Source organism: Equus asinus, chromosome 8 (assembly GCF_041296235.1).
Source record: "Equus asinus isolate D_3611 breed Donkey chromosome 8, EquAss-T2T_v2, whole genome shotgun sequence".
In the NCBI taxonomy this organism is placed as follows: domain Eukaryota; kingdom Metazoa; phylum Chordata; class Mammalia; order Perissodactyla; family Equidae; genus Equus; species Equus asinus.
The window spans coordinates 29,917,679-30,058,769 of record NC_091797.1 but is presented as its reverse complement, the minus strand read 5'-3'; the positions used below and the strand labels follow the sequence as shown (position 1 = coordinate 30,058,769).

At 57.8% G+C, this 141,091-nt stretch overlaps 1 protein-coding gene across 8 annotated transcripts; it reads right to left on the bottom strand.

Moving 5' to 3' along the window:
- Positions 1-20,946: 20,946 nt before the first annotated feature.
- On the bottom strand, positions 20,947-136,014 carry GRM4 (glutamate metabotropic receptor 4). Of its 8 annotated transcripts, none has more exons than XM_070515082.1 (12): positions 135,314-136,012; positions 123,686-124,583; positions 83,191-83,407; positions 56,599-56,734; positions 53,584-53,738; positions 51,332-51,472; positions 37,570-37,770; positions 37,189-37,325; positions 33,178-34,113; positions 26,478-26,510; positions 26,264-26,399; positions 20,947-21,955 (listed from the first exon to the last, which is right to left on the bottom strand). In XM_070515082.1, the coding sequence occupies exons 2-12, from the start codon at positions 124,202-124,204 to the stop codon at positions 21,906-21,908; spliced, it is 2,661 nt and encodes an 886-aa protein (XP_070371183.1). In that variant the 5' UTR covers positions 124,205-124,583; positions 135,314-136,012; the 3' UTR covers positions 20,947-21,905. The 8 variants fall into 8 exon arrangements, with proteins under 8 accessions (XP_070371183.1, XP_070371181.1, XP_070371185.1 ...); XM_070515081.1 differs by lacking the exon at positions 20,947-21,955 and adding an exon at positions 22,181-24,155 and having other exon boundaries at positions 135,314-136,014; XM_070515080.1 differs by having other exon boundaries at positions 26,264-26,510.
- Between the last annotated feature and the right edge of the window lie 5,077 nt (positions 136,015-141,091).

Below are 141,091 nucleotides of genomic sequence, written 5' to 3'. Positions count from 1 at the left end.
AGGGAATGAAAAGTTCAGTGACAACAGGAGGAGAAAAAAGTCAGCAAGGTCCTCGGGCCAGGCCTCAATTGTCTGTTCAAACTGTCCCGACAGATGTCATCTTTCTTTTTCCATCTCTTTGATTCCTAAGGCACATTTTCAGTTTGCTCTGAAAAGGACAAAAAGCATGACTGGTGGGAGGCGGGCAGGAGGCTGGTCCTTTTGGGTTGTGTCCCCATTGGCGGCATCCATCTTCCCTTGAGGGCAAAGACAAACACCACTATCATTTATGGAGCACCCCATAAGGGCCCTGCAATGGACGTTCTTCCCTCAGTCTCAACTGCGGTTCCACACTGAGACCCATTTCACAGATGGGACAACGGAGGTTAAAGGACCCCTCTACGAGATCACCGGTCTCGGAGATCCCCCACGGAACAGGTTTTCCTCAAGAGGGGTGTTCGGTGGTCAGGACTGTGGCTGGGGTCCTGGCTGCCCCGTCCCTCCCTAGATCTCTCCACCTGCCCCTCTCCCTCTCTCGGGGCCTCGTCCCTGGGTGTCCCCCTGAAGGGCTGCAGCCAGACAGCCAACTCCCACCCAGGGCCAGAGCACAGGGGGGTTCAACAGAGAAGCAGGATGCTGGGAGAAATTCAGGGAGACATTCGTGAGAGGAGAGAGATGCGGTGTTCCCAGACCGGAAGAGTCAACATGGCAGAGAGTGAGTCCTCCCTGGAATGATCTGTCGATGCAGCGCGATTCCAATCAACGTCCCAGCAGGTTTTTGTGGAAATTGACAAGCCTGTTCTAAAATGAATAGGAAAATGCAAAAGATCTAAAATAGCCAAGACAATCAGGAAGAAGAACAAAGATGAATGACTTAAACGACCTGATTTTAAAACTTTCTATAAAGCTATAGCAATTAAGACACTGTGATACTGGTTTAAGAGTACACAAAAAGCCCAATATAAGAGGACAGAGAGAATCCCAAAATAGACCCACACAGATATGATTTATGACAAAGACACCATCGCAATTCAGTGCAGAAAGGAATCTCTTTTCCATGCGTGCTGCTGGACCAGTTGGATTAATTGGGTCATATAGAACAAAATGAAGCTTGACTCCTACCTCATCCTATAAACAAAAATTAATTCGAAATGGATCATCGATCTAAATGTGAACAGCAAAACAATCAAGCTTCTAGACAAAAACGTGAGAATATTTTCATGACCTTGGGATAGGCAAAGATCTCTTAAACGTAGCACAAAAAACACCAACTATAAAGGAAACAATGGATTTCGCTGAAATTTAAAACATCCGTTCATCAAAAGGCAACCATTAGGAGAAGGGAAAAGGTGAGCCACAGAGTGGAAGAAGCTATCTACGCATACGTACATGGGACAAAGAACTCGTATCCAGAATATAAGAGTTCCTACAAATCAAAAAGAAAAAGACAAGCAACCCAATTAAAAACGGCCAAAAGACTTTACTAGGTACGACACAAAGAAGATATCCAAATATTCAATAAGCTATGAGAAAGTGCTTTGACATCATTAATCACCAGGAAAATGCAAATTAAAATCAAATGAGATACCACCACATACCCACTAGAATGGCTAAAATGAAAAAAGAAAACTGACAACGCCAAGCATTGGTGACGGTGTGGAGTGACCGGAGCTCTTGCACGCGGCTGGGAGGAACGTAAATCAGTACAACCACTTTGAAAAACTATTTGGCTCCATCTCCTGAACTTAAGCATATGTCAAACTTAAGAGCCAGCGATTCCACTCCTAGGCCTTTACTCAAGAAAAATCAAAATGTATGTTTACAAGAAGACATATGACAGAATGTTCATAGCAGCTTTATTTAGAACAGCCCCAAAGTGGAAAGAATTTGAAGGTGCATCAAAAGAAGAAAGAATAAACAAGTTGTGGGATAATCATTTGGTGGAATACTACTCAGCAATGAAAAGGGCCAAACTACTGCTGCATACAACAACATGGACGAGACTCACACATGTTTACTGGGTGAAATAATCCAGACATGGAAGAGGACATAGTGTATGATTCCATTTATCTGAAGTTCAAAGACGCAAAACTAATCTATGGTGACAGAACAGTGGAGTTTAGTTATTGACTAGAAGAGGGAATGAGGGAACCCTGAAGTTCTGGAAATGGTCTACACTGCGATTTGAATGATGGTTACATGGGTGTGTACATGTGTAAAAATGCATCAGGCTGTACACATATCTGTGCAATTTACAGTGTACAATTTATGTGTTTGTTTTATTGTGATTTTAAAAATAATAATTAAAAAGAAAGAGAAGTAATGGATGCTAAGGCTACCAGGGGCTCAGACTCTCTCCCCACAAGGGCCCCAAAGCCCAGGGAGGCTATAAAGCCCCGGAAACCTGAAAGGGAGTGAGCGTGTGCCTCTGACCAGTCCTTAGCCCTGCCCGGGGGCCCTCCTCAGTCCATCTCCCATTCCCCGCCCATAAAAAACGGTGAAAAGTCTTTGAACTGCGAGAAGACAGCTAAATGTCCTGCCTACTGCCAGCCCGGGTGACCTGATTCTATGGGGCCTCTGCCTTTCATTGCCTGAGCTGTTTCTACAACTCTGGAAGCCGTACAAAACGGATGGCGCAGCAAACGATTCTTTTCCACAGAAATGCAAATGAATGTTGTCTGGTAGAGGTGCGAAGGATTATTGACCTGTGGATGCTGACCAGTTTCGCATCTATTTGTAAATTCATTTCCTGGCGGCCTGTATATGGATCTCCTCTCTGGACTCTCCTCTGAACCGGCTGTAACATCCTCCTGGTTCCCACTTCAAATAATAAACTCAAGTCTATGACATGTATTTATTTTATTTTTATATGAAATGACTTGTTAACATCCTCTTGCCCCAGTTCCCTCTCTCCTACCCTCTCCTCTTCGGCTTCTCTCCATCTCCCTCTTAAGTTCAGGCCTGGGCTCCCTGGAGCCGCTGGTTTTTCAAATCCACCCACATTTATTGAGCACCTGGTGTTTGCCGGGCTCTGTAGACACACAAGGGGTGGAAGACCCCACCAGTTTACAAGAGTTGTCAGGACTCCTTTGATCCCAGCAATGACCTTCAAGGCAGCAAGCATTTCTATTAATGTTGCTGTTCACATCTCCACTTTACTCATAGGAAAACCGTGGCTCAGAGCAGGGAACTGGCCCAAGAGTGGACCCAGGACTCAAAGCCAGGCTCCAAATCCGTTAGAACCACTGGGTGCTTAAATGTCCATTTCACACAGGTCAGCAACTCCCCAGCCCCCCACTGGGGACCTTCACTCGGGACCACTGAGAGCCTGAGGCCCCTCTGCCTATCTCAACACCTTTGTCTCTCCAAACAGCCTGGTCCCATGCTGGGCACCAGACGGAAGGAGGGGGATGAGAGAGGAGGGATGACGGAAGGTGACTCACCCAGCTTTTGGTGAAATGGGTCTCGGGGTGTGTGTGTGTGTGTGTGTGTGTGTGTGTGTGTGTGTGTGTGTGTGTGTAAGGGGCTGACCTTCCTGCTGAGAGAGGGCCTGGAGAGCCAACCCGCTGAGTTGAGAGCCTGGGGGAGCTCTGGCCAGCCTGGGGAGACCCTGAGACCTGAACACTTTCCTAAGCCTCACAGACAGTTTTTTCCAGGAGGGATGCTGGGCCAGTTGCCGTGCCAGGCTGAGCCACACAAAATCCATGGTGCTCGCTAACGAGGAGTGGCTGCTGCCAGGGGTGCTGACCTGGGCTCTCCAGGTCCCTCCGGCTCCAGGACCTGCTTCTTCCAAAACCCAGGCCAGGCCCATCACCCACCTCCCAGCCTCACCTGTCCACCAACGGGCTCTCTGGAGATCAGAGCAGAGGCAAGAGGCTTCGGAGGCAGCAAGAGAGCTTGAGGGCAGAACTGAGGGAGCACAGGGGCTGAGAGCATGCTGGTCAGGGAGGCCAGAGAGTGGCCATGGACTGGTAACAGGAGGTGTCCGCCCTCTCACACAGGTGTCCCATTCCCCAAAGACCAGAACACAGATGGAAGCCACTGGAGACTTCTTCCTGCCTTGAGCTTCTGCCAAGGAGATCTGGAGAGAGAAGCCACGGGATGCCAGGGGCTCCTGGGCTGGGGCTGCCCTTAGAGGGCCGAGGGAAAAGAGAGACCAGGCTGGGGGCAGGGCCTCGCCTCCTCACGTAAAAACTGTGCGCCACCCCTGTTCTAACACTTTAAATACTTCAATCATTTAACCCCTCAACAGCTCTATAAGGTCAGCACAATTATCTCTCTTTTACAGATGAGATAACGGAGGCACAGAGAGGTTAACTGACATGCCCAAGGCCACACTGGTAAGCCTTGGAGACAGGATTCAGACGCAAGTAGCCAAGCTGTCCTCTTCTCCAATTTCCACCACCCTAGGGCCCCCTTTCTACAGAAATGAGCAACTTGCAGCCCCAGACGGAAGCCAGCGCCCATGAAGGGCGCGATCCCGGAAGGCTTCCTGGATGAAGCAGGATTCTAGGAGGCCTTGGAAGACGCACACTCAGCAAATCGCAGGCTCAGGTAACAAATAATGCCCAGCAAATTGTCCCGTTCGCTCTTAGTTTAGTCCTCTTAAGGACTACAGAGACCAAGTGTGTGAGTCCATTTTAAGGAAATCGAGGCTGGGGAGGCGCCTTGCCAAGATCACTCAAGCAGGGCCAGGCTAGAGAATTCCCAGTGCCTGTTTTGTGAGACCCACCTCTTTGGGAGGGAAATGGGCTGCTGGAGCCCGCCTGGGCCAGAGGGCTTGGGGAGCACGGATTGGAGTGGCGTGGCTGCAGTTGGGGAGCAGGGCTGGCCGCGGGGTCCGCTTTCTAGAGAGGCTGAGGAGGGGGCTGGAAGAGGCGGGAAGTGGAAGGGAGGGATGGAGGGGTGCGGGTCAGACACACAATCACTTCTCTCCATTGTCATTCGCTGTTGGCGGAGTCTTTGCATATGTAAGTGAGTTCATCGTCTGGCAATTACACAGTAATCAGGAGCAAATTACCTTCTTGCTGTTTACTTTCAGCATCCTTAATTAATCCAGTTATTAAACGATTAATGAAGCTTGTTTGGTGAGAAATTCTCGGCAAGAACTGAGAAGGGGATGTGTATGCATGGGGGGGGGGGGGAGGTGGGGAGGGATGCTGCCCTTATCCAGAAATAGAGGCAGTCCCTGGGTTTCCCTGCAGCCTTCTCAGCCTCTCTCCTGCCCTCCGTAGTTGCCGACACACACCCAGACCCACCTCTCCTTCCTCTCACCCACCACTCCCAGCTTCCTCTCCAGCCCATCACCTCCACAAAGCCTTTGTGGATTGGGAAGTGACCCCTTGTATCCTCTAGAGTCCCTTTGAGGGCAGTCGTCCCAAACAGGACTGGAGGTCAGGGAGTCTGTTCCCAGCCTTCTCTCTGGGCCCCAGGGCCCATTCCAGGTGCCCCAGCTCTCGCACTGCCTGGTGATCACTGCCCTCCCCAGACTTGTCCAGGCCTCTGCGCAGAGGTTACTGAATGTGCCCACACACACTGGCCCAGTTTAAGGGAACACTAAGAACGTATTTCTTTCCATATTTTAACAGTAACAGTGTGAGGCCCCACCTGCTCATGCTGGTGGTAGTTCAGCCTTTCTCCTTAGGTCCTTTTCCCTAGCTAATTTCTGGGCATCCCGAGGACAAGGGTTCATATCCCACAGTTTCATCCTGGGGTCATTTGTATTCTTTTTTCTCCAGCTGCTTTTAAGATCTTCTCTTTGGATTTCTGGAGTTTCACCACGATGTTTCTAGGACTCGGTTTCTCCTTATTTACTCTGCTTGAATTTGTCATGCTTCCTTCCCAGGATTTGTCTTTTCTATTATTTCTGGAAAATTCCTGATCAACATATTGTTAAATATTGCCTCCCCAGTTCTCTCAGTTATCTCCTCTGGAATTCATAGATGACATTTGTTAAATTCCTCATTCTGTATCTCATGTCTTTTTTTCCTCTTGTTCATATTTTTCTCTGTGTGCTACATTATAGCTTATGATTTCTTCAAATCTATTTTCCAGTTCACTAACTATCTCTTCGACTGTATCTAATCTGCAGTTTAACCCATCCACTGGGTTTTATATTTCAACGTTATCGTTTTCATTTCTGAGTCTATTTGTTCATTTTCATATTTGCCTAGTTTTCCTGGTAGCATCTTTATTTCTTTAAACAAGCGATTTTTTTCCTTAATATTCTGGATCTGATCATTCCAACATCTTAAGTCTTGAAGGTCTAATCCTGCCATTTGTTGTTTTTACTGACTCACTCATGATCAATTGTTTCCTCAAGTGCTCTGTAATTTTGTGCTGTAAATTCAAGCTTAGCTGGGCTCCATCCATGGGAATCCTGAGCCGGGTTTTGAGGGTGTGTCCCTCCCAAGAGAATTTGCTTTTGCCTCTGCCAGATGCCCAGGTGCTACCAACACGCTGGAGTTAATTTCACTACTTGGAGTTTCCTAGAACACAGGTAATGCAAATGTTTACCCTAATCCTCTGTGTGGGCAGGTCTATGGTTACAAATTTAAAGTCTTTTCTTTCTACCTAGAACACAGGCTGAAATAGACAAATATTCTTACGGTTTCTCTTTGCCACTGGATGGATTTTTTTCTCTATCCTTTCACTAAAAGTGTAGCCTTTGAGAGCCCTGGTTTTTTGTGGAGTCTCAGTTACAGCTCCTCACCACAGTGCCCACAGCCTGCCTCCTTCTTCCCTGGGGGGCCTTTAACACCCAGGCGTCCTGGCCTGTTTCTGGACCTGGACAACTCTGTCCCCCAGGAGACATTTCTGGTTGTCACAGTGGGAGGAGGGAGTTGCTATTGGCATCTAGTGGGTAGAGACCAAAGTTGCTACAGTGCACAGGACAGCCCCCTCAACGGAGTATATCCCAGCCCAAAATGTCAACAGTGCTGCTACTGAAACACCTTAATCTAGGTCATGGAGCCGTATTTGCAAATGACCTGAGGTTTCCCCACAACTTGAGAGCTCCCTAACACTCAAGCTTCCAGCGCCCTCTTTATGTTTGACATCCTGAAGGTTTTCCTTGTGTTCATTTATTCATTCATTCATTCTACAAACACAGCCATGCATTTCAAAGCATAGTCATCTGTTTTATGGAGCACGTCTGGGTGCTCTGTGTGGGAGATTCTCAGGATGTCCACTGTCACTCCTGCCTGTGTCCACCTCTCTGACACTCGATCCTGCGGCTCACCTCTCACGTCTGGTAACCGCCTTCTCCGTTTCACATCCTCTCCTGCACAGTGTCTACCTGGAAGCCCCTAGAGTGTTACCCAAGGTTTGGGAGACAACTGAAAGAGTCTTGAGAGGGTATGGCGTGTCCCCCAGCAGCAGTGACTCTTGGGGCTCACAAACCCCAAAATCTCACTTTTATAGCCCCTGCCTGGTTCCATGAGGCGAAGGCCTGATGCCACACCCTCCCTCCTCCTCAGGTCTCCAGGTCTCCTCACCTCCCTGACCCACAGCCTCAGGGACAATGTCCTTTCTTCCCCTCAGTCCAAGGCCCTAGCATGCCTGCAGCAGGAACACCATCCCGCTCCTTGGAGCCTCTGTCAGTCTTGTCCACTCTGGGGTCCAGCGGCCAGTCCGCAGGACGTGCTCGCTACTGACTTGTTGAATGAATGAGGCCTGGCTTCTAGCAATCATGATAACTGAGCATACATTTCCCGGAGTCTGGGACACCCTGTTGGGACACCCACAGTTTAGGGAAATTGTGTCTCTAATGTTTCAAGGGCACACAGAGAAGCCCCCAATTTACATGACTAAACAGCGCACTTAACCGCGCAGACCACAGCATCTGCTCTCCGGTTTGCTTTGCGATGACTGCTTTGCGCTGACTTTACAGTTTCCTTCGAGAACAAACAGGGGCCGCCTCCCGCTTGTGTGTGACTACAACCCGGGACCAGGAAACAGCAAAGGGGCGCTGTTCCAAAGCCACTAGTTCTCCCCCTCCAGAAACCCAGACCACCTGCAACCCCCAACCGGCCTCCCCAAACAAGGTCTCTGTCGTCCTGGCAGCCCCGTGTATCCCAAGTTCAGTCACTCATTCACTCCACTCATTCATTCATTCATTCCTTCATTTAATAACTATGGATAGAACATCTTCCATGTGCTGGGCACTGTTTCATGCTTTAGAAGTTTAGTGGAAAACAGAGTAAAATTCCTGCCCACCCAGCAATTTTGTTCTCCTGGGGGAGAGACACACATCAGCGTGTCACGTGATGCCAGCGAGTGATGGGAAAATGAAGTGGGTCAGGGGCTGGAGTGGTGGGGGTGCTGTTTGGGGGGCGGGCAAGAAACGCCCCCCCCCCCAAACAACTTAGTTCAGAGACGGCCTCCAGAAGTCGGGGCAAGAAGGATCCACGGGGGAAGAAGAGCAACCGACGTGTTCGGGAGGAGTGGAGAGGCCCAGGCGGCTGTGGAGAGAATTGGGAAGACAGGAAGGACGGGAGGCTGGAGAAACGCCTGGGGCCGCCCCAGGCCGAGTGCCTTGCCAGAGGTCAGGGGGTTATTTTAAGTGTGGGGGGAGGGTTTTAAGCAGGAGTGTGAAAGACTCTGATTTGCATCCTCCCAAGATCCCGCATGGGGCTGCTGCATGGGGACTGAGTGAGGGAGCAAGAGCCGAAGCAGGACACTTAGAAGGGTGTCTGAATCCCCCAGGCTGAGGAGGATGGGGGTCTGCACTGGGTGGGAAGCAGTTGGATTTGGAGATATCGCAAAGGCAAGCCAACAGGATTGCCGACACATTGGATGAGGGGTGGGGTGAGGGGTGAAGGTTGATCCCAGCCGCTCTGACCATGAGGACGGCGAGGCCTTTTAGTAAGAGGGGAGGGCGGGGAGCAGGTTGAGCTGGATCTGCACACGCGCAGGTGGAGGTGCCTGGAGCTGGGGTTCAGACATGCTACCTTCAAATATGGCAGCTTGGCTTATTGAACATTTTAAGCTGAATGTGTTTGCAAAGATGGCAGAAGCAAGGTGGTCCCCTGACCTTCCTCCCACCCTCTCCCCTGAAACAGATTATAAACCCTGCGTGAGAGGTGCCCGGAGGAAGGGAGCATCCTCATCTCCAAAGACAAAGCGAGGACAGAAGAACCCTAACAAACAGGCCTTGCTGAGTTCCCGCAGTTTGCTGTGCTCCCCTCATCCTTTAACCGCGGGTTTCTACGCGCCTGCCTCATCTTCGTCAGACCTGGCAGAGAAATACTCAGGTCTAACTGTTTCTTCGGCTCTCTGTTTCCTTATGAGGGCTCCCTTGTCACATAAAACTTATATAGATACATTTGTATGTTTTTCTTCTGTTAATCTGTCTTTGGCAGTTTAACGTCCTGACCCAGCCAGGGACCCTGAGAATGTCAAGGAGGACTTTGCCCTCCCCGACACCGGCAGAGCTGGGGGCTAGGCAGGGCCCGCACAAGCCGAGTTCCGGTGCAGGAATAGGGCTGGAGAGGCACATTTGGGAGGCAAAGCCCCAGGACCTGAGGAGCGCCCTAGGGAGCGAGCACAGTTGGAGAGGCAAAGGAGTCGTGGCCTGAGCCCTGGAGACACAAAATTGCAGAGCTCATTAAAGGTGCATGTCATGCCCTACCCGGCTTAAAGCTTTCCAGTGGCCCTCCGGCTGCATGCTACCAGGTCCTGGGGATCTCCACTTTGGGCCTCTCCACACCCACCTCCTCCTACTACCCCTCAATCACTCTGCACCAGACTCAGCCTCCTTCACTTTCTTAAACTTGCCAGATGCCTAACCACCTCAGTGCCTTTGCACATGCTGTTCCCTTTGCCTAAAAAGCTCTTCCCCCGACTTCTTCCTTTTTCTTTAGGTCTCATCTCAAAGGCAGCCTCCTCAGAGAGGCCTTCTCTGACTCTCCATTCTAATATAGACAAACACACACATACACACACCATTATCCTCTTTCATGGGACCCTGTTCTTTTCTTTCAGGGCCCTTATTCCAAACTGTAATTATTTATCTGTGAGTGTGTTGATTTGAGAAACGTCTGTCCCTCTTCCCCGACTTGACCATAAGTTCCGTGAGACAAGAAGCATTACCTGTCTTTTACCCCTGTATACAGTGAGATACATGTTGAATGATGAGTGACTGGGGAACAGAAACAAACAGCGGTTGATCCTGTACTGCATTCTCAGTCTTGTACCAGACCTTGTACACACCCGACTGTGGCAGACATCGTCACTGCTAACCAGTGTTTCCAGTTCTCTCCTCCTTCTAGGCAAATAGGATTATGTGTCCTCATCCCCTGGGAGTTGGATGGGGTTACAGAACTGGCTTTGGCCGATGCAACATGATCAGAAAGGATATGGGTCACTTTCGGATGGAAGCATCTAAGGGCTGGCACGCAATCCTCCACATTCCCTTCCTCTGCCCAGAAAGCCTTGTGTGGAGGAGATGACATCATAAGATGGAGGCGCCTCCCTCATCTGTGGTCCCTGAGGAACTATGATGAGCAGAGCCCTCTCCTCCTGACCTGCAAGGATAGGAAGCCTGAGCAAGGAACAAAATCTTTGTGGTTTTAAGCCACTGCGAATTTGTGGTTGTTTGTTACGCAGCATGACCCAGCCCACCTGATAATGCAGTGAGCTCGCTGAAGTCTCCCAACAGCCCCATGACACGCTCTCCACACCCACTTTTCAGATTCATTCGACCATCAGATATTGATCAAGTCCCCAGGAGAAGGAGGCACTGGCCACACAGAGAGGAATAAGATGTGGCCAGCCCCTGAGAAGCTTGTGGTCTTGGATGCAGAAGTGCCAAGTAAATACAAGGAAGTATAGTGTAGTGGAGGCACAGTGGAAGGACACCAAGGTAGACTCTTGACCTGTTGGTGCTCATTGACCAAGCAGGTGCAGGTGGAGGTGCCAGAGGGATGGCCTCCCTGGCACAGGGACCACTGTAGGCAACAGTCAAGATGGAAGTAGAAAGCTCGAAACAGACTGGTGGAGAATCAGTGGAATATAGGTGCATTAGTTCAAGTATATGCTAAGCTGCTGTTACAGGGACTGCAAAATATAATGGCTTGAACAAGGGAGAAGTTGAGTTCTCCCACACCTAACAGTCCCGAGCTGGGTGCTCCCAGGCTGTAATGTGGTTCTGCCATCCCTTAAACTTGGCTTCAATCTCTGAGTTCAAGGTGGCTGCTCCAGCTCCTGCCATCACATCAGCATCCCAGCCAGAGGGAAGGGGAAAGTATTAAATGGAGTGCATTCCCAATCCTTTTAAAGATAGAACCGAGATGCACAAATTTTCACTCTCCCCTTCCAGCAGCTCCACCATCCAGTCATCCAAGCCAGCCTCATCCCCAACTCTTTCCCCTGAGTTACCCTCTACACCAACCAGTCTCTCCTCTCCGGGTCCTCACCTCTCGCCAGGCCTGTGGCAATCGCCTCCTATCAGGTCTCCCAGCCTCCAGGCAGGCCCTTCCAATCCATCATCCACAGAGTGACCGTCCCAATTTGCAGCTCTGACCAGGTCACTCCCTCTTTAGAAGGTGCAGGCCACTGGGCAGAGCCCACAAGGCCCTGCTCCCCTCACCCCTGCCGCCTCTCCAGATTCATCTCTCAGCCCTGCTCATCTCATCTTTGCAATGTCCCTACTGGGCTCCTCCTCCCAAATATCACACTGTTTGTCACCTCTGTCCCGTCACTCATCCCGGAAATAGCTGTCCTGTCTCCATCTTCCAGGGATCAGCTCAGGTGTCACTCCTTCAGGAAATGGACACACAGAGGCCCTGCTCTGAGCCCCAGGTACGTGGACCCACTCTGCACTTCTCCATTATTTCATAATTATGTCTTCAGGCCAGTTGCTGCACGTCTCCAGTAACTAGCAGTGGGCCCGGGCACAAAGTAGTGCCTGAAAAGCTATTAAACGGAGAAATGAGTGGTGGGAGCAGAAGCCAACTGGCGTGTCTTAGAGAAGCAGTGTGGGCTGGAGCCAGAATGCCTGGGTTCAAATCCCAGCTCCACCACCTCCTGGCTGTGTGCACCTGAGCAAGCCGTTTAACCTCTCTGAGCCTCAGTGTCTCCATCTGTGAAATGAGAACAAAGACAGTACCTCCCTCGTACAGGTGTTGTAAAGATGAAACGATTCGGTGCATGTTGAACTTAGAACAATGCCTGGCACTGAGTTAGCCCGTCTCCTTGTTAGGCCCAGGTCACTGAGGAACCTCTGAGGGAATGAGCAGGGAATGGCCTGAGCAGACTTGCATCTTAGGAAGGCAGGAGGACGCTTCCACTTCCGATGACAATGAAGTGGCAGGGACCAGATTTACCTTCCTGTCTGAAACAACAACAACAAAATGGATAAATACCTGAAACCATGGTTCTCTAACATTGGACGTTAAGCAACGACTGACAGTGATCCTGAGACGTGGGAACAAATGAGGTGAGCCCTGCAGTTGTCGCACGAGGTGTCCAGAGAGAGCTTCTCCGCTCTGGCACAGGGAGAGGGGACCCAGGCAGAGCCCGGGGTCTCCTGTAGTTGAAGAGACAGAGCTGGAGTCCAGGGAGGTCAGGGCGGGTAGAGTTCACAGGTCAGAGGCCAGAGAGGAGAGAGCTACGCAGAGGGAAGCCCGGACAGGCCCCCCTTCAAGTGCTCAGCTGAATGCTGATCAGGTCCCAGTAGGAAGCGAGCTGGGCTGGTTAGAGGACACAGTTGCTGGGGCACACGTGATCCACCAGCCAGGGCAGGAAACCCCATAGTTCACAGGGCACAGGCTAGAGGACTCATAAAGGTTTTGCCTCACGATTGGGGCAAAGTGAGCCCTGACTAGATGCTGCTCTGGTCCCATCTAACAAGCCTTGAAAGCAAGACTGGAAGGATCGAACCCTCTCCAAGTAACTTAACCACATTCCGGACAAAGTCCAAGAAGATTTACCTGTATACAAAAATAACCAGCACCTATGAAGTAAAATTCACAGTATCTGGCATCCGATAAGAAATTACCAGGTGTACAAAGAAGGAGGAAAATGCGGCCCATAAGAAGAAGAAAAATCAATCAATTGAAACCAACCCAGAAATGACATGGATGATGGAATCAGTAGACAAAGCTATTCAAGTAGTTATTATAACTATATTCCACATGTTCAAGAAGCTAGAGGAAAAATTGAACATTTAACTAGAGACGTGGAAGATATCAAAAAGACCCAGTCAAGCTTGTAGAGGTGAGAGCTACAGGGCTGAGATTAAAAACGTGCAGGATACAATTAATAGCAGACTGGATGTTGCAGGAGAAAAGGTTCGTGAACTCGAAGACATAGCAATAGAAACTATACAAAATGGAACACAAAGAGAAAAAAGGCCCAGAATAAAAGAATAGAGCCTCACTGAGTTATTGGACAACTTCGAGGCCTAATATGTGTGTACAGAAGTCCCTGAAGGAGAGAAGATAGAGGGGAGGATAGAAACAGTTTTGAAGAAATAATGGCCAAAATTTTTCCCAATATAATAAAAACTGTAAACCCACAGCTCCAAGAAGCTCCATAAAATCCAGGTACAAGAAACACGAAGAAAACCACACCAAGGCCTATCAGAATCAAATTGCTTAAAACAGTGATAAAGAGAAAACTTTAAAAGCAGCCAGAGGAAAGAGATGTTATATACAAAGGGACAAAGATAAGGATGATGGAGATTTCTCCTCGGAAATAACACAAGCCAGAGACAGAGCAGCATGTTTAAAGAACTGAGATAAAGGCTAGTAGCTGGAGAGGAGCTGGGAGACTGTGTCTGCCGTCCAGGGATCAGAGGAGGCAAGGGCACGAAGTCCAGAGACGGCAGAGGGCATGGAGGAGAGGGGGAGACAGGGGTGGGGAGAGGCGAGCAGGTGGGTCTAGGGGAAAGCGTGGGTTTCTGGCTCGGTGGCTGCTGATCACCAAAATGGGGACCACAGAGAAGAAGCGAATTTAGTGGAAGACTTTAGGTCCTGGGCGATTCTGAGCAGCCAGTGGGGAGCACAGAATGAGGTTTGAGGGGTGGGAGAGATACAGATTTGGCACTTTGATGATGATGTATTAGTCAGGTTAGGAAAAGCTACAGCTTAGAGACCAACAAATCCTGAACTCTCAGCATCTTAGCATGGGAGAAGTTTATTTCTTGTTCATACAAAGTTCATCATGGGTTGACAGAGGTTCTCCTCCAGCCAGTGGCTCAGAGACCCAGATGCCCTCTTATGTGCCACCGTCTCAACACGTGACTTCCAAGCTTGCCCCAGCAAGAGAAGAGAGGCCCGGAGGAGGTACACCCATGCCTCCATCCAGAAGTGATGGGCACTGTCACGCCCCACAGCTCATTGGCAGAACTGGTCACATGGCTTCAACCTGACTGCAAGGGAGGCCGGGGCATGGAGAGGGAGAGTGTGGAGTATTGGGAAAGCCACAAGTTTAGATGAGAGATGCCATGGCACTTTTGAGATGGAAGAAGAAAAGAGCAAATGGACAGAGGTCTGGAGCCCCAGAGGGAGCCTTAGCACTTGAGGAGTGGGGGGAAGGAAAGAAGCCCGAAACCACAGAGGAGGGTGAGTCGGGGTGTGGGAGGAGGAGAGGAGAGCATAGTGTCCTGGAGGGTAGGGTGGACTCCAGGCAGGCTCCTGTCCACTCCTGACCTCCTGTGTTCCTGTGATGATCTTGTTGTCTTGAAATCATCTTCAGCAGATATTGTCTCTGTTTCACAGATGCAGAAACCGAAGTTCAGGGAGCTGAGTGACTCCAGTGCCCAAGTCACAGAGACCAAAGCCAGGGTTCTAACCCCACAGCCCTCAGTCGTCCTCTCTGTGTTTGCCCTCCCCCACCCCCACCTCTGCCCATCAGGTTCGGGCACAGCTCTCCACCTGCGTGGGTTGACTGGATGACCAGGTGGGTCCCTCCCTCCAAGCTTGGCCCCCTGCTGCCCCCAGAGCTCAGAAGGGATAGTGTTACTGGGGCCCCGTGAAAACCACACTCCCCTAACTTTCTAGGTTGATCAGGATGGTGATGGGAAGGGTCCTTCTGGGGCCTCTCAAGTCTTGTCAAGCCTCTTGACTCTCTGGGCCTCAGTTTCTTCCTCTGCTACTGTGTGTGGGGTGGGGATGGGGGGTGGGGTTGGCCATGGATCCAGCTTAGACATCCAGTGCTATGCTTTCTTCACTGACAAGGCCATCTGCCACATTGTGGCGGTATGCAGGGCTGGCAGGCCCACCCTGGACTGGTCCCCTGCTCCCCAACAACCCCCTCCCCCCATTTCTCCATCCTCTTCCACTGCCCCACAATGTTAACAAGCCTCTTGCTCCCATCACAGCCAGCCAGCCAGCCAGAGCTGAGGAAACCTAAGGAAGGGCCTGATTTCCATACTCAAGTCCCTCCCTCCCCAGCCCTTAGTGTGTGCACAGTTGCCATAGCAACGGGCCCCAAAAGACTTCTTTGCACTGGCCTCCCCTTCTGTACTGCTGGCTGCTTACCCAGGCTCTGAGGGCTCAGAGCTCAATCCCTCATTTTATGGATGAAGAAACTGAGGCCGAGAGGGAAAGCCACTTGCCCAAGGGCACACAGCGAGTTATTGGCAGTGGTTTAGGTCTCCTGCTTCCAGCTCCAGGCGCCAGTCATCCTGGGGGGGAGGAGGGGGTCAGTTCCCTCCCCAGTGACCAGCGTGCTGCATCCTTGCTCTCCTCAGGCCTCTAGGGAAGGCCTTGGGAAGCCCCAGGGAAGCGGTGACCCACTGGACTCGGGGCAGGCTCAGAGACAGAACTGAGCACTGGGGGCGGCGCGGACACAGCTAAATAGGGCCCTCTACATCTCCAGCCCAGCCCCCTCCCCCCAGTTCATTCATTCAGCACACAATTATTATATGCCTGCTGTGTGCCAGGTACTGTTCTAAGCCCGGGGATTCAGCTGTGATCAAACAGACAAAAATCCGTGCCCTGGTGGGGCTGACGTTCTAGAGGGAGGATGAAGATAATGAACAAGCCAGCATGTGCGTACTCTGATGTCTGGGCTGAGCGGTGTTCAGAAAGTGGTGGAGGGGCTGCTTGCTACTGGAGTTAAGGTAATCCGGAAGGTCTTTCAAAATCAGATCTTTCAAACTTACCTGCCCCCCGTCCACACCTTCAGGGCCACTGGTACCTGACTCCAGCACGGCTGCCAGCCGATTGAGGGGTTCTGGGAGAACATGCCCTGAAGGCTGAGGCAGTTGGGAAGATGTTCTGGGGCACTGGGCTCCCTGAAACAGCCCTGCCTCTTCCCAGAATGACCTGCAGGCTCGGAGAGTCTGATTTCAGATGCCCCAGGAAAGAGGGCCCGCCACTACTCGCCAACACTAAAAGAATGACTGAAATGCAGCTCCTGGTGCATAAAGACAGCCCTTCACCCCATAGTTAGAAAGAACCTCAAGTCACAAGTGCCCCTGAGAGCAGCCCTCAGGTGCCAAGCTCTGGGAGCAGACACCTTCTTGGGAGGGGAGTTTTATTTAACTATTTATTATGGAAATTTTCAAACATAGGTAACAGGAGAACAGTATCGAGAACTCCCAGGTGCTGTGTGCAGCTCAAAACCATCAACTGGTGGCTACTCTGGTTTCAGCTACCCCGGCTTCCTGCCTACTGCAACAGTCTGAAGCAAACTGGGGCTGGTTTTATAAGGAAAGGGGGAAAAACAGGAAGGCCTCCTAACCAGACCGGAGAAGGACTCCAAAGTATAGACAAGGGAAGCCAACAAGGAGGGGTCTGGGGCAGGGAGTATCTAGGCAGGCCTGAGGTTAGGGGAAGCTGCACCCAGAATGGGGCCTCCTGGTTCCGCTGCTGGAGGAGAGGAGCCGGGCTAAGGGAGCCAAGCCCCATTTCCTGCCCCAACTCCACCTCTCTTTGTTTTCTTTCCCTCCTCTTTTCCTCCCTCACTTGCAATAAAAACATAATTACAGGCTTTATAAAAAAAAAAAAAATGGCAAATTATGGTGACATGCTTTAATTATCTGCCGAGCAATGGCAGGCTGAATTACACAGGCAGGGCCTTGAGGTTACCTAAAAATAAAGCAAGAAGCCTCATTAGATGCTAATTGCTGCTTTTGCCAACTGAAGCAAGATTTTGGCGCTGAGTGCCATTCGGTGCCAGGGTATCTGTGGGGAGGTCCAAGCCCTGGGAAGCTGAGAGCCAGGGCCAAGCCCTGCGGGACAGCCGGGGCGGTGCAGGGCAGGCAGGAGGGCAGAGAGGAGCTCCAGGTGCCAGGGAGAGCACCTCAGTCTCCTCCCGATGTTCCGTGGGCAGATGGAAACCCCAGGCCGGGAGGAGGGAGCAGCAGGCCCCAGTGAAACCATCAAAAAGAAAGGGTCCATGGCCTGTCCTCTGGCTGGAGAGGGGCCACACAGCCTCTGGATGCTCAGCACCTCCTGGGGGCTTCCAGGGACCCCTCGGTGGGCCTGGAGGCAGAGGTGGAGCGGGGCACCGGGCATGGTGTAACAGGCCCCCTTCGCCTCTGTTCTAAGACCTGAGAAGGCAGGATGGGAGGAACAGACTGTGGATGCTGGAACTCACACCAGCTCATAGGAGCCGGAAGGGGCCCGGGCTTGTATACGGCTTCTGAAGCTGTGTCCTCAGGGTCCCAGGGGTTCCACAAAAGTTTTCTGTGTGCCCAGCCGACCCAGTGGCTCAGTGGGCTCCTGCCCAGGGCTGGTAGCAGCCCCGTCTTGGCTTTGAGCCCCAAAAAGCTCTTGAGTGGGCACTGTTCCCTCTTGGCTGCAGAAACCCCAAGGTCTGGTACCACACCTGTCTCATCCGCCGCGGCATCCCTGCGGCCCGGCCTGTAGCAGGTACTTAACACCTGTTGAACACATGAGTACAGAAGGGAATCTGACGAGGAGGGGGCAATCTCTGTAGTTTTTCTGGGACTTCCCTGGTTTTAGCACTGAAATTCCAGCATCCCAGAAACTCTGCCCCCAGGTGGGTCCTGGTAGCCGGAGGCCTGAACTCCACCCTCCCCTAACCCCCCCCAAACACTTGTCAGTCACACACCTTAGCTTTTCAACAGTTTTAGGTGTGGTTCTCAAACCTGGCTTTGTATCCAGGGACCTGGAAGGCCTGTAAGACGGACAGCGGACAGCGGGACCTCACCCCCAGAGCTTCAGTTCAGCAGGCCTGGGGTGGAGCCCATAATTTGCTTTTCTAACAGTTTCCAGGGATGCTGATGCTGATTTAAAGAAAGGATTCTGCCGCTGGAATGGTTTGAAAGCCACTGATCCACCTGGCCCCCTGGGCTGCACAGTGCGTCCCTTGGGGACCTTGTAAAATGTCTTGCGCCTGGCCCCATTCACAGGCTTAAGATCCATCCTTCTGGGGAGGGGCCCAGAGTATGTACGGTCCAAAGCTTCAGGAAGGGTTAGAATCCCTACTAGCCCAGTCCTCTCATGCCACCCTTGAGGAGGGCACAGCCTGGGAACCGCCACTGGTAGCACCTCTGGGCCCTGGGAGGCTGAGCCCCAAAGGAGGGGCGAGCACAGAGCCTGTGGAGACCCCATCACCCCTCCTGCAAAGCAAAGGTCTCTGAGAGCTGCCAGCTCTCCATCCAGCAAGCCAGGGACACTGCAATGCCCCCTATCTTACTGAAATACACAATTCTGAAGACACTGAGCATTGGTCCACCTGTCCTGGGTGTCCCACATGAGCCCCGGGAATTAATAATATGGGATGGAGAGCAAAGGTGAGCAGCCACCTGGCCCAGGAAGGGCCCACAGCTCTTCCCCACTGCACACATCAGAGCAGGTGCTGCCCAGGCCCACGTGTGGGATCCCACCCTGGCTTCACTGGCTTGTGCCTTCTGGATGATAGGTGATGTCCACCCTCCCACACCACTGCAGCAGGCCTGACCTCCAAAAGTCCTGCTGGCGAATGGTCTCCCTCTCTACCTCAGGCCCGTGGAGCCCACACACCTCTCCTCTGTTCCCCAAACTCAGCTGCTTGAATTCCGACCCCGCTCAAGGCTTCCCCACTTAACCCACTCCATTCCCATAATTACCTTTCCTTGGGACCATCAGCATTTCTAGGCTGTTTGGCTCCTTGAGGGCTGTGTCTTCCCCATCACACTAGAAGCTCCCTGAGGGCAAGGCTGTGTGACAGTCCCTGAAGGTGGGGCTATGTCCCCTCCATCTGTCTGGGAGCGCCCCCTCCCACTTGCCCCTTCTCAGAGCCCCAGCAGGCTGGACCAGGACAAGCTTCAGGGATGCCTGATGAGTCCAAGCCCCACCAAGAGGCTCCCTGGCTCTGACCCTCCGTCACCTCTGTCTCCTCCCAGGAGGCCTTGAAGGCTGACATGGCCCCCCTGCCCTCTCCTGAGTGCTGAGGGGAGCAGAAGAGACAGCACCCCCCTGGGAAGGAAGGTGGTTCTCCCCCCTGGAACGTAGTAGGGGGGCTCCACAGATGTGGGGGGCACCTGGGAAAGTCCTGGGTTGAGCATCAAATCCTTGGGTTCCAGGCAGGCCCTCTGTCTAGCCTTGGCCTCAGTATGGCAACTGCCTTGAGATGGAAACAGGTCAGAGAGGGGACAAGGTGCCAGGCTGGGGGCACCATCAGAGGACTGGCCTCACTCCGCCCTGCATCCAACTCCCCCCGGCTCCCCCTCCCCACCCCCCCCCCCCCCCACACACACCGCCCTTGGAGCTTCTGGCAAACACCCTTGGTCTGACAACCTAGTTTTGCCCGATTCGATTCAGCTGGGACACTGGGTACAGTCCATTCTTGGGGCAGGCGGTCTTAGGGATCATCCTGTGAAAGCAAGCGATCGGTGAGACGCCCCCTCCCCCTCCTGCCTGTACACAGATACTTACTGGGCCTAGAGCTGGTGCCCCCGCAGTCTCACGGAGCCCCCAGGGACAAGGGGTTCCTGAGCACAGGTGTGCGTGAGACCTGGCCTCCCCTGAGGAGTGAGATGGGCTCACGGAGGGGGCACGAACGCATGGCACTATTTAATGCCCCAGCTTCACCTCTACACACATACCCACACCCAGGCCCTGCCTGGCTCCCACCTGGGGTCCCTCCAGGCCTTGGCCACCGTGCCCCACACCCCAGTCAGCTGGCCGAGGAGGTGGGAGGGCGTGTGGGCCTGGGGGCGGGGCGAGCCAGGAAGGGGCAGTACAGGCAGCTTGGGCTCCAGCTGCTGCTTGTGGCCTCATTATGTCGCCAGCTCTATAATTTACCCCCGGCAGGGCCCAGCCCCTAAGCTGCTCCCCACTCCCTCTCCCAACCTGCCAAGGAAGCCAGCTGCCGTGCGCACACACACGCACACTCGCCGCCGGCCCGAGACAGGCATCCTCAGACGTGGGTGTGATGTGGACTCACTGCCACTTGGGCCTAAACAGATAGACAGACACTCACACAAGACAAACACGCGTATGGAGGTGCTAGGAGCACACACAGACATGCAGCCAAAACAGACACTTGCACACGCACAGGGCTGCGGGGAGCCACACACGCATCCCTGTGGCGTGCACCTGACCACATGGACACGCGCCACACCGATCTCCAGGACAGACACACATCATCTTAGCACCTGTGGCCTGGAGACGGGACAGGCAGTAGGGGAGGGCTGTGGGTGCTGGGCCAACTTCTCAAGAGGAGAACTTCCTGGCTGGGCAAAGAGAAGGGGCGCAGGTTATGGAGTGGGGTGAGGGGTCCCAGGTGTGAGGGATGTGAGCCAGAGGAGAGACCCGGCTGCAGGGCAGGGCACAGGAACAGAGCACCCCCTTAGGGGACCACCAGGGGCTGACTTCTGGATCCTGCTGCAGTGTCCTGGTCCCTGCCTGCCCAAGGCCTCTCCATGCCCCCGGACAGGAGCCTCCACCCATCCCAAGCCCCACGTCTCCATCACCCAGGTCCTCCTTCCTTCCAGCTCCAGGCCCTCCAGCTGCGGGCCTCGCCTGGGGTCCCACCGCAGGACCCTCAGTGGATGTAGAGCCGGGGTGCAAAACCATGTGTTTATTTTTATTAGAAATGTTCTCGGTATAAAAACAATCATGCGCTACACATTGTCATCAATAACCATCACCAAACACCCAGGCACTGAACTCCGTGTCATTGGCAGGAGGGGCAGGCGGGCAGGACACACGACAGACGGGCGGGGGCAGGCGGGCAGGCGGGCAGGCTGCGGGCCACGGGGACACACACAGAGGCCACCAGGAGGACGCAGCACTTGGCAACACACTTGAGATTTGTTTTTGTTTTGGCATTTTTGTGTTTTGATTTTTTTTTCCTTTTTTCTTTTTTGCGACACGTAAGATTTGATGACTTAGGAAAGGATGGCCAGGAGAGGGAGCAGAGGCTGGACATAAGTGAAGGTGAGGAGGGGGCTGAGGACAGGAAGAAAAATGCACGAGAGGAGAGACTCAGGTGGAGCACAAGAGAAAAATGGGAGAGACCTGGAGACGGAGAGAGGATGAGGCAGAGGAGGCAGGGGCAGAAAGAAGATGATGCAGAAAAGCAGAGGGTGCAGACGCACAGAGACACACAGAGAGAAAAGAAGGTGAGACAAAGAGATAAGAGAAAATAAAGACACGGATGGAGACAGACTAAGAGGTCACCAGTGGGACAGGCAGAGACAGAGGGGGACAGAAAACCAGCACTTGGGCCCTCGAATCCTGAGCCCCAGTGGTTTGGGGCCAGGAGGGGCCATGGTCTAAGAAGCAGGCTCTTGGGATGGCCTGAAGCTGCCCCGCCCCTCGTCTTCCTCCTGTCGCCTGCCCGGCTTGCCCAGGCTGCCCAGCAGTGACCACCGGGGCTCTGCTATCCTCAGCACCAAGCCATGTCCGTGGGCGCCCACGGGCAGGCAGGACGTCAGCTGGGCCCCTGGGAGTGGCCCTGGCCAGACGCACCATCCACAAGAGCCTCGGTTCCTCCTCCTCCTGTTGGCTCCGGCGGCCTAGCTAGATTGCATGGTTGGTGTAGCTGACGTAGGTCTGTTTGGTGGCCAGCACTGGAAGGAAAGAGACCAGGGGTACCCACGTGTCAGGGGCTGGTTTCTTTAAACCCCCCTTCTGTACAGACACTCCCCTGCCTGGAGCATCAAGTCCAGACCCCTGAACTGAGCAGTCCACATCCCCCGAACCATGAGCCGGCCCCACCCGCCCATCCCACTGCTTCCCCCACTGCTCCCTGCAACCCCAGACTCAACCCAGCCTCTCGCACATCCTTCCCGCCTCACACCTTTGCGGGGGCTGGGCTGCTGGCCTGGGGGGCCCTTCCCTCTTCACTTTGTCACTCCAGATACGACCCCTCCTTTGAGCACCCCCTCCCAACCCCAACCGCCTATGAGGGTCTCCCTGGGGGAGTCCCTGCCACCTCCTGACTTCACCACACTTGAGGAGAATCGTTTTTATTTGTGATATAATCATGTAACCTTCACGTATTATCAAAGGGAAGTTTTTCAGAAGTTCAACACATTCTGGAGGAGCACTGTGAAGAGCAGACATGAAACATACTAGCCTGGTAGCCTGGGGGCAGAGACGGGGCAGGGGACAGAGGAAACAAACAGTGGACCCAGAGAGGGGCCTTGCAAGACCAGAAACAACTCTCCCCATGCCCAAGGGAAATGGCAGTGCTCTGGCCCCCGGGGCCCTCTGTGCAGCTATCCTTCCCATTTCTGGGCGTCCCCACATCGCCTCAGCCTGAGCCTCCCTTATCTGCACCCACCTCTCGGGCCCTTCCTCGCCCACCACTGGCTCTGGGGTTGCAGGTCTAGGTGTCTCCCTAGGGGCCCTTCCCCCACCCACAGCTGGGTGACAACGCCAGCCCTCAAGGGCAGCATGTGTGTACCCCGTACCTGAACCCGCCAGGGTTCAGACCTCACAGCAGCCTACTGAGGAGGTCAGCTACGTGTTGCTCCCATTTTAAAAACGAGAGACTGAGGCCAGAGGAGGGAGGAGCCCAGCCAGGTCCTTGGTTTGGTCCTGTCCTGCCAGGGTTCAGGTCTCCCTCCAGGGCCTGGAGGACAGCTCAGTGGAGAATAATCAAGGACAGAATTGCTGCCTGGGGTGGGGGCTGGTCTGCTGGTGCAGAGAGAGGAGGCTAGATGGGAGAAAATCATGGTGCCCTTTGTCATAAAGCTGCCCTGACCCTCCGCCAGGATCCTGTCAGCTCAAGAGAGGAGGTGCATCTGCCAGGCTCACCCGGAGCGCCTGGCCTGGAGAAGAGGGCATGAGGGGAGCAGTGTGGTAGGCTTCATGCTGTCCCCCCCAAGTGCTCTCTCTGTTTCTGCTGGGCTCATGACGGCCAAGTTAAGGACTACATTTCCCAGGTTCCCTTGCAGCTAAGTGTGGCCCTGGGCGACCACATTCCTGCTAATGACATATGAGAGGAAGGGCTGTGTGCAACTTTCATGTCAAAATAGATTGTTTCTCCTGTACTTCCTCTCTTTAGCCTTCCGTGGGCAGAACAGACATGGAGGGCAAGCAGCCTCAGCCGTGAGAACAAGGACAACCCTCTGGGAGCTGATGCAGCAACAAGATGGAAGGAACCCGGGTCCCTGCCTCTGCCCACCCACGTTGCACTATTATATCAGAAAGAAACGTCTGTCTGATTTGAAGCACTCTGTTCTGGGGCCCCTTTGTCACAGCAGTGTAACCGGAAGCCCACTCGTACAGGCAGGATTGCTATGTCCAACTCTCGGGGGCCCACTAAGCATGGGAAGAAGCAAACTTGTTGGGGGTGGGGTGAGCAGAGGGGCACACCGAGGGACCAGTGGGAAGGCAGGAGGGTCAGCATGCAGCTGAGCGAAAGGAAGAACTTTCTCCTGGCCAGAGCTGAGAGTGGAGTGGTGGCCTGACCTGGGAGCTGAGCTCCCCGTCAGCAGAAAGATTCAAGCAGAAGATGAACAATCGCTTGGCTGTGCAACGTCAGTGAAGGCTCAAGTTTTAGGTGCCAATGGGACAGGTGCTAATGGAAGGAAATGCTGCCCACAACTTGCAGGAAGAGAATAAGGACACAGCACAGCACCTTACAGGGTACAAAGAAGTCCCACCTTCATCGCTAAAGTGACCCATGTCCCTCCAGGGTGCTGGCTGACTAAGAGGGAAGGTCAGTTCTGACGGGGCCGCATCCAGGCGGAGGCCTGAGCCAGGCACACTTGGGGCAGGGCTGAGCGACTGGAGGCTGGGCCCCGGGGATGGCAGAAGGTGCTGAAAGGGAGGTGGGAGGTCACACGGATCAGTGCTCTGGAGACAGGAGCCCTAGACTCCCTCTGGGACCTCAGGCAGCTCCCTCCCTGCCCTGCTAGGCCTCAGTTTCTCCATTTATACCACGAGAGGGGTGGCCCTGTTTGCCTAGACTTCTCCTGAGGGGCTCTCCCCACCCCACTCTGTCCCCCACCTTCAGAAAAAGAGCGGCAGCTGGCTCGTGCATCACACGCCTGCAGGCTGGGCTGGGGAGAATCAGGTCCCCAGGGCTCCATTATCTCGGGTGAACTGATAAAATTGAGTTTCCAAACCTGTAAACCCGTCAGCAGGTCTGGCTCAGAGGTGAAGGAAAACCTCAGCCGCAGCAGCAAAATGTCTGCTGACTGCAGGAAAATGGGGACCTGAGGGCGGCTGCGGGGCACCGAGGTGGGCGGGGCGTGAGAGAAAGTGGCGAGGTGGTGAGGGACAGCTGGGGCCCTATGGTCCCTCTGAGACCAGAGCTGCCTCCTCTAGAAAATCCAGTCCACGGGGTTGAAGAACTGGGAAGCGCGTTCAGCCCTCAGCTACAAGCCAGGGGCCCAGAGCCCTTCAGCGGAGCCTCAGCCTCGCCATCTGGAAAATGGGAGCAAGGAGTCTGCCCGGGGCCCCCAGGAGCTAAGTGGGAGGCTTAAGAGGAAGAGTTCTGGTCAGGGGTCAGGAGACTTGGGGTCCAGGCCTGCCCTCACGGTACACGGGAGCTCAGCATCTGCCACATGGTCCTTCCGACAAATCGAACCTGTCAGAGCCTCGATTCCCTCAACTGTAAAATGGGGTGATAATAAGCCCTGGGCTAGCTCTCAGCCGTGGGGTGGGCGGGAATACTCTTCAAACCCTGCAAAATGGTGGGCAAAGGGGGCTGAAATGACTACAGCCATGAGAACAGGATGGGGACAGTGACACTCCAGAGGCATCCTCAGTATGAGCGGAAGGGACAAGCGGGTGTGGGCAGAGGGCCCCAGGCCCATCCTGCTTGTTTTCAGTCTCCACTGCCTCAGATAACAATTCGCCCGGCAGCGGCAGGCACGAGCTGACAACCCCCATTTGTTGGCCCTGTGTCTCTGCGCCCAATCTGTCTGCAGTTGGGTCCCTGAATTATTTATTCTGTTGTTTGTTTAAAGATACGTGGCCCGCCAGTGACAGAGTGAAAAATGTCCCTGCTCCACAGGAGTGATGCCTTCCCACCCCTCCCACTCACGGCCCCTCAATCTGGCTGTCCCCAGAATTAATCAGCTTGCTCTTGCCCGGCACCTCCATAGCCCCTGTTGTCACTGAGCTGAGAGACAGTGGGGGCAAGGGACACTGAGAGGGGCGGGGGGCGTGGGCAGCTCTCATCCTTCCCCTGCAGGAAGCAGGAGGCTGGGAACACTGGGTCTCCCCTCACCACGACTCCACACCCCTCCTTGTCTGGCAGGAGTGTGTTATTGTGGCCTGTCCGCAGGTGACCAGCCTGAGCAGCAGCAACCATGTCAATGAGGTGTCATCAGAGCTCTCTGTGAAGGCCCCGCCCTCTGTGGTCTGTCGCAGCACCATGAGTGTCACCCTTTGGGTTCAGGGACTTTTGACATACCTGCTCCTGCACCAGCACAGTACGGCCTTGAGGGATGGGACACGGTAAGGGTAAGTCTCCAGAAAGTCATGAGCTAGGTCAGGACAACCCCTAGACAACCTTTTCTCCCAGAAGGCACCGGACCAGACGGGGGCGCCAGGGCAGATAAATTCGGGGGTCTCACATCACCGCGCATGACCCAGGTGCCCCCAGGGCCCCACCCTAGGAGACGCAGAGACCCCCGGAAGGGCGTGATGGGACCTGGAGGTTCTCTCCTGGCTACCAGAACCCGAGGTTGGGGGGCAGCAGAGGGGTGCAACCTGGTGCCTTAAGGTTCTCCCGGAGCTGCCTCTGGGCGGGTGGCCACTCACCTGCAGCCTCAGGGTTCTCCCAGTGTCCCCCAGGGCCTGGCTCCGGGGCCGTGCCGGGCCAGAACGTGGGGTAGGGGGCTGGCCTTTTCCGAGAAGGGGCGGGTCCAGAGGGCGGTGGGCGTGGCCAGAGGGAGGGGGCGGGGCCGGGCACTCACCCGGCGCCTCGAGGTTCTCGCAGAGCTCGGACTTGGCCTCGCCGTTGGGCCGGAAGCTGCCCTTCTGCGTGAACTTGTTGGACATGGTGGCCGCGGTGACGACGGCTTTGAGGCTGCGCTTGCGCTTGGGCACGTTCTGCTCCGGGTGGAAGAGGATGATGTAGACCTTGGGCATGTAGAGCATCCCCAGGGACACCGAGGCGCTCAGACTCACCGAGACCGTCAGCGTCGTCGTCTGGATGTACAGCTGGGGGCAGGCCGGGGGCGGGTCAGAGCGCGCTCCGCCCTGGCCTCGGGCCTTGAGCCCCCCTCCGCCGCCCACCCCAGGGACAGACACGGGAGGACAGACCCGGCGCCCTGTGTCCTGCTGGCTTCCGGCAGAAGGGAGTCGTGATGGAGAGCTGGCCTTTAGACCAGAATCCCGGATTCAAATCCTGGCTCCACCACTTCCAGCTGTGTGATCGTGGACAAGTCACGTCCTTGTGCCTCAGTTTCCTCACGTGTAATATGGGCATGATAATTATAGTACTTACCTCATAGGGCTGTTGTGAGGATGAAATGACTTATAAATGGTAAAAGTGTGTAAAACAACGTCTGGCACACGGGAAGCACATAGAAGTGTTTCCCAGTGTTAGATACTAATTGGGGGAGGGCCCTCAGGGGACCCAAGCTGACCCTCAGGAGCAGCCCCCTGCACAGGGCTGGCAGTGAGATGAACACCACCTGTGGCGCCTTGGAGTAACTCACAGTGGTTGTGCCACAGCCCTCCACCAGGCCCCCCACTCAGTGACTGCCCCTCCACGTGCCCCCCTGTGCCGAGCGGGCTGTTGGCACGCGAGCCCCAGCGCCCAATGCGATCCACGGTGGCAGCACAGTCAAAGCTCATTTCACGCTCGCTCGCCAGCACTAACGGTGACAGATGGTTAGCAAAATGAAAGTCCATTAATCTGGGTGTCGGCTAATCCATTCTTCAATAGTAGGGCCTTCCAGGCAGGGCCTGACAATTCCCACTGCCCCTGCATGGGATCCCCTCCTTGCCTCCCTTCCTCCCTTCCCATCCCCCAGGCCTCAGCTGCCCCTCTGGCTGCCCTTGGCTGGGGTGGGACCAGGGGAGACCCAGGCTGTGCCCACCAACCCCGGTCTGGATATGGGGAAATCAGGATGCTCTGCCCCCTAAATCTGCTGTTTCTGGGGCTGGACTCCCTCCCCTGGGGCCTGGCTGATGTGCCATCTCCTCCAGGAAGCTCTCACTGAGCCCCAGCTCTATCCAACCCCCCATGACATCTTCCATTCCTTGCACTCAGCCCTGCATGGGTCTGGACTTGCTTCCTGAGGTCACAGGGTCCCTGGCTTCATCTGGTAGCCCCCCGAGAGGAGGGGCCAGGTTTCTCTATTCTCATATGCTCCCCATCTCCTGCCTCTCTTCACAAATGCCTCAGGACCTGGAGCTGAAGGCCTTCATTCCAACCACCTTTCCCGGGGTTTCCTACCTTTGGAGGAGGGGCCAGAGAAGCTCTAGGGGCCACGAAGAGAGAGGTGTGTGAACCTGGGGAAGTCTTGTCCCCTCTCTGGCCCTCAGTTTTCTCATCAGTGCAATGGGCTGACAGCACCTGCCTCCCCCAAACCTCGAGGCTGCCCAAGCACAGGCCGTGAAGCCACAGGAAACTTGCACAGCACCGTGTGGAAGGAGGCTGGGAGCGTGCAGAGGCTGTTCATCGGCCGCCATTCAGGAAAACATCACAGCCTCGGGGTAGCGAGAGCCTGTTCCCCAGGGAGCACACACCCCTCCAGACACACAGTCATCCCCTGTCCTCACACAACCACACTCTCACCCACAGGCACAGAGCTGCCTCCCAGCATATGGGCCAGGAAGGGTCATGACGAGCCAGCAGGAGGGTGCTGGCCACCCTCCACCCCCTGAGACAGGGCTGGTGACCAGGGGGTAAGGAGGGGAACACAGGCTGCAGAGTGTCACATAAGACCCTTGGAGAACACAGGGGAGCTCTGGGCTAATTAAGAACAGGCTTGCGCAGCTGGCCTTGTGGCCTAGCAGTTAAGTTCAGCACACTTCACGTCAGCGACCTGGCTTCAGTTCCCAGGTGCTGACCTACGGCACTCGTCAGTAGCCATGCTGTGGTGGCAACCCACATACAAAATAGAGGAAGATTGGCAACAGATGGTCGCTCAGGGCCAATCTTCCTCAGCAAAAAAAAAGAACAGATTTATTCCTGGGTTCTCACCTCTGGACTGGGAGTTCCTGGGGACACGGTTGTCTCCCTTAGTAGACTGGGGGTTCCCTGAGGGCAGAGGCTGTCTCTCCTTTTACACTGGGAGTTCTTGGGGATAGGAATTGTGTTTCCAGGTCAGATATCCATCTTAGGCCCTGGCCCCCACCTTGTTGAGGCGGCTGGAGGGGTACAGTTGGGCCCACATGGAGTTGGTGGGACAGGAGTAGAGGCCATCACTCCAAGCAGAGTGAGCCCTGCAGGGGACACAGCTGTGTGTTGGGGGTCAGGGGCCTGGGTTCCAGATTCCACTGGGCCCTGACCCCCTGTGGATGCTGGGCCTCTTCCACTGACACAGGCAGAGCCAGCCTCGTGGGCAGGTACGCTTGGTTTAACATCCTGCTGCCAATGTCTTGAATCCTGAATCGTTTTGAACAAGGGGCCTTCATTTGCATTTTTCAGTGGGCCCTGAAAGCTATGGAGCCTGAGCACAGGAACGAGCACAGTCCTTGGCATTCTGTTCTCGTTTGCTTTTCAGCCTAGCAGCCCTTCTGCAAACAGAATACAAGGAGGGGTATAAGCAGGTCACACCTGGCAAAGCTGCCTGCTGTGTGCTGGGGCTCCTCCCTCCCAGCAGGCACCCTGGGGGCTCCTCTAGCCAGCCCTAGGCTGGGGGTGGCCAGCCCTGTGCAAGCGGAAGTGGGGCTGCACACCCACAGTCCCTCTCTTTGCCCCAGGGTCTGGAGTTCCCACCCCACCACTGTTCTCCAGCATCCCCCCGTGTGAAGATGCACGTTGTCACCAGGAGGTGGTAGCATGCTGATCCTATGAGAGACGTAGTGGTCCCCTAGAACCTCTGCGACCAGCAGGCAGCCCCACAGGGATGGGGCCCAGGCCTGGATGCAGGTCTTGAAGGCAGGCAGAGGGGGAGGCAGCCTTCAGGATGGGACATCACCTCATCTCCCTTCCACCCACATCCCAGCCGGGAGGTGCCAGACCCGCCACCATTCGGGCTCCTCTCCTCTCAGGCCCTTGCTACTCTCCATCCTTTGTGAGGAATCCTGCGTTAGCCTTGTGATTCACTGCTCTCCAGAGCGAAGGAGGTGTCAGGGCTGGTTTGATGGGGGAGGACAGAGGTCACCATGGGCTGGGGCAAAGGGCACAGAAAGGAGCCTCTGGGGAGGTGGGTGATGAGTTTCCTGTTTTTGTGCTAGGCCTGGTGGTGCCAGATGTGAGGGGCCCTGGAGGGGGCACCAAGTAGTTCTGCCTGCTCTGTGCTTCCGCCCAGGCCGAGCCTGGCGGGTACCAAGATCCTCCAAATCTGTATGAACCGGACAAACAAACTTCACCACAACCTGCAAGCCTCTGCAGCCTCGTCCCACCCAAGCCTGGCTGCACAGTAACCTCGCACTCCAGACGGCTCAGGGTGATGCCACAGGGCTGCAGTGGTAAGCCCTGGAACTCCGGGCTGACGCTGGGAATCCATCCACCTGCTCACAGAGTAGCACAGACAGCTTCACTCTGTACCAGCACCTGCACCGGGGGGCACGGCACAGCTGAGCACCTGAAAGTGTGTGTGCACACACGCATGCCCACAAACACACACCTATATACACGTGTATCTCCGCATTCACACCTGAACTCACAGCTACACACTCATACCTGACTCAGACGCACACAGGCTCACACACACACCCCTTCCTCCACCGTGGGACATGCATGTGCATACACATAGATCCATTCACACTCATTTGCACACATACCTGAACACACACATGCACCTGCACACACACATTAGGGCACACACACCTAGCCTGCACACCCATACACACACCAGCAGCCACAGACCCCTTGGCACACACGCCTGCCCACCCCCACTCGATTTTCACACATGCGCACACACCCCACCCATCCACTGCTGAACATGCACAGGAAGGCACACACACACTTCTGGACCCATGTCACAACTCCCCACAACAGCCCTACCCACTCCATTCTCTCACACACACACACACACCCAGCAGCCAGGCCTGCAGCTTCTGATGGAGCATTCTGTAGCTGACATGACACAGCCCAGAGACAGCCCCAGGATTGCCCACGTCTATAAGAAGCCTGATGGTCTGAGCTGGCAGCGACCTCAGAGCTCATCTCCTCCAGCCCCCCTCATTCAGAAGCCCAGAGAGGAGAGGGGCATAACCCATGTCCCACACCATCAGGGGCAGAGCTGGGTCTTATGGCCACATGTTGCTGTGAGGCCAGCCTGCTGTGTGACCCTGGGCAACTCCTTGCCTATCTCTGGGCCTCAGAAGAAATCTCAGAGGCTCCCTTCCATAAACAGTGCTGAGGGGAGCCTCCTAACAAGGGCGAAATCAGAGGCAGGTGGTGTTGCCTGGAGAGATGGGGGAATTGGGGATGCTGGGCCCCGTGCTTGGAGGTGGGAGGGTCTCACACCCTGGGATGGCAGGGACCCAGTGGGGAGCGGTGTGCTGGCAGGCAGCCAGAGGAAATTACGGGAGAGCAGAGCAAGGGGCTCACCCACCACGCTGTTGGCCTCCCAGCTGAATACCTTTACTCCCTGAGGAGGCGTGAGAAGGGGCCTCCTGGTGTTGTTGAGGGTAATTTCTCAAGCTGCCAGCCTCCTGGAGTGTGGGGCGGCCTCCCCTGCTGGCTCCGTGGGCCCCCTGGTGCTGGGGGCATGGGGCCCTCCGCCTGCACTTGCCCTCAGCAGGGGGGGGCCTCCCGCAGGCCTGGTGGGGGCGGGTGCGAGCTGCGCCCTGTGGCTGCTCTGGCTCAGGTGTGCGAGGTGGCCTGCAGCCAGGCCTGATCTCGGACCTCAGGGCACTCACTGTCAGCCCCATGGTCTGCTTCTTGGAATCCCCTGCCCACAGGGACGCCACTGGAGACAGGCCACAGGCCCCTGCACCAGGCCCAAGGAATTCAGAGTGGAGGGTGCAGCTCCTGCCCTTGAGGAGCTGTTGGAGAAAAGGTGGGCACCAGGAAGCCCAGGGCAGGAGAGGTGTCCCAGAGCCACAGGGGGCAGTGTGGGCTGGGGTGGGGGCTCCTGAGTTAGACAGAGCAGGGTCAAGTCCAGCTATGCCACCTACTGGCTGTGTGACCTCAGACAAGTCACTTTACCTCTCTGTGCCTCCATATCCTCATCTGTGAATAGGGATGGTGATATCTACCCTTGCCCACTGCTGTAGGGCCTGCTGGCCATCAGGTCAAGGTCTGGCATGTGACAAGCACCCCATCCCTGGTGGCCTTGCTTTGCAGCCTCACTGAAGCTAAGCATTCCTAGAAGCTCCCCCCTAGGCTCATGGTTTTAAATGCCATTCACAGGCTGATGACTCCCCCAGTAACGCCTCCAGTCCAGCCCTCGCCCCTTAACTCCAGACTCACCGGCTCCCCTACCGTCTTCCCCACCATCTACCATCAGACACTCCTTCTGATCCTCATACCAAAACCACAGAGCCATCCTTCACTGTCCTCTGCGTTTCTCACCCCACATGCAGGCCAACAGAAAGCCGCCAGCCCAGCTCCAGACACAGCCAGGGTCCTCTGCTCACCACCCCTGCTATCAGCAGCCTCCTGCCGGAGTCATCACGGGAACCTCTGCACTGGCCATCCGGCTCCCGGCTCACCCTCCTCGGGGCTCCACCCAGCAGCCACAGGGACCCTTTTAAACCTACGTCTCAAGGCGTCCCTCACTGCTCAGAACCCCGCAGTGGCTCCCTTCTCGCCCACAGTAAAAGCCAACATCCTCCTGACAGCCGCTGGGTCCTACACCATTCACCCTACCACCTTGTCCCCGCCACCCTCCTCCAGACTCCTCAGCTCCAGCCTCCTTACACAGGATTGTGACTGTGATCGTCGCAACCCCCGTAAGGACTTCAGGGGAAGGACTGTGGCCCCAGACCACCAATGAAGAAACTGAGGCCGCCAGCCAGCTGGCTTGCCAAGGATCCCACAATCAGACATGAAGCTCAGACCAGGAGCTGGGGCCCTCGGTCCCTGTAATCTTTCCTGTCTCTGGCCTCTGTCTTCAGTGACTCCTAATCCTTCAAGATAAAACCCCCCAGGCACCCAGGCAGCACTGGGGCTGGGATGTGGGCAGAATCCACTGGGCCATTGGGGTGTGTCCAGACCCTCAGACCACAGGATGGCCTGACAGAACCAGCAGGAGGCGGCTCCTCTGAGCTGAGGAAGGGCCCTCAGCTGACAATGCCTGGTCCCAGGCTCCTGGGCTTCGGGGCGGCTTGGGACCAGGGAGGGAGCAAGTGCCTGATACATCTCCCACCTCATGGAGGTCCTGTGAGGACAGAGAGAGGGGCGGACAGAGGAGGAAGGAGAGAGGAGTGGACAGACGGGAAGATGGGCTAAGTAGGGAGAGAGGCAAGGGAAAGAAGAGTCTAGAAAAGAAGGAAGCATGGAAGAGCGAGCAGCATCCAGGCTGATGGAGAGGAGAAAGGAAGGAGGGAGATGAGACAAACGTCGGGGGAAGGAGAAAAGGGAGAGAAAGCAGGAAAAGAGAAAGGGCGGGAGAGAGCAAACTCAGAACCTGGAGAAAAACTCGAGACAGAGAGAGAAGGCAGAATGAGGCCTGAAAGAAGGCATTTCTGGAGCAGAGTGAGAGGCCCGTCAGCCCCAGGAGGCTGCCCCTGGCCCCCACCCCCAGCCCCCGCCCCTCACCTTGTCTGCCGACTGCGAGGTGCCAAAGAAGATGGGGATGAAGGCGAGCCAGACGATGCACGTGGTGTACATGGTGAAGCCGATGGGCTTGGCCTCGTTGAAGGTCTCGGGCACGCCGCGCGTCTTGATGGCGTACACGGTGCACGTGACCATGAGCAGCATGCTGTAGCCCAGCAGGCAGATGAGCGACAGGTCCGAGATGTCGCACTTGAGCACACCCCTGGCGAAGCGGGGGTCGAGCGTCCGCTGGTCCTGGAAGTCCACCACCGAGTGGGAGGGGTCCACCACAAACCACACACAGATGCCCAGCAGCTGCAGGGAGATGAGGCTGAAGGTGATGGCCAGCTGCGAGGCGGGGCTGATGAAGCGCGGGGCGCTGACCGACCGCTTGCCCTGCTCGAAGATGCGGTAGATGCGGTTGGTCTTGGTGAGCAGCGCCGCGTAGCTGATGCTCATGCCGAGCCCCAGGAAGATCCGGCGCAGAGAGCAGGTGCCCAGGTCAGGCTCGGCGATCATGAGGAAGGTGGTGGCGTAGCACAGGAAGATGCCCGCCAGCAGCACATAGCTCAGCTCGCGGCCCGAGGCCTTGACGATAGGCGTATCGTTGTAGCGCACGAAGGTGACCACCACGAAGAGTGTGGCGGCGATGCCCACCACGGCCAGGAAGAGGGGCAGCACGGCCCAGGGTGAGTCCCACTCCAGTTTAATGATGGGGATGGGCCGGCAGCCCGTGCGGTTCTCTGTGGGCCGCATGTCATAGGGACACGTCTTACAGGTGTAGCGGTCCACCTGGTACTGGTACCCTGTGCAGGGCTCGCAGTGCCAGCAGCAGGGCATGCCCTTTACTGTCTTCTTCCGCTCGCCTGGCTGGCAGGGCAGGCTGCAGATGGAGCGGGGCAGCTGCTGCCCACTCCCTGGCCAGTGCATCCGCTCTATCTGGCAACGACAGCACAGAGGAGCGGGCCTCAGGACATGCCGCCCAGCACCCGGGACCACCCTACCGGCTGGCACCCTGTAGCCCCATGCCTGAATCACCAGTTAGATGGCTAAAATCCAGCTGCCCAGGCCCCACCTGCACCTGCTGAATCCAACAGCTGGATTTAAATAAGTTCCCCCACGTGACTTAGGCATGGCTGACATATGGGGCATCCTGATCAAATCCAAAACTCTCAAGGGTTGTATGGAGAAACTGAGCCCAGAGAGCAGCCGTGACAACCCAGAGTCACACAGCAGAGCAGAGAGAGCTCAGGAGTCTTGACTCCCGCCCTGTAAGGCCTCGCTACTCACAGTGGTCCCCAAACAAGGAGCATCAGCGTCACCCAGGAGCTTGCTGCAAATGCAAAGTTTTGGCCCCACCCCAGACCTATCGTCTCAGAATCTGAGTTTTCACAAGCCCCTCAGGATACTCGTGCGCACACTGGAGCGTGAGATGTGCTGCCCTGTGGCTCAGCCCACGGGGCCTCCTTTCCTCGGGAGTCACGTTCAGCAGAGAGCAACGAACAGAGGTTTCATCAGAGGACACTTCACGTGTGCCCAGGGGTTAGCGTTTCTTTACATCTTGCTCTAAATTAGTGCTGGTCACAGTTACATGTCTCCCAAGACATAACTGCTGTGAGCGAAGGAGCCACAGGAGTGTTGGCATGCCCTGCTGAGCATGTTACAAAATTCTGGAAAGTGAGCGAGAGGCCCAAAAGAGCTCCAGGGGCTATGGAAAGGGAGCCCACTGCACTCGGAGCCACATGCCGGCATCTGCTCTAAATTAAGCGGCTCTCAGGGAGCGTTCACGCTTGGAGCACAGAGGCCTGGCCAGAATGGTTCTGCCTTTGCCCTGGATGCTGACTCCTGGAGAAAGAATGAGCAGGTGGTTCCGGGGCTGAGGGGGGGTTTCAGAGCTGAGGAAAGGGATGGGGGCCCCCATGGTAGGTGGAAGAAAACCTCAAGGAAGAGGCTTGTCCTGGGGCTCTGGGCATGACAGGGTTGTGAGGTCCCCTAGAAGCCAGAGAGCACAGCAGTGACCGGTGCCACCATCCGGCAGGAGCAACGAAGCAGGACAGTCCCTGTGCACCGGAGCTGTGAGACTGCAGGGGGACACAGAGCGATGGTGGGTGTTCTGGAAAACTCTGTGGCTCCAGCAGAAAGAACAGTGAATATGGTCAAATCTTGGGATCACCGTTCTGTTGCTAGCTGGCTGTGTGCCCTTGAGCAAACACCTCGACCTCTCTGAGCCTTTGTTTCCCCACCTGATCCAATGAGAGCGGATATGAAGCCGCTTTGCCCTTTGTTACTTATCGTGGCTTCTGCTAGAAGTCATAATGGAAACGCTGTCTCCCAGGGGCTTTGTGTTTGTCTCCCCGCTGCGTCTGCAGGCCCAGCACAGGGCTGGCCGCAGTGGGGCCTAGTGAATCTCTGTGGAATCTGTGCAAGAAGCGGTGAGGTCGGACAGAGCACCCATCAGGAGAGGCCCCCGCTTCCAGACCCTGGAGGAAGGCAGTGGCGGGCAGGGGGCCACCTTCTCCTCGGCCCCTGAGCCTTGCCTGCTCTGTGGCCCCACTGCGCACCCGAAACCGAGCAGGCAGGAGAAAGTAGGGAAGGAGTGACGGTCGGGGTCCAGTCCCTCCTCACCTCCTCCTGCCCCCACTCCGTGCTGGTGGAGGGCCTGTACTACTGGGGAGGGGCCCTTCAGGGGAGGAGTCCACTGCCACCCCAGCCCTCAAGCCAGGACTTCACTGACCGCATCTGTGGGATGGGGTAAGGACAGGGCCCGCCCTCAGGGCCGTCACTCTCACAGAGAGGTCAGTGCTGAGAACGGCAGCTGCACACACAGGCGCTCAGCGAGGATCACTGCTGCCACGAGTGAACTGAGTCACTGGCCCCCTGCTCCACCCTCCGCACCAGAACGAGGCGTGCTCCATTTGCGGTACTGCCCCACTCTGCCAAGTGCTCCCCTTGCCCTGTTCCGTCTGCCTGTCTCCACTCGGCAACCCGAGGCGCATCCCACAGGAATGGGCTCTGGCCACGCGTGCAGTGCGGCCTTCGGGACATCTCTCAGCCTGGGTCTTCCGAGATGCTTCCTCTGACTTAGAAGATGGTCGGGGCTAAAGGAGATCCTGTGCGGGAAGTGCTTCTAAGAGCTCGAGGGGCTCACTGCCGGGAGAGACGATTACAACCGGGGCGGGGGGACGAGATGCAATTCTCCCAGGATCTGAGACAAGGACAGCCGAGGCCAGACACAGACCTGGGCCTCCGGAGTCTCTCTGGTCCATCCAGATGCCACATTGTGCCCACCCCGAGCACAGCTCACCCCTTCACCTTGCAAGGCAGGGCCCAAGTCCATGGGCATTTCCTCCAGGAATGAACCACAGGTCCTTCCCTCCAAAAACACGGCTCTATTCACAGCTGAGGACACTGAGGGCCAGAGAGAGAAAGCCACCACATCCTGGGACCACCGTGAGCTGGGAAAGTGTGGCTAGGAGGACCCAGGAGAAGTCCCCCGCCATAACATGCAGAAAAATGACAGCCTTCCAGTGTGGTTTGACGCGCTGGGGACTCACTCTCAAACGGCTCCCTACCCACCAGGCGGAACCCACCATTCGACTGTGCCCTTTGCCTCAAAACGTCGTCCTCCTTTGTCCAACTCAGCCCTCCCCTCCTCACCTTACTGCCCACGCCCACCAAGCCTTTGAGCCATTTCTCTGCAGGGTGGGTCCCATCCAGAGGTTTTTGCCCTGCAGGTGGGTAGCAGGCAGGCAGGCCTCAGGCCAAGGGAAAGGCCAGGGGCCAACAGGCAGCAGCAGTCCAGCTGCCCTGCTCTTCCATTGCAGTGGGGAGAGGAGAGAGGGGCCCTCTGAGGGCTGTGGTGGGGCAAGCAAGGAAGCCCCGACTCGGCAGCATCAAACCCGGGGTCAGGGCTGGTCAGCGGCTACCTCCCCTCGGGCACCCTCCCAGGGGCTGGGATGGGGTGAGTGACTCTCCCCACCCTTCCTGGGCCCCGATCTCCTGCCAGGCGCTTACTCTGAGGTGCAGGTGGTCGGTCCAGGAGCCGATGACCTTGTACTCGGCAGAGCCATTGCGCAACTGGTACTGGTAGATGTCGTAGCGCCCGGGTGCATCTCCGTTCTCATTGAAGGTCACGGGGTTCCCTGCGATGCCTGTGGGGCCAGCGGTGTCACACACTCAGTTCCTTTGCTGAGCCTTTACCCAAAGGTGGGGAGGATTATAAGCCCGAGGCAGACATCTCTGGGGAGCCCCCGGCATGGAACACCTTGGGAGGTTTCACCCCTTGGGGACATCTGAAGGGACGCTCCACTCCCACCCCGCAGAGCTCCAGGGCCCCTCCTCTAGCTGCATGGCCCATGACACCGGGATTGGGTGGAGCCCGCACCGTGCCCCCACCTGAGAAGTTGACACTGCGGATGTACTTGAGCAGCTGGGTGCCATCCACGGGGTCCATGCGCGGGCAGAGCCCCACGCGGCCGGGACACAGGTCACGGTGCATGGCGTGCAGCGCATGGCCCATGGCATACACGGCATCGATCACAAACTGCACCTTCCCCTCCTGCTCGTACGCAGAGTCCTGCCCGATGCGCTCGCGGTCTGCCACAGAACACCCAGAGTGGGCACCCGTGAGGCCCACCATCCTCACAGACCGTGTGGTGGGAACCAGAGCAGCCCCCGGGGCCCAGAGAAGTGGCACAGCCCGTCTGTGCCCCTTAGGTCTCCTGGCTCCCAGCCCAGTGCTGCTCCATCACCCAGGGAGATGGTCTTGTGGAGGTGCCTGGGGGACGGTCCCGAAGGTAGGGCAGGGGGTCCACTGCCCTGGTCACTATACCGCTGGTCCCTGTGCCCCTGAGGCCCCAGAACAGCCAGGCCCTGTCAGAAGGCAGTGACGCGGGGCCTCCCTGTGGCTGCGGCGTCTGCCTGTCCACCCAGCCCAGCCTGGCCTGATCATGGAGCAGCTGCCACTCGCCCAGGCTGGGAATCGCCAGACGGGAGCTGTGTGTGTCACTGAGGACCATTGTGCCCCGACAGCTGCTCACCCAGAGGCAGCCACTCCAGCCAGAAGATGCTGCCCCCACCCTGGGGTGCAGGTGGGGAAACTGAGGCCCAAAGAGGGTGAGAGACCAGCCACAGTCCCTCAGGGTTCAGGACCCAGGCCTCCTGATGCCTTCAGTGGCCTCTCAGTCGCCCCAGACACCAGAAGTCACCATCGTCCCCACCTACTCCTCTCCCATGTCACTGACCCCCCCCATTAGCCAGGGTGACTGAGCTTTGCAAAATGGGGAACCCACCTCCACTCACTTCTCACCACAAACTGCAGTAGCTCCCCAGGGCGCGGTGGCCTCGGGGCTCTGGCCTCCCATCCTCACCCCCTGGGTTCCGGGCACACCCAACCCCTCTGCCATGGGGCCTGTGCAAGCCCCTTGGCTGCCTGAGGCCCCCATGGCCCCTCAGTATAAAGGGGATCATGATCCTGCCTCACAGAGGGGCTGTGAGGCTCAAACAAAATGAGGAACAGGAAACACTTGGCACAGACAAGGGGACTAAGCCACATTATTATTGTGCCAAGTGGTCAGAATGGGGGATTTCTGAGGGGGGTGACAGAGGTCCCTGGGCTGGAGCAAGCCAGGAAGGCTTTCTGGAGGAGGAGGAGCTTCCTGGCCTGGGCCCTGGGTGACAGTGATCACGAAGAATAAGGGCTGCTAACTTCTACTGAGTGCCTACTCCGTGCCAGCTGTGGTTCCAAGCTCTTTATATGTTATTAACTCACTGAATTCTCACAACGATGCTCTGAGGTGAGGAATTATCCCCACTATAGAGATGAAGAAACTGAGGCACAGAAAAGCTCACTGGAGTTCCAGGACCATGCAGAAAGGGATCTGAACCCAGGTACTCCGGCTCCAAGCCTGTGCACCACACTACACCAGAGGGATGGGATGAGCCAGAGTGGGGGAGGGGGCAAGAAAGTGGGGAGCGGAGGAGAGGAGGGGACAGGGGCAGGAGGATGGCAAGGGAGAGGATGGGCAGAACCCGGCTTCCCCTCCCGAGGCTGCAGCCCCTGCACACAGCTTGACCTGCAGCCTCCTCCCTCAAGGCCAGGACAAGGAAATTAGCCCTCATAACAACCCCCGCCCCTCACATGGCTCCCTGCCGTGGGCCAGTGCCACAACTTGCAGAGGTCACTCCCCAGTGGACAGCAGGGTGAGTGGCTCACCTGTGCCAGCCCCGGGGCCACAGGCCTGAGCCTCCCATGTCTATTGTGTAGGGTCCAGGCCGAGACCCCAGGGGTCCGCAGCTCACCCCAGGCTCCTGAATGTTTAGCCACTGGATGATCAGTGGGCCCCACCTGCCCAGGGATCCCACAGAGCCGGTGGCACGTCTCATATCCCTGCCTTGGCCACCAAGACTCTGTGACCAAAGTCAGAAGCTGGCTCCAGTTACCTCAACCTCAGGGTCAGAGATCAAAGGTCACCAGTACTCAGCTTGAGCAGTTTGGGAGCAGACGTCCATTTGGCTCTGGTGGCACTGTCGGGTCGAGACAGAGCCCACCACTTCCACGGTGTGGCCTCAGGGCTGGAGGCCGGGTGGGCTTCGAGGCTGCCTCGCTGGCTGTCTCGGCGGTCAGCTAAGGCCCTCTGCCCGCTCTCACCGCACTGGTTTTACAAGAGCTCCACCAACTGCTCTAGCCATGACCTTGGACCTCTCACTTCGTCTCTCCAGCTTCAGCTTCCTCCTCTGCAAAATGAGGACAATGATGGCACTGACCTCACAGGGTCAGGCTAGGGTCCCTGTGAGGATTGACGGGTTCATATTCACAGCAGGTCCTCGAGGCCCGCTGCCGGCCAAGCGCTGCGGAAGTTTGTTAAACACAGAGGGTCCGAAGAGTTGGGGCCCGGTCTGCCTCCGAGCCCCTGGGCCGGCAGAGACTTGCTAACAGGCCCAGGCACAGCATCTCGGGAAGGAACAGAAAAAGCAAATTCTCCTGTTTCGCCAGCCTGCCCTCTTGTCCGAGGCTTCTGATGACAAGGTTCTGAGAACCAGGAGAGAAGCGCAAGGGACAATGCTGTCCCCAAAGGGCAACAGAGATGGCTGGGACAGGGTCGTCTGGAAAGCCCCAGCCCTGGACCCCACCCTGCCTCCCCCAGGCCCTGGTCCTGCCCTCTGCAGCCTGAAGAACCTAAAAGGCCACTCCGCTCCCCTGCAGCGCCCATCACACGGTCGCTTCCTATCAATAAGAGAAGCTGAATTATTAACCAGGACGGAGTGGGAGGCCGCGGCCACGGCAGAGACGAGGCAGCTTCCCCCAAGACCAAGGACACACAGGCCCAAAGAACCCGGCTGTGCCTCCCGACTGAGCCGGCCCTCAGCCTCTCCCCTCCCTACCTCCCCCGGGGTCCCTCCTCAGCGGTGCAGCTGTAGCCTCCGTTCCCAGACCACTCGGTCCAGGACCAAGTGCTCTTACTGGGGTCACAGGACCGCCTGCACCGACGCTGGAGTGCGGATGACCCCACAGGAGAGCCCTCACCAGGGAAGCCTGCCTCTGCCTGGGGAGCAGCCATGGGGAGGGCTCTGGGGTGCCATGGGCTGTCAGCGGCCCTTAAGTGCTGACTCTCCAGAATCTCCACCCCACAGTTGTCACGGTGCCAGCCAGGGACTTCTAGAGACTTCTCAACACACTTTCCTGTCCTTGACTTTTGTCTCAAGTCCAGCCTCAATTGAAAGGAGAAAACAGGTACAGTGAGGTGACCTGCAAAGAACCTTTATTTACAAGGGAGTGCCAGGCCTTGAGTGTGCCTTCTCCACACACACATGTGCACGCGCACACACACCCCTCAAACCTGCAGGGCTTTTCCTCGAGCTCCGAAGGAAGCCACAATGACAGAACCTGAGTGTGCTCACAGTGGGGGGCGGGGGGGACAACAAATAAAGGGTAAACAAGGACAGACACTCTGTCCTGAGTGTCTGAAGCTGTGCCCCTAACCAGTGTGGCTCCCTGCACACGCCCCACTCCTCGGCAGACAACCCCGCAGCGGGGCCTTTGCCTGCCTGGCAGTTTCTCTTCCCTGAGGCTCTGGGCGGTAGGCTGGACTGGCACCCCTCACAGAGGAGGTAATGAGGTTTGCAGGTGGTCAAGTGACGTCCCCAGCATCTCGCGAGCATCCTGGCTCCCATCAGGTGTTCATACACACCTGGGGACTGGCCTGGCTGGGAAGAGGCAGAGCTGGGAGTTGAACCTGGGTCTCTCCAGCTCCAAAAGAGTTTTCACTACCCTGAGCTGTCCCTCCGCTGCTTCTCCCTCCGTCCAGCCCCTGACTTGCCGCCTTCCCTCCTCTCTTTCGCCCAGGCCCTGCCCCTAGCCAGGAGTGAAGGACCCCTGTCTGCGGGGCCAGAGGAGGGAGGTGGCCGTGGACAGAAGGGGGGGTCAGAAAACACCCTCTCGTGGGCTGGTCAGCCCCCCAGGCCCGGGCAGGGGCACCACAGTTCTGGGAGGAAGCAAGACACCCATTTCTGAGAGCTACTGGAAGAGATAAATTCCAGCCACATGGCAGCAATGACAGCAGCAACAGTGTGAAGATGTCCTAATTGTGTCCCGGGGCACAGTGAGCCAGAGAGGCACTTGGCTCTGCCACGGGTGACAGCCATCCGGGAGGGGATTTCCTCCTCAAAACCCCCGCAGCTGTGGTTACTACGGCGACTGCAGCCTTTGTCTGCAGGTTGTAAATTGTAATTGAAATGAGTTTTCAAGGTTGAAATAATCAGAGTTCCTCCTTGTCTCCCTTCCTCACCTCTCCACAACTGGCCCCACCCAGCCAAGATCCTCCTGGTTCTACCTCGCTCATGTGTGTGTACACCCATGCACACACACACTCTCGCTCTCTCTCTCTCTCTCAAGGCGGCCCCCTCACACAAAAGCATCCAAAATCAACCACACACACACTCACATATTTTCACACCTACACACATAGGGAGAAACACACAAAGCTGCATGCATTTAAATGCGTGTCCATTCACCTCTCCATGTTCAAACATATAAACGCACAACGTATACACAGCTACACCAATCAGCATGACACTCACACAAGCACGTGGTCACTTGGATTCACCCACGGTGCGGCTGAGAAGCTGCACAGGCAGGTCCTGACAAGGATTTGCGTGCAAGGCTTTTATTTGGGAGGCGATGCCTGGACGCCCTTGTGGGGCATGGGGAGTGGGATGGGGAAGGGAAGGCAGCAACCCTGGGCGGGGGGGGGCTCCTTTACCCCCTGGGGACCTCCAGCAGACTGTGGAGGGCACACCTCAGGGTCAGCCCGCCTGAGGGGACACATACCCCAGCCCCCGCCAGTCTCAGGCTGAGGGCTGCTCCCAGGGGCGTTAACTCCATTGGCAAAGGCAGGGATGGTGAGTGCTGAGGGGACCCAGGGGCACGGGCACTGTTGGCATCCACAGGTGCAGGGCCGCACGTGTAACCCAGCATAGGTCTATGTGCCTACACACACCCACACGTACCGAAACTTGCATTTACTCACACGCCAGTCCTCCTTCCTTGGGCAAACTTCCAGGAAGCAAGACAAAAGGTCCTAGGGTCCCCCCAGAGAGAGCTGCCTGGTGTGGTGGCCAGAGCAAACACAGCCGGCCCTGACGCCTGGCTCTGCCATGGACCAGCTATACAACTCAGTCAAGTAACTGCGTCTCCTAGCGTCAGTTTCCTCCGGTGTAAATTCAGGAGATCTTACTTACCTTGAGGGGCCACTGGGAGGATTCAAGGAGGCGCAGACATAAAACACGCAGCAGCGAGCCCCGTACGTGGATGCGCTCTATAAGCCTGTTTTCTGCCGCTCCCTGACACTCCTCCACTGGATAACTCCCCACCCCAGGGGCCTCCCTCCGTCCTGTCTGCAGCCTGGCATGCGCTGGCTCCCTCCTCGCCATGAGAGGAGCGCGGAGTACCTACCCCATGGAGACAAGGGCCAGGTCAGCTGGCTGCCCACACACAGATGGGGGGAAAGCCACCACGCTGTGCTCCCCACTCCCCTTCTTCCCTGACTTCACCTGTGGTCAAGTCATTGTCCCCATCACCCCGCTGAGACACAGAGGGCTTTCTGAGGGTCCCAAAATCCTGATGCCGAGGCCAGGCTCCACCACCCCCGGCCCTGCCCGGCCTTCCCAGCAGTCACACGGCAGGCTCTCCCTCGTCTGGAGTCACACTCTTGTTCCTCAGACCCACAGCACTGGCCCCTCCCCTGAAGCATAAACCTCCATCGAGCCACCTGCTTTCCAGTCTGGGGTATCTGCAAACAACTCAGCCTGGCCCCCCTTCCCCAGGTCTGTTCCCCCAAACTCAGCCTCAGCTCTCCGCCAACCCCTGTCCCAGGGAACCCTGAGCCAGCCCAGGTGTCTTGCGGGATTGCTGGTTGGGTAGATGGGGTCACTATTTCAGGACGAGGAAGCCAAGGTGCGAGGGGCTGGGTGGAGGGACCCGCCCGGCGGGGGTGGGCTCCTGACTCCCCCAAGTGTTCTTTTTCCTGCCCCAAGAGCTCCCAGGTGGTACCGCCCAGGGCTCCTCAACCTTGAGCCAGCCACAGGCCACTTTTGAAGGAAATCAATCATGCCAGACCCCCAAGAACGTGACCCCAGGGTGCACATACTGCCACGGGCAGCTGAGGCCTGGCCATGACGGTGACTTCCAATTGCAAATCATCACAGCTGCAGAGCTGTGTCTTTGCATCAGTAAAGACCACTTCTGGCCGGTCACCCAACAGAAAGGCAAAGTTTGAGAATCATCATAGAGCTCCTGGGTCCCTCAGAGTCTGACCTCAAGAATGGGTCCCCCGACACCCACAGACCCCAGTTTGAGAAACGGGACACATGTGTCGGGACCGGATGGGGGCAGCTTGAAACCCCCATTCAGCCTCCTGCGGGTCTGGTGAGTTGTTTGGCATCTCTGAGCTCCCATGCCCTCGTCTGTGAAATGAGGTTGGCACCCTGGACCAGCAGAGACGAGTAATACCCGCGGCAGAGGCCACGCTCAGCACCTGCACAGGCAGCTCCCAGGACGGCTGTTCCCTGTCCCTCGGCCCCGGGAGCCTGCGCTCGGCTCTCCCAGGCGGGGTGGGGCCCGGGGCGGGAAGGGGACACAGCTCTGGGGACCTGAATCACAATCAGCCGTGGACGTGCCCTCTCCCTCGTCCCTTAGCCAAGCTTCCGCTTCCCGCAGCATCTAGTTTTCCCTCTACCTGACCTTTCCCATGAACACAGAAATACACTCTAATTTCTCCCGTTTAAACAAACAAGTGGAGGGTCTTGACCCCACTTCTCCTCCAGCTAGCGTTCCTCTTTCTCTGCGTACAATGAAACTTCTCCAAAGAGTTGTTCCGACTCACTGTCATCAGTTTCTCTCCTGCTCAGCTCCACTCTGGGTTTCACACCCGCCTCTCCAAGGAAACTTCAGTCCTCGTCACACTTGGCCCCTACACAGCATGGGACATTTCGGTCACTCCTCCTCCCCACACTCTCTCCATTCTGGACGCCATGCTCCAGTTCCCCCTGCCTCCCGCTGCCTCCCTGCTGCTGCTTCTCAGCTCCTCCCCGACCCCTGGACATGCAGTGGCCCTGGCTCAGTCCTTGGACCTCTGATTATACTCACCCCCTTGCTGCCCACAGCCCGTCCCATCCGTATGCTGACAACTCCCCAAATTACAAGGCCAGCCGGGCCTCTCCCCTCACTCCAGCTCCCACACCTTATACTTCTGGACCTGCGACAGGCATCTCACCCCCCCCCACACCCTAAACAGAACTCCTGACTTTCCGCCCCAGCCTGACCCTCCCACCCCCACCTCAGGGTGTGGCCAGGAACCCCCGAGTCATCCTTGATTTTCTGTCATCGTTCTCTCACCTCAAATCCTGCAGCAAACTCTGCACCACATGGCAAAACTTATAAAGAATCTGACCCCTTCTTGCCACCTCCACTGCCACCACCCTGCTCCCGGCTCCCATCGCCTCCCACCTAGCCTCCAGCACTCTCCTCCCATCTGGTCTCCCTCTGCCCTCGCCCCCATCTCCTCCAGGCAGCAGCCAGAGCAAGCCTTTAGAACATAAATTAGATCACGTCAGTCATCTTTCAAACTCTGCAATGGCTTTCTCTCATTCTGCAGAAAAGATCAAATCCTTACAAATTGCCTAGGAGGCCCACATGATCTGTGCCACCCCCGCCCCGCCTCTCTGACCTCATCTCCTACCTGTTGCTCTCTCTGCGTCAGCCACAGGGGCCTCCTCACTGCTTCTCAGATCCGCCGGGTATGAGCCTACCTCAGGGCCTTTGCACATGCTGTGCCCTCTGCCTAGCATGCTCTTTCTCAGGTCTCCACATGCCTCTCTCTCTCTCATTGCCTGTAAGTCTCTGCTCAAGCATCACCTTCCCAGCGACAACTTCTGACTTCCCGACTTACAAGTGCAAGCTCCCTAGTTTCCAGCACTCTCAATGTCCCTCCAAGAGGCCTCCCGGATCTGCCCTCTCTGAGGACTACTGGGCCCACACCCTCATACACCACGTGGTCGCAAGGCCAGATTGTCTCCCACCTGCAGGGAAAGCTCCCCGGGGCAGGTCTGTCTCCTTCATAGAGCCCAGCACGGGGCTGGGCACACAGTCAGTCTCTTAGTAAATGCAATTGAACGAGTGAGCGGCAGCACTGAGGGGCAGGCCCAGGACCCCTCTGGCCACCACCAGCTGACGGCTGAGCAAATGCGACCTCCTCTAACAGGCAGCACGGCCTGGCGCACAGTGGGTACTTCCAAACGTTGGTCCTCCTTCCTTCCCCCAGGAAGGGGGCTTCCTCAGGTTCCCGTGGGACTGTGGAGGCGGGAAGATCCGTCAAAGCCAGGCTGGAATAGCCAGGAGGGCCCTAGGGCTAGGGTATCTGCACCGGCCCAAGGGGGGACATCGCTGGAGCCAGATGGCCTGGGTTCAAATCTCAGCTCTGCTACTTATTACTTTGTGACCTTGGGCAAGTCTTTAACCTCTCTGTGCTTCAGTCTCCTCATCTGTAAAATGGCCTGCTATGAAGATTTAAACGCAAAACGCTAGAACAGACGAGTTCTAAATTGACAAGTAGCAAATACTATATAAATATTAGCTGTTACTATTATCGTTGTTGCCGTTGTTGCTCTCAGCAGAGGCTGGGCGATCGGCGTCTTCCCACACGTCCCCAGCCACCACGCAGCCGCCCTCCCTCTCAGAGCTCTCGGCCCCCGGGAGCGGCAGGCAGTAAATTTCTCCTATCTGCTCATAAACCGGGCCTTCCTCTGCTCAGCCATCACCTGGCTGGCAGTGCTGTCAAAAAGACGGATGCTACATCTGCCTTGTTTACGGCTTTAATTCCCACACCCTGCTCTGCAGGCTCCCAGGGAGGGGGCCAGGAGGCGAGGAGGGAGGCGGGAGCTGCCCTCTCTCAGGCCTTGACAGCTGCAGAGACGCCCCGCTCAGTGACCCCTGGATCGCTCAGGTGGGGGGCGAGCCTGGGCCACCCGCACGTGCTTCCTGCAATCCCCTCCATCCCTTCTCCAGGAGGCCGTGAGGGAGGCACTGTGCTGGGGACCCGGCTCCAGGGGGACGGGAGTGGGTGACATGATTCCCCTTTTGCAGATGAGGAAACTGAGGCCTCAAGAGGTGAAGTGACCTGCCCGAGGTCATGCAGCAGCTGGGAAGCGGCAGCACCAGGACTCACACCCAAGTCTGCAGCAGTCTCATAGCTGTATGTCTGAGAAGCGATGGGGGCCCACCGTACCCCCCACCCTTACCACTTGGAGACCCACCAGCCCAATCTCCAACCGCCAGCACCTGCCACTCTTCTGAGACTCTCTCTAGGCACAGAAGCCCTCTTTGCCCAGCCACTTGGCAGGCTGGAGGTGCTGAGGAGTGAATGCCCTGCAGGAGCAGCCACAGTGATCGACGGGTGTTGGTGTATACATACCCCAGCTCCCTCACGCCTCCAGAGGGATGACGGAAAGGTGTGCTCCTCTCTGTCTCCAGAGCCCAAGGGCGAGCAGAGCTCCAGGGAGTCACAGTGGTCACCTGCTTGGTTTCACACCCTTTATGGCTGCCTTCTCTCCCTACCAGGGTTTCCTGGGATCCCTCCCAAATAAAGTACTTGCCCTCAAACTGTCTCAAAGACAGCCTTGAAGGACGGATGGAATCTTCCCGAGGGTAAGGCCCCAGGATGAGCAGGTCCTTTCCACGCTCTCAGAAGGTCACCCGGCCCACCCTTGACCTGGGGTGGAAGGGATGGATTTGGAAAGCAAAGGACCGGCGCACGGAGGAGTGGCAGTTTCTCACTGTGAGACCTTGGGCAGGCGGGGCCTGGCGCTGAAACAGGCAGAGGCCGACCATCAAGTCTGTTGGCATCAAGGGACCAGAGTGGGCCAATCCAAGGCCACCGGTGTTGACGGGGCAGGCACCTGGGAGAGGCGAGTGGGAAGCCAGGCTCTGGGACAGAGTCTGGGAGAATACAGAGCCAGGCAAAGGCAAGAGAAAGGGGGGCCCGAGGCGTGGGAGGGAAGGAGTGGGAGGGGCAGGCGGGGCCCCAGCTCTAGAGCCAGGCTGCCGGGGTGTGAGTCCAGCTCTGCCACATCTCTAGTGCCGTGATGTTCTCCAGTTGCCTCAGTGTCCCCTTCTGTAAAATGGGTGCAGCACCCATGTTCTACCCACCCTTGGGATGGTGACCCCCTCATCCGGGATCCTACAGCTGACAGATGGAATCAGTACCAACACACTTGGACTGATAATTACCTAATTGCCTGTAAATCCCATCTCTCCCACCCCCCTGTATATCGAAGACAACACCATTTTATCAGCATCCAACACAGGCATCATTTTTCAGCCAGCCTCTTCATACACTTTATCTCTGATCCTCACAACAATCCATTGAGAGGGAGGATGTCTTCTCTGTTCTACAGACAAGTTTCTGAGACTCAGAGAGGTTAAATGACTTGTCCAAGGTCACACAGCAGGGAGGAGGCAGAGTCAGACCCAGACCCAGGGGTGAGTCCTTCCCCCATCCCTCCCTCCCAGGTGCCCAGTCCAGAGCCAGCACTCCGTGGGGGTCACCCCAGACCTCCCAGCCTAAGGGACCAGCTCAGCTCAAACCTGGGAAGGACCATGGGGAAGCCAGAGCTGCCTCTCTCTCCTCCAGGGTGGGTCTCAGGTTCCACAGACACTCCCAGCAGCCCCCGCCCTCCCCTCCCCAGGGGTGGGCCTCAGGTCCCACAGACATTCCCAGCAGCCCCCTGCCCTCCCCTCACCCAGAGACAGACGACAGATGGGCTCCCCAGCTCCCCACACTGACTTGGGGCCACTCAAGACTCTTACCAGCCTCTGCTGGGGCTTCAGACACAGCAAGAAGGATCCAGGTTAGCTGCAAGGTGCCGTCCTCCATGCCTCCCCCCCGCACACGCTCCCCACGCTCATGCCAGCTCTGCTCCTCTGCTCACACCCTCCGTCCTTCCTGGGGTGCATGCCGTCCTCCCTCCCATTACCCGCCTCTCCCTCTCAGCCTGTGGTTCCCACACTTTGCTGCACAGTAGGACCACCTGGGGCGCTCTTTAAAATCCTGATGCCCAGGTTGCATCCAGTACCAATTCAATCAGAATGTCTGGGGGTGGGAGTCAGGCATCAGCAGTTTTCAAAGCTCCCCAGGTAATTCAGTGTGAACGAGGCTTGGGAACCACTGCTCCGGCCCAAGGTCCCCAGCTCTAAATACACAAGAGACCACCTAGGGAGCCTTCAAAACATCCAGGGCCCAGGCCCCAGCCCTGAGGGTCTGTTTTGTGGGGGTGGGGGTGGAGCAGCCGCAGGTGATTGTAAGGCACAGCCAGGCTGCAGAGCCACCATCTTATAGTTCACCACGTGCCTCTGTCAATGCTGTCTCACTCGTCCCGAGACCCCTTGGGCTGGCTCACCTGCAAACCCAGGTCTCAGATGAGAGAGCGAAGGCCCAGGGAGGGTGCAGAGCTTGTGTCATGCTCACAGGGAAGCCCTGAGCTCCTCTGAGTCCTGCTCTGATCCCCCTCCTCCACCTGCTCTGACAGTCGGCCCACACTCCGCCCTCGCCCTCAGGGCTGCTCGAGAGGTGGCCCTTGGCCCTGTGCACCCGCCAGGGAGGCCTTTGCAAATCCCCAGCACTGGGAGTCTGGACAGCACCCATGTGCACTGAGCAAGGCCTTCTCCTCTCCCACCCCTCCCAGACCAAGAGGTGATGCCAGAAAGCCTCTCACCCTTGGTGGGCTAGACACGGGCCCAGAGGCCCCTGCTATCCATCTTTCCCCCACTTCCAGTCTCACCCATCCCCATCCCCAAGCCACGTCTGGTGGCCTAGAATCAGGGTGAACATACAATTTTCCATCCCCACTTGGGCACTTTTGAGAATTAAAGGGGATGCTCTCAATAATTACACCGGGAGAAGAGGAGTGAGCAGGGAGCAGAGTCACCCTCCCCACAAGGTTCAGCCTCCCACACTTCTCACACCTCCGTTCTCATTTCTGCCTGAGGGAGGCATTCGCTGTGCAGCCTTGGGCAAGTTGCTTCGCCTTGCTGCCTCTGCACGTCCTCCTCTATAATACGGCGATCACAAAAGTCCCTAGAGTTGTTATGAAGGTGAAATGAGATGATGTCTTTAAAGTGTCTGGAGCACAACAGATGCATAATAAACAACGGCATTTATGGGTTATTAGCTAACCCAGGAACGCAAGCTCCTACATAGACAAACACAGACACACACACACAGACAAACCCCTTCTCCCTTAGACATACCAACTCATGCACATACAGTCACACACCGCCACCGACACCCACATGTGCACTTGCCTGGGCCCCCAAGGGACACCACAGTCCTAAGTGGCCATGATTCCCAGTGGCCCCTGACCACCAGAGGGCAGCATGCTCCCCACCTAACGCCCACCTCATCATGCTCCCTCCCCCTGGTCCCAGTGGACCACCTCTCTGGCAAGGATTGCACACAGCATGTCCCTGCGGCTAGTTCAGTGGCCCCTTGCTCATCCGGCCCCTGCCCACCTGCACCAGTCGGTCCAGGAGGATATAAGGGGGAGTTCATCATCCTTGCAAAGCACTTCCCAGGCTAAGGGACACCAGAGCTCCCCCATGTCACTGAGGCCAGGTCTTGCTGCAGAGCTGCCCAGACCAAGAGCACACAAGGACCCACATCAGAACGTATCCACATATGGCTGCACCCAGATGGCTACCCCAGGGGGCCGCGGGCCTAGATCAGGCCTGGGTTCAGATCCTGTCTACCACCTCCCCTCTGTGGGAACTCAGCTCCCTTTACTGAGGTTCTCTGAGCCTCTGCGTTTGGCTCTGTAAAGTGGACCCATCGCCCACCCTTCCACGGCTCATTCCCTGTCCTTCTCAGGGCTCTGTTCAAATGCCACCTTGCAGGGGGCCCATCCTCTTTCTTCTCTGTGTTATGTGTTTCTACCGCACGTTTTCCTTCTGACATATTCTATATTTACTTATTTATCTTGTTGATTGTCTGTTTCTTCATTAGGATAAAAACTCCAAGAGATTTCTGGCTCTGTTGTTCACTGCTATATCCACCGTGCTGAGAAGAGAACCAGGTGCATCCCGGGAGTCAAACTGGTGTCTGTTGAGTGACTAAGAGAACCCCGAGGGGTTAGAGATGGTTTCTGTAAAGTGTTCAGACAGGTGAGCATCGGGACTCACCGGCCAGCTGGGGTTAGGTCAGTTCTCTGGGCTCGACCTAAGGACGTCCAGATGAACCCCACGGGGGCCATAGGCCAGACGGCGCCTCTGCGGAGACCCAGGAGCCCCGTCCCCCACTCGGAAGCGTCACCGATGGCTTCTCCGAGAGAGCACAGTGGCTTCTGCCAGCTTAAGCCCTGTCACCCCCAAGACCTCTTGGTGTCAGACCGAATCTGCCCTGGCCCCGCCCCTTCAGGACCCGCCCCCTCAGGCTCCGCCCCTCGGCCCCCAACTCCGCCCCCAGGCGCAGCCCCATCTCCCCGCTGCCTGGGCCGCGGAGACTCCAGCCGCTGCAGCGTGGACTGCAGACCCCCTTGCTCGGGCTCCCAACCCTCTCCCCTCAGCCCCGGCCCCGCCCCCGAAGGCCGGTCCGCCCGCACGCGTGCTCACTGGTGCACTTCTTGACGTGGCTGCCCTTCTTGAGCGCGTGGCGGCTCAGCTTGCAATGGAAGTTGTCCTCCCAGAATTCGGCAAACCAGATGTTGCGCCGGTTGTTGTCCAGCGTGCGGCTGGAGAAGTAGCGGTCGAAGCCTGGCAGGGAACCAGCACGTCAGGGCCTCACGCCCCCCTTCCCCACCCGCCCCAGCCCTCCCCGCTTCCCCCAGGCTTAGAGATGGCCCAGGCGGAGGCAGGGAGGGAAGTGCACATCCTCTGATCCAGGGCCCAGTCGGAAAAAACAAAATGTGGAGCATTTCTTTTCATTCAAAATGAAAAGAGCTGTCTCAAGTCCCAGGGGGAGCATGTGTAATCTTACAACTGCTGCCTTTGTGGAAGAGAAGTACAGGGTGAAGATGCTTCCGCCACCTTTTAACGGCCAAAATGCTAACATCGGGCTGCTTAGAGAAGGAGCGGGGTCGGGGTGGGGGGTTGATTCCTGAGCTTAGAGCAGAGACCCGGCGAAGGATGCCCAAAGCTGGAAGCACCTGAGCTCTCTGGTTCTGAAGAGGAAACTGGACCAGAGAGGGTAGGGGACGATCTAGGTCACACAGCAAGACCAGGACCTGGATCTTCTCCCTTGAAGTCCAGAACTTCCCCATCATTGACAGATGCAGCCTCCTCCTCCCTATGCTCCACAGGACTCATCAACTCTACTCTAAGCCCAGAAAACCCCATCCCGGGGTGGGCAGGCTGGCAGGCGAATACTGCCTTCCGCCTCCTCCCAGTGCCCCTTCTGCAACAATGACCGTTCTGTGTAATGTGCACAGTTGACTGAGCTGCTTGGGACGGGCCAGAAGGCATGCAAGTTCAAAGGGGCCCACACCAAGTGGTCAGGTTGCCGCCTCCGGCAGGGTCCAGGTGAGGACTGAATGACTGTCAGAGCTGTACGAGAACTGCTGGCATTGGGGGGAGCCACTCGGTTTAGAATGGGGTCTCTCATCTCTGGCACTATGAACACATTGTCCTGTGCATTGCAGGATGTCCATCAACATCCTTGGCCTCAACCCACATGACGCCAGTAGCATCCCTCCCAAGTTGTAACAAGCAAAAATGCCTCCAGACAATGGCAAATGTCCCTGGGGCGTCAAAACCACCCCCAGAGGAGAACCACTGCTCTAACGGCTTCTCTCACGTCCCAGAAAGAGAGGGACTTGTCAGGCAAACCCTGGGTTCAAATCCCAGCTCTGCCACTTAATAGCTGCTATATGTCACTTAATCTCTCTAAGCCTTAATGTATTCGTCTGCTACATGTGGCTGCTGGGAAGACTAAATGGGCCGTCGGTAAGGGGCCTGGCATCTCTAGGGACCAATAGCCTAGTTACTGTTACTTTGTGTTTATCATGGGGTGAGGCCGAGAGGGATGACGTGGAAACTTCTGCTGCCTGTGCTCCCTCGGGGTGAACAGAGGACACTGCTGTGTGACCTTGAGCAAGTCCCTCTCCTGCTCAGGGCTCAGGCTCTTGGAAAGTTCTGTGGAGGCAAGTGTCTGCAGGCCTTCCCAGCTGCATCAGTGCTGGACCCTATTGAACGGAGCGAGGCAGGGGTGAAGGCTGGGAGCCCGCCTCCCCCACCGTGAGGTCAGGGAGGTCCTGCCACATGGGGCCATTAATGGGAGCTTCATGCCTCATGCACAGCGAGGGTCCGGCCAGACCAGACTGTTCCTCCCCAGGGTGACTGTGGGTTCTGCCCCAAGAGGAAAGGACGCCGAGCAGGTCAGGCCCATCCCCGACCCCATCCAGGGCCTGCCTGATGCAGGCAGGCTCTGCAGGCAGGCCCCCGCGCTCTGGCGCAGCCCCTTCTTCTTGCAGCTCCCGGCCCCCATCTGATGAAGACTGGCTCCAAGCAGGGGAGGGCCTGCCTCCTCTGTCCCAGATGGGAGAGGGGATGGGAGGGATGAAGGACAGTCCTTGATAAACGAGCCTCCTGTACATGCCACACATCTCCCACACCCAAAGTATCAGAGAAAGGAGAAAGGGGGGTCCTGAATCTGGATTTGAAACCGGCTGGATCGAGTGTGGCCAGAAAGGCCTCCCAGGCCAACACCTGAGCTCAAAGAGGCTGTGGGCCAAGAAGGAGGAGAGGCAGGATGTGGGAAGACGACAGCGGGAGAGGAAGGGGTCTGAAATAAGTAGGACCAGTCAGGGATGACGCTGATGGTGGAGGTGGGCGTGATTGGTGGGTGCCGTCCAGGCCTGCTGGCCTACCTCTCACGGACATCCTCTTGGGGAGGATAGTGACAGCGCCCTCGGCCACCTCCTCCAGGTGCAGCACAGGTGCGATCTTGGAGCCCCAGCTGTCCGAGCCCATCCAGAAGAAGTGGCCTGTCTGGTTGGCCTTCCGTGCCGCCTCTAGCACGCGCCTGTGGGAACACACACCAGCCCAGCCCAGCCGTGTCTGCCCTGCCACTGCCCCCACCCTGGCCACACGTGCTCGGGGGCCCTTGGCTGACCCAGACCAGGCCCACACCTGCCCCCCTCACAGCCCATGCCTGTAGCTTAGGCTGTGTCTGGATCCCCCACCCCTGGCCCACATGAGCCAAGGGCCCACAGCTGCCCCAGCACCCCTGCCTGAACCCCAGGCTCAAGATCCCCCCACTCCCGGCCCACACATGCCCATCAGCCTGTGGCTTCCCCTCAGCCACACGTGTACCCTTAGCCCCTAGGCCCACACCTGCCTACAGGCCCAGTGTGCTCCCCCAGAGCCATTCCTGTCCCCTAGGGCTACATCTATCCCTGCAAAGACCACGCCTGTGTCCCTCGGTCTGCACCTGCCCCAGGTCTGACTCAGGCCCCTGGAGCTACATCTGTCCCCGCCATCCTCTCGAGTTCATGCCGCCCGGCCCTAAGCCCACAGCCACATCCCTCAGCCCCTTCGCACATTTACATCCACTGTCACATGTGCACACACCCCCTCGCCCCTCTGCACTCGCTCCCCTGCCAGCAGTGCCCTTGCCACCCCACCTCCTTCTGTGCCAGAAGCCCAGGTCCTTTGCAGAGCCGCTCCCCACACCCTGCCTGGATGGATGGAAGTGCGGGGGCAGCCAAGTGCTCACCCCGCTCCCCTGTCCCACTGTGACGGTGGTCTTATCAAGTCAGGGACCCTGGAGCCCACCACAGGGCCAAGCACGCAGGAGGCGCTCAGTCAATGCTTAATGGATATATGAACTAAATGGTCCCTCAAAGCATCTTCTAGGAGGAGAAAACCAGGGAGGACTGGGCAGAATTCCCCCAACCCAGCTCCTTCCACGGGGTGAGACTAGAGCACAGAGGAGGCAAGCAACTTGCTCAAGATCACACAGCAAGTGAGAGGCCAGGATATTAGAAACTGGCCAGGTACTTCCCATGGGTAAAGGCCGGGACACAGACCCAAGGGCTTGGGGGTGGCTGTGAGGCCTGTGCAGGAGGTGGCCAGCTAGGGCAGGACGGCCTGGGGCTGCCAGGGAGAAACATGTTCCCAGCCCCCAGAGCCTGCACCTTCCCTCCTCCATCATCTCCTGACTCTCGACCTTCCAGGGCAGCCTCCCAGGGCACACTAATCGCAGGTGGGGCTTCTCTCGGCACCCACGCCGCAGCCCTATTAATACCTGCTAGCATCCGGCCAGCCAGAGATGACCAGGGCTCCCAGCCCTCCACCCGCAGTCACCTGGGTTTATTTTTACTTCTGGGTTTATTTGGCTTCTGAAAATGCATGTGGATTTCCAGAAATGCCCCTGCCTCCCACCACACTTCCTCCAGCACCTGGGGAGTCATTCTAAGGCCCTTCCCTCTGCCCCCAGGGGCCTCTTCTCTGGGACAGTGACCCAGCGCCTTCATCCTCCCTCCCGGCTCAGGGTCCATCCCAGCTGAGCAGGAGGCCAGCAGTCGGGGCATATCTGGGGGCGGGGAAGGGTAGTGCTGGGCTTTGGGTGGGTATGGGGGGAGGAGTGCAGGGACTGGTGACTCAAGTGAGGAAAGAGAGCTCAGAAGGAGCCACTCCCGCCCCCGGGGCTGGCTGACCTGCGGACAAGAACATCCAGAGCCAGAACTTAGGGGACTGTGAGCTTCGAGGGGGCGGGGAGCAGCCTCTGCGCTGGGCTCAGAGCTGTCACAGGGCCTCTGAGGACTCCCCCTCCCTGGTATTTCTCTGCCTGAGACACACCCGTTCGAGTCAGCCCTTTTGGCTTTGGAGACCTTACTGATCTTCCAGAACCTCCCCGTCTGTCCCTGCAGGGACCGGGCAACGTCTCCGGGGGGACATCTGTTTTGCTGCAACTCAGGAGTCCAGGATGGGGTCTTTACCAAGTGGGAAAGGTGTGGGAGAGAATGGGGCCCAGAGCGGACGCTGGTCAGTGACGGGGAGGGAGTCACGTGGGGGCAGACAGGCAGCCTTGGCTGGGCCAGCGGACAGAGGCCGCCTGAGGGCACAGGGGGCTCTGACAGCGTAACCACATCTGCTGTCTCAGCTCCTCTGCAAATGCAGGGGCCACGCCTCCCCCGCAGGACCCAGAGCAGGAGATGTCTCCCCTCAGACTGGGCAACTTCGAGGTCTGGCCCATCTTGGCCCCAACATCTGTCTCCAATGGTAGCAAGGGAACAGGCCGGAAGGCAGTGTTTCAGTGGGGCACTCAGGGGTCATCTTTAAGTGCCCCTGAGTTTCTGACTCAGACCCCAGGGCAGACGTGCGGAGAGGTGGCTGGCCCAGGCTTTCTGCACTTACGGTCCTGGCACCCACAGCCCACTTGTCCCCGCTCTTCACACTCAAAGACTGGGGCCCAGGGAGGTGACGATACTTCCCACCATGACTGTGTGCCCCAGCCCAGGCCTCTCCCCACTACTCTGCATTCAATTCTCTAACAACACTATTAGGCAGGTATCATTAGCTCTTTTTTTCAAGCCTAGAAAAGAGCCCCAGAGAGGTTGAGAAACTTGCCTGAGGTCACACAGCTAGCAGGATGCAGAGCAGGATTAGAACCTAGGTGCTGTGGCCCCAAGTGCGTGGTCTTAGCCCCTCCATTAAAGCACTTGTTTACCGTCCCTGATTGGTAGAATGGATGCAGGAAACAGGGAGGGGTGTGGGGAGCCGTGCCCCAGGCTGAGGGGTCTCCCAGCCCGCACACTCACTCCCGGACCCCAGCTCTCTGGATCCCAGGGTGGGGTCTGCTTGTCCAGGAAGGTCTCCAACAGGACCAGTGGCGCTCCCCAAGCCTGGCCCCCAGTCCCCCCACTGTCACCTGCCCTCACCTGATGTCATCCTCATTGGCGAAGATGATGACTGCCCTGGCGTTCGAGGTCTCCAGCAGGCGCCGGATGATCTTGTCGAACTCCCCCGGCTTGGGCTCCCGCGGTATCTTCACCGACTGGGCGATGCACACACCCCCTGCGGGAAGGGCACCAGTCAGCCTGGAGCCAGCAGGGGAGCCCAAGTCGCTCCCCACTCACGCCCAACACATGCTCACAGCAGGAGACCAAGGCTGGGGTCCCCCAGCCTGACTCCTAACCCCTGCGTCCTGATCTGCGGGCACAGGCTGTGCAGTCAGAACAGCCACAGTGCAAATTTTCATTCTACCACTCACTAGCGGGGTGACCCTGAACATGTCACTTAAGTTCTCTGTGCCTCAGTTTCCCCATATATAAAATAGGCTGCTGGCAAGAGGCAACACAGCATTGGGTTTAGGAGCTAGACTGCCTGGGTTCAAATCTCGGCTCTGCTTCTTACTGCTGTGTGACCTCAGGGCAGTTATGATACCTCTCTGTGCCTCAAATACATCATCTATAAAGTGAAGATAATAATACTACCTACTTCATAGGTTGATATAAAGCTAAGTGAATTAATGCACACAAATACAGTAATATCTGGCACATAGGAAGTGCTTAGTAAGCATTGCTTATTTTCATTGTAACCACCTCATAAGGTTTTTTGGAAGAGTAAATCTGAGATCAGAGCAAACTGTCCACCCTGGGCCATTAGTGGCCCCACACCCACATCCATACACACCTCCCGGGGCTCTTGTCCCCAGGCCTTCACTCATCAACAGGCCCCTTGGTGAGAGCAGCATGCACGGCTGCTGACTCGGACCACACATCCCGGGCAGTGATGCTGCACAGCTGGCCACCGTGCTCACCCAGGTCTTCCCAGCTTCCTTCCCGGGCTCCCACAGGCCCCTCTCCAGCTCCCACCACAGCCCGGGCCCTGCAGGGTGCCTTGACCCCCGCCCCCCATCTTATTTGTGATCAGATCCCCAGCAGGGAGCTCCAGAAAGCCGGGAAGGCCATTCTAATGTGTAGCTTCAGCTGGAGGGGCCGCAGCAGCTCTGCCTGGGGTTGGGGGGCTTGGGAGCCCTCTTAGTCTCCTTCTCCAGCCCACGGTCTACCTGGCTGAGTCCCGGACGAGGGACAGAGGCCAGATCTCCTGCCTCGTGAGCTCCCTGCCCTGTAAGAGCCTGGCCCCAAGCCTGCAGGCGCATCTGGGAGGCAGAGCCCGTACCTTGCGGGCCCGGCTTCACACCCAGACACCCTGGGAGCACGTTCAACTTCACCCAGCCGGTTCCAGGCCTCAGATGGGTCTCTCCGTGCTGGTGGGGGACAAGTGTCCTTCACATATTTAAATCCCAGTGATCTGGTACAAAAGCATCGTGGACCACCGTTTCTAGCAGCAACCAGGTTTGACGGGTGAGGAAGCTGAGGCTCAGAGAAAAGTGGCTTGCCCAAAGCCACACAGTTCCCTGCCCCACTGGGGAAGAGTGGAGTCTCCAGGGCCCCCGGAGGCAGAGTCAGGGCTTGGTTGATGGAAAAGCATGAGGGACTATTCTTAATGAAGCCAGCCCGTTTATTAAGACTGCCACCCTCCTCTGGGTCCCACTCAGGGGTCTCAGCCCAGCTCCACCACAAGCAGGATCACAGCCAATGCCTCAAACCAGCCGCCTTGGCTGGGCACCCCTAGGCCTCCTAATGGCCTCCCGGCCCAGGCCAGGGCCACCTGAGGCTTCTGCACCTGAGCCCATGTCCCTCTGGAGGTGTCTGAGCTGCAAGGTGCTCAGGGTGTGGAAGGGTGCCCCAAGGCGGTGACACGCAGCTGAGTCTCAGGAGGAGGAGGTGTAAGCAACCAGGTGGCGGGGAGTTCTGGGGAGACCAAGGTACGCCCACTAGAAGGCGGGCTGCCCTGTGCCAGGCGCCTGTCAGGCCTGGGGCCACATGACACACACGCACTTTCACATCCCAGCCCCAGGAAGTTCTCACATCCCTGCCCCCTGGCCCTCTGCCCCCACCCTGACCAGCACCCACCTCCCTTACTTCTTGCCTCTTCCCCAGAGGCCAAGCTCCCCACGCCTCTCCTAAGACACCCAGAGAAGTCCCAAGCACTGGAGAAAAGCAGGTTACCAGGAGCTCATGGGGAAGGGACAGAAGGAGCGAGGATCCTTGGGCAAGACAGGCTCCCCTCCAGGCCCGGGTCACAGAGAGCCAAGGGGACCCAGCCTCCTGCCCACAGTGCACTAAGGCAGCCGGGCGGGCCCTCAGCTCCCAGCTATACCCTCCATATGGTTCCTTTCCATTAGAAAGTGGGCCAATTGCGATGTTTCTCCCTGCATCTGGGGAGACAGATGGACAAGAGGAGGCTAGATGGGGGGTGAGGATGAGCCACCTGGCTCCAAGAAGAGGGGGCCCACGGGGCAGAGGGGAGGGAGGCAGGGGATGGAGTGAATTGTCCTCCATCAGGGAGAAACTCTTAGATTAAGTAGTATTTCTGGGCGATGCTCCCCTGAGAGGTTCCATTGGGCCCGCCTGACACCCCAGGGCACGTCTTGCACGCTCCGTTTCGCTGTGAAGGAAGAATTAGGTGACCATGGCTCTGTCAGGCAGAACATGAGCGAGCCACAGGGTACTTGAGATGAGAGCAGGTCTGAGCAGGATGTGATATGCTAACAACCACAGGGCAGGGGGACAGGAGGGGAGATGGGGGGGTTATGCAGAGCTCAATAATACCAGTGAACGTTGACAGAGCGTCTAATGCGTGTTGAATGTTATTCTGCAAATTTTACATGGATTCACTCATCTGAGGTCAGTATCGTCAGTACAGCTCCAATTTATAGAGGAGGAAACTGAGGCTAAGAGAGGCTAAGGAGCCTGTCAGAGGTCACACAGCCAGTGAGTGGGACTGTGAACCAGGTCTGTGTCCAGAGCCCGTCTCTGGTAGAGAGGGGAGGGCCTAGCGCACTGGGTCTCTGTCAATCCTCTTCTTTGGCAGCACCTCCCACTCCTGAAAAGACCCCAAGTCATATACCAAACCTGCCAGCCCTCCGTCACCATGGGGACCACGGTGGTGACGGTGGGGACCGTGGCTAACACTCCCTGGAACACCCTCTCCCCCAGGGAGGGCACACCTCTCCAAACCCTACTCCTTTCCCCCATGGCCCCTTCACTGGATAAAGTACGAATCCAGTTAAATGACGCTGCTAGTCACGTAACCAAATTCAACCAGAGCAGCATGGAGCCCACTCCCTAACTCTGGCAGGGCCTGGAACCGTCCGCGGCCCCCGGGCTCCAGGGACAGGATCATAAGAAGGGAGGGGGCATGGGGGCATCTATGGTTCCCCTGGGCCCCTGAGGCCCTCCTGGGTCCCCTTTGGCACGCCCCTCACTCCACGCGCCAGCTGCCCAGCCCCCTGGCAAGCACCCAGGCGCCAGGTGCCTGCTTTAAGCCTCGCCACCCGCCAGGCCAGTGCCTCCTCACGCAGGGCCAGGGCGGGAAGCAACGGCTACTTGCCAAGAACATCAACGCAAATGGGCAATAGGGACCACGGAGACCTCCTGGCCCAAGTTGGCCTGGGAGCAAGGAGACTGAGGCCAAAGAGGGCAGCGCTTTGCCCAGGGGCACTCGGCAGCTGGGCCAGAGCCCACCTTGGATGAGGCTCTCGCCCCTGCCCCAGGGCTTTAGAATCCAGCCCAGCCCTCCCACTGCTTCCCACCTGCTGCGTCCCAGCATAAGCAGAGCCACCTGAACAAAAGCCCAAAACCCCGCAGCGAGTGCCAGGGCATCCCCACTTCTCCCTGGGCCCCACCAGCCCGCCCACCTCTCCTAGCTCTCCAACTCCCACCCCTGCCCTCACCCCAGCCCTGCAGTGAGTGCCCAGCCCACCCCAGGCGGCCCGAGCCTGCCCCATCTCCACACCTGCACCGTCCCACCCGTCTGAACTGACTAGTCCTTGCTCCCACCCCTCAAGGCCCCGCCTCTGCTACCAGCCAGCTGGCCACTGTGACACAGCAGCGTCCATTAGAGTGCTCCAGAGACCACGCTGACGTCCAGTGAAGCCGAGTGTGCCCGGCGCCACAGGCCAGCGCAGCCCCTCCTCACCCCTGCCCGGAGAAGCCGCATGTGGCCCAGGAGAAGCGCACAAAGCCCTGCACCGCGGCGCTGACTGAAACAGCAAAACGACAGAAGCAGCCTAAACACGACACGATGGAGGCATGGATAAACCGCGGTGCGTTTGTACGATGCCGTTAAGAGAAAGAAAACAGCTCTCACGGATCAGCAAGACGGAATCCTGAAAACTTAACATTGACTGAGAAAGCAAATTGCAGCATGACTGTCCCACTTCTGTAGAGTTTAAAGACCAGTGCAATAAGGCGTGTGATACATAGGGACACACAGGTATCTGAGCAAAAGCTGCACGAAGGCAGAAGACTTTGTTGTATTCATTAGGTTCTCCCCAGTTCCTAGAACAGTGCCTGGCACACAGCAGGTGCTCAATAAATGCTTGCCAAATGGCTAAACAAGGACAAGAAGGGAACCACCAGCATCAGAGTCACGGTTACTCGAGGGAGGGAAGGAGAGGAGCCCGACTGAGGAGGCCTCCACAGGCGTGGATTCCCAACAACCCACATTCCATTTCTTTAAAAACTAATCAGAAGCAAATAGGACAAAATGTGAATGCTTGGTGAATCTGGACCCCGGAATCCAGGCCAGACAGAACTGCCAGACACGAGCGACAGGGAATGCATCCCGCTCCTCACACACCGGGCCTTACTTCACGCATCTGTGAAATGGGGCCACGCGGCCATGCCCGGCCCAGGGGCGTCCACAGGACACTGGAGGGGAGGTGCGAGGGGAGCCCGTCTGGGGCCGCCCTTCTCCTCCAGCCGTCTGGCTCCTGAAATCCTATCTTCTCGCCCCGACTTGAAAACGAAATGGAGAAAAACTAGTAAAACTTGATATCGGTCTCCTGCTGTATTTTGCGGTCTCTGCGCCCTTTCCATTTGCTGTCTGGTGACCTTCGCCAGTGTTCTCAGGGTCCGGCCGATGGATATGCGTCAGTGTCTGCCTCCAACTGCACCCCTCACAGGCAGGGCTGGGTCTGCATGTTCATTCATTCATTCATTCAAGTGTCCTGCTCGGTTCCTGGCATAATCAGTCCTTAAAGAAATAATAACAAGTGGGACCCCTTCCTTGGGAGCTCAGAGTCTAGCTGGGAAAGCAAGACCAAAAGAGAGAGCGATTGGCTGGAGGAGAAGCACAGGGGACAGCACTCCTGGCCAGCGGGAGCACACCAGGGACAGAGGAATATGCCCCGAGTGCCAGCCCACTGTGCGCTTCCCCAGACAACACACAGTGGACAACAGCCCTGCCCCATCTACCACCACCTTCCCTTCCCTGGGCCAACAGACATTTACTGCCCACCCAGGATGTGCCTGGCACGGTTCAGATGCTGGGATGCAGCCGTGAGCACAGAGCCCACCCTGATGCAGCTCCCGTCACAGGGCAGGAGGGAGGGAGAGCATCTGGGAGTCAGGGCAGAGGAGGAAGCAAGCAGGGTGACATGAAGGAGGGAGGCCAGGGGCTGCACCCTCTCTCCAGTGGGTTTCGTCCGAGGACAGGAGGCGCAGGCCTGGCCCCGCAGCTGAAGGCAGATTTGGGCTCTGCCCTGACTTCTCTCTAGGGGCTGCAGCCTTGCCTAAGAGCCAGGAACTAGAAACACTTAGGACTTCCCACCCTCCAGTGAGGGCGCATTGCTGAAATGACCTCGTTTCTCTGTCCTCCACTGCCTGGGAGGGTGTGCGCCTGGCTCCCCCCATCAGCGCAGAGGCTCCAGGGAGCTTGTTTGAGGGCTGGCACACAGAAACCTGCAGGCACTAAGGGACAGCAGGGGGAGTCGGTCAGCTCAGTCTCCACTGGAGGAGTCTCCCTGATGCGCCCAGGGACCTGCGTTTACACAGCATGATCAGTGCCCCTGTGCTCAGCTTCCTCCTCCTCCCAGTACCTCCCCGGTCCCCACCGGCAGGCTGTCCCCACTCCACTGTCTAAACAAGTCCTCCCCACCATGCTGCGAGGCCAGCCCCTCCAGGAAGTCCCCAGATGCCTTCATGGCACCCGCACGTGTAGCTGTGCCCTCCCTGGTGGCCCAGTTAGGCAGAAGCCCACCTCCATGTAGGGGGCAGTCGGGGGACCTGGGCCCTCTTGTTCCTGCCCTGAGCTCCCAGCCACATCCTCCAGACTTGGGCATCCCTCTCACCTCCTTCCTTCATTCTCTCACTCACCAAGAGACCTATTCTTGCCAGGCCCTGAGGCACGGTTTGGGCCCCAACCCGGACAGGGGCCAGCCCACAGGCAGTGCGGCAGGTGGAGAACGGCCCAGACCCTCTGGGCCAGGTGACCAGGATAGGGCACCACATCCACGGCTCCAGGGGACTCCATGCCACGCCCTGTAGCTCCAGCGCCTGGACCTGGGCTCACACTCCACATCCCAGGCTGCTCATTCTGCCCAACCAGCACCCAGAACCCTGGGCTCCAGACCCGGGAGGAGAAGAATCCTCCTCCAGAGTTTCCAGCAATTTCCCTGCAGCCAAGCAGTGCAGGGGGCACAGCCAGGCCCGGGCTCACAGTCCAAGCAGCAGCGACAGGTTCCAGGAGGCCCGCAGACATGGGCACCCCCTTTCTCTTTCCTTTTTTTCTCTGGCCTTTTAAATTTAAAAAGGGAGAAAAACAATGAAAAGACAAATTTTAGGAAATCGAGTGGAAAAATCTACATTACAGCAAAATGCGAAGGCAGCAAATTGCAACATAGAGAGAAATGAGGGAGTTATACAACCAAGGGGGGGGTCCCCCAGGCTCCCCTAGGTTCCTGGGAGAGAAGGAGGTGGGGGGAAGGCATGAGGGAGGCTGGAAGTCACCCTGGACCGTATGGCCTGTCATACACATGCACGCACACACACAGGCCTTCTCTCTTTTCCTCCCACTCCAGAAGCCAGGCCCTCCCCCTAAATCTGCTTGGGAAAGGGAGCTACTCAGATGGGTGGGTGCTAATAAGGCGCTACCTTGTTTCCAACTGGGAAGGAAGCCCCTGCCTGAATAAATGGAGCTGTCTTGGTGGATTCTGGCAGCAGAGCCACAGTTAGAAGTGTTTTGAGGTCCAGAAGATGCCCAGGCCCTAAGCGATGCCCCCCAACCTGCGGCTGTTCCAGCGTGAGCAGGGCTGGGGGGACAGTAATGGGGGACCCTGATTCCAGCCAGCTCTGGCTCCAGCTGGGCCTGGGGCTCCTCAGGGACCTCGAGGCCTCTCTAGGGCGTGGCTCGGGCCTGGTCCATGGCCCCCAACCCCTTCTGGCTCCTGCTCCCAGCTCTGCTCCCCACACTGCAGCCTCTTTCTAAATCACAAATCCATCCGACACATGGCTCCCTGCCTACGACCCTCAGTGACTCCCCTTGTACGTGTGTGTGTGACACTTGAGACCTACATCTTCTCCTCAAGTCTGCCACATCCAGCTCACTCAGTCTCTACCAGGATCCGCCATCCAACCACATCTGCTTCCCAAACAGGCCTGTGCAGAGGAGGCTTCCTGGGTCAGGAGTGCCCCGACCTGGGGCCGGTGAGTGACCCCCTGCAGCCCTTCCCTCGCTGGGCCTCAGTTATCTCCTTGGCATCTGTCTCTGCATGGGGCTTACGGGGCCTGGCACGCATCCTGTACCTGTTCGGGTCAGGCGGTGATCCACGTGTGCTGGGTGAATGAGCCCCTGAGCGCCCAACCGACAGGAACGGAAGGGGCAGCATGGCAGGAGCCGCTGGCACGGGTGTGGGGGCAGAGGCTCCATAGGAATCCAGGGTGGGCACCTGCTCAAACCCTCCCACCTCCTTGGGGAGGCTCCCTGACCCCTACAGTCCACTGTGACCTCCCCCCTGAGCCACGACCTGGTCACACCGAGTGCCAGACGTCTGTGTGCACAGGCACTTGGCACCCATTTGCCCCTGGCACCCACTCAGTGCCGGGCTCTGGGCCACAAAGACAATCCACGCATGGTGTCTGTCCTCACAGGACTGGCCAGGGCTGCACGCTCACTGGCGTGCTGGGCGTCTCCCAGTCCTGCCTTCTGCTAGGGTTTTACCTCCCCTCGATGCAAATTCCCTCCTGTGAGCACTCAGGAAATGCACACACAAAGGAAGGGCAAGGGAAGAAAGGTGGAAGACAGCTGTGCAATGGGAGGGGCCCCCAAGGCCCAGGGCCGAAGATAGCTGGGCCAGCGGAGAAGGGCATGAGGTCGTACACTCTCCTCCGTGCTGCAGCCGAGGGCACTCTGGCCGGCGGGGGGCGGTGGGCCCACTGGTGAGAGGTGTGGCTGGAGCCAGGAAGACCCAGGTACTAAGGGACAATGCAAGGGGGGCAGTCACCCTGGTTTCCTGCCAGGAGGTGTCTCCCTGACGCACCCCATCAAAGGTTTATGCAAAGCAGGAATATCACACCTGTGGTCACCTTCCCCTCCCCTCCAGCCTGTGGCAGAGGAGAGGATGCTGGCTCCACTGCTTCCTGGCTGTGTGACTTTGGACAAGTTATTTAGTCTCTCTGAGCAGCACCCTTCCCATCTGTAAAACGGGGAACGACTTAAAGAAACTCCACCTGGTGGAGTTGGAGTGAGGGCCAAATGTGATGGTGTTTGTGAGGGCCTGGGTCTGCCTCCCGGAGCCAACGCCCCTAGGGAGTGGGCCAGGCCTGTGGGGCGGGGGGGGGGGGGGGGGGGGGTGGCTGCTGAGGAAGGAGGGCAGGAGCTGGGAGGACAGGACCACATCACTCAGCTCCAGTCAGGACTCTGGGCTGGGGGGTCTGCTCTGGGGACTAGGGACACTAACCTGGGAACTGTCCCTGGTGATCAGGTGCTGGCCAGACCGGGGACCTTAGCCTGGAGGCAGAACGCACATCCTTTCTTTCCTGCACACCCTCAGCGCCCGCCCCCACACTTCCAGCCCTGAACACACACACACACACACACATCCATGGTGACACACGCCCTCACAAAATCACATACCACACACCACCACGGCCTCATACAGTCTCACGGTCACAAACCCTCATGCAGAGACACACAGACCCACCCAACACCCACAGCCCCACCCCATCACAGGCGTGAACCTGGCAACAACCTCATACATAAGGACACACACACAGCCACACACAGGCACCGACACACCGTCACACCTCACACAATCCCACAGCTGCAGCCACACAAGCTCAGGCAGCAACTGCACGGCCTCACACAGCCACATTCCACCACACCCGACCTCCCACGGTCACATCCTACACATAGTCACAGAGCCACAAACCCGTACACACAAGTCATGGAAAGCCCCGCTTGTCATATGTGCACGCAACTCTAACTTCAGACAACTGCCCGGGGGCACACACACATGTATCCCCCTACACAGCCACACACACACACACACACACACACAGCCACACACGCCACACAGCCTCATATGATAACCCTGCCCGACCACACCCACCCATATGCCATCAAGCACAACTACCAGCAGCCCTACAGTGAGCCGTCACCACGCGCCCCTCACACAGCCCCACGTCTCACAGATCCACACCTGTGCGCAAGGCACCCCCCGCCCAGGCCCATCCTCCTCTGAACGTAGAAAGGCCTCCTTCCTGAATCTCCCCGATTTACCTGAAATCCCTTCACATGAAGGCACCATGAGGTCCCCCTGCAGGCAAGCCACCAGCACCTCCCAGGTCACCCGCACCTCCCAGGAGCCAGGCCAGCCTGGGCCACACCTGAGCACTGGTCCAGAGGTGGGCCTGGCTGGGAGTGCTGATGTGGGATGGGCTAGTGACTGGGTGGAGAGGTCCAGCACCTTCTCTCATCCAACAACTACTTATGGAGCAGCCTCAGGGGCCCCAAGGAGGTGAAGTCCTGTCTTTCCTCTGAAACCCTCTCCCTCTGCCACCAGGCCCTCCACTCACGCCCAGCCCTGGCCCTTTGGGGAACTGGGCCAGATCTGCGGGTGCAGGGGGCACAGCCTCAGAGAGCTGGCCTGCCTGACTCAGGAGGCTGAGTCTGGGCACAGGCGGGGCCCATGTCCCCTGTCAATCACCTACTTGCTCCAGATCAAAGCCAAGTCGCCCAGCATCTCTGAACCTCCGAACCTCCGAACCTCCATTCCCACATCTGAACGGGGATGGCCTTACCCCACCTCCCAGACACTGCAGAGTTGGTGTGAGGATTAAATGGATCACCTGTGACAGGCCCAGGCCCTGGGGGCATATTTTGGGGAGCAGGACGATGCAGGGTTTGGGGGACCAGTCAAGGCAGCTGTGGGGCTCGGGGCCTCTGAGCTGGGGCTGTTGTCCCCTCCCCAGGAGGCTGCCGGGCAGTGCAGTGGTGTTCAGAGCTGCATTATTCATGGCACTCAGCTCTGAGCAGAGGGAAATTGCTGAGTGATCGACCTAATATCTTAACACAAACCCATTTAGGCAAAACACCTTTGAAGTGAGAAAGGCGGAAAAAAAATAGAAAAGGAAGGGAAGGTGTTTGGAGGCAGGTGGTGTCCAGACGGGACTGAGGGGGACAGGCACAGAGCGATGGCTGGTTCCTGGCTGCCCCCACCCCAGGGAGACCCCTGCCCAGCCCAGTCCCCCATTCTCAGCCTTCCCCTATTCTCAGTGGCCATGGCTGGCGTTCTTCGACCAAGGGAGTCCCACCCGGTTCTAAGGTTTGGTTCAGAGAAGGGGATTCTGCCCGAGGCTCTCAGAGCAAATCAGAGGACAGCGGACAGCGGGACCCAGGACTGCTGCGAGTTAGTTCAGAGTCCTCTGCCGGGAGCCACTTACAGAACAAGACCCCAGCCCTCCACCCCATCTGCCCCCAGCTCCAGTGACACACCTGGGCGGTGAGGTCACACAGCAGCTCTTTGGCCCCCTCCTCAGCCTCACAACCCAACCTCTCCAGAGCAGGACCACTCTCTCCAACTCAGCTCAGGCCTTCCCACCCTTGAGCCTTTGCTGGTCCCTCTGCCAGAAATACCCTTCCTGCTTCTCCACCTGCCCAACCCACCCAGCCCAGGGGCCCACCTTCTCCTCCTCTTCCCCAAGATCCTCCCCTAAGGCAGAACTCATCACCGTCCACTTAGGCTCCCATCTCACCCCTCTCTGTGGGCACTCACCATCATCTGCCCATGCTGTGGTCAGTTTTAAAACTCTCATGCTTCAGGGCATGAGGGCAGGAGCCAGGTTCCTGAGTTCATATCCCAGCTCTGCCACTTCTTAGCTGTGTGACTTTAGACAAGTTACTTAACCTCTCTGGGCCTCACCGCCTCAGAGTGTGAAGAATAAGTGCGTTAATACACATAAGGTGCTTAGAACAGTGCCTGGTGCGTAAGTACTCAATAAATGTTTGCTACTACTATAATATTATTGTCAGTTTCCTCCATCAGCCTATAAGCCCCTTCAAGGGGAGACCGGGTCTTTCTCATTCCTAACTCCCCAGTTTCCAGCAGAGTGCCAAGCAACATTGGTGAACTGAGCCCAATTTCCAGCAATGTTGTCTGCCTGGCCTCTTCGCCCCAGGCCCCCTGCAAAGAGGAGCCAGTACTGGGCTGGTGGTGGAGACCCCCATGTGGGGCAGAGGCATGGAGAAGATGACCTCTGGCCACCCCTAGCAGGAAGCGAGGCTCAGTTGAGCAGCGAGGGGCCGGGGTTAGGGGCCGACAGCTGGGTCTTGGTTTGGCCCAAGAGGGGCAGACAGCTGCAGGCCGGGATGAAATATTTAGGAGCCCACATCCCAGGAAGTGGAAACTGACAAGCAAAATGAAATGTTGAGATGTAATTACCCAGGTAGACCAAGCATGTCTCCCGCCAGCGGCGGGCTCAGCGCCCCCCACCTGCCACAAGCAGGCGTCGGGTAATGAAGTCCTCCTGGACCGTCCCCGCACCAGCCCTCGCCCCCTCCTCCTCCAGCCAGGGCAGGGGGAGGGGACGGCAAAGAGCTCGGGCTCTGGCTCCTCTAAGCCAACCTTCCTGACGGCAGGACAGGACACGCAGGGAACCGGGGGCATGGGTCCAGCCTGGGCACGGGATGCACTTGGGGCGACCCCTTCACCCCACCAGGCCTCAGCTTTCTCAGCCAGAAAATGGGGCTGCTGCCCCACGCCAGGGAGGGAGGACCCAGACAGTGGATATGAGTGTGCCCCATAAATTGGCCTTGGTGGCAGACAGTGGTGAGGGCGGTGGCCTCCCACAGCGAGGACAGCAGCAAACACCAACCTGATCCAGCGTGCCTCATACGAGAGGCTTTCCTGAGGCGCTGGGCTGCCTGGCACTTGGGTCAGTAGGAGCTGATGGACGAAGGTCAGAGGTTGAGGCCCAGATATGAGTCCTGAGCTGGAGGAGTGCTCACCTCACCCCAAAAAGCACGGCCCCAGGCTCTCCCAGCACTATTGGGGAAAGGCTTGGGGCCCCACAGCCTGGAGGCCTGCCTGGCCAGACCTGAGAGTAGAGAGTAGACAGGGACCAGGGAGGAAGGGAAAAGGGCCCCAGGCCTGGATCCTGGGAGCAGCCCCGAGCCCGCCTGAGGAGGGCGTCCAGGAGGAGGTGGGTAAGGGGTGCCCAGCAGACCTCTGTCCTTCCTATACTCCAGAGCTGGGGAAGGGGCGGCTACCGTCTGCTGGTTTCTCTCAACAGGCATTCGGGGTGCGACACGTGTGCACAGTGTGGAACCGCCCCATGGTGCAGTACAAGGGATATCCTGGGAACGTGGGCACTAAATGTCAGCAGGGACCCATGTCATTGTGATGTTTACACTGACATTTAAATGCCCCCAGGTGGGACTGCCCAGAGCTGAGAGCTCCTTTCTGATCTGAACCAGAGCCCAGAGAGGGGCCATGATCTGCACAAGGCAGTCCAGGACGCGTCACTCACCCACATGCTGCTGCGGCCGCTCTCCAGACTGGCTCTGTGCCTGGGGCAGGTCCAGCCCCACCTGGCAGCGGCCAGCTGACCCCTCGGGCCCTAACCCATGATGCACCCCGACTCCTGTCTACACCATCTCACCAGACCGGAGCCCCACGCCTGCACACAAACCTCAGCCTGCCCAGCCTGGCCCCCCAACTCGCCACCAAAACTCCAGTCCTACCCCATCACTCCCCTCCCTCGCACCTTCAGTGGAAGGGAACTCACCTCCTTCAGGGCAAAGTCCAAACTCCTCAGCCCAGTCCTGAGGCCCTGCAGCCTCATCTCCCACTGCTCACACCTCCAACAGCACCTGCGGTCTCCAACACACACCAGGGTGTTCCCAGCTCTGAGCCTCTGCCGAGACTCTTCCCTCTGCCTTTATGCAACTCCTCTTCCTAGACTCCTTCAAGTCACCTCCCGTCCGTCCTTGAGGATTCAGCTCAGGCCCCCTCCTCCAGGAAGCCTTTGTGGGTGACCCCCGGCTCCTTCTCCCCTGGGTGCCCACAACAATCCCAACGTCTCCATTGCTGCACTGAGCACAGTGAATGGAAATTATTGGACTAGATGTGTCTGTGCCCACCAGCCTCTGACCTCCAGGGAGATGGCTGCTGCCGGCCCCACTGCTGGACACAGAGCATGCATTGATTCAGCAACAACTGACAAAGCACCCTCCAGTGCCAGGTGCGGTCCTAGACACAGTGAGGACGGTCAAGAATAGGACAGACAAGAATCCTGCCCTCGAGGAGCTGACATCCACCTAGAAAGTAGATGACAGATGCTGAGGAATGAAAGCATTAACGAACATATGAAGGAATGAACAGACTAAGTAATTAATGAAGAGCTGGCCTATCGTCCAGATCGTCTCTTGGCCCCGTCTCCAGCTCCTGTCCCTCCGCCTTCCTCCTCCTGATTTCCCCCAGTCACTCTGGTGCCCCATCCTTTGTCTCCTCCTTCTTTCTCTCTCTAACACACACGCACGCTGCTCCCCATTACTCCATGGCCCCTCACGTTCATGCAGCACTCCTTGGTTGAATAATTTTTGCACGTGTTCTCTCATTAGCTCCTCCCAAGTAGATATTATGACCATTGTACAGATAAGGAAACTGAGCCCCACAAGTGAGAACCGAGTCCCAGCGCCTCCACCTCCCTTTTCCCCAGCCCCTCCTCTCTGCCTTTCTCTCCCTCTGTCCCACCTTCTGGGATGGACTGGCAAGTTGCCTCCTCTCTCTGAGCCTGTTTCCTTATCTGTAAAATGGGGCAGGCCGGCCCCGGGAGACGGTACATGGGACCCGTGCTTCCCCCTCCCCCCCCTGCAGTCCCCACTGCGCCCCTCCTCCAGTTTCATTCTCCTCCCTCCCTCCTCTCTTCTCTTGTTTGTCACTGTGTCCTCCTTCCCCCCCATCCCAAGGCCTCCCTGGGGCCCCAAAATGCCTGCAAGATGGTCATTAGCTTTCCTTCTGGCTCATTAAAAATGAGAATTTGCATAGAATATCCATATGATCATTCTGTCTACAGCAAAATGGGGCACGGATATGATGCACCATGCAAGTTGAGAGAAAAGGAGGATGGTCACAATGGGAGCGGGGAGAACCCCCACCAGGAAAGGTCCAAGTGCTCACCCTTGGGGTCTGAGGCCTCAGAGGCAGCCCCTCACCCCCTCCAGACCTTTCTCGGCCTTTCTGATGGCTAATTCATCTGTTTTTGTCATTCTTACAACAACCAGCAAAGTAGGGACTACCATTATCCCCATTTTACAGATTGAGAAACTGAGAGCCAAACAGGAACAGGGGCTTGTCCAAAGACACACAGTAAGTCCATGGCAGTCCCAGGGGGCAGCCCTCTCTGCCATGGGCTGGCCCACCCCGCTCATGGTGGCCTACTGCTCTCTCAGGAATGCCGCCCCTCACTCTCAGAAGGAAGGCAGCATGAAGGACCAAACTCAGTCAGCAGCTCCACTACCCAGGATGCCCTCCTGTTCCCCCAGGATGATCCACCTGTTCTTCAAGGCTCTCCTTCCATCGCCCCTCCTCCAGGAAGCTCCCCTCCCCCTTCGCGCCCTGGCCTCCCCCTCCCAGCAACAACAGTTCAGCCAGACGCACGGATTTTTGGAGACAACTGCTTCCAAACCTCTCATCTCAGCTATATAATTGCATTCAGACCTGCCTCATCCCGAAAAGGATTCGCAGCCGTGCCCAGAAATAAACATATTTGGCTCTAAAAGAAATTGATAACAAAATCGAGGGGAAAGGACCTGCACTTGACAGAGGAGGCTTCGCTCAGCGTCCACAGACTGGCCGAGAGCTGGCCGGCTGTTTGTCGGAGCCCAGACGCTTCCCGGACTCCCGGCCTTAGGGCCGGGGCCGCTCTCCCTGGTGCTGAAGCCAGGCGTGCCTGGGTCGCGCCCCTGCCCTCCACACAGGCAACCCGGGAGCCAGTCCTGCGGGCTCCAGCTTCAAAATACACTCCAAATCTGTCCCTTCTCACCACCCCACCCCGTGGTCCAAGCATGGATGACGGTGGGCCTCCTCACCGGCCTTCCTGCCTCAGCCGCACAGTCTATTCCACAACAGCCAGAGGAACATTGCCCAAGTCAGCTCACGTTCCTACTCTGCTCACAACCCTCCAATGGCTCCCATCTCACTCAGAGCAAAGGCCAAAGTCCTCACCGTGGCCCACAAGACCCACGTGCTCTGTCCCGCCTCTTCTGCTTCTCTCCCTCTGGCTCATTCTGCTCCCATTTCTTGGCTATGCCCCAAATGCCAGGTAGCCTCCCAGCTGGGGGTCTTTGCCCTGTCTGGCTCGTCTGCCTGGGGCACTCTCCCCGCAGATGTCCACATGGCTCACTCCCTCACTGCATTCGGGGCTGTGCCCGAATGTCCTCTCTGCAGACGGGCCTTTGCTAACCCCTTGTATGCAACAGTCTCCTCTACCTGCCCTCTTCTGTCCACATACACTGCTTTATGCTTCTTCATAATGATGCCCATCAGCTCCCATCAGAAATTCCAGTATATAGTGACGTATTTACTTGTCGACTGTAAACTGCGTCTGGCCTTCTCCCCAAATGTGAACCCACAAGGCCAGAGATCTTTATCCGTTTAGTCCACCGCTGTATCCCCAGGGTTCTGGGTCAATGCCTGGCACACAGTAGGTGCTCAATAAATATTTATTCAGCAAATGAATGAATTACTGTGCAGAGGCAAGAGATGAAAGGGCTGAAGAGCAAAAGGAAGAAATGACACCCCCGCCCCCCACTCCACACCGGCCACATCCCCACGGAGCAGGCTCTGTGTGGCTTGGAGGCCTGGACTCTGTCCTCTGAACCCCGGAAAACCCCAGGAGCATGAGGAGAGCCAGCACTGAAGGAGAGACCGCTAGAGGACGCATCCCTCTCCACTCCAGGGCCTGTTACGCTCACTTTTAGGCAGGGCCCCTCCCAGGCTCATACACGGCCACACAGGACGCGGCGACTCCTGTCACACGCACTCACACACACACTCCCCATCACAGGAGCTGCTCCACCTCGTCCTTTCCTGGCTGAGAGAACCTCTGGCCTCTGTGGGGGGCGTGTCCCCCTAGGTTCATCCATCTGAGTGACCCACCAGCGCGTCCCTGAAGAAGGCCATGAAAGGAATCAAATCCCTCATTAAAGGAGGGCTCCCCTTCCTTCCCTCGAGCTCCAGCACAGGGCACGTACACGAGTGCAAACCCCAGCTCTGCCACCGACCAGCTGGGAGGGCCTGGGCAAGGCCTCGGGCAGCCTGGGCCACTGTCACCTCCCCTGTAAAATGGGGACAATTCTCAAGACGGCCATGCAGGGGCCGAGGCTGGGGCCAGGGCCTGGCAGCTTCTGTGAGGACCGTTAATGAGACGTTCCTAGAAATACGTATATTAAAACAAAAGGGGGTTCAGGGCTCTTCACAAAGGGCAGGCCAGGCTGCTGAGGGACTGATGCAGGAGGCAGAGCCTGGGAAGAGGGCGGGGTGGGTGGACACAAGGGGAAGACGGCTGCGGGCATCCCTCGGTGTGTCCATGTCATGAGCCCATAGAAGAAGGCACACAGCTTCTTCCTGGTCTCACAAGGAAGAACTGCAGGCTCAGAGAGGGGAAGGGACTTGCTGAGGTCACACAGGAGTAGGGGATGGGGCTGAGACAGGGATCCCACCCAGGACACTCAGCACCCCGTACCAGCCTGAAGCAGGGAACCTCGGGGTAGGGAGGGAGGAGAATGGGGAGCCCACAGGGTCCTTCCAGAGCTGCAAACAATAAGGGGGATGGGCTTGCTTTAGCTACATCTCCAAGGAGCTCAGAGCAGGGGACTTGGGTGCTGGGACCCGCCTCAGATAGGAAAACAGCCTGAAATCCAGCAGTCAGCAGAGGGTGAAGAGGGTTCCTGGAGGCCAAGGCCACAGCTGGAGGGGGAAGGGCGGGAAGGTCAATGCCTTCACTTCACCGCTGGTTCCTTAATGAAGGGAGGAAATGGGGAGGGATCCCCGTCCGTCCACGGGAGCCTGGGAGGAGAAAACCCAATGTGTGCCCAGAGAAGAGGCTCAGGAGTGGGAGAAGAAAGAAACTCGGGCAAGAAAGAGAACTTGAAGAAAATGGGGTTCAAACCAGGTTTAGAGATTCATCTGTCAAAAGGATCAGAGTCCAGAAACCCAAGAGGCCGAAAGGGCTGAGGAAGCAGGTTGCTGTGGACGTGGCTGCCCTGTGGGCTCAGGTCTGGGCCCAAGAGCAACAGACACACCGGAAGCCAGAGGCCAACCCCGTGGTACCTGGACCGCATGTGACAAGACAGATAGAAAACCCAAGAGAGGTGGGTAAGGGATGTGAGGACCCACGTCATGTCATGAGGGGCCTCAGAGGTCCCCTGACCCATCACTTTCACATTGGTGATGAGGCTGAGGCTCAGAGAGGGAAAGTGACCAGCTCAGGGTCACACAGCCACCCAGAGACGGAGCCAGGACTAGAACTGGGCCCCAACTTCCCTACTCTGGTTAATGATGATGACAACCGACACCTTTCACAGCTCAGTGCAGGGCCCAGACCGTGCTAAGTGCTCCACCTGTGTTAACTCACTTAATGCACACAGCAACCTACACAGGAGATACTATTAATATGTCCATTTCACAAGGTGGAGCCTGAGGCCCAGAGACCTCAAGTGACTCCTCAAGGTGGCACAGCTCACAGTGGCAGAGCTGGCACACAGGCTCTTAACCACTCCACTCTACTGTGTCATCCAGAGGACAGGATTCAAAAGGCCGAAGCCACAAAGGGGCTGCAACCAGCAGAGGGAAATTTTTTTAAACGCCAAAGAAATCTTCAAACATGTTCCCCAAAGGAGGCCGGTGAAAGGAAATGCTGCTTCCTGTCCAGGAGGGAAGGGATGCAAATTCAGGGCAAAAAGGGCTTGGAGTCTAATGTCTTCCTCCTGTCATTCCGTCAAGCTCAGAGGTGAACTCGGATGGGAGCGTGTCCCTGTCTTGATAGGCCGGGGCGAACACATCAGAGACGAGACAGAGAGAGCAAGAGCGGCCCGATGACACCCAACCCAGGGGACTCACAAAACCAAGAGATGTCAGCGCCCCGCCACAGCCCAGAGTGGCAGAGAAATCAGAGTGGACAAGTGAAGTCCCTGAGGCGGGCCAGGCCAGCGCGGGGTTCATCTTCATAGCGGGACAGAGATTGACCTGGCAATCTCCGAGCAGTCACATTATTGCCAACACCTTGCCAATCTCTTAGTGCCTGCCTGGAGACCCAGCTGGCACATGGTGGGCCTCATAGCTCAGTGGGGAGCGCCCACGCCAGGTCCACTTAATTTCCACCCACAGCAGAGTGACGGGTGGCAGATCAGGGAGCAGAAGATGCAATCTCTCTCAAGTTCAAGGTGACCTGGTTGATAAGCTGGAATGGGGGGGACTGGCCAGGAGGTGGGGCCCACGTCCCCTGCGCATCCTTGGAAGATACATGGTCAGCAGGCAGGGCATGGTGGTCCCGAGTGCTGGGTCCCTGGGCTGTGATTCCAGGAGGCAATTGGAGGGAGACCAGAGGTGTCCCCCTGAGAAGATGGTACAAGCCACCCCACGCTCAGATACACCAAGCTAAAGCCAGGACCATCCCCTGCTCCCAGCTCCCCGCCCCCTTGGCCAATTTAAACCACGTTTCATCTGACTGGGGGCGAGGAGGCTGCGTGCTCCAGCTCTGTCCTCATGCAGTTGGCCCCTACCATCCCTGAACCAAAAGACAAGCCCTGCCGTGCCACCATTGGACATCCGCTCCCTTGGGCTTGACGGATGCTTCATTTTCCAGCTCTCCTCTGAGAGAAGCATCCTAAATAAGTAGTTTGCAGTGAATGTCTGATGGTGTTTTCAGAATGAGCCGGAATGGTGGAGAACAAGCCATGACGGTCTTTGCTTCCAAGAAAAACACCTGGAGTCAGGGCCGCGGGCTGTGAGGACACAGGCTGTCGGACGTCAGAGCAGCACCCTGGAGATGAGCTGATGCATGCGCACCTGTTACTGATGGACAAGGAGGCCCCAGAGGCGCAGGGCCGGTTGTCTATTCACTCATTTGTTCATCCTACAAACATCTATTGAGGCTCTGCTATATGCAAGGGAGGGCACGGGGCACAGAGCCGAGTGGGTCTTGTCCCTTCGGAGCCTCAGGGACCCCAGTGTCGAGTGGAAAAGGCAGAGGGAAGGTTCAACAGGCACTGGGGCTTCCCAGGTGGGGAGCCCTGGGGAAGACCACCCCCCACGTGAGCACCTGCCTGCAGGGAGCAGGGCCCTGGCCCTGAGCCCGGAAGAACAGAGAGGCCCCACGGGCCCCGAGCAAGTCGGATGTGGCAGGTGGAGGCGGGGTGCGCTAACACACTCCCTCGGGCACGCGGGCACAACCCAAATGCCAAACATTTGGCCTAAGAGAAACTCTGCTCAGCTCCGTCTCCCATTGGTCCCTGCCCCATGGCCACTAGGACCAGGCCAGGCCCCTCATGGGGGTCCCATCTGCCTTGTTCATTCCCACCTCCTGGCTCTTGCTCATGCTGTTCCCCCACCTGGCATGCCCTTTCCTTCCTCTCCACTTTCCCACATGCCCCTCCTCCAAGCTCTGCCGGCCTGGCCACCATGCTGGGCTGGGCCCCCTACAGCCCTGGAGCATGTCTCTCCGCTTCAACAGAGGCAGCACCGCATCCCTTCACTCATCCTTCAGGCAAACTCTACTGAGCACCTGCTGCGTGCACTCTCCTCCCTGTGCGCCCCGAGCACCCCCCAAGGGAGGGCCCACCACCTGCCTCCTCTCCCCACACGGGGCTGGGGGCCCAGCAGGTGTGAAATGCATCCGTGGAGCCCAGCCCAGCTGGGAGACTTGAGCGGGGGCTGGAAGGCTGAGCCTCTTCGCGCCCCCCACCCTCCCTCCAGGGCAGGCAGCACCTCAGGAGGAGGCATCCGAGGCAGGCGCTGCAGCGAGAAAGGGGAGGCAGCCGGACCCCCACTGCAGCCTGACGCTGCTACAGACAGGCTGAGTCCTCCCATCCCTGCCTCTGCCTCCGGGAAAGGGCTGCTGTCCTCAGTGACTCAGGGGGGGAGCCGGGGGGGACAGCCAGGGAGCTCAGTGGGGGAGGAGGAGGGGTCCCAGGGCAGCCTGGCCCAACCCCGGATACCCATGTTCTGTCAGCCTCAGTTTGCCCTTCTGGAGGCTGGGAGAGCAACCTCTCAGGCCCAAGGGCTGGGAGGAGGGCTAAAGAAGTGAGTAGTCGGGGGCTGGATTTTGTGATCAACCATCCACTACCGGCTTTTTTTTTTTTTTTGAGCATTTATTGAGCAACTACTGTGTGCCAGGAGCTGTGATAGATGCTGGGGATGCAGCAGAAAACAAAACAGGCAAAAAAATCTGCCCTCAAGGACCATAAACAAATAAAAATTTACTTGTCAAGTGCTAGAAAGAACAACAGCAGGGTACAGGGGGTGGAGAATGATGGGCTGGAGAAGGAGCTATTTTAGATTGGGTGGTCCGAGACGCCTCTCTGAAGAAGGGACACCTGGGAGGACAGCTGAATACACTAAGGATGTGGGCCAGATGGATATCCAGGGAAAGAGTTTTCCAGGCAGAGGGTGCAGCCAGTGCAAAGGCCCTGAGGTAGCTTGGGCCTAGAGTGTTAGAGGAGCAGTAAGGAGGCTGGTGTGGCTGGAGCAGAGAGATGGAGAGGCGAATGGAAGGAGATAAGGTCATGGAGGTGACGGGCAGGTAGCAGAAAGGGGAGCAGGCACTCTAAATATCCACCTTTAGGGTTTTTGGATGTTGGGGGTGCCCTGGGGCAAATCTCTCTTCCCTGGTCTCCCAGAAACATGAGCAGTGCCAGTGCCTCCAGGTGGCACAGCTCCTTCCAGCTGGCCAAGCTCTTCCCCCATCCCCCTCCCCAGAGCCTCCAGGAGGCGAGTGTTCCATTTACAGCCAGAGAAGCTGAGCCCAGAGATGTCACATAGCCAGGGGGATGAGGTGGCACCCCAGATTTGTGCCTCCAGCTGCCGGCCCTGCCAGTCGCTGTCCGTGCCACTGCACAGACAGGAACCATCTAAATGCAAGTCTGACGCTCAGCCCTGGGAGCCGGAGCTGGAGGTCAGACCCGCAACAGCTTGACTCAGCAGCGTCTCTGGAATATCAATGGGGACTCAGGGACACAGTGGGGAGATGAGGCCTCAGAAGGTCCCGCTGTGCATGGGACAGGACGTCCTTCAAGAAGCAGGTCTGAGCTCCCATGCTCCTTCCTGCCACACCCAGAGAGGCCACCTTTTCCCCACTCCAGCAGCACAGGCCTGGATGTGCCCAGGGCTGCTGGAATCGCCCACCCAAGAGGACCAGAGCCAAACTCCCTGGGTGACACCATGGAGAGGCCCCTGCCAGGAGCTCCTGCCACAGTCCTTCCTGCCATATGCACCAGAGGTGGGGAGACCGTCTGCTGGATTCAAATTCCACTCCTGGTACTTTCCAGCTGTGTGGTTTCAGGAGAGTTACTCAACCTCTCTGAGCTTCAGTTTTGCAATCTGTATAATGAAGTTGCCTTGAGAGCTAAATGAATTAACATGTATGAAGCACACAAAACAGAATCTGGTCCACGGGAGGGCTCCATAAATGTTACCTACTAGTATCATCCATTCATCCATTCTCCCATCACCCACACAGGAACACTTCCTTGTGACCCGAGGCAGGCCCCTTAACTTCCCTGAGCCGTGCTTTTTATGATCTGTGAAATCGAGCACAAGTTCAGGTAAACTGAGGCTCACCTGGGCCCCATGGATACGGAAAGGCTGTGGGGATATAAAAGTTTATGCTCCAGACCCCAGCCCTGAGAGTGCCCAGGACCACCGTGGGAGGCACCGAGGGCAGGGCCACGTCTGCGCCTCTCCCTCTGAGGTGACTCACCACACTATCTCCGAAGCCCAGGCGGGGCCTGCTCTGCATGCCTAATCCAGCCCGGCTCTGTGCCTCCCCTTCCATCGGGCAGCCTCGGCCTAGCACCTCACACGAGCACACACATGCACACGGGCCTGTCCACGGACACCCCTACTGAGGCAGGCCTGACACTTACACATCCAGAAAGCCACATGCGTGCACCCCTCCCCATACGAACACACGCGTCCTGCCCTGGCACCTTTGGGACTCACCTTGATGCCACCACCTCACCACCAGGCCAGCTGTCCTGTAGGAACCAGGCTGGCCTGGGCTCCTGTGGTCTGGTCCCTAGGGCTGTCCCTGGACACAGCCCTCAGCCTCGGTCAGGGCACAGCAGGGCCCCCTCAGGCCTTCCAGGCCAGGCACCGAGGGGGGGGAGGGGGGGGTTGGGGGGGGGGCCCAGGCAGTCGGACCCCCGATAACAACCGTCCCATGTGCATTCCTGAGTCCCTCATCCAGGGGCCAGGAGCGCATTTCACTCTAACAACAACCAGTCTTTAGCTCATTTCACAGATGAGGAACCAGGAGAGGCTGAGTGACTTGCCCAGGATCACACAGCCAGGAGTGGCCAAGCCAGGGCCCAGGTCTGTCTGCCGGAACCTGCCCATTAACCACGTGCTGCCGCCCGTGTGATGCGAGCCGGTGGAGACAGAGGCGTGGGGCGGAAGGGCCTGGGTCTGACAACCCGGCTCCAAGTCCTGCTCCAACACCTCGCTGTGTGAGCCTGGGCGAGCCACCTCACCCCTCTGAGCCTCAGTTCCCCCATCTGTAAAATGGGGACAAAAGCACCAAGCCCACAGGGTTGTCACCAGGATTTGTGACAGTGCAGGCTTAGAGGGTGCCCGGCATGGGGCAGGGCTCGGTCAAGGGCCACAGGACTGCCCAGGGCCTAAGCCACAGGACTGAGTAAATGGGGTGAGGGGGTCGGCATTGATGGGGGCTGGGACATTCGGTGCCAGGGCTTCCTCTAAGCCCTATGCCAATGGTCAGTGCTGGGAACTACCCGGGAGCTTCCCACCTGGAGGACAGAGCTGGGTTCCAGTCCCGGAGCCTCAACATTCCGGCTGTGTGGCCTTGGGAAAGTGGCCTACCTTCTCTGGCCTCAGTTTCCTCCTCTATAAAACGGGCATAATTATGTCCCCTGCAGGACCCCGAGCCCGGCACACAGTAGGCACCCAGGACTTGCTGGACAAGCTCTGCCAGGGCTCTGCGGTGCCTCCTCAGCCTGGCGAGCTCACCCTCCCCTCGGCCCCGCTCCCCGGCGCTCCTGTGAGCCACTCACAGATGATTCATACTTCAGAGGCCGAATCAATACAATATACGGCCAAAGACATCTTTAATCTTTCGCAGGGATTAGGCTACAAGGTACAGCGGCCTCTTTCTACCAGTCGCTCAATTCTGATTTCAATTTGGCAGCTGGAGCGCGGCTTTCTCTCTCCTCTGCCTTTCACCCTCCTAAAGACGGTCCTCCAAATCACATTTCAGTGAGCAGGTGGGGCCGAGAGACCCAGCTGCCCGTCCTCAAGGGCCCCCGGGGCTGCCACCCTGCATGGGGGGACAGCAGGAGGCTCTGGGGATGTGGGAGGTCCGGCAGGTGGGAGGCCAGCCCTCAGCAGGGGGCGGGAGGCAGGGGCACGGAGAGGGGCCCCTGTGCCAGGACAGGAGCGCCCCACCTGGAGGCCCTGGCAGAGTAGCTTTTCTCTTATTTCTCTAGAAGTCCTTTTAAACAACATTGAGTAGACTTTATTTTTTCTAACTACCCAATGCCTGATTAGATGCTTTGTGGAAAATTCAAACAAAGAGTCTCAGCTTCAGCCCCACTGCAAGGCCCAGACCTCACCCCAATCCTGCGCTCTCCCGCTCCTAACACATCAGCATATGTCCCTCCAGGCCGTGTGTGTGTGTGTGTGTGTGTGTGTGTGTGTGTGTGTGTGTGTGCGTGTGTGTGTCAGTCATACCCCCATCCCTTGCACAGGGCTGGGCCATGTGGGTCTCAGTTAATGGGTGGGAAACAGGGGCAGAAGACAGAGTGACAAGAACACAGAAGCAGGTAAGACCTCTAGTCCAGGAGCCAGATGCCTGGCTTCAAACCCCTTCTCCACTGCTAACTTGCGGTGTGACTGGGTGCCACTTACTATTCGGCCTCTCTGTGCCTCAGCTTCCTCCCCTGTAAGATGGGGGCACCTCCCTCCTAGGGTAGGGACGATCACCCAGGTCGACAGGGGTAAAACAGGCGCTCAGGGTGTGCTGGGCACACAGGGAGGCTGGCTTAGTACTGGAGATGGCTTCCCGGTCCCTCATGGCAGGGACTGAACACGACTGAACACTAAGATTCTGGGCCTTCTGTCCCTGCCCCCATCAGGCACCTTTGTCCCCAAATCCTGCAGAGGTTGCACTTTTTTTCCCCCAAAGATTGGCCCTGAACTAACATCTGTTGCCAACTTTTTTTTCCTTTCTCCCCAAAGCCCCAGTACATAGTTGTATATTTTAGTTGTAGGTCCTTCTAGTTGTGGCATGTGGGATGCTGCCTCAGCATGGCCTGATGAGTGGTGCCGCATCCACGCCAAGGATCTGAACCAGCGTTTTGAAACCCTGGGCCGCTGAGGCAGAGTGCGCAAACTTAACCACTCTGCCATTGGGCTGGCCCCCAGAGGTCGCATCTTAAACAGAAAGGCAGTGGGCTTGTTTGGGGAAGGATTCAGGCCACAGGGAGGAGAGGAAGTGCCAGAGCAGGGTGGGTGGGGCCGGCCCAGAGAGAGGTGCCTGCTTCTGAGCAAAGGAGGAAAGAAGAGGTGGGCAGCCAGAGGGAGGGGCTGGCATGGGGAGGGCGTCTGACACTGCCACAGGGGGCCCTAGGGAGCTGCCGCCCACCTGCCCGGAGGTGGGAGGGGGTCCCGTCCACCCCCTGCTTCCCTCTGCCGGGGGCCCAGTTGCTGGAGTGGGGAGTGGCCCAGAGCGGCAGCCATCAGCCAGCACTGCCCCACTTCCAGGCCTTGCTCCCTCTCCACCAGGTCACAGGCACCGAGCTGCCTCAGCTGTACAATTAAAGGGGCTTATCTGAGATTTATAGCAGGATTATGCCCGCAGGGTGTTGCCAGCGCCAGCCTCTGGACACTCTGTGTTCCTTAGGAAAAGCAATTAAGAGTCCCAGGGTTATACGGGTATAAATATACAGATGCCATCCCCCAAGGTTGAGGGCACCACAGTGAGCTATTTAGAGACAGGGCCTTAGGAGGTGGGCACCGGGGGCCCCCCTCTGCAGGGAGCTGGGTCTGCCAGGAGGGGGCAGGGTCTCCTTGCTCCCCCCACACCCCATGCATGACAGGCGCCATCCCTCAGCCCCACGGCCCGCACTGAGCCATCCCTCTTGGCAAAGCTCGCCCAACCCAGGTGGATTCCCCCGACCCAGGGGCCGACCTGCTGCCCGGACGCCCCCGGTACCAGGTACCACAGCCCCTCCCTCAGCACGGCCATCAGTCTGATGCCCTCAGAGGCCCAGGCTTCAGGCCCGCGGAGCTCTGAACCCTTGTCACGTTAGCCTCCTTGCTTGCTCATAACTAAAAGCTTTACGACCTGGAGCTTCTAAGGACCGCAGTTAAGGGAATACAGTGAGCTTAATGGGGGAAAGGAGGCACGTGGTGAGTGGGGGACCTCGAGGAGAGCACATCACTTTCCAACACTTCCTCAGATCCACCCCGGGGGGCACCTACGTCACTGAAGCCACAGCCAGCACAGCCCTGCCCCTCACCCCCAGCAGACTGCTCCCTTCAAGGGACTCAAACAACCCTTGCTCCAAGAACCTGCCGGCTGGCCCCCTGGGTCCCTGAGACCCCCTGAAACAAGGCCACCTCCATCCCAACCCTGTTCCCTCCTCTCTGCCTGAGAACAAGCAGCTGTTCCACTGGCTCCCGTGCCAGGGACATTGATGGTCCCTCTGTCCGCCTGGCCACGTCTGCAAAAGTTATTCATACCCACCCCCTGGCCCAGGAGTCACGTCACCACCCGGTGAGGCCACAGGCCAGTCCCCAGCGCTCAAGGGAGAGACCGAGGCCCACGAGGAGAGTGGCTTGGGGCAGGCAGAGCCCACAGCAGGACCTGCGAGCGGCTCTAGTGCAGCGCTGGGTACCGTGCTGTGACATCCCCCCATCCCTAAGCGTGACCCACGGGACTCACCGTCCTCCCGCGACTTCTGGATGAAGGCCTCCACACCGCTCTCGCCGTAGCTGCCCTCCGAGGCCAGCGTGGACACGTAGTTCCACTTGAGGGCACGGACGATGTCCACCATGGCCTGGGCCTGGTACGTGTCCGAGGGCACCACACGGGAGAAGAAGTCGTAGCGGCTGTTGTCGCTCAGGTCGGGGGCTGTGGAGGCGTAGCTGATCTGGGGGATCTGGAGGCGAGAGGGGCCGCTGATGGGGGCAGCTGGCACCCCACCCTGCCCAGCCAGCACTGTGCCCTGCACACCAACCCCCTTCCCGTCCCCACAGCCTTGGGACCGTCCCAGCTCTTCCCACGGGCACCACCTCCTCCTGTCCTGGGGGAGACCCTGGGGCATGGACGGCATGGGTCCTCGCCCACTTATCAGAGGAGGAAACAGACCCAGAGAGGAGGGCCAAATGGTTAGTCGGCCCTGCCCCTGGCTCCAGCCTGGGGTCCCCGTGCCCCCCACCTCCACTCTGTTCTCCCCTGATCCTGGCCCCCTGGGGCCCTCGCCCTGTCCAGCAGGAGTGAGGCTGGCATCAGGCTGAGAAGTGACTGGTTCTCCTCCTCCAGAAAGTCTGCCCGCCTCACCTGGGTCCCGCGGCTGGTGGTCCCCCAAAGACACATACGTACATGCCACGGACACATACTCACACCCCAGGAGCCTCTGGATGTCTCAATTTACCTAAAGAGCTGGAAGATGCCCCCCTAGGAAAAGCCCCCAGTGGGTGAGATGGTTTGGCCTGGAGATGGGATGGGGGTGGGTGTCTAGAGGGGCCCTGAGGGGTCAGTTCATTTGGCCCATCTCCTTCCCTTCCCCCAGGCAGCCCCTCACATTACTACCCCCCAGGACCTGCCTCCAAGCTCCCCCTGGGCTCAGGCTCTTTCCTCCTGCCTAGCTCAGAGGGAACAGGGCCCAGGTTCCAGCTCCTCCCAACCCCAGCCCACCCGCCCTACAGACGGAATCCCAGGAGGCCAGGGTGGGCAGGGCCTCCAGAAAGCCCCTTTTTCACAGCCTGGGACACAGGGCCCAGAGAGGCCTCAGCAGCAGACGGCAGGCCTCCTGACCCCAGCCCCAGCTCCCCCAGCACAGAGCTCCGTCCTGCCTCCTCGGCCCCCACCCGGCCCGCCCCAGGCACAGGCAGATGTGGAGCCCTGACACTGCCCTTCCTCCTATGGCTGACATCCACCCATCCCCAAGGGATGTGGAGGGGCTGCGTGGACCCGCCTGCACTCCCTTCTCCCTGGCCCACACTCACCGCACCCCCGGGGCTGGCCCCCAGGCTCCCCAGAGCTGCTCAGGCCCACACTCTCCATTCCCTGCCTCAGTCCACACCAACACGTGCCCTTCCTGTGTGCCCTCTGCCCTGCTCTATGTTGTCCAGGGTGACAGGGTGAAGGCGTGGGCATACTGATCAGGGCCAATGTCAAATCTTAGACCTCATCTCCCTAAGGAATCCCTGAGATTCAGGCCCAGACAAAAGACTTGTGGCCAGATGTCAGTCTCGGTGGCAACTGAGGGTGGGAAATGGTCCAGGGGCAAGAGGATTCGGGGTGCCCCATGGACAAGTGGTTCCCCACCTGGTCTATGTGGAGGGTGTCCCTATCCCCAGGGACAGTGGGGGCCACCTTCCACTGAGGACGCACTAATCGGAAAGGGCATGGCCCAGCTCAGCCCCTGTGACGCCCTCCAGGTGGGCCCCAGCGGGCCCCTCACTGCCTCCCCTCACTGAACTCACTCATGGGAAAGGCCCACACCCCTGGGACCCTCGGGGGTGAGGATGGGGGCAGGGGAAACAGCTGACTGCTTTTCTGGATTTGCTGGGCAACTATGGCTTAACTCCCAAGCCCGCTCACTGTAGTTCCCGGGTCTTCATAAAATGGTTCGTACTGTGTTATTCACCGTGGCACCATTCTAACCTGGTGAAAGACGCCACGGTCATACAAGGAATACTACACAGCTGTGAAAAAGAACAGGGCAGGCTTCCACGCACTGCTCTCGAGGGCTCTCCGAGACACTGTGGAGTCAAAACAACAGCCACAAAGAAGCAGGTGCAGATCCACGTGCGAGCAGCACCCTGCTTATCATACGAGGGGCAAGAACGTACTCACACGCCCTCAAAGCAGCCCAGTCACCTCTGGGGAGGGGAGCAGGCAGCTGGGGGCAGAGCTGGGCGGGGACATTTCACCTCACACCCTTCGCACATTTTGCAGGTAGAACCAGGCAAACACAGCACCTGTTTAGAAAACAACTCCCACTTGAACCTTCATGAGCACACACGTCCCCTTTCTCCCCGTCAGCAGCGTCTGAACACGAGTCCAGTTCCCTCCGCCCTGGTGAGCACTTCGCCTGAAAACAGCTCCCTCGGAGATGTGGACTCCGGTGGATATTTGAGGACTGATTTTAAAAGTATTGTGATTTTTACAGTCTGATAATGGTTTTGTGGTTGGGGCTGGTTGGCTGGTGTTCAGAGTCCTTGTCTCAGAGTGGAGCTTCTCAGCATCAGCTGTCAACACTGGGGGGCTGTCCTGGGCATCGTAGGATGTTTAGCAGCATCTCTGTCCCCTAGATGCCAGTAGCAGACCCCTCTCCCAGCGGTGACAACAGAAAATGTCTCCAGACATTGCCAAATGTCCTGGGGTGGGGGCAAAACGGTCCCCAGTTGAGACCCACTATTTTAGAGAGATGTACTGAAATACTTAGGGATGAAGTGACATGATGACGTGTGGGATTTGCTTCCAAAGAATCACACTGGGAGCATGTGGAAGAAGAAATGACATTGGCCAAGAGCATGACAATGTTGCATGGCCCCAACGAGTACATGGGGGCTCGCCACCCCATTTGTTGTACTTTTGTACAGGTCTGAAATGGCTGGGTTTTTTTTTTTTATTTTTTAACAATAAAACAAAATACATGCCACCCCCAGGTCACCCTCTGAACAGAAGTGCCCAGAGTCCGGGGCTGGAGCTGGAGGAGGTTGTGGAGGTCACGGCGCCTGGACCGCCCGGCGTAGCCTGCTGCACAGCAGGTCCCGAGAGAAGATGGTTTTGTGGGTTCGCTCGCTGGCTTACCTCTCCGCCTGGTCCTCAGCACGGCGTGCTCACCACACACCCCAAAATCCACTCTCCTCCTAATTAGAAGAAGCTTGTCTCCTACTTCCAATGTTTTCTCCCAACACAGCACCCAGGGTCAAACGGTCCCACGCACAGCAGAGGGACAGGAGGCCAGGGAGGTCTCAGGGTTGGTGGCAGGACGAGCCGCTCACACAGGTGACTTCCCTCTATCGTGCCTCATTCCTCCTTACACGCCACCTCCCTACAGCACCTCCTGCTCAGGCACTCAGCACAGGCAGGGAGAGAGGATGCACAGAAGGACAGCGGGTATAGGACCCAGAGCCCTCCCCGGGGAGGCCAGCAGTGTTCAGACCCCAGGCCCCCGCCCCTGCCCCACTGCACCCCGCTTCTGTTTCCCATAAAGGTAGGAGGGCCAAGCATGGGCTTCCTGCAGGGTATGCATGGCAGCCTGCAGGAGTGCCCGGGCCCTGATTTCAGGAGCCCAAGAGGGGCCCCTGCTTGGCCCCCAACAATTCCTGAGACCCTGGAACAGGGACTCAGCCCTGAGATGGGGGAGGTGAGGTCGAACAGGGTCAGGGGATAGGCCAGCATCCTCTCACATGACCCCTTTGCCAGCTCTCCTCCTACCCCGCTCCCTGCAGGTTCTGGCCTCCACTCCAGGCCCTCCCAAGTTTCCCAGGGGGATGGTTTCAAGCAGAGATTTGGGAGCTAAGCTGCTCAGGTTCAAATCCAAAGTCTGCCACCCACCAGCTGGGAAACGTTGGGCAAGTTTCTTCACCTCTCTGGGCCTGTTTCCTCAGCTGCAAAGTGGGAATGATCACAATCCCTTTCTCACGAGGGTTGCATGAGGGAATCCATGTGGGGCGTGCAGGGCAGCACCTGGGGGGAAGCAAGCACTCAGAAGCTTAGCCCTTCTGTGAGCTGTTACCCCTCCCTCTACACTTCCTCCCAGCAGCGCTCTCCTCTTGGCCCTCTCTGACTCCTTTGCCTCCTAGGACTGGCCCCTGTGCCTCCACTCCCCTCCCCAGCTCTCTCCCTGCCGTCCTGTAGTTGTGGCCATGCTTAGTGGGGACTCCTCCTGCTGGCAATGCTGATGGCTCCCGGCTCCCTCTCGGTCCCACCCCAGCCTGGAGTGGAGGTGGGGAGAGGCAGGGACCGCCCTGGGGACACCATGGGCAGGGTTACTGTGACAACTTGGCCCAAGTGGGGCTCCGATGTCTCCTCAGCTCTCACTGTCTCTGCAGCCCAGCTGGAGGGTGAGGGGACACCCCATTAACATTCTCCTCCCACAAGAGCAGCCGGAGAGCATGGGGAGGCCGCCATGCCCGCCCCACTGCCAGCTCCTCCATCTCTCCGCCTCCCTCTCTCCTCCCTCCTACTGTCACCCACAGAGCACCTACTGTGTGCTGGGCACTGTCCTAGGTGCTGGGGACATTCCCACCTCCTGTCATACCCTCAGGGGCAGGAGTCAGCCAGAACCCAGATTCCAGCAGCACCTGACCCACCACAGGGGTCCTATGCTAGGTCCATCTGTCTGTCCTCTCTTTCCTCTCTGTCTTCCTCTGCCCACAGAGCCCAGGACCTCATCTCCCTACATCCAAATCTTCCCTGTGTGGCAAAGCCCAGCTCTAACGTTGCCTCCTCCAGGCAGCCCTCCCTGGGCCCTTGTCCTCCAGAGAGCCTGTTCAGACCTCCCAGAGCTCCGAGTCAGGCTGCTCCAGGGTCCCCGGGCACGTCCTCGTGGGTGTTAGGAGACTTGGGCTACTTGTCAAGTCAACAGGCATTCTAAAACTCCCCCAGGTGCCGGGAAAGGCAACACGAGGAGATGAAAAGGGGAACTGGATTCATCCCACCCTGGGGAGGGGCCCTGAGTGACACACAGTGTGTCTGCAGCTGGCACCCAGTAGAGTCTTGCGCTCACAAAAGGCGTAAGTGACTGAAGGGGGCGGGAGTGTGTGAATAAACCTCTCTCCCTCTCTGGCTGCTGGGGTGACAAGGCGCTTCCTGCCACGTGGGGAAAGACAAAAGCTGCTTCTGAGCTTGAGCAGCACTGAAGATGAACGCCAAGTGCATCTGTGTGTGTGCATACAAACACACACGCACACAGCATGCGTGCACACACAGCTTGCACACACACACGAGCACATGCTGGAGCATGTGTCCTGAGCACACGAGTGCACAGCACAGTCATTCATTTATTCCTCCCACCACTAGTCACTGAGCACCAGCGGCCGTGGTTCTGAGTGCCGGGGAGAGGCAGGCGGACACTCTGCCCTGGCGGGGCTCCCAATCCAGACAGAGGCAGGCGGCACAGAGGTGACACGGAGCTGTCAGATGGGGGTAAGTGTCCAGGAGAAAAAAGAAAGGAGGAGCAGGGGATTGTGAGCGAGAGAGGGCTCCCCTTCCCTCCTCTTCCCTAATGCTGGGCACAGCACCTAAGCTTCCAGCACACTGGGGCCAGCCTGCCCGGGACTCTGGGACCCAGCATTGCCATCCAGCTGTGCAACCTTAGGCAAGTGAGTAGCCTCACTGAGCCTCAGTTTTCTCCCCTATAAAGTAGCCACAGTACCAACTGAGAGGGCTGCACTACTGAATACACACGAAGTGCTTAAAACAGTGCACAACGCATGGGGGCCCCTGGCAAATACTCGATACAGTCATGCCGCATAACGATGTGTCGGTCAACAATTGGCCGCATATATGACAGTGGTCCCATAAGATTAGTACCATGTAGCCTAGGTGTGGAGAGGGCTATACCGTCCAGGTTTGTGTAAGCGCACTCTACAATGTTCACACAATGACTAAATCACCTAACGACGCATTTCTCAGAACATGCCCCCGTCAAAGCAATGCACGACTGTAATATTATTAGAGAGGGAGGCAAAGCTGGGAACTTGTGCCCATTTTGCAGGTGAGGAAACCGAGGCTCAGAGAGATGAAAGTGCCCTCTGAGCATCAGAGTCAGGAGATATCAGAAACAAAGTACAGAACAAGCCACTCTGTCTCCCTGTTCCCTTCCCCAGACCTGGCCTCGGGCCCGGCTCACCTTCCCAGCTGACACTGATCTCCTGTTCCACCCACAAGCAGGCCGGGCAGTCACAGATTGAGGCTGGGATCCACCACTGGCTGCCGGTCCAAGCCAGAGCTCAGAGACCTCAGGATCCACATCTGCCCGCCGAGGCCCCTCTCGCTCGCGGAGGAAGGGACCCTGCATGGGCAGGCAGGCCCCAGGGTCGGCTGCCTGCTCCTTGCCCTTCTGATCCCGACTGCTCGAGGCCTCAGCTGCCTGCATGGCTCTCAGCATCCACTGTTTCTCCCAGAGAAAAAAGGCAGCCAGGCTCTCAGGTACATGAAAGCTGCAGGGGCAGGACTGCGTGGTTCAGAGAGCAGGCCGGAGGAGAGAGCCTGCTTCCAGAGGCTCGGGGGCACCACCCGGCACCCCTCGCCCCACGAGCCATGCACCCTCTCCCAAGGGGCCTTCACTCAGAGACACAGTGTCCAGAGGAGCCAGAGGTGCTGCCAGCTGCACCTCCACCCTCAAGGGGCCTCAGGAGGGACCCTCCGGTGGGGCAGAGTGCATCTCTGAGAGCCGGGCGCACAGCAGGCGCTCCACACAGCCTCCCAGAGCCGCAGACCCCCTCCCAGCCAGGTGCTGAGGACATAGATTCCAATCACAGACCTTCAGAACCCCAGCCTGGTTGGGCTGGAAAGGACAGTCTCACAGGGAAACGCCTCCAGGCTGGAGAGCGGGGGGCAACAGGGACTCACTGGGCCCCCCAGGGGAGCCGTGGGAGAGTCAGACTGCGGGCCCTGAGGAGAGAGCGGGCGTTGATGCACGGGACAGGGTGTAGACGGACTGAAGAGGGGAAACGGGGTGGGACAAAGAGGGAGACACAGGGACAAGGGGGTTCAAGGCAGCTGGGAAGGGCAGCCATGGTGAGAGCCTGGGGGCACAGCAGAGCGGCTGCAGGGAGACACGATGCACTGACGGCCCCCCGCCCTCAGCCCTGACCAGGCCCATCTCCCACGGGGACCCTGGAGTTCAAGAGCAGAAGGCAAGAGTGACCCAACAGCTCCGGACAGCCCCAGGGAGGCCTCACACAGCCCTACCCCCATGGAGATGCCCCTCTACCACCACCAATTACCAAAGAACAGAGAAGGGACTTCCAAGGTCTGGGGGAGGTGGGGGTGGGAGGGGCACCCAGGGCAGGGGGCTAGGCTGGCATCTGGGTGGTCTTTGGAAAAACAAGGAGAGGCCCCAAATAGGAGGATGGGCTGCTGCCTGCCTCAGGGCTTCCTCCAGGGCCACACGCTGGGGCCTTCCCCACACCCACTGGGCCACTCAGGGGCCACTGGCCTTCCCCGCAGACCCTCTGGGAGTCCAAGTCAGGCGGGCCTGGGCTGCTCACTTCAGGAGGCCCTCATTAATCAGGTCTCGTTCCTCTGCTCTGCAGACACAGACCAGCCACCAACTCCCAGCCCCGAGTATCCAGTCACTCGAGGGCTCCAGCCTACACCCCAGTGCAATCCATCAGTCTGCCCGGCCCACGCTGGGCTAGGCCCGACCCAGCCCTCTGCTGGAGCTGAGCCCACAGGCCTCCCCACCCCGGGCACTCAGCCTCCCGCTCTGCCCCTCCCCAGGCGTGGAGACTGGGTAGCCCCGGGCCTCCTCTGCTCCCGGCACACAGGCTGCTTCCTCCCTCACCAGGGCCTGCAGCATTTCCCCACTGTGACCGAGAAGTGGACATCAGGGTCCCCGAGATGGCAGCTATCTTAAAAGATGGCAAAATTTGCCCCACAAGGCCCATGCGGTCCCTTCACCTTGGCTGCGCCTGTGGCCTCCAGCTTCCCCCTCCTACGCTTTCCCAGCCCACCCACCGTCCCCAGAAACTCCATTGGTTCATTCATTCACAGTTTACTGAGCACCTGCTCCGTGCCGAGCACAATCTCTGGCACCAGGCTGGACACACACAGACAGATTCCTGCCTTCAGGGAGCGCTTCTAGCGGGAGAGAGAACCAATAAACAAACATGCACACGACTGATGCTGGAGGCTGGTCCTCAGAGCCGTCCAGACATTTCCAGCTCCTGCCTTCCTGGCAGGTGGTAGACTTCGACACCCTGCCCCAGTGGTTGGCTGGGGCAGGTGACACGTTCTGGCCAAGGAGCCGGGAGCAGAAAATGCGATCACTTTGGGGCCAGAGCAGTTAATTGTGCAGGGTACACGTTCCCTCTGCTACTGTGACCGGCAATGTTCCAGACCAGCCTAGGTCCCGGAGGAGACGGGGCACAGCACTCAGCCCACTCGTGTACACACGTACTGTAGCAAGACTCAGGCTTATGTATTTTAAGCCACGGAGATCTGGAGGCTGTTTGTTCTCGCAGCATCGCATCACCAGTACTGACAGACACACGGGGCACAAGCATGATGCTCCAGCTCCAGGAGAGCCAGCAATGAGTCTTATTTATCTCCACCTCACGAACCTGGATGTGTCAGGCTCACACTCATCACAGGCTGGGTTGGGCTGAACTGAATTCAATTCACACAAACACACACACACATACACACACGCAACCAGCATCGGCATCACGAGAACTAGCATTTGTTGAGTCTGACTATGTGCCAAGAGCTCTCCTAAGTGGTGTTATATGCTTTAACACTTTGAATCTTACAATAACCATATGAAATAGGGCCTCTTATTCTCCCCGTTCTCCCAAAACTGAGGTACAGAGAGGTTAAGTAACTTGCTCAGGGCCACACAGCTAGTGAGTGGCTAACCCAGGATTTGAATTCAGCAGGACCATTCCAGAGCCCATGCTACCAACTGTCACATAAAACCTCAGCCTCCCCCTTACACAAGTGGGCTTGCACACACACACACACAAGATCTGAGGTGATGCCGACAGCCTCCAGTGACAAGGAGGGCCGCCCACATGTCCTGTGCGGCAGGGTCTTCAGAGAGCAGAGGGCAGAGCCAGCCCTACTTCCCCTCGGGTGCAGCCCCCGCCTCCACTCCTGGCTGTCACACCATGGGCTGAAGTGGCCCATCTGTCTCCCACACAAAGGACGGGGCAGGGGTGGGGGCCAGGGGCCCAGGAGGGTTGTGTAAAAGGCTCTGCTCTGGGCAACAGCTAATTTCTAAACATAATTATTAATTTCATGCTTATCATATGCAAACCTCTGTCTCCCAGACGAGATGAAATTGATTTAATTAGAAATTCCATCATCAAGCCTTTTGGATCCAAGCTTTTAATTAGGACCACCAACTCCACCCAAGGCTTCCGGAGAGTGGGCGCTCAGCCCCGACTTCTCCCCGAGGCCCCAGGCATAGCCAGGACATATGGGCACCTCCACAGCCACCGGCGCCCCACGGACCAGGTCAAGGCCCCCGGCCAGGACCCCATCCATCATCTCCCACGCCCTCAGCAGGGTCTCACAGTCACAGTGGCCTCTTTTTTCTCCTGGCATCATAATGGGGAAATAGCTTGGGAAAAGCTCTGAGCATCTTGCAGCCGGAAGGACTGGGGTGTTTAAGGTGGGCTGGTGACGGGAGAGACAACAGGCCTCCTGTTTTCCGGCATCATTTACATACCTGAGTTCCTGTGGGAGCCCCTGCCAGGTGTGAATAACATGTTCTTTACAGTTCCGTTCAGGGCAGTCTGTCAAAACTAGCAGCAACACTTGGCATTTTAACAAAGTATCTTCAACACATTACCTCTGACTTCATCTCCAACCACTGCCACCTTGGCTTTGCTCACGTGGCTCCAGCCACACTGGCCTCCTCACTATACCATGAACATGCCAGGGACACTCTACCTCACGGCCTTTGCACTGGCCAGTCTCTCTGCCTGGATGCTCTTCCTCCAGATACATACGTGGCTCGCTCCCTCACGTCCTTCCCTTCAAGACTGCTCAAACATCACCTTCTCAGCAAGGCCTTTCGCGACACCCCCATTCCCTCCCCTCACCCATCTCCACCTCCCCTGCTTTGATTTTCCCTATTACAATGATCACCTTCTGACATGATCTATATTTACTTACCGATCTCATTTATTATTCACCTCCCCTGAAATATCAGTTCCATGATTATCCACCTCCCCCAAACGTCAGTTCGACGAATCCAGGGACCGTTTTTACTCCCTACTGTGCCTCGGATGCCTGGCACAGCACTTGACACAAGGCAGGTGCTCAGGCCATCCACACGACCACCTGAGGACACGCTCCACAGTGTCGTGAGCACCTGAGACAGGTGAGGAAACTGAGGCTCAGAGTCTCAGGGCCTTGCCAGATCACAGAGCTAGTCAGTGGTGAGTCCAGATTCCCAGGTGGTCTGACGCTTGGCCTGGGCAAGCCAATGGCATTGCTCTGCAATAAGCAGGCTGCTCCACATGGAAGATGCTCGGGGGTCCCTCCCCCGCCCAGGGCCTGGCAGGACCCTCCTTCTGCATCCCTCACTCTGTCCCCCTGATTTCACATCGACACCTCAGAAGGCAATCACTGGGGGACCGCCCCACGCCCCCTCTGCCTCCCCCTCCCCGAGGCCACCAGCCTCTTATCAGGAGAGCAAGCAGACACTTGGATTAATTTCCAGGCCTGCTCTGAATTATGTTTTCCAGGAGAGAACCAGACAGACGCGGGCAACAGGCTTTTGAACAAATATTTCCCCAGAAAGCGCTTTATTCAGTCCCTGGTCTCACCCTTTTAAACAGTATATGTATTCTTAGGAGCCCAGGCAATAAAAGGGGGGGGCCGGTAAGGCAGGGAGGCTGGAGGAGAATCGAGGGCGCAGCGAGGAGAGGCTCGGCTGGGCTGACAAAGGCGACTCCCGCTCGGGGATCGCGCCGGGAAGAGCGGAGAGCGGCGGGGTGGGCGCTGGGCCACAGCAAACAAGAGCCTCAAATCAGCACGTGTCCTATTTCAGGAGCGCAATGTAGATCGATAAATTACACTCACTTCTGCGGTGCTACATGCTGACTCCGTAACCTTGTCAAGAGTGACACGTGTGGGAGGAGGCGGGGGACCAAGGAGCCCGGAGCCTGGGGGAGGGCCAGGCCCTCAGGGAGCCGCATGGGGCTGCAGCGACTGGGCCCCTTCTCCAGGAAGGGCTCAAGGCCCAAGTCCCCCGAGGTGAGAAGCATGCTGCCACTCCCTCTGCCCACCGCCTCGCTGTGTGGCCACGGGCAAGCCACCTCCCCTGAGAGCCATGGTCTCCTTATCAGTCAAGTGGGCACAGGGGCGGGAATCTGAGCTCTGTCAACCTCACTGTGACGCACATGGGAAGATGGACGTTAAAGCTTGGACAGAGGGAAGAAAACCCCCAGGATGCTGGGAGCCATTATTACACATTTACACACACCAGGTGTGCAGGTGCTAACACAGACGCTCCTTCTGTTCATCCTCACAGCAGCCCTGAGGTCAGAACCATGGTCCCAATTTATAGGAGAAGCTGCAGCCCAGAGAGCCGAGGAAGATGCCCCAATCACCCAGTGTTGTCTGACGCAAGGCTGGGCTTTCCCTGAGCCACCGCGGTGCCGGGGACCCGGGGGCCTGCAGCGCTGGGCGCTAGGCCACACCCAAGTGTCCAAGGGGCAGGGGGCTCGGGACCAGCCCAGGGTGGCTGCAGTACCCCAGGGGGCCAAGCTGAGGGTGTGGCTGAGCAGGGGGCGGGGACAGCAGGCAAGAGGCTGCTCGGTGTGAGCGGCAATCAGAGGACCAGTAGCTGTCGCTTGATAAACAACTCCTCCGCGCGGAGCGCTTCACGGCGATTATCTCATTCTGTCCTCCCACGCTAGCTCCCTGAAGGGAATGATATCTACACCTTCATTTTTCAGATGAGAAAACCGAGGCCCAAGAAAATACAGAAACAAACTCACACAGCAAGTGGCAAAGCAGGATTTGAACCCAGGTCTGTCTGACTCCAGCACCTGGGAGCTCTCAGCCCCGTGACCGCCCGGCCGGTCTCCCGCTCACGCCCCGCCGCCTGCCCTTTGCCCACACCGTCCCCGCACCTGGGAAGCAGCCAGGATGGGGAGTCCTTGCTCTAGGCCTTTCCCCACCGCTCCCCAAGCATGCTGCTTCACGCCTCTGAGCCTCAGTTTCCACCTCTGTCCAGTGGGGGACCCCTGCCCCCTGGACTCACAGGGTAAGGGCAGAGGGAGGGCCCTCCACAGGGTGGGCGTGGCATCCCAAAGCCTCTTCCACAGAGCCCGATGACGAGGTCAGGGCAGGGCCAGGAGGACCCCAGAGAGTGGGGAGCGCCTGGGCCGTCTGGAATTACGCCGTGTCCTGCTGACCACCACACACAGACAGCGCCGGGGATGGAGGCGTGGCCAGGCGCAGAGAAAATTAACCACAGCGTCTGCCCATTGCTCTCCCAAGTCAAGTTAATGTGCTGCGCCGGGTGTAATATATGGCTCTGTATTAATATAATATGATATAATGGGATGTATTAACATTATTGAACACATGAGCCGATAAAAGCCACATCGCCATCACTCCGTGTAATTTATGTCACAGCCAGGGCCAGAGCCAGGCTGCAGCGGGGAGCCCCTGGAGCTCCGGGCCTTCAGCTGGGGAAAGGGGGCCTGAGCCCTGGGAAGGGGGCACAAAACCAGCTCGGCCGGAAGGAGCGGCCCAACAGGCCCACCAGGTGACCCTCGGCCAGGCTACAGGTGGTAGTTTGGGGGCTCTTGGCATTTGACCCCGTGGTGACACGTGACCGTGCAATCCCTCCGCCTGGCTGCCCGGCTCCTTGCTCCCCTGGGGCCCTCCTTCCTCTCAGGCAGCCCCTCCTCAGCCTCTGTGGCTGATCCTGAACCCGCAACCCCGGGGCTCAGTGCTCCGTCCCCTCTCTCTCCGCTCACCCCCAGGCCACCTGTAGCCTGATGACGCCCCCTGAACTCCAGGCCCCCGCCCACCGCCTGCTCCCCTCGGCCGTCTAATGGGACCCCCAGGTCTGCCGGGTCCTTCCCAGCCAGGTAACCACGGCTCAGGCCAGCGTCGGACACGCCCTGGACACCTCTTTCTCCCACACACCACACCTGATTTATCAGCAAATGTTATTGGCTCCACCTTGAGAACAGATCCAGAATCCAGCCTTGGCTCACCTCCTACCCCTGCCCCCAGCCGGCCACGGCTCTGGCACCTCGGGCCTGGACTATTGCAGTAGGCTCCTCATTGGCCTCGCCCTCCCACATGACCACCCATCCTCCACAGGCACAGTCCATTCCGCACCTGGCCGCCAGAGCGACCTGCTTAAAACCTAAGTTAGATCATGTCCCTCCTCTCCTCAAGAGGCTCCCGTCTCAGACAGAGGGGAAGCCAGTGTCTTTCGATGGCTCACGAGGCCCTACATGGTCTGCCCCCTAGACTCCTGACCTCACCTCGCTCTGCTCCAGCTACCTCGGCCTCAGGCGGCTCCTCCCAACACACCAGGCAGGAGCCCACCTCAGGGCCTTTGCACTGGCTGTTCCCACTTATCCTGCCTGCAATACTATACATTTCATTCATGTATCCTCTTGATTGTCTGCCTCCCCACTGGAATGTCAGTCCCATGGGGACAGGGGTTTTTGTCTCCTTAGTCACTGCCGTAGCCCCAGGACTTAGGACAGTGCCTGGCATCAAAGCCCTCATCTTGCAGGCTCTGCAAGTAAATATGGCTGATCAGTGAATGAATGGAGGAACCAGAGCAGCCATGTGCTTTCACCTGATCCTCAGAAATGGGTTTCTCTGGGCCAGCTCTGTGGCCTAGTGGTTAAGTTCAGTATACGCTGCTTCAGCGACCCAAGTTCAGTTCCTGGGCGTGGAACTACACTGCTCTGTTAGCAGCCATGCTGTGCTGGCGGCCCACATACTAAAATAGAGGAAGACTGGCATGGATGTTAGCTCGGGGCGAATCTTCCTCAGCAAAAGAAAAAGAAAAAAGTGAGTTTCTCTACGAGATTCTGTTGGGGAAACATCTCTGCTTCTAAGAAAGAGGTGGAAAACCACTGGCCTGGTCCAGATGAGGAAACTGAGGAATGGATAAGCCAAGGGGCAGCAATGTAGCCAAGACCACAGGGAGGGCTGGCTGCCAGCCACTCGTGGAGTTCACCCCTCCCCCGCCCACCCCACTGACCCAGCACAGCCTCTGTGGGACCCTGGGATGGAGCCAGCTGCTGAGCACACAGCCTGGGGGTGCCTCCACCTCCACCGGCTTCTCCGAGTCCCAGCTGCCCCACCGCTGTCCACCGGCACTGGGGGCCCCTTGCTCTGACCCAGCCCTCGTCAGCCCCCTCAGGAAGAGGCCAATGGGCGGGTATCCCCCCAGGGTTCCCTCCTGGGGGACATTTGCTGTGGAAGCCCCACCTCCATCTGCAAAATGAGGGAGGGCTTCTGGCACCTGGCAAGGGTGGAGGTGACAGGGGCCGCCCACCCATCACTCATTCATTCAAAATCTATGTTCCGAGCTCCCACTCTGTGCCCGGCACCGTGGGAGGCACTGGGGAGCCAGAACGAGCAAAAGCAAAGTCCTGTCGTCGCAGAGCTGAGTCCAGTGGGAAACAGGGTCTCTACCCAGATACGCACACCAGCACATACACAATCAGCCTCTGAGAAGTGCCGGGAAGAAGAAGCTGGGGGCCTGTGAGAGCTGGAAAAATGGCCCAGATCTGATCAGGGCAGCCAAAGATGGCTCCCTGCGGAGGGGCAGTAAGCTGACACCTGAAGTATGGGTAGGTAATACCCAGGTGAAGAGGGAAGGGAAGAGTATCCTGGACAGAAGCGGCAGCAGGTACAAAGGCCCTGTGGCCGAGAACCCATGGCAGGTTCAGAACTGAAAGGTAAAAATAGAGAGGATGGGAGAGTTCAGCATGAGAGGAGGCTGTGGAGGGAACAGATCGAGGGGGCAAGCTGGGAGCCCGGGAGAGCAGCGGCAAGGCTACTGCACTCTTCCAGCTGAGAGGTGAGAGCGGCCTGGGCCAAGAGTATCTGTGGAGACGGAGAGAAGTATGGCCCTCCCCATAAGCTCTCCAGCTCCCAAGTGTCCCCCTCCTCGTAGCAAACACTTGGGAGCCCCTGCCTAAACCCTGAGCCCACCAAAAACCAAAGGACGGGCCTGGGGCCAGGACATAGGCACACGAGCTCTCCAGGGCCAGCTGCCCATTCCTTCAAGACAACCGGGCTCCTGGGGCTTCTCCAGCCACCCCGTGACATCAGCAGGCAAGGAGGGGGCCAGGGACCAGCCCAGAGCAGGAGGAGAAGCCGCCCTGCCTGTCACCTCCCTCGGTGTCACCCTCCACAGCTCTGTGAGAAAGCCACGAGGGAAGAACCGAATTCCAGTCTGTCACCAACTCGCCCTGTGACCTCGAACTCGACCCTCTTCCTTCCTGCTCCCCAGGTTTCTCAGCTAATAATCACAACAGCAACAACTAAAGTCTCAGCTCCCTTTACTGAGTGCTTGCTCCGTGCCAGGCGCTGTCCTCAGCACTGTGTGCGTTCATCTAATGTCCTCGCCAGGGACCTGTCAGAGACACAGGTGCCAGCATTCAGCCCACTCACCCGCAAAGGAACCGGGGTCCAGAGAAGCTCGATGACTTGCCCAGAGATAAGCATCCGCTAAGTGGCCAAGCCCGCATTGGAACCCTCGCAGCTGGGCTGTCTGCCATCACACCCCGCTGCCCCCCACAGAGAGGGATTACACTGAATCCCCTCCAAGACCCCCCAGCTCTGGAGCCGCCTCCTGGGATTCTCAGCCCAGAAGTCGGACTCCCGCCTAGAAGGCCCAGCTTCTCCCAAAGGGCGCCAGGATGAGCCGGGTGGCCCTCTCCCAGGCCCTCCCACTTCTCTGCACCCTCTGCAGAATCTTCCAGATGTTCCATTCGGTTCAGCAACCACATTCCACCTGCCCACAGAGGGCCAGCTATTGGGACGCAGTGGGGACAGGACTATATTCAGTCCCCAGGCTCAGGGGCCCTGTCACCCACGGAGGTAACCTGCTCGCTAAGGCACCTGTCCCATCTCCTTCCATTCTTCCTGCTGCTCCTCCACGGGTGCGTCCTGTGGTCACCTCCCAGGAAAGCCGCCTGCGGGCCTCATCTCAGGTCTGCTCCCAGGGGCCGATCCGGGATGGTGCCTTCCACCATCACCTCACTTAATTTATTCCTAACAACACCCTTCGACATAGATATTATTACTGTGTCTTATAGGCGAGGACTCAGAGAGAAGTCGTCCATCCTCAGTCCGTCAGCTACTGTTTGAAACACGGGCCCAGCAACGCCAGGGGCAGAAACTCTCCCCATGTTGCCCGCCCTCCCTCGGAGCCCCTGGCGAGACGTCTGGGTCCTGTCCAGACAATGACAGGACAAGTAGGAGATGCCCACAGGCTCTCCCTGTCCCAGGCCAGTGTGTCCATTTTCCTGGTGATCTGAGCTGACACCTCTCTCTGAGAGGGAAGCCCCAAGTGGTTCTTGGCCCCTTCCACCCTGTCCCACCATCCAGGCCCCTGCCCCAGAATCTCCAGGAAAGCCAGAGGGTTGACAAAGCTCTGCCCGTCAACCCCGGCCTCAGTGGGTCCCACTGGGGCAGCCTCTAGCGGCAGAGCCTGGAGAGGGGTCCTCCCGAGGTGCCAGCAGACAGCGGGCATCTGCAGAGTAAATTCAGAGGAGCCGAAGCTCGGCCAGAGTCCCCCAAGCATCTCCCCCCACCTGCTGCAGGGTCCAATATCCCCATCTCTGGGATCAACAGTGAGTTTCTGCTCAAACCCACTCATGTTACCGTGAAGAGGGGAGCCTCTAACCACAGACTCCTAGATGAGGAGGGTGGGATTGCCCCCGGCCGCATCCCTGACAGAGGCCTCTGGCCTCTGCTTGCTCACCTCCCATGATGGGCAGCTCACCACTTCACATGGTAGCCCGTTCCAGCTCCAGTGCCTGCTGGGCTATTGGGGGCTCTGAGCTGCAATCTGCATCCCTGTCACTTGCATGTGCTTCTAGGTCTGTTCTCTGGAGCCACAGAGACCCAGCCTGTGCCCTCAGCCTGTGCCCCTGAGGCTCCTTTACTCTCTACTGCATTTACACCTGACCTACAGCCCTGCTCGGGCATCCAGCCTGTTCTCCTTCCCTTGGTGGCCCAGGTCTGCACGTGTGCACACGTGGACACATGGAGGACACATGGGTCACACCCAGGCAGGAGCCCCACTTAACACGTGAGTCAGGTCACATCGCTCCTGCCCCAAACCCTCCTCACTTGGAAGGAGAGCCAGGCCCTGTGGGCCCTGCTGCCTCACTGGCCTCAGCTTTAACCAGCCCCCCAAAGCACTTCCCTCCGGCCACATTGGCCTCCTTAAACTGTCCCTGCACACTCGGGCATGGCCCAGCCTGACAGCCAGCACCCCCTGCCCCGCTGGTTTCTCCCCTCAGAGCACAGAGCACACTCTTCCACTCCATTCACGTTTCGCATCAAGCATCACCTTCTCAGAGAGGTTGGCACTGAACAGCTCATCTGAAGCAGCCCCGCCCCACGCCCTGTCCCCTCACCCACAGCCCTCCTCACTCTGACTTTATGTATCTCCCTTTGAGGACGTGTCTGGCTCGGCCTCTCAGCTGTGCCTCACAGGACTGGCCACCCTGACAGCCTATGAGGCACAGGGGCCGAGACTCCCGGATGCTGGAGGTCAGGAGGGTGCCCTCCCCTGGCCCAGGCTGCAGGGCCATCCATCCTGTCTGGCATCTCTCCTTCGCCCAGCCCCTTCCTCCAGCTCAGGCCTGGAGATGAGGAAGACAGTGGGAGGTCCCCCAGGGTGGGCTGGGAGTAGGGAGAGTCAGGAGCCCACTGGGAGTGGTCTCTGGCCCCACAGGCTGCAAGGAACCAAGCAGTTAAAAGTCTCCCTATGGTCCCTCTCTGGGCGGCCAAGGCCAGGTGGACAGCTCCGGACCATCCAGTCTCATCTGCAGAGCATCAGCTGATGGTGGCCGGGGCCAGGGAGGAGGAAACGCGCACTCCCACGGACACACACCCAGGACCCCGCCCTGCCAGACCCGCAGGCTCAGTGTCAGTCCACCAAACCAAAGGACTGCACCCGTGTGTGCCACAGGGATGTCCTGGGAAGCCACACGTGTGCACGCACACACACACACACACTCAAGTGCTCACCACGCCCACTCCACATAGAGCAGGTACACAGACACGCATGCATGCACACACAGAGAAGTACATCCGAGTCACACACACGAAAACACAGACACACAGCGTGCTCTGAGACAGGCAAGCACACCCAGGGACACACATGCACGTGGAATACCTGAGACACCCACCCCACCTTCAGGAACACGGCTCACACAGGCGTGCCCAGGAGGCACTCCCTGAGTTCTACACAGACATTCCTGACACACGAGCATACACACACTCACAGTGGTTCACTGTGACACATATGTCTGAGTGCACACGCGCAGACACACACACACTGGTACAATCAGGACCAGGGGAGGCAGCATTATCAGTACATTTTGGGGAGCACAAAAGAGTGTTCACAGCCCCCCCGCAATGTTGCCACCCCACCCAGCTGTCCATCAAGCAGCTGGAACTCCTAACTGCCCACAGTGAGCAGGAAAGTGCTGACCGCTTCCCCCATTAGCACCTGGCAGGGGGCATTTTTTCTGTAGCCAGTGCAGGATCCAGCCTGACAGGGGCAGAGCTCAAGGTGGGCAAGAAGTGATGGGCCGAGAAAGGGTCAGAACAGGCAGTGGCCAGGCGGCCAGGGGTGGAGAGGACTGAGGGACAGAGCACCAGCCTGGAGCAGCCCAGAGGCTGTGTGCTGCCTGCCACACTTACCGGCCAGTCCTCTTCCCATGGATGCCATGGGTGGGGGCTGCAGCTGGCAGGCCTGCCCCTCGCCCCCCGCACCAGGTAATTGGCACTGCTGGGGGGAGGGTGTCCTGCCCAGCCCCCCACCCCACTCCATTTCCTAGTTTCCAGATCTTCCACGAAGCTGCAGGGAGAGGAGGACCCCCAGCAAGAAATGGGGGCCTTGCCTGCAGACCCTAATGCATTAAATAACTGTAGAGGAAAGTGGGGGCAGGATCTTTCCCCGTGAGCTGAGCCCGACTCCAGCCCAGGGAGGAGACAGCCGTGTCTGTAATTTGTTTTAATAATCCTGCTGAACTGGGAGAAAATTAACAAACGAGAAACCAGCTCGAAATTAATCAAACTTCTCCCCATCCATCCCCCACCTTCTATCTTAATGAAGGTTATTTACCCAACGAGCAATAAAACACGGAACTAAATTAAACAGGCCCTTTCTTTTCGTCCTCTCCCCTGCCCCCAGGAGGTGGTGTCTCCCCGCTTACAGCTCTATAAGCTGCTCCAGGAGGACCAAGGCAGATCCAGGATGCCCATCAGAGGGCTTTCCCGGAAGGAACCCCCCAGTTAGTGCACTCCCTACTTGCGTCTCACTGCCAGCTCTCTGCCAAAAATATGAAGAGCAGTTAAGTCAACCACCCTCCTGAGGCTGGACAGAGGGCGGAGCCTGTGGTTGGGCCGTGTCTGACAGGGCTGGGGGACACACCGGGTTCTTTGTGGGGGATGGAAGGGCTGGCTGTGGAAGGCAGGGAGCATGAGCATTCCCCTAAATAAGGACACTTCGGGGCCCACAGCAGGTTCCAGCTGGAAGCACCATCCTGGCCCCAACCTCTTGGTGGGAAGGGACTGGAGGGGGCACGGGGCACAGGGGAAGCTGAGGAAGGCCTTCCTGAGGGGCCAGGACTCGGTCTCCCCAGCCCAGGACACAAGCACCAACGGTCACTGCGTCACCCCCAGGCCAAGGATGCGCCCCACACCCTCCACCTTCCTCTGGCGGTTTCTTGGGCATTTGCCTCCCCAAATTCGCCTTTCCTGCAGCTTTTGAATCCATTTATGCTGCAGCCAGGGCCACGTTTTGGTGTCGTGGTTTCTTAAATAACTACTCTCAGGGTTCCCTTCAACCGGTCCCTTTGGTCTTCCCTCTGGCTTTGAAAATTGTAGTAATAACTGCCTCCCATTTACAGCTTTCACATGCATTCTCCCATTTAAACCTCACATCGACCCAGTGAGGGAGACATTTGTCAAGATGCTCACCTTATGGGTGAGGAAAAGAGGCTCAGAGAGGGCCCTGTGCAAGGTCTGTGTGGCAGTGGCTGAGGGTTCCAGCCCTGGTGGGCTGGGGTTTGGGGATCACAGGTGTGGGGCAGGGAGCCGGGAGGAACAGGGCTTCACAGAACTGCCAGGCCCCTTGGAAGCCTCCTCAGGGGCTTTCTGTGAAGGAGGGCTGGGGGTTGGTTGCCCACTGGAATAGGGGAGGGGAGAAGAGGAGGGAAGGGAAGGGAGGGTTATTACAAAGAACTCCGCCATGCCCACTGACAAGGAGCAGCTGACGGCGCTCTAAATCCAGTCTACACAGGGCAGGCAGAGAGTGCCTTTTAAACCATAAATCTGATCCTGTCCCTCTCTGCTTAGAACCCTCCAAAGGCTGCCCATTGCACCTGAGTGAACATTGAACTCTGTCCTGGGACGCAGGAGCTCCTGCCGATCCAGCCCCTGCCACCTCTTCCCCTCCTCTCTGAACAGTTGTTCCTCAGATGGCCCAAGAATGTCCCTGCTTCAGGGCCTTTGCACTGGCTGTGCTCTCCACCCAAAACACCAACCAGCCACCTGGCTCCCTTCCTTACTTTCCTGGATCAGTATTCACATGTCCCTTCTCTAACCGCCTTGTTTAAAGGAGCCCTCCCCCTCCTCCATCACTCTCGAACCTCCTGAACCTGGGCAGTTTCCCTCCACAGCACCTGTCGCCACTTGAGTTATTGTTTATCTTGTTTACTGTCTTTCTCCCCCTCTAGAGAGTCAGCTCCACGTGGGCAAGGACTGTACATGTTTCTGTTCACTGCTGTACTCCTAGCCTAGCCCAACCCTTGACTCACTAACTATTGGATTGGTCAATGAATGAACGAATGACACTACGCTTAAGGCCATAATCCGAGCCACCATCACCTCCCGTCTGAACTGTTCCATCAGTCTCCTAGTCACTGTCTCAGCCTCAAGCCTCAGCCTGCAACCAACCCTCCACTCCACACCCAAAGGAATATTGCTAACCCCCAAGTCCAACCAGGGCACCATCCTGCAGGATCAAGTCCACATTCTTGGCCTAAGCCCCCCAATCCACTGCAGCCCTCTTTCCACTTACCCACCACCCAACCCTCCTCCACGCCACAAGCCCCACCGCATCCATATCAGCCATACCTGCCCTCTCCACTTAGGGCACTATCATGGCTCCCTCTCTGCCTGCAGGACACCAGCCACCGCCTCCAGGCAGCCACCCGGTGCATGCCCTGTCAGAACTGACCTCTCCACCTCTGAGCTCCGACAGACTCTCGCCTGCACCTCCACCACAGCCCTCCCACACCCCAACTTAAGCCGCGACAAGTCACATCTGTATCACACGTCCCCATCCGGGAAGGACCCAAATATATTCACTCTGGCAATGTCTCCCATCCCCACCACCTGCTCCGGTATCTTGTACAAACTTGGAGCTCCATAAATATTTGCTGAACTGAATGGAACCAGTTCAAACACAGCCCAGGGAGAGTGCCCCTTAAGAGGGGCCATTCCTCCAGGTTGCTGGCATTTCAGGCTGGTCTGAGGACAAAGGGACCTTTAAGTGCCACAAAGAAGCAGCTGGCCCCACATTCCGCTAACCTCTCCTTGCGCTAACCTCTCCTTGCGGGGGTGCCTAGGAGGAAACCGATCACTGAGGTTGCGAGGTGGCCAGCGCCCTGTTAAGATGGCAATGTGCTGCCTCTGGCCCAGCCACCAGCCCATAATAGCAGCTCCTGGCCCACCCAGCAGCTTGTATGTGTGAGCACGCGTGTGGCCACCCCCATGGGTGAGGACAGCAGGCACAACACAGCCACTGCTGAATTATTTATTGCCTACATTGTTAGCACAGTAGAGAGAGCAACCGTGTCTCCAGGCTCAATTAAAATATCAAGGCACCCACACCGTCTGCCCCGCCACATGCCCAGCTCCCACCAAAACTGGCAGGATAGTACCTCCCGGGAAGCCATAAGCGCCCCCAAGGCCAACGCTGCTGCCCCTCCCAGCCGCCCAACAGCAAAGTCCTGTTTCAGGACCAAGGACAGAGGCCGCCAGCCACGGCTCCCTGGGTGGCTGCGGTGAACTTCAACCCAGATGCTGCCCTGGAGCCACGCTTCAAACCTTTCAGGCTCTAGAAGACCATTTGGGAAATCGATGACCTGAAAGAGCCTTTCTGGCTTCCCAAAGGAGCCCTGGCACAAGCCTTGCCGGGCTTTGAGCCTAACTCCAGTCCTCCACCAGCAGCCAGCACCCCAAAACATTTCACAGCACGTGGGTTAAAGGTTCTCACCCCAGGTCTTCTCCAGGATCCATCACGAACTCTGGCCCCATCACCACCTCCCTGGGCCCCACTTATTTCACTTGGAAAATGCAAACGGCGATGGCCAGGCTGGGACCTCCAGGGATTGTCACAATCAGCAGAAAGGGACTTTGAAAAGGTAAAAACAAGGTACACATCTGGCCACACGAGAAGAGGGCTTTAATTTCATGGGAAAGCCTTGGCACCCCTACCCCAACCTGGAAATCCCTGATTCTGGGGCGCAGACTCAGGATGAAGGAAGAGCTGAAGGATCTTTAAGGAACTGGCTGGGTCACAAGCTAACTAGGTCACCCACAAGACTAAATTCAACAACCCCCGGACTAGAATCTGAGGCCGAGTGAAATCAAAGTGGGCGAGCTGGAAAAGAGCAAGAAATTCCGAACACATGCTGCCGAGAACTGTGGAATGAGCACAGGCTCCGGGACAGCAGCGCTGCAGGCCTCTGCTGCCTTCCAGACGAGCCTCAGTCTCCCCTCCTGTAGAACGGGCCGGTGCCACTGGCTCACGGTAAATGACCCATCTGACACTCCCGACACAGAGCCAGGCACAGAAATCCAACCGTTTGTTTTGTTAAGCATCTGCTACGTTCCAGGCCAGGGGACAGAGCCGTGGAGAAGAGGTGCCTTGCAGAGCTGACACGCAGTGACCAGTGTCATCATCCCTCAGGATGATGGGAGAGGGCCTTGAAGCACAGGTGGAATTTCCAAAGCAAAAATAGGTGCTGAGGGGCCAGCCCAGCGGTATAGTCATCAAGTTCGCACTCTCTGCTTCAGTGACCTGGGGTTCGCCAGTTCGGATCCTGAGCACAGACCTACCCACCGCTCATCAAGCCATGCTGAGGCAGCGTCCCACACAGAAGAACCAGAATGACCTACAACTAAGATGCATGACTATGTACTGGGGCTTTGGGGAGGAACAAAAAAAAGAGGAAGACTGGCAACGGATGTTAGCTCAGGGCCAATCTTCCTCACCAAAAAGCATACCTTAAAAAAATTAAAAAAAAAAAATGTGGCAAGAAGGTATAATCCCTTTGAGGAAAAATGTTCAACAGTGCCTCCTAAAGCTAATCCTTCATGCAGCCTCTGAGCTGGCAATTCTATATGTGTGTGTGTATATATATATATATATATATCAGAAACGAGCGCTTATGCCCACTAAGAGACATGTACACAAATGTTCAGAGTGGCTTTATTCACAATAGGCAAGCACCAGATTCAGCCCAAATGTCCAGCAGTAGCAGAATGAGCAAATCAGTGATGAACTACGCAAACAATGACATGACGGAATAGTATAGAGCAATGAAAAGGAGCAAGTTACGAATATACCAACCGCAAAGAGGAATCTCTCAGACAGCAGGAGTGAAAGCAGCCAGACACAGACTTCGGCGTGGTTCCGTTTCTATGAAGCTCACAACCAGGCAAAACCCATCCATCTGTTAGAAGTCAGGCTGTCGATCAGCCTCGGGGAGGGAGCGATGCTCACCAGGAGGGGCTTAAGGGAACATTCTAGGGCACTGAAAACGTTCTGTATCTTGATGCTCACACAGGCACGTGCATTTATAAAAGCTCATCAGCTAGTTCCCCTGAAATCTGCGAACATTACTGTGTATAAGTTATACTTCAATTTTTTTTTTAATGTAAAGGAAGGAAAAAATGGACAGAGCATTCTTCAGGCGCTGAGGGAACATCAGAAGCAGAGGCCAGCAGACGGAAGCGGGGGGTTCAGAGAGCGGCCCAGGGGAACGGGAGCGAGAGTGGCAGGGGCCGGAGGGAGGGTCTGCAGGCGAGGGGGGTGAGGTGGGTTGCCAAGGCAACGCCACCCTGGGAGCTCCGGGGCTCCTGCCGCCTTCTCCCAGGCCCCTTCTGCCATGCATCCCACCTGTCCACAGCAAATGGTCTGGGTGAGGTCACCTCCCCCCACCGCCAGCCTGGGCGCCTGCCCACACCACCCCCCACCCCTGCCACTGGATTGAAATCCCTGAGCTTAGTTTCGGGGCTTTGGGGGCTTTCGTCCTGAGCAGGAATAAAGTGAGGCCACAACCCCCCAGCCCCATGTCTGCAGTTCAGCTGAGCATGACTCTCCCGGTCTCCACATCCCACGCCCACAGCATCACCAAGGACACCTGGTTCTGACTCCTGCACCCCACCTGCCATGACCATCTTCCCACCTGCCCGCACACGGAGCTCACCTGAGCACCTGGCTCTCCCAGAATAACTGCCCCAATTAGGCAGGGCCCTCCCACCTCCTGCTTCCCACCACCTGGCACCCAAGCCTTCTCCATCATGTCTCCTCATGAAATGCACAAACACAGCGGAGGAAGCAGCCAGGAAACCTCACACCCCACCAGCCACCAGTGAGAAGGGACACATAAAGATGACAGGACCCCTGATGGGCAATTACGTAGCCATGAAATAGCATGTTTCAAAGACTGTTTAAGGATATTGGAAAATGCTCCCAACTACAGTCTGGTGGACAAAAGCCAGCTACAGAACCACATAGATGTTATGGTCTCAACTTTGTAAATGATACAGAAGAAGGGCTAGAAGGAAATACACAAACGTATTGTTTGCCACCCAGGACGGGAGGATGGATGCGCCGTTTTCCCTTGCTCTTTACGCTCTTCTGTTTTCTTCCAAATTTGCCAAGAACATGTTGGCTTTCATAACAGGACCAACAGAACGGAGTCAGGGACATCAGGCCACACTCACACTCAGGGACCTGAGGCTGACCGTCACATGCTCCATGGAGCAGAGGGAGGACTGACATGATTCCAGCCTCAAATCCCCTTCAACACCACCCACAGCCTCCTGCGCTAAGAGCTGCTGGACTAAACAGACTTGCCCATGACACCCAGGTGTGTGTGAGGGCTGCGCACAGGGCTGGGCACCTGGGACACTGGTTCTAAAACCACCTCTGATTCTTACTGGCTAGGTGGCCTCCCACACATCAACTTCTCGGGACCTCAGTTTCCTCATCTGTAAAATGGGGCCTGTGTCCTGACCACTTTGTGGGATTGTTATGTGTTAGGATCAAGAAGTGATCATGAAAGACGGTAAATTGTGAATTGTTGTGATTGATCAGTGAGTTCTCCACCAGGCCCTAAGGCCCCATCCCACTTGCTAAGAAAAGCTCAGAAGCCACCTACAGCAGGTACCTGAGACAGCCGAAAACCAAGGACCATATTCGTAGGCTGAACCCCAAGCTGTACACAAAATACACATATTTTTAATTGAACTGGAAACCAAACAAAAGCTAAGGAAAAAGCCACTTCCTTATCCAATAGCAAAATCTGGGGCCTATAGTAGATCCTCAATAAACATCGCCAACTGAATACAATTGTACGAACTGGAACAACAGCCACTCATTCGATCTCTCGTGAATTAGGGAAACACTCATTGTTGAATCAGGTACCCGCTGCCTAATTTCCAGTAGGTTCTGTGCCTGATTTCTTTTAGGAACAGAGCTTTTTTTTTTTCACATTGACACCTCTCTGTTGCAAAAAATTTTGACTCATCACTCTACATTCTGCGGGAATCCACAAAAGAAACAGACAACATAGTCCCTAACCTCAAGATTTCTCTCTCTCTCTTTCTCTCTCTCAATGATGAAGAAACTAAAGGAGGTGAAAGCTCTTGACTATGGGGAGTTGGAGTCAGAGGCAGGTGAGGGCTGGAATGGGCAAGGAGGGTCCCAAAGGAGGAGGAGGTTTGAAGCTGGCATGAAGAATAGGGAGGCACGAGTAGGGTTTCAATAAGTGGCGTTTCAAAGGGACTTTGGTGAGTTATGCAAAATTAATATAATAAATACGTACAAGGTGCTCCAGGTGAAAAGGTTTTTCTATCTCTCATCTCACTGTGTACCTTGGGGCAGGAGAAATGAGGCAGTGGATTCCCTGATACTTAAGACGATGTTTACATGAAAAACAAAAAGAATAGTTTCAAGCTCCCCAAAAGAAGAGTTTCAAGGCTCTCCAAGAAGAAGTGGGAAAGCTCCTCCTTCACCACCTTGCAAAAAGTATCCAGTGAAATGAGGTCTGGATGCATTTTGCAGATGGGAAGACTGAGGGGCAGACAGTCTAAATGATTTTGCCAAGGTCCCAAGGCTGGTTAGAAAAGAAGAAAGGGAACCCCTGGGAGAGAGGTGCCTGAGCCGAGGCTTGGAGGGAGGAGTGGGCACAGGCTGCAGGCCTGGAACAGAAGCCCTCCTCGAGGAGCCGAAGGAGGCAAAGGACCAGCCAGCTCCACCCCCGGGCAGATGCAGGACCCGTGAGGCACCAGCTCTCAGAGCCCCATCTGTGAAATGGACACACAAGGCAGCCCCAGGGCCTCCAAAGCACAGCTGAGTGAGGGCATGGAAAGGTTTTGGTGGGATTAGTCACACCAGATATGGGTAGGGTGGGGTGGAGGGGGCAGACGGACAGCTGCCTGGTCAGCGACCACCCACCACACCAGCGCTCAGCACCTCCCCCGGGCATGCATGGGATGGAGGCCCCAGCTCCCTCCAGCCTCCTGCTCCTGCTGGACCTGCCCAGAGGCCTGGGCTGCTCGAGGCCAGGTCAGGATCGGCCACAGGGCCTCCTTCCAGGCCCTGCCTGGACAGCAGCAGAGGTGGAAGCCCAGCCACAGGGCACCTCTGAATCCAGCCCTCAACCCTCGCGGGTAGAAGGGCAAGAAATTACACACACACTGCCCTTTGACACAGCACTCTGTAGAAATTTACCCTGCAGAGCCGTGCAAAGCAGCCGACACACCCTCTCTCCCCGCCACCCCTCCCAGGACTCAAAGCCAGGAGAGCCCAGCACAGGGGTTGGGGGCTCCGGGCCCGGCGTCAGCAGGTAAGAGGAGGGGGTCCTGGTGCCCGCCGACCAGCCAGGCCCGCGTGGGCGCGGGGTGAGGGAAGGCAGGTGAGGGGCTGCTTTTCTCTTGTTGAGTTTATGGTACTTTCCTAATTGATCTTACGTCTGTGTCACCAGGACACTTAGGACCATCTGAGAAACCACTTAAGCAATTTAAAATAATGAAAGTACTTCTAAGGCACTTAACATTTCCTCACACTTCAGGCTTCCCATAAAGCCCCACCAGCTGCAACCGGGGTCTGCAGGGGAGGTGGACGTGGGTGTCAGGCTCCAGCTCCTGCCGGTCACCCTGAGCCCAGGATCGCTGGAGGAGGGACAGCCGACCGCACACACAAGCACTTGAGGGGCTCTCGCTCTCTCTCGCTCTCTCTTGCTCTCTCTCTCTGTCTCTCACTCTCTCCACCAGGCCTTTGGACTCACAGTTTCCTCTGCCCAGACGGAGTGCCCTCCCCCGCCAGCCAGAGAGCCCTCAACGCCGCTAACTGTGTCACAGCTGCTGAGTCTCAGCTAGGTGTCCTCCTACAGGAAGCCTTCCCTGCTATCCCCCTGCCCAGGCTGGTTAAGGGCCCTCTTACACGCTCGCGGAGCACCTCACCAACCCCCATTACAGACCTCATCTCACTGTCATGAAATCACTGCCCATTCAGCTCCTGAACACAAGTCCTTGGCCCACGCTCCAGGTTTCTAAAGCCCAGCACGGTCTGCCCAAAGCAGGGGTCGGTGATGTTTATTGAGCAAAACCACAAATCCGAGCATGACTTCACAGACGGAGTCAAGAGGCACATCCCTCCTCTGGATGCCAGCAGAGCCCAGCCAGGCTGCGGCCACCCTGGGCCACCACAGGCCTCAGAAGCACCAAGCTGCACCCTTGGGGAAACATGGGCCAGCCCTGACTGAGTCCTCACCCTTGTCATCATCCCCATTTTACAGATGAGAATGCCCAGGCTCAGAGAGATCCAGCAACTTGCCCAAAGTCATACAGTGAGCATGTGGTAATGTGGGGAGGGGCACCTCGAAATGCAGGGCCAGGAAGCCTTGGGAAGCTTGAGGAAACAAGACCCCGAGAGTCTCCTTAGCAGGGCTGGCCCAGGCCCAGGCACCTGGGAAAACCTGTGTTGTAACAAGCCCCCGGGGGGTTCCACGGAGCGACAGGTTTGGAAATGTGGAGAGCAACATGGCAGCTTCCGGGCGAGTTCAGGAGGCGTATTCCCCAGGAGCTGCAATTCCGCTCTGGGTGTGACCCACGAGAAACTCTCCCCAGAGCACAAGGAGACACGGGCAAGGACGGTCAGGCAGCACCACTGGTAAAACCAGAGGGACCGTCGGGGACCTCGCCAGAGTGACCACCACAGAACCAACAAGCTGATGCACAGGGCACCGTCACTGCGAGAGCCACACAGCGAAGGGGAGGAAGAAAGCAAACCGTGGAGCAGCCAGCTGCACAACACACAGAGCAGGACCCCGTGTCCATCAAGCTCAAAACACGCACAACAAAGCTAAGTATCATGTATGGAGAAATATGTATATTAAGTGCACGGGAATTAAAGGAATTAAAAATATACAGGAGAGGGCACGGCCGCCTGTGGGGGGGAGGGGAAGCGGGACGAGGAGGTGCGTGCAGGCTATGCTGACGGTATTTACAGTTTTCTTTCTTGAAATGAAAAAGTTCAACACTATGAGGGCAAAATAGCAATACTTGACCAAGCCAGGTGGTGGGTACAGGGCAGTTTATTATACTATTCTCTATAGTTTTCCATATGCTTGAAATCGTTCATTATTAAAATATCTGACGCCTTGTGAAAGAGAGAGACCGCTTCCTGTCAGACCCACCTTGAAGATGCCGCTCGTCTTTAGTACAACAAAAGGCTCGTCTGTGAGAGCTGTGTGCACCCCACATCCCGCTGCTCCCCTCTCAGAACAGAGCTGCCCCCGAAGCCATGCCCCCTCACACGCCCCCCCAGCCCCGAACCTCAGACATCTCCTGGGGGTTCTCCCACCTGGAACTCATTCCTAAGGGAGAAGCTCTGCCCTCCCTGGCTGCCCCATGGTGGGGGGTCCGCACTGGATTCCCAGGCAGCTTCCAGAACCTGAGGGGGAAGGAGGGAGGTCTCTGGGCATGGGGGAGGGAGCCGCACAGAACACAGACGCCCCTGTCCTCCCCCCAAGAGAGGTTCCTGCTGCTGGGCCCCGCCCTAAAGCACTCCCACGGGATGCAGAAGGAGGTAAGTGCTGCCTCCTGTCCACCGCAGCCCTGACTCGGACCCTGCAGGCCCCTTGGCCCCTCTCTGCCCTTGCCCAGGGTAGGGTGGGGCTCGGTGGGCTCCAACTCCAGGATATTTCAGCGTCGATGAGTTTGAAATTCCACCCAGGCCCCTGGGGACCGCTCGAGAGCAGGCAGAGGCCTGGGCGAGGCCTGGTTCTACCCTTGTGGCACCTGCACTGGGCCAGGGGCAGGGCTGAGCAGAGCTTCCCGCCTCCCGGGTCACCCTGGGCACCTCTCAGCAGACCCCAGGGGGAGACTGAGGCTTGGGGAGGACTAGGTCCAGGAAGAGGGAATGAAGGGGAGGAGGAGAAGACAGCCTCCCCTCACACGCGAGCACATGTCACAACAGCTACTGTGTCTTGAGCACCCACTAGGTGCTAGGTGCTGTGCTGGTCACTTCACATTGTCCCATTTAGTACTCTCAACCACCCCACCCACTTTACAGATCTGGAAACTGAGCTCAGAGAGGTTACGTGAGCTGCCCAAGGTCACGGAGTCAGTAGGTGGCAGAGAGGGAATTTTCCCTTTTTGAGCAGGTCCATGCCCCTGCCACTGGCCTGGTCCCCACAGCCCTGGGAAGTGTCCTCCCACAGTCCTCCCACCAGCAAGCTAAGCAGAGCCCAGAGCCACACCCTCAAGGGCAAATTCCAGGGCTCTGTGGGGGGCACCCTGAGCTGGGGGAGATGCCTGGGTGGGGTGGGTGCCCCCCAGAAAGTGCTCAGTACTGACATGCCCACAACCACAATCAAGATGTGAGGCAAGTAGGGACCAGAGCAGGCGCAAGGCTGGGGTGAGCCCGGCCAGGAATAGGAGGGCTTGTCAGCTGCTTCCCCCTCTGGGCCTTGACCACGGGGCCCAGGATGACGTCACCCAGAGGGAGGCCCAGACAGAGCCAGAGAGAGCCCGAAAGGGAACAGGGAAGAGAGAGAGGGGGGAGGACACGAGAGAGAAACAGAGAAGGCACAGGGTCAGACAGAACGAGGCAAGGGGCTTGGGACAGACGCATAGAGAAAGAGGGTGTCCCTGCTCCCCTCCCCCAACACAGCCCAGGGCCACGCTCTCCCTGGCTGCCCCAGAACAGAACGGGAAGCGAGGCCTGAGCCTGCATCTCATCATGCTGCCCGGCCCCCTAAGCCAGTGGCACGCGTAAAGGTCAATTGGAATATAAAGTAGAATTTGCCTTCTTTTCATTTCCAACATGTCTGGGCCATAAAAATGCTGTTTTAATAAATTGGGAAGCAACTGAAAAGCACACAGTTCATTTATGGCTGGGTGGGGGGAGGTGCGGTGAGCTTGGCCCTTCCCACGGGGTGAGCCCCACCCCTGCCGCAGACACAGCTCCCACGGACTTCCACACCGGGTCCCCAGGCTGGCAGAATCCCGGATCTGTCTGTCTGTCTGTCTGTCTGTCTGTCTCCAGGCCAGGCACTAGGGGTGGGGGGACGAGGAGAGGTCCAAGCCCAGTCCTGCCCTTGACCTGCTCACGGACGTCAGGGAGACCCCCGAGGGCCACACGGGAGACCCCAGGTCCACAGGATCTCTTCAGCCCTTGGAGCCTCAGGAAAGTCTTGGATTTTGAGTCATGGCTTGAAGGAGGAGTCCAATTCTGCCACTTAGACATCAAGAAGGCATTCCAAGAGGAGGGCATGGCCCAGGCAGAGGCCTAGAGGCAGTTTTTGGAAAGCAGGGCACATGTTCAGCGGACATGCAGGGTCCAGGCAGGCTGGAGTGCAATGGAAAGACAACCAGAGAGGCTGCTGGTGGCCGTGGCCCAGCCTGACCCCCTGGGGCATAAGGTCAGCACTCTTTCTGCAGGACAGGCTACTGAGGAGAGGAGTAGGGTCAGAGCCTACCTAATCCAATGCCCTCATCACACAGAGAGGGCAGCCAACCTGCCCAAGGTCACACAGTGAGTCGGCAGCAAAGCCAGGCCCAGATTGCAGGTCCCTGAACTATAAGGGGCTTCGCTGGTAAGAGAGCCCTCCCCAAGTGGGGAACCGGAGATCAACCCGCCATCCCCCACACCTCGCAGAGTGAGCATCAGGGGGACCCCAGGACCATCACACGGGGCGCTCGGGGACACTCACCAGCCATCCCTCTGCCAAAAGCCAACGACCTGGCCCTCCACATCGCAGAGCTCCCCACCCTGGCTTGGACCACACATCCTCCCTTTGGAGCCCTCATGGATGCTGTCGCAGGAGATGAGGACTAACATTCTACGCACCCACCACGCCAGCCGCTCCCCATGATATCATTCTACATCCGCACCCTGAAAGGGACATGCGACTCTGCCCATTTAACAGCTGAGGTGAGTGAGGTCCAGAGAGGCTGAATGATGTTGGGCCAGGATCTGAGCCGCCTACCACGGGGCTGCCTCCAATGCCAGGCTGCCCCCCACGGCCAGGCCCTCAGCCAATTCCCAGTCCACAGGCAGGCACTGCCCGGAGCGCTCTCCATGCATTCCTCGTGTAATCCTCACAAAGCTCTCCAGGTGGGTACTGCAGGGGTCCCCATTTCACAGACAAGGAAACGGAGGCACAGAGAGGTAACCCCCAGGTGATAAACGGCAGAGCAGGGCGATAAGCCCAGGCCACGTGGCCCCCGGGCCCACACACTAACCACTGATGCCAGCAGACTCGGGGCTCCCGCTCTGGCTGCCCTGCCCCACCCCCATCTCCAGTGCCCAGCTCTGTCCATCCTCGGGCCGGGGAGGGAGGCACAGGGAAATAAAGGGGGAGGAGTTGGAAGTGGCACAGGTGGGCCTGGATGAGAGCAAAGGGGAAGAACAAGCCTCTCACTCGGGCTCTGCCCGGTCCTCCACAAGGACCATTCAGAGGCCACTTGTCCATTTTACAGGTGAGGAAACTAAAGCCCTGAGAAGCCTAGTGACTTGGCCAAGGTCACCAGAATCCTGGTGACTCTCCTCCCACAACACCCTGTGCAGCAAGAAGCAGCAGGATGTGGGTTTTGGAGCCCCTTTGCCCCTCCTCTCCCTGTCCCCAGGGCTGTCTGGTTCCTCCCTCTTGAGCTCCTGGGTCAAGTCAACAACAAAGCACTGTCCTGCCCCAGGGCCTTTGCACTTGCTGTTCCCTCTACCCAGAACACTCTTCCTCTAGAAGTCCACAGAGCAACCCCCTTCACTCTATTCAGGTTTTGGCACAAAAGTCCACCTCCAACCATCCCATCTAACTTAGCACCCGCACCCCAGGGCTCTCCAGGCACTTCCCTGCTTCGTTCTGCAGGGAACTGCTCCCCAGACATTGTCTGTTTCTGTGTTTTACCTGTTCACTGCCTGCCTTCCCCTTCAAGCATGGAAGTCAACCAAGGCAAGGCCTCTGTCCATTTTGTTTCCAGCTTTACGAAGCTGCTTAGAGCAGTGGTTCTTCTCCTGGGCTGCACCTGGGTCTCACCTGAGGAGCCCAGGCCCCATCTCAGACCAACTACAGCTGAATTCCTGGGGGGCGCGGGTATCAGGATTTTTACATCTCCCCGGGTGAGTGCAGTGAGCAGCCCGATGGAGAACCTCTGCTCCAGCAGGGCCGCACACGGAGGAGATGCTCACTGTAGATTCAGTGAATGAACGAGGGACGGAGCCAATGAATGAATTTTCACAGATGGGCAAGCGAGGTCCAGATGGGAGAGCGCGCCAGAGCCCGCAGTCATGAACTTGAGCCCGCCCAGGTCCGGCCCCCCTCATCCCCTTCACAACGCAACACAGCTCACCCAGGGGCCCTGGCAGCTCCCCCGGTCTCCAGGAGCCCACCAGGCCTCCCTCAGGGCTTCTCCAGGAGGCTTTCTCAGAGGCCCGCAAAAGCTCCACTTGCTCCTTTTAATTGCGCAATAACGTGCCTGTTTGCCACCCAGTCACCAGAGCGGGAACCCTCCTGCTTCCGCCCCAACCTCCTGTACTCAGGGAGGTCTGCAAGCCCAGGGGGGCCCTGGAGGAAGTGGGCTGGAGAGGCTGCGGCGCAGGTGGGGCGCTCCCTGGAGGGGCCAGTGGGACAGGAGGACCGGAGGACCCAGCAGGACTCAGGGCACCTGGCGCAGCAGCCAGCATCGCCTCCCTCGGGCAGCTGTCCAGCTACGGCCAGGCCCCAGGTCCCATCCGCCGGCCGGAGGTCCAGGAACGGAAGGCCCCCGGGACCGTGACGAGCTCGAGAACCACCGGAGCAGGGCGACTTCTACCAGGGCCCCGTCGGCAGGGAAGGACTGGCCCAGAGCTCGGAGAGAAGCGGGGGCAGCGGTGTAGTCAGGGGGCCTGGAGCCTCCCCTTGGGGTGCCGCCACTCCCCCACGCCACAGTCCCCTCCTCCACCTCCCTGTCCCCTCTCTGTTCAGGCTCGGGCCTGACCTGGGTCTTGAGGCCCCCTTCCTAGATTCCCCCCACAAAGGGACACCCAGGGCTTGGGGGAAAGAGATGCTGTGAAAGCGTGGTCCTCACCTGGGAGCGCAGCCCCTCACTGTCACCCTCACGGTGACTTCCGACCCCTCCTCCGCTCCTTCCCCACCCCTGCAGTTGCCCAGTGCCTCACGCTGGAATGTCTGTCAGCTCTGTCCTGGTAACAGCAGCGTCCAGGAGACACCTACTAAAGGCCTTGTGCACATGATCGCTTCTGCCAGATGACCATCATCACACCCGCTTCATAGATGAGTAAACTGAGGCTCAGAAAGGCCACACAGTGAGTATTAGGCCAGGTCTCAAACCCAAGCCCGTCTGATGGCTAAGAGATAGGAGAGCAGAGCGATGCAAAGGGTAGATTCAGGGCCAAACAGCCTGGGTTCCTATCCTGGCTCCACCACTTACTAGCTGTGTGGCCTAAGGCAAGTTGCTTAGCCCCTCTGTGTCTCAGATCTTCATCCATGAGAAGGGGATAGCAATTGTACACCTACCCCTGGGGTTGCTGTGGGGATCAGGTAGCCCCCAGCACTGGACACGGGCCATGTAAATGCTGTGATTATTCCACCTCGGCCACCTCTTTGGGGGTCCCTCATCCCCCCCGAACATTTCTTGAGCAAGCCCTGCTGGGACAAAGCTCTGTAACAGCCTACAGTGGTGCATGGGGACACCCTTCACAGGCAGCAAAGCTTCAGGTGAAGGGAACTCCACAAGCCAGGGAGGTGGAGGCGTTGTGGGGGAAGAAACACATCCGGGTGGCCCAGGGGTCACCAAAGTGGTGGCACAGGTGGGCGCTGGCCTGACCCACAGCGAGGTGGGCCCAGATCCACTCACCGCCAGAGCCAGGAGCCCACGCAGGGCTCTGCCGACCATGGCCGCCCCGCTGTTGACGAAGGTTTGGGGGGCGTGGGGGCTGCAGAGGCCTCACTCTCCAGAAATCCACTCGGCAAGGGCTCCTGAGGGCCTGCGGTGGCCTGGCGTCAGCCGGGGTCCCACAGGCGCCCTGAGAGTGCAGCCAGGCTCGCTGACAGCCCTGTCTCAGCTTCTCAGTTCCAAGGCCGAAGCTCAACAGCAGCCCCAGACAGCACGTAACTGAACGGGTGTGGCTGTGTTCCCATCCAACTTTCTGGACACTGAAATCTGAATTTCATATAATTTTCCTGTGTCATGATCTATTATTCTTTTGATTTTTTTTCCAACCATTTAAAACACAAAGAACATCCTTAGCTCATGGGCCATCCAAAAAGAGGCAGTGGGCTGGAGGGGAAGCCCCTCCTTTCCTGGTAAGGAAAACAAACAAACAAACAAACAAACATGCACAAGACTGAAAATTGTGGTGAGCACCATGGAGGGAAGGATAAGGAATCGAAAGAGAATAATAGGGGGAGCTTCTCCAAAGACAGTCCACTTAAGCTTAAGGTTGAATAAGAAGGATCCAGCCTCAAAGACTTGGGGGTAAAACATTCTAGACAGAAGGGACAGTAGGTGCAAAGGCCCTGTGGTGGGATAATAACGATGTCTTCAAGGAACATAAAGAAAACAGTCTGACTGGTGTGGAGTACACCCAAGAGAGATGAAAGGATGTGGTCGGGGTGCCAAGTAGCACAGGCAGGAGTTTAGGAGTTTGCATTTTAATCTAAGAGCAACAGGAAGCCAACAAAAAGTTTAAGCAGCCAGGCAAGCAGATTTAATTTGCTTTTAGAAAGATCACTCTGGCCACTGAGCAAAGGTTTGGCTGTGGGGAGGCCCACTAGGAAGCAGAGAGAGGAGAGATGGGCAGGATGAGAGAACGCAGGGGTGGGAGCAGTGAGGAGCTGTCATTCCAGGACGCGTCCTGAAAGGAGAGCCCGCAGAGTCAGCTGGCAGCAGCAGAAAGAGGGTGGTCGAAAATGCCGCCATGTGTTTCGGCCTGGGCACTGTTAAGACGGAGCTGTCTTCAAGGAAGATGGGTAGGCTGCGGGAGAGCAGGTGGACTCTCTCAAAAGTTCCTCCTGGTTGTGCAGTGGAGACACTTTGAAGACACCAAAGCCACATCCTGGACAGGACATCTGGTGTGAGCTAAGCCACAGGCCCTGGGCGAGGTGCGGGGTGGCAGACACACCAAGCATGGGGCAGGCAGCTTTCTCCAGAAGCCGCCACCGGCCTTCACAGCACTTACCACCCCGCGCGGGTCAAGGCTGGGGCTGGGCACAGACGGCGGGCGTCGCTCACCAGCGTCCTGGGCCCAGCCTCTCCTCGAAGCTGGGGCACCGGCCCACCCGCCCGCTGGCTGGCGCCCCCTCTACTCTATCTCCTGCCTGCCCCCCACTGCCCCGCCCACTCCACCCCACGCCTCCTTCCCAGGCCCCGCTGTTGCGACAGCGAGAAAACTCTCATTATCTGACGGTTAGGTTGGCTGCTCGGTCTCAACTCTGCAGGAGGACACGGAGGCCCAGCAGATGGTGGGGCCTCTCCGAGGATCAGCCTCAAAGGTCACCATCTGTCACTGCCCACCCGCTCCAGCCTCTTCCGCATCGATGGAGTCCCTCATGCTGACTTAAGGCCCAGCTACAAGCTGTGCGGTGACATTTCCTATGGGCTGACTGTGTGCCAGGCTCTGTGCCGGGCCTTTTCTGGACATTAACTCTTAACTCCAACACCTGGCCTGTTAGACCGTTATCAACCCCATTTTACAAGTGAGGAAACTGAGGCACAAACAGGCTAAAGGATTTGCCAAGGTGGCAAAATCTGTCTGGCTCCAGCATCCAAATTCTTAACCGTCGTGCCGTGCAACCTCCCCTTCACTGAGCCTCAAGTTTCTTCTCCACTGCAAAATGAATGAGGGACTCAACGAAAGGATTTATGGATCCTTCTGAGCTCTTTCCAGATCCTTCTGAGGTCCAGGCTTTGAAAACTGCTTCCTTCCAGGGCACTTAGAATGTTCCTTCTCCCCCCAACAATGGTTGCTCTCAGGAAAAGATCTTATTGGCTCATTCACACTATGGTGTAAATGACTGATATAGTGAGTAGATGTGGTGGATATGGTGAGGTAACTCTGGAGGAGCAGAGACTCAAACCCAGGCCTAATTGGCTCCAAAACCTGGGCTGTCCCCACACCACAGCTTTGTACAGGCCACATCCTCTGGGTTTAGGATCTCCTCCAAAAGGTATTCTTACATTCATCAGTATTCCCTGTCCTAAGAGAATGGAGCCAAAATGCAGGTGAAGGAAGAGGGTGGGGACAGGGAAGGAAGGCATGGAAACTGTCAGACTCACGACTTCCCAAAGTCGGGGCTTCTGATCCCAAGGAAGGCCTGGGTCCTGGTCCCACTTCCAACCCAGCTTCTTTGGGCAGGCCGCCTGGAAAGAGTCAAGGCTGGGAGCCGGGGACCTGACCTCCAGCCTTGCCCCACCACATCATCAGGGCTCAGTTTCCACATCTGCGGGACAGGGAGTTGGCCCTTCCAGCTCTGACAGTTGCGTGTTTCGCTCCCCCCAACCCCAGCTGTGACTGGACCCCATTAGCTTTGTCCAGGCAGGAAATCACCCCTCGTGCCCCCGAAGCCCAGAGCTGCTGCCCACAGGAAAGCCAGCTCCTGGAGGAAGGAGAGCTGTCATCACGCCTCTGGTGGGTGCTCCCAGCAGCCCCGCTAACAGACTTGGGGGGGGAGCGGAGCCGGGCTGGGGTCACGGTGCCCTTTGAAATATACCTGACATGCAGCTCCCCAGCCTCCTCTCCTCTCCTGCCTGAGGCTCCCGCTCCTGACCTCCCTTCCCAAAGTTCAACCTTTTTGCCTCTGCAAATGGCTTTTAAGTTTCTTGCCCAGCCTCTCATTTCTACCAGTTTAATTATTGAGGAGCCCTCTTGTCGCCAGCCTGGAAGATTAACGCTGTTAAAAGGGACCCAGGGAATGTGGACCACAGCCATCTGTCTCTGGCTCTCTCCATCTCCCCCCTCCCACCCCCTTTCCTTCTCAACAGGCCCCCTGTCCCTCATTCCTTCTCTCCTCCCCAGGCCTCTACCTCCCAGTCCGGTCTCGCTCTCTGTGCAGCCCTGCCCCCCACACTCATCTCTGCCATCTGAGGCGGCACAGACAAAACTGAGACCACGGCCACATTCATATGTGACCAGATGGGCAGAGGAAAAGGAACAAAAAGGAACGCCTGTGAGCCCCAAGGCTGGCGAGGCACTTTGGCCCCAGGCCCCCTGGCCCCATCCTGGGCGGGGTTAGCATGGAAGTCACAACTCACTCCCATGTTGGGCACTGGGCACCTCATCCTGAAATATCCATATTTCCAAGAACACGCTTTAAGGCCTAATGCTGACAGTGACCTTCCTTAACCTTTACCTTCGTGTCAAGTGACTCCGCTCAACTCCTTCCATCTTTCCCACCTCCCTATAAAGAGCGCAGTGGCTCCCCTCTGGGAGGTGGCAGGGAGGGACCCTCACTGATGTCACAGTCCCAAGGATCCAGTCAGGCTGTTTTAACACAGAGTCACAAAGGTATTAAAAAGCTCAGAGACTGCAGGAGCCCCATGTTGTCTGGCCTTCTCAGTGGCTGGGGTTCTGTGCCCCATCCCCAAGCAGACAAGGAATCTAGGGTTTGTCCCCTCTGCTGGATGGCCCAGGTCGCCTCACCTCCCAGGCCTGGGTCAGGCAGGCTGAAGTGAGGACTCAGAGATGCCCAGCTACCACTAGGCCCTGGCCTGGGACAGCCGAGAGCTGCTCCTGCACCCTCTCGTGGGTCTCCACTCCTCTGCAAAATCAGGCAGGTGTAGGAGCTGGACCAGGCTGCCCATGCCCAAACCACCGCACCAGGGAATGACCACGAGCTCACAGCTCCCCAGGGACCATTCCAAGTGTCCACTGCAGGGGCCAAGTTTCCTTCCAGTCTCCTGCCTCATCCTAATTTTGCATTTTTTAGAATGCACTTATTTGTTTTAAAAATTAAAATAATGTTTTCATCCAGATCATCAGGTAAAACAGACACTCCAGGAGAAAGGCCCAAAGGCCAGGACCACAGGGCACAGGTGGCCCAGACCCGCACTGGCAAAGGTCCATCCCCAGCCCACATGGGACAGGACAACTCCAGCCTCCTTTCTTTCCCACCCACGCCACCCCAATCCTCAACACAGGGACCTTCTGCACTTCATCCTCACTTCTACCCCGGCCCCCAGACCGCCCCCAAGTACCAATGCATCATGGGATTGGGCAAATGGGTTCCAGAAAGGGTCCAGGTGAGAGAGCTCTGACCTCAGCACTTCCCACCCTGCGTGGGGCCAGACAGCCTCTCAGTGCACTCTCTAACTCCGGAGCCTGAGGAGCCAAGGGGCCAGCATCCGACACAGGGTGAAGGAGGGACCCAGCGGCTTCCTCTGTGCATCCCCTCCTCCCTCACCCTATTCTCTCTCTCTTCCTCCCCTTTCTCACACACACACAAACACGCACATGCACGTGCCTGCACACACCCACCCACACACACAGCAAACAGGGAGCCTCCCAGAGAGGAGCGGGCACATAATTATTGGTAAAATGCTTGTAATGTTTTTCTCTCTACCCGGTAGCTTTCAGTTGTTTTAGCAGCTTAGCGAAGCACTTGGCTCCAATTGAATTGCAAATCAGCAGCTCTTGCCCCAGGAAGAGAGGAAGGGAGGCGGCAGGGAGGAATTCCAGAAGGAAAGGGGGAAAGGGAGAAAGGTGCGCAGGGAAGAAGGGCAGAAGGGAGGAAATGAGCTGGGGAAGCTGGGTTCGGGGCCGAGGGCCCCAGAAACAGGGGCCACCTGCTCCCTCCAGGCCTCCCCCCCCTCCCCCCCCGACCTCAACTGCATTCTCTGCAGGCCCGGTAGCCCAACACCCCATCCAAAAATCAGGACACCATTTCTAGACATAATCTTGGGGTACAGCAGGAGGGCCAGGCGGGGCTTTCTCAACTACCCAGAAGAAAAACATAGCTTTCTTGGGAATTGAAATTATTTGAAAACAACGACAAAACAAAAGTCTTGCTTTTTCTCCCTGGCAATCTCCAACATTCATATGTTTCCATTCTATCTATCTGTCCATCTTTTGATCTGTCTTCCTTACTATCTACCTATATTTCTATCTATCCATCTGTCTGTCTTTTCATATATCTGTCTGCCTATCTCCTCCCCCCTTCCGTTGCTCGCCAGTACTTCCTTCTCCCCTCTTGGTTCAGAATTCCCTGCAGAGGAGCGAAGGTGACAAGGAGCCGCCCGCAGCAGATGCCATTTCAGCACCACGGCCAGCACCAGGCAGCCCCGTCCTCCCCAACGCCTTCGCTCTGCTGGGTCTAAGCTCGTCCACAGGACTGCCCCAAAGTCTCAGATAACTGCTCCCAGGGAGAAACCCCGCGGAGTCAGGAAGAGAAGAGGAGAAAGGAGCTGGCCAGGGGGGCACCCTGGGCGTGGAGGGCTGGGGCTGCTGGTGGAAGACCATCTCTGGGGCCAACCGTCAGGCACTAACCTTGAAGAGGCGAAGGATGTTGGCCACCATGATGGAGACCGAGCTCCCTGACGCACCGATGACACCCACCACACGTTCAGGTTTGGTGATGATGGGTGGGCCACCACTGCCACAGCGGACCTCTGTGCCATCCTTCTCGATGAGCGCCTGCACAAAGGTCAGCGACTGCTCGAGGGCATGGGTGTCCCTGGAGCAGGTGTCCAGAATGCGGGCGCCCAGCGTGATGTTGGGCAGCAGGTCCGGGTCATTGTTGATGCGATCCAGAGCGAAGAGCATGGCCTCCAGCCGGTGGATGCCCTTTTCTTTCTTAAGCTCTCCACAGGCCTTGCCCTCTGAGCCCCGGCCGTGCACTGGGAACAGGCCTCCCAATGTGATGTCCCCATCTATGCGGATGGAATTCATGTGGGGGTGGCCCTTGGGCTTCCCCAGGGAGGAAGGCACCCAGGAGCCATAAAGGCTGAGGAGCAGGCAAAGGGGCAGCCGGGCCCACCACCAGCCCCAGCCTCTCTTCCCAGGCATCTCGGAAAGCCCTAGAGACCCATGAATGGCAGGCCCCACTCCTAGCCTTGGCAGGCCCCCGGCCCCACAGCCTGGGCGAGCATGGGCAGAGCCACCCCCACAAGTCTCTCCAGGGCAGCTTCAGCAGTGGGGTGGCTGAGGGCAGCTGACGGGATGAACCATGCCGGTGCTCCTCGCAGCTCAGGCAATGCTCAGTTGCCGGCACAATCCATGCCCACAGGTGGCAGGGCGTGGCCGGGGCACAGCGAAGCTCTGGTCTCAGTCGCCACGTCCTGAAGGCCTGTTCTTGGTGGATGACTGTGAAAAGAGCAGAGTGTTCCTAGCTTGGCGTCTCTTGGCATCAAGGAGAAAACAGCTCCAAAGCTCTTCTCCTACCAACCTTAGAAGGGAGAGAGAGAGAGAGAGTCAAACAGAAGCCCCGAGAAGACATTAGCTCTTCTGATCTCTCTCCAGGAGCCTGAGAGAAGGAGATGCTGGAAGCTATGGCCAAAGACTGCACAAATCTGACCCTGGTTTCCTCCCGGCAGCCGCTCAACTTTGGTTTAAATGAGAGCGCTTAAGGCAGAAATTAGGTTCTGCTTGACGATTCCTTAAGGCCTGTGCCCACTGCCACGCAAAGCCCGGGCATCAGAGAGAACACTCCCCAGGGAACAGCCTGGAACTGGCCTGGGAGGAAGAAGCGCCTTCCTCACCCTCACTCACTTGAAGGAGTAGAAGGAACCAGTTGCACTGGGCCCAGCCCCAATTTAGAGAAGAGGAAACTGAGGCCCCAAACAGGGAAGTCACACGGGTAGTGAGCAGAACACCGACTAGAACCCAGCTTCCCAGCTGCCAGCTCTGGAACCAGAGACACTCAGGCTCTTTGGGGACTCAGAGCCCAGGAAAGCTCACAGGGCCCCTGGAGAAGAAATCGGGCTGGAGCCGCTCACTGTGAAGGCCCGGGAGAAGCTGGGCTGTCAGGGTTCAGGATTCTCCCCCTAAATCAGGAAACGTGAGGTGGACCCTCCTGCTTCACATTTCCACCCCAGCTGCCCAGCTACCCCAGCCAGAGGGTAAACCCAGCGGCTCCCGAAGGAGCAGCCAGCCTCCTTTTCACCTGCTCGGCCTCCCTCCCCCTCCCTCTGTCTGAGGGTCTTCTCTCCCAGCTTCTCCATGGCCCCTTCTCTCTCCCCTTCTTCCCCGCTCTGAGAGTGGGGCTCAGGTTACGGCCTGAGCCACCGCACATTATGATGATCATCGTCATTATTATTGTTGTTGTGATTAAATATTTATTTGCAAGGGTAGAAGAGAGAACACAGCTCTTCCTCATTCTCACTGCTAATTTGGGCTAATTTCCCCTGGGATCCCTTCCCTCGCCCCAGCCTCCCTGCTCCAAGCAGGCAACCTCCCTCCTCTCAACTTAGGAGGCCACAGGGAGGAGGACTGGAAGCTGAGTCAGGGCTTGCCTGGAGAGCCCACCCCAAGGCCCCCGGCCCCATGGTCTTGTCAGCGAAGACCAGCAAGCCTCTTGCTCGTTCTGTGCCTCGGTTTCCTTAGCCATTTGGCAGAGGGGCTTGTGTTCAGATTGGGAGGTTTCCCTGGAGACGTGGTCCCTCTATCAAGGCCAAGCAGTGGTCCTGGAGCCACCCCCTCCCACTTGTAATTCCCCCCGTAGAGGTCCTGACTGCTCCAGCTCCGGGGAAAGCCAGGGGAGGAGAGGGGATGGCACCCCAGACTCCAGCCTCAGCTCCTGGGCTTCTCCGGCAGTCCCTTCCGGAGCCTCACCTCACATCTGACCCCCTCATCAAAATGCTCCCTCCCCCATTAGCTTCTCAGAGGTCAAGCATACCGCTGTTAATTCTCCTTAGCCCCATTCTGCAGGTGAACCAGCAGCCCAGAGGCATCAAGTAACTCTCCCAACACAGCAAGTCAGGATGGGTGAGGACCCAAAGCCAGCGCCAGTCACACTGAGAGAGCCCTGGGGAGCACGCAGGAAAGCTTCCTAATGCGACCCTCACCCCTGAAGCCAGGATGCAGTGACAGGGGATGGGGGGGGTGGAGGAGTCATCAGGGCTGTGGGGAGGGCTTAGAGCTGTTCCAACACAGCGGAGGGAGTGGGCACCCCTGAATGCAATAGTCATCAGCACGTACACGTTCATGGAGTGGGTTTATCACATCTCCTTCCCCGGTGGCTGTGGGGTGTAAGGGGATGTGGGTACTAGTTGCTGACGCCAGGACTACTAGGCAATTCCAAAATGAGAAACTGGAGGAGCCTTAGACAAGTCCCACAGTCCTGCCACTGCCCTGCTGGAGGCGGGCATGTCCCCTAGAGCATCCTCAGCTTCAGAATCTGTAAAATAGGTGGGTTGGAATAAGATCCAGTCTGGGAGCCATACTGTCTCTGCAGGGCCATTTTCAGTTGTCACAGTGATGGGAGGGAGTCACCTACTAGCCTACGTCCAGGCAGGGGTCAGAGACGCCGTGGGTGGGACAAGCTGCACAATGAAACACGGTCTTGTCCAAATGCCAACAGTGCTCCGGGGAGAAATAGCAGCCAACGACAACATATTGCCATGTGCCAGGCACTGTCCTAGTGCTTTGCTCACTTCCTCTCAGGTCATGCTCACATCCCCATGAGCTAGGGGTATTTTTATCCCTATCTCACAGATGAGGGAGCCAAGGTACTGAACCTCTGATAGTCACATAGCCAGGGACACAGAGCTGTGCAGGCTGCCCCTGCCCCGTCCACTCCACTGCACTGGCCCGGAGGGTCTCTCGGCCCTGCCCAGTTCTAACAACCTGGGAGCTCAGGCTTGGTTTTCCCGAATTTCAAATGGAGGGATTTGGGGCATCATGACAGGCCCTGTGCTGAGGCTTGGAGGTTCAGGCTGGGAGAACAATGCACAGCAGCTTCTGACAGTCGGGCCCTGCTCAGGCTTCTAGATCCCTCGTGATGGCTCAACACTGGCTTCTCCTTGAAGTCTGCGCCCTCTGGGCTGAGCAGTGTGCACACACAGGCACATGGACACACACACACCATACAGACACACACACACATGAGCGCACGCACACACGGGAAGGACAGAGGCCACATGGGGGAAGGAGGCAAATAACTTGCAGGATTAGAACCCAGGCCTTGCCCCAAGCTGGTCAGGCTGTCCACAAGGCCTCTCTCCAGGGGACTGGGTCCCAGCCCAACTACAGCGCGTCCCACTCCCTCCCTCAGCCCTCTCAGGCCTGCCTTTTCTGAGCTTCTCCAATGAGCTGGGCAAATGCTGCCTCTTTTAGCCTCCCTTCCTTCCTTTGATCATGTAACAGGAACAAGGGAAAAGTAAAAATACCGAGTGAGTGAAAGGAGCCACCAAGAGCAGAGGCTGGGGGTGGGGCGGGAGAGGAGCCAGGCTGATCTCCCTTCCCCCACCAGGCTGCCTCCAGCTGCAGGGGAGGGCAGGGCCAGCTGGGGTGGGGGGGCTTGGAGCCCTCAGACCACCTCCCCCCAAGTCCAAAACAGCCAAAAGCTCAAACCTGGGATAGTTAGGGGGGACCCCTCCCCAGGTGAAATCACCAGGATGGCTGCAGGGCCAAGCCAGCGTGGCCCCCAGGTGGGTCTCTTCCCCCTCTCCTTCCCTCTGCCACCCCTCCCCACCTCTCCCCTCCAGCCCCTGCATATTCATCCCCTCTCTGGGCCTTGCTAGATTCTTTGGCTCCAGGGAAGGACAGGGCCAGACAGGAAGGGATGAAGAGCAGAAGAAGAGCAAGAGCACGTAGTCATCGCCACACAGCAAGAGTCCACCGGCCAGCAGCATTTTCTAGAACATTCTCTCCAGTGAAAGGGGATGTGAGGGGAACTGGAGGAATGACCACAGTTTACCCTTTCACCCCCAGCCCAGCCACCCCCACCGTCTCAGGGCCCCTCTGAAATAGGAGGGCCTGCATAGAGGAACTCCCCAGACCCGCCTCAGTGACCCCTTCCAAGGCCTAACAAGCAGGAGTTCCCTGCTCCTCCCATGTCTAATGGAAATCCTGCCCTCGGCAACCAGGGCCCGAGCCAGAAGGAACCACAAACCACAGAACCACCACCAGACCCAGAGAGCTACCGGGATTTACCAAACTCCAATTCAGTCTTCACTGAGCTTCTTTCTGTTCTCCCAAAACTAAGGAAATAGAATTCTCCCAGACACCAAAACAAAGCAAAACAAAGGGCAGAGTCAGAGGGAAAGACCTGCCTCGGGGGCAGAACCAGACGGCTGGCTCCTGGCTGGCTCCTGCGTTCAGCCCTCTGAGGGAACTCACAGCTCCTGGCTCCGCCACAGGCCAGCCCCTCGGGGTTCAGCGAAGAGGCCTGGCCTGTCCCCATCCCCTGTCCCCCACCTTCCTTGGGCCTCTGAATCCCACTGTCCTGCTGGCAGCCCCTTCCCTCAGCTTTCCCCGTGCTCCCTCCAGCATTATTTCATCTCTGTTCACCTTTGCCTCCACTGGCCCGGCCCGGCCCAGTGCTCAGAAGAGCTGGGACTTGTGAATGGAGGCGTGGAGTCTGTTTTGAATCTCCCGAGCTGTTTAGAGGCCTCATCGCCCATATCTCACGTTTCCACAGAAGGAGTGGCTGGCCAAAGGGGGAAGTGAGGGAGAACCTGAGGCTCCTCACCACCTTCCTATGACTCCCCCCACCCATGGGAGGCTGTGTGGCCCCGAGACGCTACCCTGAAAGCCACCTGTGGCCCCCTCTCCCCCATCCCCCTTGGGACCCCGCACAGGCTGGGCAGAGGTGTGGTTTGCTGGACAGTCTCCTCTCAAATGGACAGGCCTAGACCCAGGGAGCAGGTACTCAGAAGCAGTGCCCACCCAGCTGCCCCAGTGACAAAGCCCATACTTTGATTTCCACCTGGACGATTCCGGGTCCATGGGGACATGGGATGACCAATTAGCGCCCTCAAACCGTACCAGCACAGCCCCCTCCCCAGCTGGACCACAATAACTTGAAGGCATCCTGTCATACTCGCGGTATCTCTGCATCCCACCAGCACGGCGCCCAGCATCCCCACTCAGCATGTGTGGAAGTGAACGAAGGAGGCAATGTGAATGAATGATTCCTGGGTGCTTTCCGCCCCTCCCCCGGGTAGTCTATTTCTGTATTAAGAGGACAAACAGCCTTGCTCCCAGGCACTGGCCCAGCCCTGGCCACGTTCTAAGAGCAAGGAGGAAGGTGCAGTGGAGGTCTGGGCCGGGGACCCCCTTCCTTTCACTTTCCTGAGCCACCCCTGCTCGCCAGCCTGGATCCTGGATCAGGAATTTGCCCAAGTTCAGAAACCCCAGACCTCACTTCACAAGCCATCCCCCTCTGTTCCAGCAAAACGACAAGAGTGGGATGCAGAGAAGATAGGTTCTGTGCTGGGCATGTGGTGAGCAGTGGAGAAACACCTGTGGAAGGGAAGGAGGGAGGGGGGGAGGGACGGAGGAAGTAAGTCCTTAGCTTAATACCAATGGAAACTAAGGAAAGGAAAACTTTAAATCCATCACCCTATGATTCCCTCCAGCCTCCTCCCTGGGATGCTCACCCTTCAAGTAGCAACGGAAATCCTTCCTCCTCCAGGAAGGTTGCCCTGATTATTCCAGTTCCCATTATCTCCTTCCTCTACAATTAATGCGGTAAAGCCTCTTTCCGTTATTTGTCACTGAGAAGCCTGGGAGCACATTAAGGGCCTGTGTGGACAGCACCGACCTCATCTCTGTATCCCCTTTGCCTAGCCCAAGGCTCAGAACACAGGAGAGTCTCAATAAATGACCAGACAGAGCCGGGTCCCCACCCAGAGCCAGCATGGCAGCCACCCCCTCCGAGGCAGAGTCCAGGGCAGGGGGTCTGCAGCAGCAATCCGGGTCCACAGACAGGGACTCAGACCTTGCACTGAATTCTTACGAACCACTTGCACGGTCAGCACAGAACACGATCCCTTCTGCCACGACCATTCAGTTATTCAACAAGTCATCAGAACAAGTGCTGAGCAGCCACTGTCTGCCAGGCTCTGCTCTGTGTACTGGGGAAACCGCAGGGAAGGAAAGACATCCCTGCGGAGCCAACGCCCCGGTGGCGATGGCACAGGAGAGACCATTAGATACAGCTACACACAGATATGCGGCACTTCAGCGAATTGAGGGGCTATCAAGAAAAGAAGGCAGGTGAGGAGACAGGGAAGGACCCAGAAGGGCTTTTTCAGAAAAACACAGGGAAGGCTTCTCTGAGGAGGTGGTTTTGGAGTAGAGATTAAAAACAGTGAAGGCATTAGCCATGAATCTGGGAGGAAAGCGTCCCACGTAGAGAGAACAGCAAGTGCAAAAGCCCTGAGGTGGGCATGAGCTTGACATTCATTGTTCAAAGAACAGCAAGGAGGCCAACATGACTGGAGGGCAGTGAGAAGGGGGAGAGGCAGAGGAGGAGGTCAAAGAGGGCACTGAGCACGAGATCAAGCAGGACCTGTGGGCCACAGCGTGGTGGATGGAGCAATGAGGGCCCACAGGAGGGATGAGAGCATAGCGATATGACAAGCCCCATGACAGGAGAAACCTGAGGCTCAGAGGGCAGTCACCTGCTAAGGCCACAGTGGCTCACAACAGCTGGAGGGTGAAGCAAGCACATCTCATCGGCCCTCGGTCCACAGTTCAGCCCATGAAGCACCCAGCCCTGACCTTCCCCGTCTCCCAGAGCCGGGGGGCCAGCCACCAAGCTCAGGCTAGCCCAGATCCCCACCAACCCGCAGCCCCACTTCTGTGCAGACCCTCAGGCCCCTCCTGTCCACCCCAACTCACTGCACCCCCACGTGCCACCCCACCCCCAGTTTTCAGGCACAAGACCCAAGTGGGCAAGTGTCTTTGTCTGCAGCTCTTACTATTGTCCTTAAATCAGAGCTCCCCCACTTGGCACTCCCCAGGAACACGGGGGCCCCCGGCTTAGCGAACCAACATCCAAACTCCACTGTCTCGCACAGCTGTGAACAGAATGACAGCCGTGGGTGGGACTTCCATCCCTAGGTCATGCTGAGGCCAGGCACGCAGAAGGGGCAGCGACATCTGAGAAGCAATCACCCGCCAGAAACTTAAGAATCCGGGTCAAGTCCCCGATCTTTATTTCTGTATCCAAATCTAAAAATAACCCTGTAGCAATGACAGTGTTTTTACTAGAAGACATGCCCCCAACCAGAAAACAGGTCCAGGGGCTGGTTTCTGTGCCCTGAGGACCGGAGGGTGACTGGGTAGATCAAGTGTGGGGGACAGGGCAGGACCCGAACCTCCTGGTCCTGATGCGGGCGGCCCCGCCTGGGACAAGCGGCAGGCCGAGCTCTCCTGGGACTCACCATTGTCACAGCCCAGGGGCGGCCAGCGCTTTCTCCAGGGGAACAGGGCGCTTTAACTAGACACCACAGCTGGCTCGGCCCTGTGGCTCGGCCCCAAAATGGCACGGGCTGTCACTACAGCCTGGCATTTCCCAATTACCACAGATAATATCCACCTTAATTGAAAGGGGGTCCAGATAATGTCATTATGCACAGCATTCCCCAATTTATTTAATATACGTGTGTACACATATATTTCTGCCTCGCTGCTGCCACGAGATTGCTAAACGGTGAGGTTAATAATAAAACATTTCGACAGGAGTCATCCGCTTTAATTTAAGGGGTGATTCTCACTGTCCCTGTGGTGCTCGTTTTTCCAAGGAGCCAAGGGATACCAGGACAGGCTGGCAGAGGCTGCCTCAGGCCCGCGGGCTAGGAGGCAGGCTAGGAGGCAGGGCTGGCAGCCCCACGGGCTGGGCGTCATCTTTTCTAAGCAAGTTCCATCACTACACCTCCCTTTCAGAAGCAGGGTCAGACAGGGAAAGAGAGGTGGAGGGGAGTAGCGGGCAACCGAGGCAGAAGCCCCCAGAGCCAACTCCAGGACCGGTGGGAGAAGGAAGCTCCTTGGGAATGCGGAGCGGCTAGGAGGCAGCAAGCAGGGAGACGGTCAGTGGGAGAGAGGCAGAGCGAGCAGACAGAGGGAGGCCGGAGATGGTACAGGGCCAGGAAAGAAACGGAGCTGCCAGGAGCAAGGGGACGGGCAGCCTGCACTCTGCAAGGCCAAAGGCAGTGAAATCTCTAAATTAATTCTTGATAGTCCCCTGCTAACTGGGGCAGAGTTGACAGGAAAACGAACCCTCCCTGCTCTCTCCGGGAGCTGACACCAGGCAGAAAGCAGGTGTCCTCTGCTCCAGGCCCACTGCCCCCCAGGGGAAGCCCCTTGGCGCCCTCCCTCCAGTTGGCCTGGACAGCCGGCAACTCTTCTGCCAGCCCCAGCGAGCAGCGCCGGAGCCCAGATGCCAGTGCCCCCCACGCCTTCTCCGGGCAGCACAGGCAGCTCCCACTCTGCAGAAGCGAGATAACCTTCCAGCCAGCAGCCAGCAGGCCCAGCTGCCCAGGCTGCCAGCGGGGCCTGCCCACTGCAAAGTTGGGTTCTAGGCCCAGCAGAGGAGGACAGTGGGGGTGGGCAGATGTCTTGGGCTGGGTGGTAATTAGGGGCTGCCGGCTCCACACTTGTCTAGCGGAGAGGATGCGCCTACTGGCTGTAATTATAAAGCTCAGAAGCCTGTGCATCCTGGTCCCATCTCTTCCTGCCAGCTGTCCCCCTGCAGTGGGGCGGGTCCCGGTGTGGCCAAGCATCCTGGAGGTTGGGCTGGGGAGCCCCCAGGAAGAGGGTGGGGGCGGTAGAGCCCTTCTGGCCTGGCCGGTCCCCTGACCCTTCTGGGTAATACACTGCTCACTCACACCTCACCACCGGCCCTCTCACCTACCTCGGCTGCCTGCCTGCCGCTGTGCAAGGCGCTCCCTCCTGGAGACGTCACGCCTCCAACAGAATGAAGCCGCCCAGACGCAGGTTGGGGGAGGAGGCATGAGGGAGGGAGGGAGGGAGGAGCGGCCTACGGCCTACGCTAGGCTACTAAGGCCGAGAAAGCGGCTCAACTCCCGAAATGCTCCCCACTGCCTGTGCGGGACCTGCTCTGTGTGACATGCTGCATGCCCCCCACCATCCTGTACACCTCCCCTGAAAATCCACCATCACTAGAGCACTTCTTTGGGATCAGCATTGCCGTCTTCCTCTCTGGGTCGCTATTAAATGCAAACATCCCTGAGAGGGGTAGCCATTGAAGTGACGAAGACCTCAGGGAGGGATCATTTTTTGGCATTTTTGTCCCTGAGAGGCGTGACAGTGTTGACAGGTAGGGGAAAGTTTAAGACTGAAAGGACAGAAGTTGGGGGGACGCGAAGACAGTGGGCACCTGATTCATAAGTGGGCAGGCATGCCCAGCCAGGGCTGAGCAGAGGCTCACGGGCACCGTCCCCAAAGGCCACCGCCATCCCAAGGACAGATCTCTGACTAAGGGCTGGAGAGGCCCTCCAGGAAGTGGTCCTCTGGGGGGCCAGGGAGAGGGACAAGGGCTCTGACCCCCACTCTCCACTGTAGACAGGCCCTCTTCAGAGGCCCTGGCCACTAGCCCCTAGGGCCTGCCCAGGACAAGTGACAAGCCCCTTGCCCAGTGCGTGACCACACCCAGGAGCCTCCAGACTCCTCTGCAGGAATTCTCTCCGCCACCTCAGGAAAGGTCCTCAGGAAAGGCTCCTGCAGGTCCTCAGCTCTTCAGGGACGTTCTCCTACCACCTAGGCCCCAAGGCCTCTGAGGAGCTGAATATGCACACCCAGAGCCTGAGGCCAGCATCCCATGTGGGTCTGCAGGAAAGTGGGGCAGGCCCAGGAGCATCCTGGGGGACTGGGGAGATGGGAAGTAGAACATTCTTCAGTTCCACCATGCTGGCCCCAGGGATGTGAGGCTGTGGGAATAGGGTACTCAGTATGGAGACTCTCAGGGTGCCTGAAGCCCTGCCTGCCCTGAGCCCCCACTGTCATCCTAGGATGGAGGAGGGGAGTGACTGTGATGCGAACACACAGACACACAAACACACACTACTCCCTCCCCCATCACAGAAGGCTTTCTGCCAGACTGACAGAGAAGCAGACAGACTAACCACCAGCTCCAACAGACACGTGGCTTCGGGCACCCCACTAGGCAAGCCCCGCTCAGTCCCACACAGCGGCTTTCTCCCGCACCAGGGGCAGGGACGGTGAGGGGGGGGGAAGATGCAAGAAGCCGCCTCCAAAAAGGGCCGAAAGTCTCAAGGCGGGGGTGTCACTCGTGGCCTCGGGGCAGGGGGCGCTCGTACGTTCGGGCCTCAGGACTCCCCGCCGCCGCCACGGCAGCCCCGTTTCAGCACAAACAGCCTCAGACCGCCCCGGTGCGGGGGCGCCTCTCTCAGTCGGGCCTCCACCTCCCAGCCCCGCCCCCGCGCGGGGAGGGGGCGCTTCCAGCTCGCCGGCACCGGGGAAGCCCGACCCCGGAGGGGACCCCCCAACACACACACACACACACACAGCCCGGCTGGCCGCATTAGGGACACCGGATCATCAGCGTCCCGGAGACGGTCGGTCACGAGTGCTCGAGCGGCACCTGACCCTGAAGTCCCGGGGCCGCGGGGAGACCCCAGACCCTGAAGTGCCGTCCCAACCCGCCGCGGCCGCGAGCAAGCGGGCGCCGGGCTCCGGCCGGTGGCGAAGGCGGCGCTGGGGCGGCCACGGGAGCGGGACGCAGTGCCGGGGAAAGGAGCCGAGGCGCGCGAGGCTGGCGCTGCCCTCCCGCCGGGAGACGGCGGGGAAGGGGTGCCAACGATGCCCCGCGCCCCCGCCGGCCCTGCCTCTCCGCAGAGGGGGCGCGCTAGTGCCGCCGCCCCCACCTGAGAGCTGGCACGGCCCCCCACCCGGGAGAACCTGACATAACCCCCACACACAGGGACACTTTCCCCCAGGCCCGCTGCCCCATTCCCTCCCTTGGGGGCATTCGGAAAGCCAGCCCCAGCCCCGAGGGAAGACCCTCCAGCCCGGGCCCGCGCCCTCCAGCCCCGAGGGCTCCGGGGCGCGGGCCCTCCTCCGGGCAGCCCGGAGCGCGAGAGCTCGTCAGAGGCCACCTCCCCGACCCCGGTGTCCCCGCCGCAGCCCGCGCCCCAGAGGCCGGAGGGCACGGTCCCCTCTGCCCTTTCCCCGCGGGCCACAACTCACCGCGCGCCGGCGAGGTCTGAGCCGCGGCGAGGGGTCGGCTGCGCGCCCGCCCGCCCCGGGGACGCAGGGAGGCGGCGGCCGGAGCCTCGGTTCTCCCGGCGCCCGGAGCCCGGGCCGCGGCGGGCGGCGCTGAGGCTGCGGACCGAGCCGGGCGCGGAGCCGCCCGGAGTCCGGGACGCAGCGGAGATGAGCAGGCGGCCGCCCCGCCAGAGCCGCCGCGAAGCGCGCGGCGTGCGGCTGCTGCTCCGGCGAGAGCGAGCGAGGCAGGGAGCGCGGCGAGCCCTGCCCCGGCCGCCGCGGAGCCCAGCGTCCGAGCCGGTCGGGCAGGCGAGGCGGCTCCGGGGAGCGGGGTCCGGCCGAGGGCTCCGCGCTAGGAAGGGAGCGGAGCGGGAGCCGAGCAGCGCGCGCAGCCGGCCGAGACGCGGGCGCCCGGCGGCGCCGCGGCAGCGACAGCAGCAGCAGCAGCAGGAAAAAATGAGAGCGAGCGAGAGAGCGCGCTGGAGAGCGAGCGAGAGCCAGGGAGAGCAAGGGAGACGCGGAGAGGGGAGGCTGCGGGAGGGGGCGGGGGCGCCCGGGAGCGCGAGGGGGCGCGGGGACCGCAGCCGCTCGGCCCTGGCGCCCACTGCCACTGCCGCACTCCAGAAGGCGCGAGCCCAGCCCGGCAAGTTTGCGCCGCTAGTGCGGGCAGAGCGCGCGGCGCTTCCGCTGGCCTTTTAAAGAGAGAGCGCCCGGGAACCCACCCCCGACCCCGCACCTCCACAGCCGGAAGGCTGGGGCTCTCGAAGCGCCCCGCCACCCCTCCACACCCGCCCCGCCATCTGCTCGCGGTCCCACCACGCCCCACCGGCGCCCTCTCCTGGAAGCCCCCTGCTCCCTCTTACATTCCCCCTCCACCCCCAGGGCGAGTGTCAGCTCATTGACCCAGAGGACGTGGCAGGGACCCCTCCTGACCCCAAAGGTCGGGGGTCAGAGAACACACCCTCCTCCCACATACCCTGAGAAGTACAGCCAAGCACAGCACCGCAAAGGGGCTGCACTCCCCCCACCCCCCCGTGCGTCACCAGAGCCCCCACCTGCAGGGCCGCTTCTCACACATTCGTGCGCACGTGGCGTGTGCCCCCATGTGGCACGTTCATTTGCACGCCCCACTGCTCCTGGTTTGAGCAGATGACACAGGGAAACTGAGGCCCAGTGAGGCGATTCCACTTGCCCCTGGTCACACAGCCTGTCAGGGGGCCCTTTCCACTGAGGCCCACTCCACCCCAGAAGCCCACCAGGCTAGGAGGACCCCGGCCCCATGGCTCACCGCCCGCTGGTCTCCCTCCAGCACTGGTTTGCAAAGTGTAACAGGTGGCCTGGCTGGCAGACTGGAGGCAGCCTGGGGAAAAATCCCTCAGCCAGGGAGGAGCTGGAGCCCCAGCTCTCCTCCTTCCCAGGGGGGCTGTGAAAACTCCCAGGAGAGGGCTGGCCTCAGAGGCAGGCAGAGGAGGAAGAGCGGGAGGGAGCCGTGAAGCCCTCTTAGGATTACAAGAGCAGCTCTCCCAGACTGCAGAAGCGCCTTCAATTAGAGCCGTGACGTGACGTGTGACTGTCCTTGTCCCAGAGATGGTGCTCAGCACGACGCCAGGGAACTGGGAGGAGAGAGTGGTGGCCAGTGGCCTCCCTCCCCATCAGTACCTCAGTCCTCCTGGCTGACTTACGGAGTGCCACCCTGTGCTCAACTGCCACCAGTGCTGAGGGAACTCAGCCCCCTCACAGCCCAACCCCAGTTTCCACAGATAACCCCTTCCAGGTCAGGGGAATGTCCAGGGGGTCTGGGAATAGCAGTGCCTACCCTTTCTCCCTCCGCACCCCTTCTGCAACATCTCTGCCCTTTCCAAAGACCCGCTCGGGCGCCCCTCCTCCAGAATTCCAGACCACGCCAGGCCGGAAGCACGTCTTGTTCACTGTGGTTCATCCAGTGCCTGGCACCATGCCAGGCCCATAGTGGGAGCTCAGTGAATGTTTGGTGAATGAATAAATGTTGGCAAAGCATGAACTCCTTGCTGTCACGTGTAATGGCCCCAAATACATGTCTCATTTACCCAGTCAGACCGAAGTCTCGGATGGAAGGGCCTACATCATGCATTTATTCATGCCTTTTCTCTATGCAGCCTGCACTCATGGAGATCCTGCTCCACTCCCAGGCCTGGGACTACACAAACGACTGAACGCTGCCTTGCCCTTGAGGAGCGCACCCCGGCCACGTGCACCTCAGCACGACAAATTTTATAAAGACACAAGCTGAGGCCACCACGGCTCTGCTGTCAGCGGCTCTGCCCGGCCAAGTGTGCGCTGCTCGGGACTCACAGGAACCTCAAGTCACTCCTGGAGAGGCTGTGTCCTTGGGAACAGCCTGCCTGGGTTCAAACCGAACCCCACTGGTGCCTGGGTGCCCCTGCCCCGGGCCCCTCAGGTTCCTTCCTGCAGAACAAGGAGCTGGAGGCTGGCCTCAGAGCAGCGGCTCCGGGATGGCGTGCATGAAGCTACCAGCTGAGGGGGTGCTGGGGGCTCAAATTCAGCCTGCCCGGGGCGTGACAAGTGACAGGTCCTCTCTTGAGGCTGTGTCTGCCCAAAAGATGGGAGCCCTCTGTCTGGCTCAAGCAAAGGTACCATACGGGCTACACCTGGGCTCTAGTGGCAAGGCGGTCACCAAAAAGGGAAGTTCTTTTGGACTAATGTATACACAGCACCCAGTCCTGTGTTGAGACGCCCATAAGTAGGAGACACTGCGGTTTTTAACACAGAATATAGTCCTCCATATCCTTCTGTTGAATAAATGAATGGACGAATGAATGAATGAAACTGAAAATAGATGGGCCATGGTTTATTGAGAGCCAAAACTCAGCCCCCAGCCACTGTCCCCACCCCCTGCCCCTCAGTGTTGCCTTCGCTCCGGCCATAATTATCCCGCCCCCACCCCCCAGCAGCTGTGTGGCAGAAGGCTGGGCAGGCTATATTTTTCAGGGGTTAAAAAAAGAAACACTGTTGGCTGGCAGATGGCTGAGTTTGTGGACTCGTCCAGTTTGAAGGTTCCCAGCCTGAGGCCCAGCTCTTCTCGGCAGCCGTCCTGGCCCCCGCCTCCAGGCCTTTAAGACCCAGAGTGGTCAGGCCTCCCGCCCTCACCTGGGAGCCCCGGCCTGGTCCAGCAGGGACACTGTTGCTGATGTCCCTCTTGCTGACCTTGGGGCTGACTTGACTTATCATGGAGACAGACACACAGAAACACACAGACACACACACACTCACATACATAGAGACATGTTCAGATACAGACACACACAGAGACACACATACATACACGACCACACACAGAGAGAAAGACACCCTCGGACACAGACACGCTCGCACACACCTCAAGGAACTTCAATTGTTGTCCCCTGCCCCGAGGGAGCTGCGAGCATGGCGTGGAAACGCAGCAGCTCCAGAGCAGCCTCTGTGAAAGAAGAGTGACCAGAAGTGACCTCCAGGAGTCAGAGAGCAAGGGCCCCGGCCTGGGCCAGCCAGTGCAAGGGCCCGAATTCCAAACTGTCCTCTTCAGCAAGCCACCTCACCCCTCAGAGCCGAGCTCCGACCAGGAGGAGGGCACGGGGCTGGCAGCAGGAGGCCAGGTCGTCAGTGCGAAGACAGTGAGCTGAGGAGTCGCCCAGCCTCTCTGAGCATTAGTGTCCCCACTAGCGAGATGAGGGGCTGGCGGAGGTCTCCCTAAGGATGCTGGGAGTCGGGGCTGGCTCTCCTTCTGAAACCTTTAAAGGAGGCTGACCTCACTGACACTTGTGGGATAAGCAGGGTGGTCCTTCTGATCCCATGGGCACAGGTTTACCCACAGAAAAGGAGACACCACCCCAGCACTAGGGGAGAGAGGACTCGCCGGGAGGAGAGAAAGAGGCAGGTAGTCCTGCAAAAAAATAATCATACGGAGTCCTGCACCAGTGCATCACACCTCTGTGACCTGGCAGTTCTTCTTGAGGTCTGACCCAACTCCCTCCTGCTGCAACAGATTCTTTCTTCCTGCTCTAGTCTGGCCTCCCAGGTAAGGGAAAACAACTTGCCTGGCCAGTCCCACCCACTGTGTTGGCAACTCACACCTACCAAGCTGCTTCTGTGACTTCTCCATTTCAAAAGAATCCTAATAGGAGAGGGCAATTGTCTTTGAAGACCCTGAAGTTTAGAATTTGTTGAAATGTATCAAAGCGAGCTTGAAGGTGCAGGGCCCAGGTGAGAGCCTGGCAGGCCTGCAACAGCTGATAAATGGTCCCCACGTTGAGTTGACCCAGCCACTGCCTCAGCCTCGGTGTCTGATGGGTTTCAATTTTGGTTTCCCCTAAACCAGGCCATTAGATGGAGATGTTTCTGATGGAGGAGTTTGTTTAAACAATAACTGTCTCCCGGCAGGACATTTCGAGGATGAAGAGTTGACTACAAGGGCACGTAGTGGGCCTCAGGCTCTCCGGAGAGTCGTAAGTGACCCTGCGGGCACGGAGGAGCTGAGGAGGCCTGGGGTCAGAGGCCGAAGCCCCCAAGTTAAGAATCCTGGGGTAAGCTGTTCTTACTCTGCCCCCCCCCCGGGGAACCCCAGCCCCTCTCTTTTGCATGGACACACTGAGTCTCAAGGGCACGGTGACTCTGAAATTCCCCCAGCTGGGCTCTGGGACAGGCTGGGACCAGGCGGGTGACCCCCTCCTGCCACCCCTGAGGGCTAGCAGACGAGGGACCCTGGAATTGGCTCTTCCCTTAAGCTGGTGTGGGAACAACCTCCAGGAATCCTCCCGCAGGAATCCTCCAGAACTTTCTCAAGCCTTTGGCTTGGAGTAACAAGCTGGCTAAAGCCACAAGCCGCTTTTCACTGTTCCAAAACCCAAAAAGTACACAAGCTTATCCATAAGTTTTCAGCAAACTCATTTGGCAGCAAAAACTAAGGTGAAAGCGAGTCCCTGTCACTATCCAGCTCCTGGGTGGGGACGCCACTTCGCAGCAAGACGGCCAGCCAGAGCCGGTGCATGTGTTTTGGAGAAATGCCCCCGGCCTCCTGAGAGTGTTACATAATATATGATATTTGAACCATATTAGCTTTTTAAATTCCGAAAGGACCTGGCCCTGAGGTCTCTGATGAGGGTTTCCGCACCTGTAATCATCCCCTTTGGACCCAGGACCCTCCAGGGTACGCAGCACAGTCCTACCTACACCCTCCCACCCACGGGGGAAACAGAACGAGGAGAGAAACTGGACGGAGCAGAAAGAGCAGATGCTGAGCACCACTCCCCCAAACCCAGTGCAGGGGACCAGAGGCGGGGGCCACACGGGGTCTGCAAGGGTTTAGGGGACATTCGGCACCAACCTGCTAGAGGGGCCCTAACACACGCTGCCGGAGCCCCCACAGGAATGGGGGTGTGGGACAGAGGATGAAAGGCTAGGCTGGGGTCTCTGTCTCCTCCCACCGGCGAGGAGGGCCAAGCCCGGGGAAGGAGAGGACGTCCCCAGGTGGAGGGCCGGGTGGCAGGGCAGGAGCCGCGGGCGGGGCGGGGAAGGGAGAGAAGCGGTCCAAGATCAACCGTCTGCTCTGGAGCTCCCTGGCCTGAAAGATGATGCTCCCCTTCCCTTCCTCAGCCTCAGTTTCCCCACCTACAGGGCTGGATTGGGAGGGGATATGAGGAAGGAAAAGCACAAGAGACGCCAGTGCTGTCTCATGCTCAAGGGTGGCCCAAAAGGGAGGGGCGGCTGAGGGGGGCGGTCAGGGCA

Excerpts from the sequence above, each read along its gene's own strand:
- GRM4 (XM_070515078.1), bottom strand. The coding sequence starts at position 124,204 with ATGCCTGGGAAGAGAGGCTGGGGCTGGTGGTGGGCCCGGCTGCCCCTT. Across the intron at positions 56,735-83,190 it reads CCAGAAGTCGCGGGAGGACG|GGGGTGTGTGCATCGCCCAG; the intron begins GTGAGTCCCGTG and ends CCCTTCCCGCAG. Across the intron at positions 37,326-37,569 it reads CCGCAGTGTCAACTTCTCAG|GCATCGCAGGGAACCCCGTG; the intron begins GTGGGGGCACGG and ends CTGGCCCCACAG.